Source organism: Amphiura filiformis, chromosome 11, assembly GCF_039555335.1.
Source record: "Amphiura filiformis chromosome 11, Afil_fr2py, whole genome shotgun sequence".
Classification (NCBI taxonomy): domain Eukaryota; kingdom Metazoa; phylum Echinodermata; class Ophiuroidea; order Amphilepidida; family Amphiuridae; genus Amphiura; species Amphiura filiformis.
Window position 1 is genome coordinate 8,388,617 of NC_092638.1, and position 143,828 is coordinate 8,532,444.

Below are 143,828 nucleotides of genomic sequence, written 5' to 3' on the forward strand. Positions count from 1 at the left end.
TATGCTCAATTGCTCATTGAACTTAACAATAAACAATAGGAAACAAAGGATTTATTGACTGTTTTATTGATTTTTCACTTCTTAAATGTCAAGTACTATAGATCATTTTGAAGCTAATTTCAAGCAGAATATTTTGGTTGAATATCTCAAAAATGATGATTGGCGACTTCAGGGCTCAGTTGTGCTGAATGGTCACATATGTGATGCGATCAAGCAAAATCAGTCGGAACTCGGAAATATTAAATTTTCAGTTTCTTAATATAGGATAGTAAAAAGCATTTACAAAACTTCTATTTGCCGAAAACCCCATTGACATTGAGCAACCAATTCCAAAGATATGAACAATTAAAGAGTTTCCAAAACAAACGGAAACATAAGGAAATATTTCCTTTGTTTGGCTATATCTCAGAATCAATATTTCCGAGTTCCGACTGATTTTGCTTGATCGCATCACATATATCTGTCCATTGGTCAAAATTGTCTTCTCTTGTCGTCTTCCATATCTCTGTCTGCTCACAGACACAGTCAGTCGGTCTCACAGTCTCGAAGCGGTCCACAATCGCGTTAACCGCGGTCTCACATCACGAATCGGTCTCAAAGTGGTTTGACAACTTTTCAGATCGTGCACCTGAACCCACGCTAAGTTTTGATCAGCTGACCCCTTCCAGCCAATCAGCATCCTTGATTACCAAATCATCACAAAGACATGCCACTTCCTGTGCTCAACCTTGCTTGTGCCAGCCCATGGATGTGACAATGCAGAACTATATCATTCAGATTCCCTTTTACAAATTAACCATCGCGTATACGTGCGCACGACGTCAAGCGTGTGCATTTAATAAGGCCCTTCGCACTTGATTATTAGTTTCCTGTTAAAGATTTTGAAAAAGGGATGAGGTGACTTTTAATTATTAATTATCTTTTATTTTCTTTATTTAGTTTGATCTATTACAAGCAACTATTGACTCAATTTGACCAGAGCGGGCATTTAATTATTTCATAACAATATTTGATTTTTAAAGAAATGGAGCTCAGACAAACTGGCATTATATAATAAAGGAGAGAAAAAATCAGAACCGTTCGGATTCGAACCAGCGTGCACTAACGATTACATGTCGTTGGCTCACCACCACACGCCATAACACTAACAGCTCATGGCGGATCAGCGGTAATTGAACATGTAATGATTTTATTATCTCGTAAATGTCGCACGGCCAATGTAAATTAATTATAATTAGAGAGGGCGGCCTATCTGCTGTGTCATGAGACATTAAACATTAAATGTCTCATATTGACTGATGTTATGCTATGACACAGCAGATAGGCCGCCCTCTCTAATTATAATATTTGATTTTATAAGTGAAGGTGGAGTTGTACTTTTTGTTCATTCATCAATCATTGTTGATTTTATTAAGAGGGGTACTACACCCTGTGGTAAATTGTGACTATTTTTGCATTTTCTCAAAAATAATAACACACTGGTAACAAAAGTTATGTATATTATTGGGGCAAGGGATCCAATTACTACACTGAAATTTCAGTAACTCAAGACAAGCGGTTCAGCATATATGATAGGAAATGAGGTACATCCTAGCGGTACCTTATTTCTTATCATAAATAACGAACCGCTTGTCTTGGGTCACTGAAATTCCAGTGTAGTAATTGGATTCCTTGCCCCCTATAATACACATAACTTTTTTACCAGTGTGTTATTAGTTTTGAGAAAAATGCAAAAATAGACACTAAATTTATCGAGGGGTGTAAGTACCCCTTAAAGTCAGAAAATGGCAAGTAGAAGTTGTTGAAAGTTATTTGAAAGGAGACAACTAGAAATAAAAATAAAATAATTAATTATTTTGAGATTTTCAATTTGGGACGCGGGCGGTAAACAGGAAACTAATAATCAAGTGCGAAGGGCCTAATGGACCATGTGCAAAATAACGCTGGACGGCAAGCAGTACGCTTAATTTGTAAAAGGAATCTGAATAACAGTTTACCAAAAATATAAACCCAAGGTCAAGTGTGGTACATGACCAGTGATTGAGCACAACAAAAATGCCTTGATGTAGGCCGCAAAACATGTGATAATTTGGCATGCAAAATTGTGAAAAACATGCTATTTATAAAATAATAATAGGGGAAATCCCGTTACAAACGTAAACGTACCTGACATAGCAGAAAGCTGAATCTTGGTCAGCGATCAAGTTACCCCGGAAGTTACCACGATAGGAATTGCTTTATTCCGTGTTGGAGGTAACTTGATTTTTGACCAAGATTCTGATCGCTGCCCTGACATAGTCATAGACGTGAGCTTCTTGTGTATGTGTGTGGTGGATTTGGAAAAAAATGAACAACGCTAAAAAAGCGGACGATTTTACTAATGTGAGCGGGGGCTTTGAGACGAACTATTTTATTAAGATGCCTTATGTACTTACCCTTCAACTGAATAACCTCAGCTTTATCATATCATGCACATTTTGTGCAATTTTAGGGAATTTAATCAAGCTCCTTTCTTCCACGGCCACGCCAAATTGCGTCTGATGGTAAACTAAGCTCGTCCCCCTCTCCAGAGCAGCTCGTAGTACTGAGTGTGCAATAATAGCGGGAATTTCAAATCCACTACAATCTTAAAATTAACTCCTCATAAATGAATAGAATATATTCAAATTTGACAAGTATGACTATTCCTAGGGGGATCTCAGTGGCGTACCGTGGCCGCTCCTACCCCGGGGGCTGAAGAAAATTCAATTTTGCTGCCCTTTCCCCAACAGCCCAAAAAGGTTGACCCAATTTTTTTGTCGGTGGTTTGAAAAAGTGAAGGCAAAAAAAAACAAAAAAACAAAGGATTTTAGGTGCTAGCGCCCTAAAAAGCATCACATGAGGTATATTACAATTTTTTCAAAAATATTTTTACTTCTTCAACCATTGAGGTTGTCTGGGGAGGTTCTGCAGTTAACGAGTTGTGTCAAGATTCTTGGGGTTCAGATCACGAATGATCTTAAATGGGATGTGCACATATCAAATGTTGTTAAACGTGCCAGTGGGCGTTTATTCATGCTTACCACTGTCAAGCGCTTTGGTTTACCACTGGAAGTCTTGAAAACCATATATATTGGGTTCATTAGGCCTCTTGTTGAATATGCCGTTCCAGCTTGGCATCCGGGGCTCACTGAGCATCACCATTCAGCTCTCGAGCGTATTCAAAAGAGAGCGTGCAAAATAATGCTGGGATATAATAACTATGTTTCTTACCAGGATGCTTTAGATCAATGCCAGTTACTTCAAAGTCTCGATGTGATCAAATATGCCTACAATTTGCAAACACACTTTTGGAGACTCCTGAGTTCCGCAGCTGGTTGCCAGGTTTGCGTGGAGAGAATGGAAGAGCATTGCGCAATGCCAACCTCCTCTCCATTCCCAGGGTGAGAACCCAGAGGTACGCCAACAGTCCAATCCCTATATGGTTAAGCTGTGGAATCAGGAAGCTACAAAGGTTTGATTGAAGTTGCTTTGTTTATAGCATCTCTTGGTGGCACCCGGGCTCAGTTTAAAGTATTTTTTGCTTAATAGTGCATATATTTAGTAGTTGGTTATTTTTCTTTATTTGAAGTGTTAGAGAGGGAGTGAGTGAAAGAGTGAGGGAGTGAGTGAGTTGGGGTGAGTGATTGAGGTAGTGAGTGGGGTGAGTGAGTGGGTGAGTGAGTGAGTGAGTGAGTGAGTGAGTGGGTGGGTGAGTGAGTGAGTCAGTCAGACTGTTTTCATATGTTATGGGCTATTGTATTTTTGCTTGTCATACTGTATTATATTATATGCTATTTAATTGTTTCTAATATTGTGCAATGTATGTAATTCAGCTGTTTGGCTGCGATATGCATTTTAATAAACCTTGAATATTCAATAATAAAGCCCCCACAAAAAAATATGCGCATGGATCTAACAGATTTCTCTTCAAAAAAGAATTGGATGCCTCTTCAAAATGAATCGGATATAGAGCCAGGGGCGGATTTAAAGGGGCGCACCCGGCGCTCGCCCCACAGCGACATCATTCCTATATCTTGGTGTCAGAAATTGCCATGATAGTAGGGCGAATCAACAGCACGGTATAGCGATTTTGTTCCGCCGTGATATTATGGTTTCGAGATAAAGGCCGAGCACTTCAGGCAAAGTATAACACTCCACCTGTACCTTTACGAACACCACCTGTGTACGATATAATACGTAACGTTTCTATTCCACGCATGCTCCGGGCATGCTTATAACCCTGTTTAACGTTTTTAACTCATGGAAATTGCGGATTTTATTTTGGTCCATTTTTGTTTTCAAGACTTGAACAAGCGGCAATACTCAGAGTTAAGGTTGTACACTCTTTCAACACACATATTCATGTGCAAGCCTAAAAATATGGTTTATTCAAATAAAAATTATAACGTTATATTTTCAAGGAATAGAGATTTTATTATATACACCGCCATACATGTAGGCCTATCTAGCGTGGAAGTATATTAGTTGGTCACATTCATTTCAATTCAAAGGAATTCAATTCGATTCTATAGAAACTGTGTCAATAGAAGTTTTATTGTCCGACATTCAGCAATACTAGAATAATCAATAACGGTCTTGATATTTTGAAAGACAACTCATACATAATCGCTGAGCGATTAGTTTTTAGCCGGGCTTTTAGCCAATGAGACACCGAATACCAATCGCTTCCTGCGTGTAGAGTAATTTTTGTGACTTCGGCTGCTGGCGGAGCATTTATAGACCGATCGTTTCACTGTAATTTATTACCTGTGGTAGTGGGTGTGCGCCCCCTCTATTTTTTGCAGATCGGCGCCTGCTAGGTTGACTCTGTGTGTTTTGCAGAGCGGCGCCTGACTTTGTGTGGGCGCCGAGCTATTGAAAATTCCTGGATCCGCCCCTTGAGGCCGTCACCATCAGCCTTTCCCGCGGGATCTGCCATCTTGTGGGTACTGCCGTTCTGAATGTCATGCATTAGGCATTACGCCCCCAATTATGCGAAGGTCGCAGCGTGTGACGCACCTTTTCAGTCAAGTGTCAACGCGGTGATCTTTAGCAACATGGCACTCTGTACCCGCAAGATGGAGGCGTTGACGTCACAATGACTACGGTACTTCTATTCTCATCAAAATGACAAGAAACTCATCAAATTTGATAACAGTGGCGGCGCTACTTGGGGGGGGGCAAGGGGGAATATTTTTCTTGTCCCCCCCACTTTTGAGGCAAACCCCCAAAATCATGTATATGTCCACTTTTTCAGGTAATTTTTCGCAAAATCTGCCAATTTTGCCCCCCCCCCCCCCTGAAATTCACTTTGCCCCCCCAATGCCTCCCCGCAAAAATAAGATTGCCTGGTTATTTAAAAAAATGAATAAGATTGCCTTGTCATTTAAAAAAATGAATAGGTTCTGGACAAAATTACCCAACTTAGGGGGCTAGCATTTTCTTCTGAAAGGGGGGGGGGTGTCCCAAATATACTGGAGGGTCATGAATTTTGGAAAGAAAAATAGGGGGGGGGGTCATAAAATTTTTGATGACCAAAATGTATAGGGTAATAGGGAGTCACAAGATGACCACAGATATGAGATTCAATACAATTTTAGCATGTTTATTACACAGCTCCATTGACAATGTGTTGTAAGTTGGTATACCAGAACGAAATTCAAATTTCCCGATGTCTTTGCTAAATGAATTTATCTGCAGGATTGTTTTGGTACATAAACATTATTTAGCCAGAGGTTTCCAGTGATATAAAAATCTCAACCTTTTTTTGAGAAAAGTGGGGGATGATGCTGATGTGGATCACGAAATGCCCTTTTAAATAGTATGCTCTAAAAGGCTTAGGAAAACACTACAGAAATGTTCATTATGCAAAACGTCCTGCTCACTATGCTCGCATCATATATCTAGACCATTTATAGTTTGCTACCCAAAATATGGCATATGCAAGGGGGCAAAGCAGTGCCTTAACGTCATAGGGGCACATGCCCCCCAATTGTTTGCAAAATTTAGAAAATCCCATAGGAAAATCACCAAAAAACGGCTTGTGCCCACCCCCCATCAGACCCAATGCCCCAATCATGGTCGGTGCCCCCCAATATGATGACCAACACTACGCTACTGGGGCAAAGATTTTTTGGCACTGGGGCGGGGCACTTTAAAAACAAATGACTATAAGGGTATGCTCCCCCGGAAAGAACTGCTTTTGGCCCCCGTAGCTCCAAAAGACCCCTGAATTTTACCAAAATTGAGCACTGAACGAGCCCTGATTTTGAAAATGTATGCTTTATTGCAGACCCCTAAAATTGTCATTGGTCAAGTTTCTAGACGATTTTCAATCAGAAAACCAAAACCCTTGATTATGACCGTTTGCAGCTCCGAAAGAGAAAAGACCCCTCTTTTTACCGGTATGCCACACCATCAGCCCAGAAAGACCCACCATCTCCGAATTTGGGGGTACTGGTACTATGTGGATTAAGATTTGCTTTGTTCCAGGTAGTGGCAGCACCACGTGGGGGGGGGGGCAAATCACCCATCATCATTTGAGGAATGAGCATTTAGAGCTGATCAAAATCAATGGTCTTTCAGCGCTCTGTTTTGGTCAAATTCAAGGGTCTTTCCGAGCTGTGCGCGACTGTTCTTTCCAGGGAGCATACTGCCCGTATGGTCACTTGTGTCCCCTGGTTATTGGAGGAAGCAGAGTTGGCAGCACAGGGCAACAAGATTCCTGTTTCTCACCTGTCAGGCAGCAGGTGCAGGAAATAAATGCGCTATTCCAGTTGAAATCCATACACCTCAAAGACATGACCTTGTTCTTCCACACAGGGAGTGAATTACTTGAAAGCTACACCCATGGGTAGAAGATTCAGATCATGTCTTCCATAGGGGGTGTATGGATTTCAACTGGAATAGTCCAATGCACAATGCTGTCTGTTAGGTAGGTAAATGAAACACAAAACAAGATTGTTTTAGGAAACACAATTTTATTGCATTTCATTAACTGTCTCAAGGTTGTACATGGTTTCATGGAATAGAAATAAGAAAAGTAAATTTGTTGACCTACATGATTCCATATCAAATGTAAGTATACTCATCAAATATATACTATTTACAAGAGACTATATCTTAGAGGCCGTGAAATAATTGGGGGGTATAAAATTTGCAAATGATATACCAAAAATGCTATAAAAAATTCTTGGGATCCCAATTTGCAAACCTTATGGTCTAGATATATGCTGCAAGTACAGCAAGCATGAAAATTTGCATATTTAAGCATTTCCGTACTGTTTCCTTAAGCCTTTTAAGAATGTTATTAAAAATGTGCACCATGAATGTGTGCTAAAAATTACTTCCCCCCTCTTGGCTTGCCAATAATTGCTTGCCCCCCCTTGCTGGCCAAAAAATTCTTGTCCCGTCACGATTTTACCCTCCCCGGGCTCATAATTATTGCACAGCTTCTTAGCAATGTATGCGCTTGGAGCTTATTAAATTTTCTGAAGATACACTTTCTTATGGTTATTTTATACAATGAAATATCACCTTCCAAGTGGAATAATATTGCACTTTGTTAATATTCTTTAATTTGGTTATCATAATTCATTTACATGACTGTACTTCCCACCACTAAGTTCCTCCCTTGCGACCCCTGGTGACATGTTGACGATGATTACTCTCTAACCTTCTCAATCCTGGACCATAATTATATAACACCACAACAAACATCATGGAGCAGCTCAGTGGTTTCATCTCTCTAACCTATCTCTATCTTAGAAGATAACTGAAATAAAATTGGAAAATTCCATCGAGACTAGAACCACTGACGTACAGATTACAAGACAAATAAGTCATATACCACACAGTCAGAGTCGCCAAAAAACTTTTTTTATAATACAAATGCTTGTTTGTTTATAATGCAAATGTATACAGTAATAAAGCTCGATATTATAATCATGAATACTAGCGCTCTAAGGAGATTCAATTTCTTATGGTCTTGGACCTGGAGCAGGTTAATGGGCTGGAATCTTCAACTAACCCCCTGGTTTATTTTGATCAATATAAATCTGGTGATTTATCATTAACTTCACATAAGTTACATTAGAAGCATTTCACTTTAAAAAGAGCGCGACCGAATTGACTGTTATTCCCCAAACCATATACACGTGGACAACAGCGGCATTGACAAAGTTTAAGCCCCATTTAAAGGCCCATTCAGTTATTTGCTCATCGGGACGATCGTAAAAATCATCAAAATTCAGATTTTGGTACCTTTGTCATTGTCATAGATGTGCTAATGATAGCCCACACCTGTGTATATAAGACAAAGTAAGGTATTTACATCAATCTGTAAAGGCGAGGGACTGGTCTATCAATATGCTTGAACGAAACCGCTACACTGTTCAATAGCTTTCTTGTACTATATGTGACATGATCTGGTCCATGGGGGTCAAAGGAGGCATTTTTGAAAATTGAGTTACTGTAATTATTACATTATGCATACAATAGGCTATCATTTACTGAAAACACCAATGGTCTAGCATACTTGGTTCTAAAGTTATGAAGATTTTTGATGTCTATTTTCTTATGTATTTTATTGTTTTTTACTCCATATTTATACCTTTATCTCAGTTTCAAATTTGCCGCCTTTGGCCCCCACGGACCAGATCGTGTCACATATGAAATGTGGTGGCGATTTAAAATGCATGTGCCCTGAGCAAACTACGATGCGTATGCACACTGCAGGGTAAAGAACAATGGAAATTGCTTTAATTTGTGCGCATACTGCCAGGCAATGACATCACATGTCAAGTGGGCTATATAAATTAACTACATGTATTTGAATGGGGCTTCAACATCATCAATACTGCCAAATTTTTCATTTCAAAAATAGCAAATGACAATTTGACTGACTTATCCTTCACTTTTAAGCAAATTATAAACAATTTTTACACTTGCGTTGGGTTTAAGAGACTATGTTAGCACATCTATGACACTAACAAAGGTGCCAAAGTCTGATTTTTTATGATCCTCCAAATGAGCAAATCACTGTATAGGCCTTATAAGCTCTTATCTTGAATTTGATGTAGACTCTCTATAGTAAATACCACCATCATCCCCAATATATAGGCCAAACCCTGCAATTTAAGTCACATTTAAATTTTGGGTAATATTGAAAAATCACAATTAGAAACATAATTAGGGATTTTAAGTCGGAAAACATAATTAGGGATTTTAAGTCGGAAGACAAAAAATTAACATAAATCAGAAAAAATAAGACTATACACATTTTCATAGCATAAATTATAGCTACATGCATATAGACAAATATAATACAACATATAAGCATAAAACATAATTTAAGTTATACAAGTATAGGGCCTATAGGCTACTGTTGCTATTTTTAATTCTTGGACAAAAGTGCATGTGCCAAGTGTTGTGTCAAATGCGTGAGCATTCTTCGCAAAAGTTTTAACTTATAGTGACTGGCTATCTAGTAACAACATTGCATAGCATGGTTGGTTTATTTTTTCCCCAAGTTGTGCAAATTAAGTTTTTGGCATCATAGGCATATGAATGCTTGTGGACACACTCTTTGCTTTCAAAATGTATGTCATTTCCATGAATTAAATATAGCAACAGTAGGCTAGGTTGTACAATGTGCACTTCATTCTATGTATGATGCACTATTTAAAGGTCCACAATCGTTGGCCTGGTCAACTGGTAGGTGCCCTTGCCCTTATAGATCACACTCCTGTATACTTGTCTGGACTTAGGTGGTGTCTGGACTGACATGCCCCAGGCCAGCCACATAACTCAATTATGTAGTTCATTATTCCAGATGTGGTGGTAGACCTTTAAGAATCAGAGGGTGTCTGACACCCGGGGCACTCCCACTTTGGAGGTGACCCGCAGGGGCGGATCCAGGAATTATCAATATTTGTTTACAAACACATGCTCTGTCACCTGAAGACCCCCTATTTTTCCATTTGATCTGTCACCCAAAGACCCTTATTTTTCAATTTGAACAGCAACTTTCATTAATCACTGATTTTGTTACTTATTTTGAAAAGACAAAGAAATTTGAAGCCATTTAAACCTAGAAATACAATGTTCAAGGTTTCTGTGGCACTGTTTAGGCTCTCACCCAAAGGTTTCATTTAAAAAAAGGTCATTTTCTCATCCAATGACCCCATTTTTTTACATTTTGCTCTCACTGAATGCCCTTACTATTAAAGTGTCAGCTCTACACCTATATCCATTTATATTGAAGTGCCCTCTCGGGGTCCGACACGAGTGGTGTACCGTAATGTACAAGTGCTCCTCAAGCTATTATAAGGAATGTATTATTCCTATATTGAATAAACTTAAAATGTTTCAAAACAATATCAACCACTAACCAAAAAAAATCCATCATGGAATGGAAAGAGTTGTTATTTACCGAGAAGAATATGCTAGCACATCTATATATATATATCACTTAAAACAAAGTTATTCATATAATCATCATTATTAATTTGAGGTTACATAACAATTAAAATAAAGTTACATGGATACACATTACACATTACATGATCCTTATCATGATTACTGGGAACATATGATAGATTATGTTAATTAGGCTAGTCAAATTAAGGAAAATTAGAGGTTAAAGGAGTGTTTCGTGATCCTAGCATCCTCTTTTTATGACATTTTTCAGTACATATCCACGAAAAAAGTCTATTCCCAAAATTTCAGTTGATTCCGATTTTGCGTTTGCGAGTTATGCATGATTATGTGTATTACACTGCTCCATAGACAATGCGTTGTAATTTCGTTCTGGTGCACCAGAACGAAATTCAAATTTCACGATATCTTTGCAAAACGAATTAATCTGCAAGAAATATTTTGTACATAAACATTATGTAGCCAGAGGTTTCCAGTGATATAAAAATCTCAAATTTTTTTGAGAAAAGTGGGGGGATGAGGCTGTGGATCACGAAATGCCCCTTTAAGCAACCACTAATTGCAACAGAATCCATTTAATCACCATTCATTTCAGAAAAGCATATTTAATAACACATTAAAAGTACCCCCCCAAAAAATTTTTTTTCTGAATTCTTATGATGAGAGCAATACATTGGTATTGTTTTTAAAAAGATTTGACCAAATTTGAAATTTCACCCCTGCATAAGCGGCCATTTTGGATTTATGCAAATTAGGCACTGTTCCACTGCTTGGATTTTTGGGGACTTTTGATACTTTTTTGTGTGAGGTTTTGGGAGATGGACGCATGTGAAATGGATTCTGTTGCAATTAGTGGTGGGTATTTTTTTAAATTTGACTAGCCTAAAGTATCAGCATGCCTCTTCAGGGTGGTCAACCCTCATGCATTTTGTTACTGTCAGTCTTACGCATTTCTGCAAAGCCAGCTAAAATTGTATACTAAATCTCATACAAATCCTCATGCTTTCTTAACATCAACACAATTTGCCCATAAATAGTCTATTGTATTAAACCCACATTTTTTAAAAAGAGTGCACCAATTGGCTTTAATTGGGGCTTCACTAAGAGGAGGACATACACATCAACCTCAGACATCTCTGAACCATATATGCATGTACCATGTCGCACTGATGTGCTGAAGTTAAACCAAAAATGCATTTTTCAATCAGAAGAGAAAACTACCTTTGCCATGTTCATTCACCATGTTTCTTACGTCACTACTTTTTATGATGAATATTGTGTAAGATTAAAGTCATGTCTTTCATAGAGGGATCTCAACTGGAATAGCTCAATACTGCATTGCTTTGTTGATTCTGAGAATGCTGATAATAGCAAAGTAAGGGGTAAAAGAATCTGGACTCTGCCATGTTTGAGTGTCACTCATGGAGGGTAAGTGTACCTTTGGTAGATTATTTCGACATGGCCTAAGGAAACAACCCAAAAGATTGATACCATCCTATAAACGTAACTTGTCATTACATAAATGAAGTGACCCCTCGGTCTCCATTTGTAACTTTTGCAGTGGATTATGTGAACCTCTGAAGTCATCCTCTGGAATCCTCATCAACATCCACTGTAACTAAGGAAACAACCCAAAAATACAATAGTGTTCTATAGACGAATCCAACGAGCCAAATCATGGTCAGGATTTGGTCGGCCATGACGGGTCCCCGCATGCACCAAACTGGTGTAGTGACTGCCCAATTGGGTGGATTAAAGCCGCTTAAAATTTGATGTTAGATTCTTTTGTGTTGTACACTGGCATTATTCTTTTGTCTATGTGTAACACAGGTGATAGAATGCAGTTTAAAATACCCTCCAAGGCCGCATCATTTCACATTTTAGGTGAGATGGAGCCGACGGGGACCCAACTTTGGCAGCCATTGAGGTGTAGGAATGTGTGAAATTGGATTAGTTTATAAACATAACTTTTCATTACATTCTGAACTGACCACCTCCCTCCCCATCTGTAATGAAACCAGAAGTGCGTAGAAATATAAACATCAATGTTTTGAATGAGCATAGGAGAAACGTAATCAATACTTTTTAATTCCTCCACTGCCTAGTTTTGTTGATCGGACATCATTGCTCTTTTGGGTTGCTTCTGTATCTGTTTACACTTGACTTGGCATTGAATTTGATGGAGTTGGACACTTTGGTAAGCTGATCTCATTACAATCCTCTACACAGAATAATTCACTTCCTTGCTCTTGCCTACATAGGCTGATGGCATCTTGCAGTGCTAGCAATTCTGCATCTACAGGTAGAAGATCATTCATGAGAAAGTTAAGAAAAATAAGTTCTTTGTCTTCATGTTCATGCAGTGGCGTAACTAGGGTTGGTAGCGCCCGGGGCAAGAAACATAAAATTTTGTCTTTCATTGCTTGGAGGGGTGCAGAATCGATGCTGAGTTGGTCAATTTGATGCCCCTCTAAGGGTGGCACCCGGGGCACGTTGCCCCCCTGCTCCCCTAGTTACGTTGTGTTCATGACATTTACATGTACCAAGTTTAATGAATACCTATTATTATCGGCAGTGGTGCAGATTTTCTGAACAGGAGATGGGGGTGGTTTGGGGACACAAACTTGTGAATGTGTACCAATAAGAAACATGATTCCACCCCTGCATATGTTCTTGTCTAACAAGTTACATTAGTAACCCCAACTGCTTCAGTTGATTTGGATATTGAATTTGCGAGATAAGCTAAATTTATACTCCATCGCTGAGCGACAAGCGATTACTATTTTGACCAATGAGGTAGTGCGCTCTCCCTGCGCAACAAAAATCGCTTTACCTCATTTGCAAAAAAGCCAATGAAAAAAGAAGGTGCAGTGATTTATAGTGCGCTACGCACAGGCACAACGCCTAGACGTTGATCCACAAGCCTCAGCACACTTTACAGGTTGTCACTGACCACTACGGCCCCACATCATTCCATAAACCATTTAACAGCAACTCAGGGACTTTGCAGCTTTAAGAGCGCACACCCTAGATATTCCACAAATAACCTTCGCAACCAGGATCAGCTCCCTGAGTTTTGTATGGGTTACAACAAGACAATTAGCAGTAAGTTCCTTGTCCAGGGGAATTTCAGGCTAACTCAATTTTTCCACGAGAGCATACTAGGCACTGCCAGGGTTCGAATCTGCAACCTTTCACAACATAGTTGAACGCCTTATCGATTGAGCTAACTTGACTGCATACAAATCACTGCAGCCAATCACTATTACTCATGGTATAGTGCCGACTCCCTTTGAACACATACAAAAACGCACATTCCTGTTTCACCCAAATTGCACCTGCCCATTGACGTCTGAAATCATATCAATAAATCATGTTAATTATCAATATTACATGTTTCACTTGTTTAAAATGTGACCGTCATCAACTAAATTAAAATAATGAATTTCTTCACCCCATTACTTTGTAAATGCAACCAAGATAGCTCTAGATTCTTAATTCTTAGTCTCGCGCAGGCCAGCGCAATTTGGGTGGAACAGGAATGTACCTGTTCAATGGGAGCCGGCGCTATACCATCAGCGATATCTTAATACTAATTATGGCGTGTCTGTCCGTCCGTCCGTCCCTCTGTCCGCGCGCTATCGCGTTCGCGTGGTTCGCGTTCACTATCGCGTGCTCGCTGTGCGCTATTGCGGAGTATCAACGGGAGTGTGCGCGGAGTACAGTCCGCGCATCGGAAAAGCATTACAGTGTGACTAACAGGTGCATCTCATCGGACCAATAATTATAGGCCTTAAGCACACGTGCACACACCAAACACGTGCATATAGGTCTATTTCAGCAGAACATGACTATTTCCGGAATCCTCCAGAATGGTTAACATAAAAATTATCCGTTGTGGTAATAGACTAGGAGCCCAGAAAATTTATTCAGCTCAGATGAGACAAAAGGTTTGGTGGTCTGATTATGTTATTATAGGCCCAAGATTCAATATTCCATATTGCTGCCGGGTCACAGACTGTACGTTCAGCCTGGGGGTCACAAAATAGGGGGCCAAAAATGCATTTATTCAGCTCAAGAGAGACATGGTCAAAACTTGTTGGATATCACTCCCAGGAGGATACTTTTCATGCCTATAGCAATGACAGCAACTTTGGCCTGTACGGGGGCCCAGACAGTAGCCCCAAAGGGCCCGCCCATATGGTGTTATTCAGCTGAAGAGAGACAAGGATGAATCTTTTGCATTGGAACTATTACACATTGGGGTGCACAAAAATACCAATGACAGCAACTTTTTCCTGTATGGGGGCCCAGACAGTAGCCTCAAAGGGCCCAATGTCCCATAACTGACTTATTCAGCTGAAGAGAGACATGGATGAATCTTCTTGCATTGGAATTATTACCCATCGGGGTTTACAAAAATATCAATGACAGCAACATTTTCCTGTACGGGGGCCCAGACAGTAGCCTCAAAGGGCCCGATGCTCCATGACAGGTTATTCAGCTGAAGGAAGACAAGCGTAAATCTTTTTGCATTGGAACTGCTACACATTGGGTTGCACAAAAAATACCAATGACAGCAACTTTTTCCTGTACAGGGACCCAGACAGTAGCCTCAAAGGGCCCGATGCCCCATAACAGGTTATTCAGCTGAAGGAAGGCATGGATGAATCTATAATTATGCATTGGTACTATTAGACATTGTGGTGCACAAAAATACCAATGACTGAAACTTTTTTCTGTACGGGGCTCAGACAGTAGCCTCAAAGGGCCCAATGTCCAATAACTTATTTATTCAGCTGAAGAGAGGCATACATAAATATTTTTGCATTGGAACTATTACACATTGGAGTGCACAAAAATACCAATGACAGCAATTTTTTCCTGTACAGGGGCCCAGACAGTAGCCTCAAAGGCCCGATGCCCCACAACAGGTTATTCAGCTGAAGGAAGACATGCATAAATATTTGTGCATTGGAACTATTACACACTGGGGTGCACAAAAATACCAATGACAGCAACTTTTTCCTGTACGGGGGCCTAGACAGTAGCCTCAAAGGGCCCGATGCCCCATAACAGGTTATTCAGCTGAAGGAAGGCATGGATGAATCTATATGCATTGGTACTATTACACATTGTGGTGCACAAAAATACCAATGACGGAAACTTTTTTCTCTACGGGGCTCAGACAGTAGCCTCAAAGGGCCCAATGTCCCATAACTGATTTATTCAGCTGAAGAGAGGCATGCATAAATATTTTTGCATTGGAACTATTACACATTGGAGTGCTCAAAATACCAATGACAGCAATTTTTTCCTGTACAGGGGCCCAGACAGTAGCCTCAAAGACCCCGATGCCCCATAACAGGTTATTCAGCTGAAGGAAGACATGCATAAATATTTGTGCATTGGAACTATTACACATTGGGGTGCACAAAAATACCAATGACAGCAACTTTTTCCTATACGGGGGGGGGGGGGGCCTAGACAGTAACCTCAAAGGGCCCAATATCCCATAACCGATTTTTCAAATTGTCCAAAGGGCCTAATGTCCCTTAACTGATTTATCCAATTTTGTCATCTTGCAAGAGAAAATTACACCAGGAGTGCTCATCTTAAGATGCCACGCTGGTGATCTACCAATGACATACCCATTCAACTGAAGAGACACATGGATGAATCTTTTTGAATTGGAACTATTCCCCATTGTATATACAGAAATACCAATGACACCAACTTTTTCCTGTACGGGGGCCCAGACGGTAGCCTCAATGGGCCCGATATCCCATAACTGGTTATTCAGCTGAAGAGACATATGGATGGATCTTGTTGAATTGGAACTATTGCACATTGGGGTCTACAAAAATACTAAGGATATCAACTTTTTTTTATACTGTGGGCCCAGACAGTAGCCTCAATGGGCCAGATATCCCATAACTGGTTATTCAGCCAAATAAACACATGGATGGATCTTTTTGAATTGGAACTATTGCATATTGGGGTCTACAAAATAATACTAATCAATGGCAACAACTTTTTTCCTGTATAGGGGCCACGACAGTAGCCTCAAAAGGCCCGATGTCCCATAACTGGTTTATTCAGCTAGCATAAGATAGTATCACCAGTATCAACAATAGATAACTACTTCATCAATATACCAATGTCAGCAGTAGACAGCTATTATACTTCATTAATACCAATATCAACAGTAGATATAGCTACTTCATCAAAACCAATATCAGAAGTAGGTAATTACTTCATCAATACTGATATCACCAGTAGTAAAAATAGCTACTTCATCAATACCAATATCAGCAGGAGAAAGGTACTTCATCGATATCAATATCAGCAATTGATAGCTTCTTCGTAGCCAATTTTAAAGCCTCATTCGGCACAATGCGACTTTATTCCCTCATGTTAAACCAATTTTGTTTGGAAAAAGAGAACATTTAAAAATTAACACTTTCTTCCTTCATGGCGTCCCCACTGCATTTTAACATGCTCATTACATTTGGCTGATTGACCAGTTATGGGACATCGAGCCCTTTGAGGGTACTTTCTGGGCCCGCGCATAGGAACAAAGTTGCTGTCATTGGTATTTTTGTAAACCCCAATATGCAAGAGTTCCAATTCAAAAGATCTGTGTGTCTTTTTGGCTGAAAAACATTTGTACTGCTTTTTAAATACTAAAGTGAACAATAGCCCATGAGGAGTGACACATTCAAGAACTTATATAGGCACTCGATTATATAGGCACTATATAAAAGAAAACCACATGTGCCAATCAGTGGTTCACAGTATCTTAGGAACAACAACAAGAGTGAAGGGTAAAGCATCAGACATGTGAAATAAGATGCTTATGCACGCTGCTCTCCGACTACCCCATCTGGTAGGCTATTCCAAACGTGAACTGAAGTGTGGATGAAGGTCCTGCCAGTAGGTATGGTTCTAGAAACCATACTGTGAGTGTGAGAGCATGGCACGGCATGGACAGGCTTGAGCGGGTAGCCCTTCTGACTACAAATGACTTTAGTGGATGTGCCTTCAGATCTGGTGGGAACAAGCTGGTGTGCATTTTATAGAGGACTGTTGTTGCAGTCACTTGACGTTTTTGATGGAGAGATGTGATGTTCAGCTCTGTACTTGCTTCTTCTTCGCTCACGCTTATGATTCAAGGTCCTTCCTCTGGATAGAGTCTAGTAATCCTAGAGTGGGTGTGCTGGCCCTCATCTTAGACAGTGAGGTATATTCCATCACAATGCAAACTTTAGCCTTGTAAACAGTTGCTCTGACATCAAGTTTATTTGCAACTCTCTTCAGAGCGCCCAACTCCTGTCTTGCTCTGTATGAGACGTTAGAAATATGCTTTGTCCAGGTCAGCTTGCTGTCGACTGTGAGTCCCGGGATCTCCAGCTCCTCCTTCTCAGCCAGTTTGGTGGTACCAAACAGAATATATATCTTGGTTAGATTTCTCTTTCTTGATATTGCCATTGCCTTACGTTTCGATGTCTCGAAGGTTACCATCCGTCTGTCATGCTTATCTGCCCAGATCCTCATTTTCTCCAAGTCTCCATTCAGGCTAGCAGGGTTGTCTCTAGATGTAATCTTACAAAAAAAGGTGGAATCATCTACGTAGAGGTAGAATTGGGTTTCACACCCATCACCCGGGTCATCAATGAAGACCGAGAACAATGGTGGGTTCAATATTGACCCCTAATGGAGGATGGCCAGATACAGACAACTTTGATGGAATGTTATGTAGGTAGCTACTAATCCAGATGAGCAGCTTGTCGGATACTACTTGCCATGAGTGCAAAGTCATGACAGACACTATCGAATGCTTCTTTGATATACAGGGCAGGCACACGCAGGTCGTCCACGCCCAGGGAGTTGGACCACTCTTATGTCAGAATGGTAAAGATATCAGTTATATTGTGGTATGGCCTAAATCCAAACTATCTGATATCAGTTGGTTTCAAGGAGGTACTTCTGAAGTTCTGTACAACAGCCTCCATGCTCTTGCTGATGGTGCAGAGCAGAGAGATGGGGCGGTTCATAGATGAATTAGACTTTGCATCTCTTGTAAATAGGGATGAAAAATGCAGTCTTCCATTGGCTTTGACAAACTTCCTTGGAGAAGCAAAGCTCAAACAGCAGACTGAGTGGTCTTGCCAGTTCTGCGCTGTATTCCTTCAGGACGCTTGCAATGATTTCATCAGGACCAGTAGCTTTATCTGGTTGTAGATTCCTAAGAAGCTTCCAAAAATCTTTGACCTTGAAGGCTATCTTTTCCTTTGAGCATGACTTGTGTCTTTCTTCCGTTTCTTTAAACAGTTCTCTTGTTCTTTATGCGGATGATACTACTCTCTTCAAGCCTATCTCTGCTCCTGATGACTTGGTTGATTTCCAATCCGACATTGATACCATCCATTCTTGGTTCTCCCTTAATCACCTTTCTGTCAATTCCTCCAAAACAAAAGTCTTGGTCATTGCCACTAAGAGGGACCCTTTTCCGGATCTCAATCTAACTCTTAACAGCCTGCCTATTGAACGTGTTTCTTCTGCAAAATTTCTCGGTGTCTGGCTGTCTGACAAGCTTTCTTGGAATCTTCACATCGATCACATATGCAAAAAGGCTCGCAAAATCATCGGCTTCATTCATAGATCTTTCCAATCAGCCCCCTTCAGCATCCGTCGTTCTTTGTACTTGGCCTTGGTTCGCCCCATTCTGGAGTATGGCTGTACTACTTGGCATCCTCTGAACATAACCCTTACCAACCGTCTTGAGTCTACTCCCATGAGGACCTTCTCTTGGATTCCGACCTACCTCTTCTTAGTAAGTGTCGTGATGTTGCTTCTCTGTGTCACTTATTTAAAATCTTTGCCAATCTTTGTTCCTCTCCCGACCCTTTCCAGCCTCATTCCAGACCCGGTCTAAGAAACCTCAATTCCCGCGCTGATCAAGTTCCTTTCCGCCGGCTTTCGTTGTCCCAGAGATCATTTTATCCGTTTGCCTCCTCCATCTGGAATTATCTCCCTGAGACTATTGTCAATGCTTCTTCTCTCAAGGCCTTCAAATTGGCCATTTCCCACCTCCTCTAACCAGTTCACATATTAATTTATTTTTTGTTTTTACTTTATTCTGTATTGATTCTGAATTTTCTAGTAATGTTTTGATTTTAATGTAAGGGCAATCCTTCAATTTATTGTGTAATCAATATTGGATCTGCCTGGCCTTGTGCCAAATGTTATAAATAAATAAATAAATAAATAAATAAATAAATAAATAAAAAGAATGCTGAAATTCACCTCAGGAGCAGAATTTTCAAAGGGAAGCTAACATTTAGCTTTTGATGTAGTGTAGACTTGACACCCATTCTGCAGCACTGGTATATAAACTCTGATGAACTTACCAGACGGGGTGCTAAAATGTATGGGATATCAGGCCCTTTGAGGCTACTGTGTGGGCTCCCGTACAGGAAAAAGTTGCTGGCATTTGTATTTTTGCAAACCCCAATAGGTAAAAGTTCCAATTCAAAAAGATCCACCCGCATGTCTCTTCAGCTGAATAACAAGTTATGGGATATTGGGCCCATTGAGGCTACTGCCTGGGCCCCGTACAGGAAAAAGTTGCAGTCCTTTGTATTTTTGTAATCCACAATGGGTAAAAGTTCCAATTCAGAAAAATTCATCCACATCTCTCTTCAGCTGAATAACCAGTTATGGGGCATCGGGCCCTTTGAAGCTACTGTCTGGGCCCCCGTACAGGAAAAAGTTGCTGTCATTGGTATTTTTGTAAACCCCAATGGGTAATAGTTCTAATGCAAAAAGATTCATCCATGTCTCTCTTCAGCTGAATAAATCAGTTATGAGATATTGGGCCCTTTGGGGCAACTGTCTGGGCCCCCGTACAGGAAAAAGTTGCTGTCATTGGTATTTTTGTGCACCCCAATGTGTAATAGTTCCAATGCAAAAAGATTCATCCTTGTCTCTCTTCAGCTGAATAACACCATATGGGCGGGCCCTTTGGGGCTACTGTCTGGGCCCCCGTACAGGCCAAAGTTGCTGTCATTGCTATAGGCATGAAAAGTATCCTCCTGGGAGTGATATCCAACAAGTTTTGTCCATGTCTCTCTTGAGCTGAATAAATGCATTTTTTGGCCCCCTATTTTGTGACCCCCAGGCTGAACGTACAGGCTGTGACCCGGCAGCAATATGGAATATTGAATCTTGGGCCTATACTAACATAATCAGACCATCAAACCTTTTGTCTCTTCTGAGCTGAATAAATTGTCTGGGCTCCTAGTCTATAAGGCCTATAACCGTTTTTGCGTTCACGTTTCTCGCGATTGATTTCATTACTTTAGTAACGGCCTGTATCCACGTCCAGATACTAATTTCGGTTTCTCTAAATGTGGTAACAGGGCAGGGCTTGGAAGAGGCGAATGATGGGTTTCCAGATAATGGGTAGGCCTACCGAACTACTGAAGTAAGCATCACATCTATAAAACAAACAGGGTTGATTAAGTTGTGTCAAGTTGTGTCTTGATCATTGAGAGACGCATTTCATAGTAGTTTAAAAAGTCAAGGTAGGTATATGGGTAACGGGTTTGGGTAATTAGAAATAGGCCTATCACGAGAAGCGCCCGACCCGAGAACCGCGAAATCTAGTAATGTATAAATTCAGCATAATTACAGCACCCCATAGGCCGGCCAATATGTTGTTATTTTTGTCTGTGGCCGGCCGGAAAATACTAGTACTACAGGACAATATCTTAGTCAAAGGACCAAATCTGCAAGAAAGCCTATGCACACAAATATTATATAAAGTCCTAGGTTTCTGATTGTATACAATTGTTTTTTAAATCTTAACTTTTGTGGGTGAGGCTGTGGATCATCAAGGGCCCCTTTTAATGTAATCAACAAACTTAAAGATAAGTGTAAGATGTGTTTTGCGATCATTATTGAATATAACATATTACATAATTTGTCACCACCACTCACTCAAAATCACTTGATCTTGTCTTTACATAAAATCATTTTAACTAGCTCATTCACTCACTGTGTTCTTGTACTCTCTATCACCTGTCCTGTTGACTGCATTGCTGATCAACATCCGTAGTTGAACAAAGATGGTTGGCATTTTGAATGCAAGAAATGACTGAAATGAAATTAATGAGGAAACAATATAATATTATACTCAACATTTAGAAAACTAATATCCGGAAAGTTCATGTGGAGAAGTGCAACTTTAAAGCCTTAATTTCCGTCAAATTTTGATTTTGTTATTCTTTATTCAAAATGTTGAAATAATATGAGTAATAACTGACGGGAAGGGTTGCTGTCCATTTTAGGTTGAAAAAACAAGGTAAAGTGAAAGACACCGCACTGGTTATTTTGGCCATATAAAACGCAGTCTATGGGAGGACATATTATCATAATTTTTAGATTACGATAATATGTTGAACTTTGCTCTGTTGATCTACAAAGACATCAATTTTGGCCGATTCCATTTCGGTGCAAGTTGGGACAGGTGTAAACATTACAAATATGCCAAAAAAAAATCAGGTTTGAAAAAAATTAACCAATTTCATATTATAAGATTGTACATTATAGCTTTAATAGAATAACATGCTTTATCAGATGTATACTGCACCAGATGTATACTGCACCAGCTTAAAGGCCCTTTCAGTGATTTCACAGAAACAAAAAAAAAAATGGAAATTTGTCAGAGTTGCTTAGAAATAAAGAATAAGTCTACAGAATTTCATTAAACCACTTTTCCCTGAATACATCGACAAATTAGTCAAAAACAGAAGTTTTAGAAAGGTTTTCTACTTCAACTCAGATTGACTCGAGAAAACCAAGATTTTCGTACAGTGCGCCACCAATCGACTGGAAAAACTTCCTAGTCCAGTGTTTCTAACACGGGGAAGTAGAGTCTAAATTGATTTAAAACAGACGCTTAATTTTTGTAGTAGAAAACAAAATAAGCAATTAAACATGTTAAAGGTCACCGAGGCAAACTAACGGTCAATTCAAATATGAAAAACAGTTAAAATTGTGTATTTTGTTTAAAATAGTAGCTACTGATGTAATAAGTAGTAGAAACAATACGCAACGCGTGTTGGTACGTGGAGAGTGAGCTTCTTTCGATCTCGAGTCGGACTTTTTGTACTGTCAGTATCAAAAGTCCAGAATCATGCAAATGCTTTATTTTGTCTAAAATACACGGCTTTTGACCGAACCACTAGCAGGCTATGTTAGCAAATCTATGCCAATTACAAAGGTATCAAAATCTGAATTTTGATGATTTTTACGATCGTCCGGATGAGCAAATCACTGAATGGGCCTTTAATCGAATGACCTAGAAACATATACTATATGTTCCTCAACTTAAAAGGTATAACAATTTCATGGTGGGTATAATTGTACACACAAATCATGTGATGAACCCTTTCTATTTTATCAATTCATCCCAAAATCAAGGTGAAATTTGATGTCTACTGGGAAATTTGCAATTTTACACTATTTATATCAAAATCAAGGTGTTTACAGGACTAATTATAAAAAGAATATTCACAGGGCAAATTCTGGTTGATTTCTGCCCGGTAGGTGGAGCTGGCTAGCCAAAGAGCCATTTTGGGTGGGGAGGGTAAAGTGCCCCCCCCACCCCCACCATGATATGTTTCACTGAGACATTCTTTCATAATCCATCAAAAAACCTAATTTTGTCATACGTCACTTATGACCTTCATGTATTCAGGTGATGACATCATGCTTTCTTTAGATGTTTATAAACATGAACATACCACAGAAGGATTAAAGGAGCACAAGTCAACTGCCCCAGTCACAAACCCTCTGTACATTGCAGAACATAAGACAGAATCTCACCACAGCACTGACTGAGAATCCACAAAGGTGACAAGGATGATGCAAGCTCCCCCGTGTGAGGGAAGCCATCCAAATCAAGAAAAAATTGCCAGAACTAAATAGCGATCAGGGACTGGAGGTGCCATCCTTATATACATTATGCAACGCCCTCATAGGACCAATAGTCAACCAGTGGTCAACAAAAGAGCAAGTCCACATCATAGGACTTCTTCTGAAGAACGTGTGTCACACATCGAAAAATTGAAGGTTAGTTAAATTTGTTGTGCTGAAAGTCAGTTTAAACTTTTTGAAAATGAACATACCACTCTCACAGGTTGATTGAATAGTCACAGGTGCTAGGAATTTGTTTAAATCTCCAGTAACAAGGATTTGATTTCCAGCTACATTAGTGGAGGGTGTGACAGGCAAGAGTTCTCCACTCTGAGGCATTCCTGGTTGAGTACTGCTGCTGGCTTGGTCTTCTGCACAAAAAAAACCACAATTTGTTATTTCTGTTCATCTATCAGTATGATAAGCAATGAAGTGAATTGGAGAGGGCTCTGACATCATTGAACATTGCCAACTGATGAAGGGAGAATACCTTATTCTTATTTTGCTATGTGCTGCCAACTCTTAAGTTTTCTGTGAGTGCTTTATAAATTATATTCTGCATAAAATTGTTATTTCTATAGTGTAGGGCTATGTCTACATGATATTATTTGTATTTTGCAAATAGCATGCCAAATAACATGCCTACCACTATATTGCATTATGGATGTATGAAGGCTATGAAACAATGACAAGGCAATAAGAAATTTCACCTTTTTATGTTTCTTTGTTCTGATCTTTTCCTTTTTATTTATTTACCCCTCTAAAACAGCATTATTTACCTGAATGTAGCTATAAACACAAACAAACAACAAAAACAAAAACAAGCAAAAACAACACCACATTTACCTTGTTTTCTGAATTTCTGTCTGATGGGTTCTTTCCAAATTCTTTTCCTTTTCCCTTTTCTTTGAGTGCACCAGAAGTAGTTCAATGATAGTGAAAGACACATGTCTAAATCAACATAGTGCTGATCGCCTTTGCCACAAGTACAAGCCACACAAAATCTATACCTCAATCCTGGTAGCCATGTTTCCTTGATATCCAGTACGGATTTAGACAGAAAGTCTCTGATCTATAGATAAAAAAAATCATGAGCTTTTAAAATAATGGTTCAAAATATTGATATTGATATTTTTGTTTGTGTATCTTTCAATTAGGCCCTACAACTCTTTGGTGAAATGTGGCATGTTTTTTCTTATCATGGCATGCTCTATATTCACAAAGTTTCAAACATTGACATACCCTAATGAAGGATATCAATATTAATTAGCTGTAAGTGACTTACTTGCTATTTTAAAGTTTTTGCTGTTTCACATATACAGCACAAATTACAAAATATACTGACAACATGCATGTGCATCATTATATTTGTTTTGTCTCAAGTTTGGTATAGGGAGGTACCTCTGAGAATATGACAGACACACCCATAGCTATACCAATTTACTTAATAGTATACCTATAACCTAAATTTACGACCACACAAATTCTTTGACAATTTTGGCAAATTTTGTTCCAAAAAATAACCAATCATATACCAAATCTGGGGTCCATTTTACTAAACTTACTTACGAACGGTACCCTTAGTAAGTAATATGGATTTACTATAGGGACCCTTCATAAAGTGACGTCTAGTATTGGGTATTTGTTACTTTACAAAGTTACTTGAGCTAAGAAAGGTTAAAAGTTTAGTGAAATGGACCCTGGCCACAAAAAAAGAGTAATTGATATGCCAGATGACCAAAATGCGACTCATACCAGCACACCAGTATGGACATTTGTACTTTAAAACACTTATTTTAGCCAACAGATTGTTACCTGATATTTCATCGCTATTTACCTTTACATATGACTCAATATAAATGTACTTGAAAACAGCGGCTTTTTTCGACGGGAATAAGCAAACTATGATGAAATTTTATCAGTTTCGCCGTCGAGCAATGATTAAAGGAGGAAAGAGGAAAAGTGATCCCGCCCGGGAATTGAACCCAGGACCTCTGGTTTACGAGACCAGGTCAAAGTGGAATTTAATTCCTTCAAGAATGGTCCCTTACTCTTATTTACTCTTATTAGCTAGCAAACTCTAAAGATTTAATTGCAAAGTTCAACAATAATACAAATTAACTTAAGCAAATGTAAAGGAAAATGTCCTTTCTCCTGGTACTAAATTCCACTTAGACCAGGTCTAACTTTAGACCCGGTCTAACTCTTTTGTGCATACAGACCAATGAGTTTTAAAAATGCATTTTATAGTGCCTCCTGTATATACTTTGATATTATAATTTTTTTTATCAGGGCTTACTGGGAGAGCAGTACATTTGTATTGAGGGAATAACGAATAAATAAAATCAGTTTAATTTGTTGTTTTTACCTTTTGTGATATGTCTCCACTTGCACCAAGTGTACGTTGGCTACTCTCACTGCAATCATCATCATCCACATATGGTATTACAGTCACCTGCCATAGAGGAAAAGTTATGGATAACATTTAAACAAAATTAAAGCAAATATTTTATCTCCAGTACTCTCCAACAAAGGCAGAAATTGCTAATTGGTATTAAAATTGTAGTGGATACCGGCTGCATCCATTATGACATGATAGGCAAAAGACAAAATCCTATCTTTTATTCTCTAAATGTCTTCTAAGAAGAAAAAAAAAGTTGTATCTCTTGTGCTCATTATCAGTCCCAGAACAACGCCAAATATGGATTAAAAGACCTTTGACCTTGGATGTACAACAGCATGTTATGATCTAATGGGAAACTGTGCACATCAACAAACACCATTTCTATCAAAAAAGGCAACGGCCGATATAATTTGAAACCACATAAATTACTAGAGTTGGTTCTTCTCTTGGATTTGGACCAAGCTTTAGAATATCGACTGTTGCGTTTTGAAATAAAACAAACCAGAAATTTATCACCCATTGTAAAGATATGGCACATGTACCGAATACATGTACATACATTGGCTGACCTTGTGGATTTCCTGGCCCAGCCATGCTAACCACATAAGGAGATTATACGATTAACCTAGTGCAGCTATTGTCATAGCAGGGTATTATTATGTAATACTCCTGATCCATATTTGGCGTTCTCTTGGACTGATTATTACAGATAATAACTGAATTTAATAGAGGGCAAATCTCCTACCTTGATCATGTTTTCACACATCTGTATCTGAAATGTATGTGAGCTGCCTGCTGGGAAAATACCCTCTTGTAGATCTACTTTATCTGCTATATCTTCTTGTTCTTGGGACCAGCTTACAGCGCGTGCAAGAAGTTGACAAAAGATGCCGTCTGCAAAGAAATTTATTGGTGTAAAGTTTGTACAAATTAATTCTATGTATTTATATAAACATAATTATTGGTCAGTGTGTTCTTTAATAAATTTCATGGGGAGAGGGTTGAAATCGTCAATTAGGTGTCAAAAAAGGGGCAAATGTGGGGGTGGGGTGACTGGAGCTGATATGAGGGCATCAGAGGCTTATGGGGGGCAAACCCCCCAAACCCTTAAAAATAAGCTGCAAAGACCATCCTGATTTGGGTAATAATTAATTTTTTTAGTAGTTGACTAGTCAGCACCAAACAGTTGCAACTACAACGATGACTATTTGGAGGTCATGATATAAATTAAAGCTCAATGTATCTTGGTGTGCAAAATGTACAAAAAAAATCAAAAACACCTGAAGGTATGTTTTTTTTCTTCAACCCCTCTGCTGGTCAAGTGAAAATGGCCATTTAAAGTTGCTACTAACACTAACACTCACATGTCAGAAAGTCAAAGAAATCAATGAAGAACACTGTATGTCCAGCAGATGCCTCAGTGAGATCACAGGTTTTCAAAGCATCGGTCCGAAGTCTTGCAGGAACATAATAACAGGCATTCTATATGAAAAAAGAGAGAATGGCATTGATAGTTAATTTAAACTCATCCAAAGTCTTTATTTGTTATCAAATGCAAGTAACAGTAGCTACAATCTTGGAAATAAGTCTTGGAACGCTTTTGTGTCAAGAATTAAACACTGACACCCCCTCTCCCCCGTGCAATGTTGGGAAATGCCAATGTCTTCAGCAGTTTTCCAAAGTGTTCCAACATTGATTGATGGGGAGAGGGGAAGGGTAAATCATTGTTGTAGATGTCATGTTCGTTCAAAACCAAAATACACGTCACTCCCATGATCATCGCAAATTCTACACAGAATTACGACAACATGTCCAAGTGTTCCAAGGACTTTTTTCCAAGATTGTAGGTTAGAAATTATACAACAGAATTATATGAAATTAACAAATTTTACTTTTTCCCAATTTTTTGAATAATTTTTACAACTGAAACAAGTGATAATCTAACTATACATAAAATCACTTGTTTGAATACATATTGGAGTAATAGTTGAAATTAATGAAAACGATTAATAAATTAAGTCACTATATGTGTAAAAAAAGTTTTGAGCATTTCTTTTGATTAAAAATTGAAAACCATAAAAACATAAAAAATATGCTGTTGCTAGGAAAAGATTAATAATACTTATGTTCCCTATTTAGGAATAGTAGAGTCTAGTGCCTCCTAACATCTGTTCACTTGATAGTTAATATAGTATTGATTATTGAAGCTGCCTTGCCAATGTCCCAGGTGCAAATACATAATAAAGCTACGAGAACCTACCTTTGGATCTGTACAATTCTTTGGTACTATCAGGTAGTATTTCTTCATCAGTTCTATCAAAGCCAATTTCTGTTAAAAGAAAAAAATGCATAGTGGCCTGTACATGTGTGTTTGTTTCTGCATATAGGCCTATGTAATTACATTTAATTTCAAATACCAATATTGTTTTATTGTGTGAATGAGTGCCTGGCTATATTCCCTGTGGGTGTTTAAGTCTACAGTTGATATCATTCAAAAAGTGCATCTGCATCCACTCTAGAAACCTACCAAATAACCACATTTTTTGCTTTGCTGTCACTCAATGACCCCCCTTTTAAAATTTTTTTTTTTCAAAATTTGACTCAAAGACTCCTTTTTTTGACATTTTCTTATTTCGGCAAGTCTCACAGAATGACCCATTTTAGAGGCTTCTTACCTAATAAGATTTTTAGGTGACAAATCTCTCATCGCTGCCTGCACACCACCATCACTTTGAACGTCAACAACTTTGTGACTTTTACAAGAGCACAAAATGGGGCTGTAGCCTTGCCTGGATTGAGCATTCACGATTGCAAAAGGGTGATTTTAATTAGGGAGCCAATGTGTGATATTTTCGACAAAGTTTCAGTCAAACCGGAGAATTTATAATTTGCCCTCCAGATGACCTTTGACATGGCCTGTTTTTTTACACACATCTCTCACACCTTCAAATTTATTTTCTCGACACGCCACTTGACCCTTTTCATAAAAAGTATTTTGACGGAATTTGACCAGCCTTGGTCCTCCAGGGGAAAAATAAGATTTAATATTTTGTATATATTGACCTCATTTGACCCCAAGATGACCCTTGACCACAAACTCTTTCAGGTCACTGTAAGTTCCCCACCCAATGATCATTGGCCATTGCTATTAAGTTTCAGTTGACTAGTAGTGATACTTTTGGAATGACATCTCCCATTTTACTAAACTTAAGCATACATACACACCCCTACATACACATACACATACTGACAGAAACGGTGAATTAGGGGTTCATTCATAGGATTGAGGGCATGATCGCTGTTTATGCCCGAGGCGTTAGCCGAGGGCATAAACAGCGATCATGCTCAAATCCTATGAATGAATCCGCTCATACATACCCAACATTCTTAGCAATTCAATACAGATGAAAATAATAAGGGTTTACAAGTTTAAATAACATTTCCATACCGTTTTCCTTCATAAATTGGAAGAAAATGAGTAGGCCTACTTGCAGGAAGCAGCTCGGCTCATGAGGTCAACGGCCGGGAGTCATCGCGTGATACGCGTCATCTTTGCGATCCGCGTGAGATGGGCGCGGTGACATGCGCGTGTACGCAACACTAGCAAATCGTGGATCGTGTTAATTGGGTTCCAACGCTGCGTGACGCAGCTTGTTTATGCCCTGCGTACTGGTCATAAACGGTATTTATGACCAGCAAAAAAGAGCGCAAATCCAATCAGAAACGTCGTTACATCGTGAGTATGTATGAACATGTGTTCAGGCAAGACTATAAATACAACATAATCCATTGATATGTTACCTGCTGCTGATTTTCTTCTTCATCCTCTGATTTCAGAAATTCTCTCCACATGAAGGTGATAAGACTGTCCTCAAGTATTCCTTCATTTTCTAATCTTTCCCATGCAGGCTTGTCTTGTGCACGCTGGAAAATGCAAGTAAAAATGACATAAGTGGCAAATATCTACAATGCTTTGCTTTGCATAGGTAACACTAGTCTACTTCATATCCTCTTTTGGAAATTCATATCAACTCGATCATCTCACAATGATTGCATCCGTTCCCATCCAAAAACTGTGACGCCCGTGCAAAAAGGGTCTATTGACTTTGGATAATACAATATCGATCCCACCGACCACTCTATGCATTCTTACTGGCGATGATGCTACTCATTAATATAAATGCTTTGTCTAATGTTATGAAACTTTGACTGCAGGCCATGCAGCCTTCGGTGTTATAACTCTTAGCTATTTCATTAACATTTATCTCAGATTGGATATGAAAGGGGTTGAGATATGGTGGGTCACAAGGTCATAATCCAAAGTCAGCGGACGCAGCAGTCCCTTTTTCTCTGGACAGAGCTGTCACTGGGGATGTGTTGTGTTTTATGGAATGACATAGCTGGTCCGAATTGTTTATCAAAAAGGGAATGCAAAGGTAAAGTATAAAAAAATTGGAGAATAAACCAATTTCATCTCATGCTCTTTCCATCTTGGTTGAATCCAGGGGGGGCACTCCCTATCTGAAATGGCAGGGATGTGCCTCGGCCATGTTAAAAGTAGGGGGAATTCAGGTCATATGTACAATTACAAAAATATATGGGGTCATTCAGTACACAACCTAAGGGTGTGAGCGAGTCCCGGGAATTCGAGTCCCGCCCGATAATCCTATTACCCGGCAGGAAATTCCTGCCCGGTACCAAATTTAAAAAAAAAAAAAAAAATTGAATTTTGCACATTGTTTTGTAATTTTAATATGAAAATTGATACATAGTTTTCAAAATGCATTCAAATTCAATGCATTTGTTTTTTTAGGTCAACCATGATCCTAGCATTTAGGTCTAGGTCCAGAGACACTACAAAACCGAAAAAAAAACTTTGAAAAAAAAATTAAAAAAAAAAAAAAAAAAAAAAAATTTTTTTCAATTTGGTACCAGTTACCCCTGAAAAATGCGCTTGGTACCGGGCACAAAATTACCTGAAAATCACACCCCTACACAACCTGAATAAAAATGGGGTCATTCGGTATGAAACTTTGAAAAAAGGATGGTCATTGGGGTAACAAAAAGTAAAATGGGAGTCATTGAGTACAGGATTGCCAAAAGAGTATCATTAAGTACACATAAATAAGTGCCAAACTGCGTAAAAACAACTTGGCCACCTTGGAAATGAGAAAAATCTCATTATTTCTGGAAAACACAAATACCACCTAAATTTGGGAATTAAAAGGGGGTCATTGGGTATAGCAGGAAATAGAAAAAGGGGTCATTGAGTACATGAATTTTTTTAAAAGGGGTCATTGGGTAATAGGTAGGACCATAACACAAAAAAGGGGGTCATTGGGTACAAGCCGGTTTGAAAAAGGGGTCTATCCCGAGGCACATGATGCATATCTGTCATGGAAGTGCCCCCCCGGGTTGAATGTCTTTACATTTTTCAACCTGGTGTTTCATTTCCCTAATTTTGATCATATGAGAGCCAAAAATGTGTAATTGAAGGTTCCATAGAATATTGTGATCATAAATAGGTGGATTAACCCACTTCCAACACATGTAGGCTTACAAAAACTGTGCAAAACATCTTGCAGCCCTAATATTTCACAGGGTAAATGAGAAAAGTATGGCCTTTCTGCTGATACAAAATTTCAATTTAGATGGAGAAAAGTTAGGATTAGGTTGTTGATCAGACCATCTCTCCGTTGTTATTTTGGGATCTTATCAAAGCTACTTACTGCAATATGCATATGCTATGCTTCATATTTAATTACCCTTTTTTCCTTCTCTAGAATTGTGATAACACACTTGAATACATCAATAAGCCACTGCATATCCAATATCACTAGCTCACATAGAGGTGCACCTGCGTTTGGGAAGTACAAGATAACACCCACATCGTGGTAGTACTGAAGCATGGTTCTTAAGCCATCTGAGTCTGAAATGTCTTTTGCACCTTCAAATGTTCTCACCTAAATGTAATGATTAAAAAAGTAGAACTATGTAGCACTGTCCATATGCATTTTGAATATTATAAACCAATATATGCAGCCACAAGGGCACTGATTATCCATCTTGTTATTGTTTTGTTTATGTGTCATTCAATTTGTATGTTACGGATCAAGCTTACACAACAGGTTGCATTGTTCAATACATGTTCCCGGCTAAAAAGTCTCACGTATGAAGACAATTGTCACAAATGTGATCTAATTCCTCACACATGAGTATATTTCTTGTATTAACTCTCTTTAGTCAATTTAATGACTAAATTAAGGCCATGCAAATTATATATTTTGCAAAAAATATCAATGAGATGTCCAGGGCCATTCCTTGGGATTTTGCCACCCTAGGCAAAGCCTCTCCCTGCCTGCCGCCCCACCAAAGCATACCAAAAAAGTGTTAAGGAGGTTACCCTTTTTATCCGCCCTCATTTTTCTTCCCTTTTCTTTCTCCATTCCCATATTTTTTTAGCCTTTTTTTTTTTTTCTGTGTTTGCCGCCCTAGGCGACCTGGCCTAATGGTCGGAGTGGCCCTGGAGATGTCTCTTGGCAAAAAAAATGTATCAAAGGCTTGAACAAGTCACGTTTAAGTTCGGATGCAGGAGACCCCGGAAAGGAGACAACAATAAGGCTTAAACCAACCCAAAAATCTGAAAAAACACAGTCACTTTTTTTTGTTTTGAAATTTGACTATACGAAAATGTCATAATTTGGTTTATTCAAAATATGTTTTATTTATGTTAAAATGCAGTATAAATGCATAAAATCATTCATTTTTTTTGCAAATTCTGACTCAATTTCAGCATTTGTGCTGGCAGTGTAAATATACACTGGAACTTTGACAGGGAAATGTGGGATGGAAATTGTGTTCAGTCACGTTTCCTGTATTGATTTGAATCACATTTTCCGTAGTATTTTTGATAAAATATGCACCTGAAGATGTGTACATTTTGTAAAGCACATACTCTCTCTATTTCTCTCAAATTCTCTATCTGAAGTATGAGGTGTCACATCGTATTTTACAGAAATTGCAAAAAAAAAAATAATAAAAAAAACTATCGACCGACCGACCCAGGTGTTGGTACCTAAAGGGCAAGTCAACTATTTTTTTAGCCTACTGCTTTAACATGCAAGGATCATATGCACTCACTAGTGTTCCTGTAATTGCAACGGCAGCTAATAAATGGCATCTTACATAGTTTACCTACTGCACGGTAAGCTGTCTCCTCCCAAATTCTATACTCCCTGCTATTACCTTGTCAACTGTTGTATAGTGAATGTCCTTCTCAACTGCTTCCTTTACTGCTCCTTCAAATGCCAACCAGCGAAGTGGAATTTCTTCTCCCATGTAGTGTTGTTGCTTGGCTACCTCTATAATCTTCTCTTTGAGTTTCTTAATCTGTGATTAAAACAAATAATTAGAAGCTCATCAAGTAAATCAACTTGAAAGGGACATCATTTATGTTAGGGGCACCTATACAAGTTTTTAAGAATTCCATTTTCCAAATATATGGGGTAACCTTTTACCTTCCTTTAAGCCATATGTACAAAGTTTGTATGTCCAAACTACAGCAGTAATGAAAAATAGTAACATTTCTTCCCACCATCCTGCCAAATCACTCATTTTTTCTTAAGCTTCCATTTGAATCAGTTTTTTATTCATTGTTTTATCATTGTGTGTCAAATCAGTTCTAAGTTTACTATCTCAATTGTACTTAGTCTCCTGTGCAGCCAGTTTGGTTCTGCTCCTCCACAGAAACAGTCTGCCAATGACAACATATAATTGCTGTTTCTGATTGGCTAAGAGGGTGACTAAATGTATGTAAAGTCTATAGAAACAGAACCAGAAAGATGCATCCGGGAACTTGAGTCTGGGTTGAACTCCCGGCCGAATCAGCTGTGTGAGCAGTATTTATGAGAAATGGTTCTGGGCAAATTTAGATGATACATGTAGCCATGAAGTTATAAAGGTAAGCTTACATCTGTTAAAATTGTTCAAGCAGCCGATTTAACTAATTAATCAAAAGCATTGTTTGAAGTTGTGCTGGACGACGTTATGGGAAAGTGTTAGCCAATCAAAAAGAACTTGTTAGTTATCATTGGTAAACTGTGTGGAGGGAGTGGAACCAAACTAGCTGCTGTGGATAAATTGTACTCACCATTTATATCCCAAGCTAAATGCATGTACATCCTTTATGTAATATCCAATTCAGGTTCAAGAACAGGTAAAATAGACTAAATATCAAAAGTCTCCAGCCATATAAAAAGCACCTTGTTTTCAATATGGTGCCCAGAATTGACCTCAAGTATGTAACCTACAGATGACCTTATAACCTGACACAAAAATGAATGCTACAGCAAGTACAATAATTAAATACTTCTGAAGAGGGGCTATAGCCAAAACAAAATATGTCTTATGATAGGTTAGTGGTTATGTAACAAAGGTGTAAGAAAACCAACAGTGTTGCTGAGCAACCAGCATCCTTTTCCAACCCATCCCTCCATGTCAAAATGAAATCTACGTCACTGGACCTACCTCTTTATCATCATCAAGGGAATTTTCAACAGCAAATTGCTGTGGTACTATATGGCTTCTGTACCGTTTATCTTTCAGGTTCTTGTCTATAGCATTGAATATTTCCTCTTCCTGCAATGAATCAAAACATTTTCATAGTGATCCAAGTTTCATGCGATTTGTCAAACCAGAAAATGAAGTACATCATAAATAAATCATATTTTTTGCATTTTTGCAAAGAGTACATGTTATGATGTATAGCTAGTATCTGCTAGCATACAATTTAAATTTGAGTCAATGAGGAATAAATCTGTCCATACGGATACTAACTTGCAGCTATGTGCAATTGAATGGAGTGTCACATTTAGCACTACCGGTAGCACTTTCTTTCTTTTCGTCATCTTTTCATATAAAAATTAATATCAAGAGAATGTAACAGATTTATCCTCCCACTTTTAAACTATTCCTGTACAATTTGTCAAGAGTCCAGGGAGATGAAATCAATATAAACTCTGTGTTAACCAATCTCTAGTTTCCTGAAGTGTTCTTGTCTAACCTACTAACCCCACAAATATTTGGAATTTGTAACATAACATTTGTAACATAATAGCACCAATCATGACACACACATTCCTATAGAAGGACCTTGTACACCTGAAATGCTGAGGAAACGCTATGGACCCAGTTGAAGTTTTACAATCCAACCAAAACCTGACCCTGTAATCTCCTGCACCAGCAAACAATATATGGTTTTATTTGTATTTTATGTAGTTTGCAATATGCTGGTGGAGAAAAGGAACCAAGGACATTGACAATTGCTGAGTGTCCATTGTGATGTGAATTACATTCTGGTCAATGTCCTTGGTTGAAGGCATACACACACCCACCCCTACCCAACACTCTCTCACCTATTTTCAATCAAAATTGATTCCTGAAAAATGACTACACTACATTGAATGCTTTCATGCCATTCACTTCATATGATCAGGATGACATACCTTTTGTTTTTTCAATTTTGAAGTTCCCTGTAGGTTATTTCGATGTGTACCAACTAAGAATATTGGCGGTGACAGCTGGGTTTGCCAATAATGCTCAGTTTTACTTTTGTCTGACTCTTCATCCTCAACCAACAAGGCATATATAGACTTCATCCAAAAGTCTAATTTGTACAGAGCAGATTTGGATTCCTTCAAATAAGGAAATACATATATTAGCCGATTGATACAGACCACATTTTACAGGCTGGCAGAACCAAATTTGTAAAATGGACAACAAATGGAGTGTCGCATGCATTAAATCTAATACATATGCTAAAGCTACCCAAATGGCGCATAGCCGATAACTGGCATTTTATTTTGAACTTTCAATGCAGCTCCCCTTATTTTTCCATTTGATCTGTCACTCAAAGGTCCTTATTTTTCAATTTGAACAGCACCTTTCATTTATCACTGATTTTGTTACTTATTTTGAAGCCCAATTCAATGTTTGAGGCTTATGTGGGACTGTTTTGGCTCTCACCAAACTGTCCCATTCTTACACAATGCCCCCCCCCAAGTTTAGGTCCAGACAGTGCAACTCTCACCCAAAGACCCCATATATTTTTACATTTTGCTCTCTCGATCTGCGACACTGAATGCCTCAAATCATGCTCTCACCCAATAACCCCATATATATATATATTGCTCTCACCAAATGCCCCTTGTTGTAAAAGTGTTAGCCCTACACCTGTACCCATTTCATATTGAAGTGAGCCCCCTGGGCACCATTCATTTCCAGCTTCAAAAAGTCAACCATCAAGCTAACCAAACCTAAACTAGCTGTCTAGTACCCAACAGGGGATGCCTTCTCAATATCATGTGGGTGTGTAGCAAGTTACTAATGAGTGAACTAGATACTGTTTACATAACTAGATAATTTAAGATGCTCTGGTGATAAATTATCAGTGACTCAAACAGTACAAGTAACATAAGTACATACAATATTTAGATTTATACCTCTTCTTCATCTTCAGAAAGTTTGAAGACAACAACAAACAGGGCTCTTTTAGATAGGAAAACCTGCAAAAACAGCATGAAATAAAGTACAGATTATTTTTTTTTCCCGAACAGAATAGCATTATTCCTACCACACATCCAAGTTAAGTCATCATTTTAAAGTACGTAATAATTAGCCTCTTTATTTGATGTATGGTATTTGCTATATTACTTAACATGTAATAAGTTTATATATCAATCAAATAAGTTGAGACCAGCACTAGATTTGGCAAATATGGGTGAAAAAGATTGTGGGGGAAGAAGGGAGAAAATAGAAAGGGGACAAACAAAAGTTAAAAGCTCAAACAATCCCAGTTAGCAGACTGGATTGTAAACCTAAGAAGGGCATGGGCATTTCATGATGCACCAACACTGTGGCCAGCATGCATTACAATCATATAAGATCTTAATTTTGAAAAAAAATTGAGGACATCCTCTTGAGCAACCCTTAATTTTGCTCCTGCCACAATGCCTGGGTACGATGACTGCATTCATCATGCATCCAAAGTGGCGGCATAAAAAGGGGAATATGGAGGAAGTCACATACATGTACATATGGTGAAACAGCTTGTCTTGGGTTTGTTAAAGGCTAACAATATAGTGTAAAGACCAGTCACTAATGCAAAAAAAAGCTTACTTTGTTGACAAACTGGTTGATAGTTTTTATGGCGCAAATTCATATATAGTCTGTCCACATAGAAGTACAAAGTAAATAGACCTCGGAAACTGGAGGTATGAGAATAATTATTTCAGCACAATGCTTCTTTGGCGCGCCAACTGCTGCGCGATTTGTACACCACGCTCTTTACGTGTCGCGTCGCGCTCGCGTGTGACGCAAAGCATCGACCCCCGATGCCACAGATTTGGTTTGTACTTCTAAGTGGACAGACTGTAAGTATTAAGGGTTTAAATGGGTTTGCTGGTGGATTTATTCATTGACAAACTTGAAACTACTGACATCGAGATTCTGTTTCAAATAATGAACCAACTGCTACACAATTAAACCCTCTATTTTCAATGCAATAATCCAAGCTCAGCAACAAGTTTGACAAATTTGTTCAACAACTAAATTTGTAGGAAGAAAAAGAAAAAGTGAGATCTGTACTTTCTAAATCCTGAAACTTCGCCTGATTTTTTTTTTTTTTTTTGGGGGGGGGGCTATTTATTTTTTGACAATGAGCCAACCTGCTCCCGAAGCAGCATATAGTGATCATCGCATTCTGGCCTGCAAAAATAGAAATTGTACACAGCCCAACTGGGTCAAATATCAATGATAATCCCCAAGGACATGGGAGCATGCGTCTCCATTTCATGCCATCTGCTACATTTGTCACATATTTCAAAACTGAGCATGTAACCTTGCTTGTGTATTTTTTTTTTTTTTTTTGTAACTTCACTCATTTCACAATTTTAATGATATGGACACACTATTTTACTTACCTGATGTGTTATGTAGTAAAGATCTTGGCCAGCAAAATCCCACAAACTTAGTTCTACATCTTCATTCACTTCATTGCTTTCCCTCTCCATTGCTGAGATAACTTGCTCTGGAATTGCAGATTCTATTGAAGTGGCCAATTCTTCATCTTCTTCATCTACATGCATCTCTTCTATGGGGCTCTGCTCCATTGCCAAGCTTACTTGCTCTAGTATTTCTCTTGCTGAAATAGACCCAATAAGAACATTTAAAATTACTAGCAACTTGAAGTTGTGGCCATTTGCTCAGTTGCTCACATTATCCACTTTGATTCTGGTTAGTTACTCCTTAGTACCCATAAGGATCCAAACAAGCAAGTAAAACAAAATAATGAAAGTCCATTTGTTCCTGATAATCTTTAGCTAATAGGGCAAACTGAATTAGCCATTAATGTAAAGAGTATTCCCCAAAAGAAGCAAACATACAGGTAAATATCAGTAATGCTGGAATATTTTAACAGTGGAGGGGCCAGATTTGTTGAAGGTGACTTTGATGCATCTGTGTCACGCTTCCGCAATGAAGGGTGTGTCTGAAGGGGGATGTGTCACCCACAGAAGAGGGAGAATTTTTGAACATGAAGCTCTAAATGAAGCCATTTGGTGCACCGTTTTGACACTTTACAGCACGCCTTAAAATTTGGGTTCCTTTCCTGCCAAGCTAGTGTGGAGGCCATGCTACGCCCCATATAAATATTTTGTATCTACCAGTTTGTACCATGATTCTTGAATCTCCAAGTTCGGCAAATCGCTGCCATTCGTATATAAAAAAGAGAGAATGTTAGTACAAGATATCCTTGAGAAAGAACAGCTTTTTTTCCCATTTACAGCTGCTGAGTTATAGAAACTGTTATGGGACTAGAATGCCAGGATTGATGGACGGAGAATGCATAACTATGTGACCATGCCTGAAACAACAAGGATAAAAAGAAGGCTATCTCATTCCTTACGAATTTGTGGGTATGTTCTTCAATGGATTCAGATGTTCCTTCTCAGGTGGCAGCAAATGGTGTTGGTAACCAAAATAATGTTGACCATAAAAGTTTTTAGCATTACAAACTTGCCAAACTCCATTATTATGTACATAATAATGTACATAATAACTTTCACTACTGTAGTCCAGTCTGGTCTAATTGTTCAAATGAGCTCTCAAGTGCACTTCTAGTTCTTCACAACAGACTAGATAAACATGTATAATCCTGTCTGCTGACCCAAGATGTCCAATTAATGAGATGATGAATACTTTGAAATGGGTTAAACTAAATGACAGATGGAATAATCACATGTTAAAGCCTTAATGTACGATTTCCGTCAAATTTTGATTTTGTTATTCTTTATTAAAAATGTTGAAATAATATTAGTAATAATGGACGAGAAGGGTTACTGTCCATTTTAGGTTGAAATAAGAAGGTAAAGTGAAAGAAACCCACTGGTTATTTTGGCCATAATTTTCAAATTATGATAATATGTCGAATTTTGCTCTGTTGACCTACAAAGACAACAAATTTAGCTGATTCCATTTAGGTGCAAGTTGGGACATGTGTAAACATTACAAATATGCAATAAAAATCAGGTTTGAAAAAAATTATCCAATTTCATATTATAAGATTGTACATTATGGCTTTAACTCTAATCTTTAAATGTCTTAAAGGTACTGCTCCATCTTATCTTTCATCTCAGTTTACCTTCATGCACTCTGTTCATGCAAAAGGTACCAGAAGTCAAACTTTTAATTTATTATATGAACCATCTGGAATAATAATGCTGGTAAGCGCATTTTCCAAATGGAAACTCTGGAATAATCTTCCTGTTAGTATTTGTAATAACTTTGATAACACATGAGTATTTTCCAACTTACAAATGCTGCATTTGCAAAACCTGCCTTGAAATAATATTATTGTAAAATGTTGTTATCACTGTACATGGTGATGTTATGTAAATTAGTTTTAATTTATATTATCATTATACTCACATTTTGCTGTATTGTATTAATTATGTTACATTTTAATCATGATATGTTCTTGCAGGGCCTCCTTGAAAATCAGTGCTTTATCATTGAAGGGGCTACCCTGCCTAAAGAAAGTTTAAATAAAATAAAATAAAGTATATATTTGTGTTTGAGCTTGTAAGTTGCATAGCCCATTTATTCATCCAGAATTGCATTTAGTAGCCGAGTATACACAATTGTACCTTGTTTTATTTTGTAATTCTGCTCTATTATTTTGCAAGTAATTCAAATAAAAATAAAAATTATTATAACTTAAACATAATATTGTATAAAAGCCCATTTTAAGGGCTAAATAGCAAATAATGAGAAGAGTTATTGGTCAGTGAGTAGTTCGAAATTGTTGTTTGATGATTCTTCAGTATTTCTGTATTTGTTTGTTTTCAATTTTATTTGTTGTAACAGTTTGGTTTTTAGTCTTTAAAATTTCATGTTTAAAAGAATGCATAGTCCTGAAGAAGTCAGGGCTACTCCTGATGAAAGCTTGACAGTTCCAAACTTATCCGACAGCGAACCCGCTAAAAACTTACTAATTAAATTGAATAGGTTAAACTGTATTGCTGAACTAAATTGAAAATAACTACATGGAGTGCAATTTCATTCAGGACATCTGAACAAAATAAAGCATATCTTGGGAAAAGGAATCACCAATCAAGCCCAGCGATTTTCCTACAGGCAAAACAAACCCAAATTTGAAATAGTTGATTAATTAAATTTGCTCATCACATGCATTTCTTTCTTACACACCTGAGTTCACACTTACTATAGCTTAGTTAGAATTGCATAAAATTATCAAACCAGTTTAATACATTAGCTTGGTATAAATCAACATACCAGTCTGCTCTTCACTTGGTGATAGTTGTTGGCTTTCAATAGTGGTAGCTAACATTTCTTCTGGCTCCTGTCATGTGAAAAAATATTGATTTTCCCCAAATTAGTTGACATTGATATTTGATTTGATTTTGTTTATTTGATTTGATCGGGTTGTGACAACACTGGATAACCCAAGAAAGCCTCTAATGAAGCTTATTTCCATTGGGGTCCATTTGAACGCCGGGACGGGTTGGGAACAGTCAGGGGTTAACACCCTACTCTTTTCGAAACTGGCTGCGAGATACATGTACAGGTATGGCTCTCTGCACACGGGACCGACGGCTTAACGTCCCCTCTGAAGGACGGAGTACTTTCATGATTCATTTACCCAATTCTAAATGAACCATGGGGAGAGCGGAAGTCTGAATTTAATCTACAGATGTTGCTAATTAATTTCAGACTTTTTTTTTTTCCAAGTCAATATCCCCGCAAATCGCCACCGCCGGGAATCGAACCCAGGACCTCATGCACTAAAGGCAAGTACCCTAACCATTGCGCCACGCTCTCCCACAATATTAAACTCTTTCTTTTTTGGCCAGCCGGGCCTGCAACTGAAAAGTTTCCAGCCAGGGTGAAAAGTTACCAGCCCAAACATTTTGGGACAAACATCACCATTGCAAGTCACAAATTCACAAACACATACCTTGCCTACATCTGTATTGTATTTTGACAGCTCCAATTCAAAGGCACACAACTATGAATGGATTATGCTCAAAAATGTCTTCAATTTATTGTGTTTTCAATATTGGATGTGCCTGGCCTTGTGCCAAATGTTATAAATAAATAAAAATGTTATAAATAAATAAATTCAAATTAAAAAAATTCCTAAATGCTAAAAATCCCAAATCAAGTACAAAATTACTCAATTAGGCAACTGCATTTTGTAAAAAACCAAAGTACCACATTTTGAATTGGGAGCGGATTGGACAGTTGTGTTTTTTGGTATTATTTTATGAAAATATTAATTTAATGAATAGAACTGGCAACACACTATTTTTCCTCCAACCTAGGTGCAAAGGCCAAAATGCAATCCCTCGTTTGAAACACAATGCTATTCAATAATATATTTCAACATCCATCATGATTCATAATACGTTTGTATTTGACCTTTTGCAAAGGACATTGTCACTTACTCTAGTCGGCACTAGTGTGTATTGCCTCAAACTATTAGGAGTCAAAGTTGCCAGCCAGCCATGCCTGCAACTAGACTGCTAGTCAGTTACCAGCCTGCCCAAAAAGTTACATGCCAATGTCCAGCGCTATTTCGAACACTGTCTAAGTTTATATTTGTTTTTCTTTGCTCTTCTATTTTTTCACTCATTTTTATGCTTTGGCTAGGCTGGCTATGACATCACAATGATTCATAGCAAAAACAGCAAAGATACACTCTTAATCTTGCAAAAAAAGCTATGTCAAATCAATTATGCAAACGGGTATTAAAAATATATTAAAATTTTGATGATTAAAAGTTGCACTGTGTTGTTTAAAATAAAGCGTTGGTCAGTTACTTTTTTTTAAATACTGCATTGGTTAAAAAGTTCAAATACTGTATTATTTAATTTTACACGTTTATTAGATTCACTGATTTTTAACCAACATTTGACAGTTTTTAACCAGCATTGGACTAAAAGGGGATTTCTCGCCAACAAAATCGATAACATTTTATGTGGTGGCAAAAAAAAAGATACTTGTTGGATAAACTTTAAACAAGTTGGGCGGATATTGGTCACATGGTGCCGCATGAAAACGAGGCTGTTGCTTTCATAGGCAAATTTGGCATCTTGGCGAATGACGAAGTGAGACGAGTGGAAGAGTGGAAGAGTTGGGATTAGAATCTCAAATTGAAGTGTTCAAAGGTATGTGGCACTTTCTAAAATATTGTAAATTAATGTGTAATCAATTCAGTCTTCATGCACACAGTAACAGTAACACAGTCTATGAATGATTGATAGGCCAAATGGCATACACGTAGCCAGCGCTCGAAATAGGGCCGGTCAGCCGGCCATTGGCCTGTAACTTTTTGGCCTGGCCGGTAACTTTTCTGACTGGCATCTAGTTGCCGCCCGGCTGGCGGTAACTTTTTAAGGTCAAGCCCGGCTGGCCTGTAACTTTTGAGGCATATTTGAACACTGCACGTAACGCATTACGACTTAGTATGCACTATTATAATGCAGCAAACTGTTATGTACAATATACTATAATATAAATGAGGTTCTGAATATAGGGCCCGATTTTAAAATTATCAGATCTCGTTCGAGAGTCACAATAGCTTTATTATTCTACTACACATGATTACACATTAATTTACAATATTTTAGATTCAAAGTGCCACATGTACCTTTGAACACTTCAATTTGAGATTCCAGTCCCACTCTTCCAGGACATGTCTCACTTCGTATATGTGTTGATCATGAGTATATGTGAGTGGACACTACGTATACGAATGAGCCGTAAACTCGGCAAATTGTATTCTGAGTTGCAGTGTAAAATATGCGTGAAGGTCGTATTCATAGCTGTCTCAATTCAGTGTGACAAGTATCTCATCAAACACTGTTTAAATCAATCAATAATACTATTGCTGAAGAGGATAATAAGCTTCTACCTATTTCTGTAGAATAGTTCTTGTCTTTGTTTACTTTGGCCAAATCCTGTTCAAGTGGTAGATAACAAAGCATTGTTATTTGTCTAGGTATGTATAATCAACAATAACAATGAGAGGACATTCCTGAACCTTGTTGACTTGGGGATGATTTGAAATGACCGCCAATTATGACTGTTTGCTATTTATTACCAGAAATGTGGAAAAACAGACACATGTAGAACCGATAAAAACTAAAAATTTTGTTGAAGGAACAGAGTTCAACAAACCATAACCCCGCTTCTGGATATCGTTTGAAGTCAAATGATATACCATTTTAAAGCTCATGATGTATATTTTCTAAACACGAAATAAAACAAAATTGACCGGGGGCCGACTTTACGGCTGATTCGTGATGTCCAGACACATATGTTAAAAAAAAAAATTGTTGATATTAAAATTTTAACCCGCCCATGTTATGACGATCAAAATTAACCAACAAATGATTACGTGTTTTAAACAGTCCCTTGTTAATGTTTAAGCAACACTAAAAACTTTAACCCACAAGTTTAACCCACAAAATAAGATTAACCAATACGTGGTTAAACAATTTAACCATGTGTCTTATTAAAAACCGATTTAACCACCAAAGAATTTTAATCAACAACTTGTTAAAGTTTAACCAACAGCCATGGATTCACATTACATCTTCTCTGTTTTAGCCCATAAATGTGTATTTCACCTGGTGTGGGTTAAAAATATTAACCCACAAAGGTTAAAATTTTAACCCACGTTTTGGCAGTGTGTCTATTCATTTAAAACTTAAATCATAGCAAAGAAAAGTCTTATTAATTATGTTTCTTAAAATCAATTTTTACTGATATAAGTCATATTATGCTTGATCACACCACATACATAGTAAATCCAACTTATATGGTTGTTTGATGTGATTGATTAAATTTCTAACAAAATATTATATATAATGTTCAATTCTAGGCCTGTACAATGCCAACAAATATCGCAAATACTAGTAGCTATTTTAGATTTTTGTTTCTATATCAAATTATTCATGTTTTTCTGCTGATTGTGGTAATTGTTATTCTATAAATTGTACATTTGTGTGCAAATTGAGGGTGCTATCTACATATATTTTAAATATTAGCCAAATAGTTTGCGTAATTCTTTAGGTTTCCTTGCCATTTGTTATTTTTTTCTGTTCTAATACCATAATACGAGTGTCTACCCTTATAAAGATGCAAACAGGATTTAAGATAAATAGCACCATCATTGTTTTGACAACTGTCTACATGCCATCAAACAACCGTGCGGAAACATACCTGTAGATTTTTCAATTCATCCTTTAAGCAATCAGCTTGAGCATTAATATAAATCTCAATAGGATCTGTGAAATATAATTTAAAAAAATAATGTATATTTACAGTATTGGCTATCTTTCATCAGTTATAAATAGACACAGTAGGTGCAAAAGCTGGATTTTTCCCTCATGGATTTATCTATGGGGGGGTGCTCCCAACCTACTCATCTCTACCTTTCACCTTTCACTCTTTCTAAATCTTTTCTTGCTATAATTTTTTCATTTCGCAATCCAGTTAGCAAATATAGGCGAGTCAAACTAGTTGGCTTGGTAGGATGGTTAACATCAGATTTTGGCTAGGACAGTGGGTTTTTGTCCTTAGTATAGGGTATAGCGCCTGATCCCAGGGGTGATTACCGACTGTAATATCTTTCTGGGGTACAGGATATAGATCCCCAGTTTGATGGTGAAGGCTGGACAAGAGTTATTTGTTTGCACATACAACACAAGAACAATCAGAACAGAAGATTCCTTACAACATTTGTTGGAAGAGTTAGAGGAATTCAAGTGGGACATCATTGGTTTAGCAGAAACAAGGAGAGAATGGGAAGGTTTGGAAGAGATTGAAGGGGGAGCTTGGTTGTACAACAGAGGAGCAACAGAAGATGACAAAAAGGCAAGAGGAGTTGGTTTCCTGATACATTCAAAAATCAAAGACAACATTATAGAGGTGAAGAGTTACTCAAATCGGGTCATCTTACTAAGACTTCAGCTAGCTGGAAAGGAAGAGATGTGCATCATCCAGGTATATGCACCAACAAGTGACCATGATGATGAGTAAGTGGAGCAGTTCTATGAAGATATCACAAAAGCACTGGAAGAGCACAAATCAAATTATACCATAGTTATGGGAGACTTTAATGCTAAAGTTGGTAAACAACAAGAAGGTGAAGAAAATATCTTGGGAAAATTTGGAGTTGGAGAAAGAAATAATAGGGGTGAGACCATGATAGAATTTGCTGCCCAACACAGTCTTGTGATCACAAATACCTGCTTCAAGAAAAATGTGAATAGATATTGGACTTGGGAAAGCCCAAATGGCCATACCAAAAATCAAATTGACTTTATACTCAGTAGTCAGAGAGGTATTGTGAAAAACTATGAAGCCATCACAAGAGTAGATATCGCCAGTGACCACAGAATTGTGAGAGCCTGCATTCACATCAGCAGAAAGTTAGCCAGACTTAAATTCATCAAGAGCCAGAAAAAGAAGAAAGTTAACTTGCTTAAACTAAGAGAAAGGAATTAGAATTTCAAATCCAATTGCAAAATAGATTTCATATCTTGGAAGATGAACATCTCAACATAGATGACAGATGCAGCCTGATAACATACATCATCCTAGAAAAGGCAGCATCTGTAGCACCTCCAAGTAAAAGCTCCAAACAGAAGACAGAGGAGGATATTGAAATCGACTAATTGAACTCAAAAAGAAAGCAACTCAGGGAAAAAGATAACAAGTCAGCAAGAGAGAAAGCAGAATATGCTGAACTTGTTAAAACAACCAGAAAGAAACGAAGACAGAGAAATAGAAAGAGGAAGGAGAAACTAATTCAAAACATACTGGAAATGGGAAAAGGTCCCAACGAAATAAATAAAAAAAGTCGTAAGAAGGTCAGAATCCAAAAACTGCGCAAAAAAGATGGTTCACCAACTTCAAATAGGGAGGAAATCCTCAAAATATGTTCAGACTTCTATCAAGAACTATACAATTCACACACGGAGGCCAAGAGCCAAGAAGCCAAAAAAACATCCCCAGAAAACTCAGAATTACCAGACATCACATTTCGTGAAGTAGAAACAGCAATCAAGGAGATGAAGAAAAACAAGGCACCAGGACTAGATGAGATAACAAAGGATATTCTCGTGGAGGGAGGAAGTGAAGTAATAACCCATCTAGCAAAACTGTTTAACCAAATCATCATCAAAAAATGCATCCCACAATCTTGGAAGGAAGAAAAAATCATTCTTCTTCACAAGAAGGGAGACAAAGCAGACATCAAGAATTACAGACCCATTAGTCTTCTCTCACATCTGTACAAAATTTTCACAAAAATTCTTCAAAATAGACTAAAGAAAGAACTGGATGAACATCAACCACAAGAGCAGGCAGGTTTTCGAGAAGGTTTCTCAACCATGGACCACCTACTTGCAATAAACCAACTCATAGAAAAGTCAAACGAATACCAACTTGACTTATGTATTGGATTCATTGATTACGAGAAAGCATTTGATTCCGTAGAACATCAGGATCTGTTCCAAGCACTGAGAGAAATAGGAATAAATGAAGGGTATGTTTGTATTCTGGAGGATATATACACAGATGCAACATCTCAAATCCATCTGGATACTGACGTTTCTAAAATTGTTAAGATATCCAGAGGAGTTAGACAAGGAGATACGTTGTCACCAAAGATATTCACTGCAGCTATGGAGGCTATCTTCAAAAACTACCTTTGGATGAAAGAGGAATCAATGTTGATGGAGAAAAATTAACAGACCTCCGATTTGCAGATGACGTTGCCCTTACTACCTCAACAGTGGAGGATATGGAAATACAACTTAATGACTTGAACAAAGAAAGCAAGAAGGCGGGATTGAAAATGTACAAAGGAAAAACAAAATATATGACAAATATGGCAACAGATAAAAAGATCGTTATTGAAGATCAGGAAATTGAAAGAGTTGAGGAGTATAAATATCTGGGCCAAACACTGAGGTTACAGGATTGTTCGAAGGAAGAAATATTGCGAAGGATAAAAGCTGGATGGAGTTGCTTTGGAAGACATAAAGAAATCTTATGCAACAAAAATATACCCATGTCACTCAGAAGGAAAGTATATAATCAATGTGTCCTTCCAACAATGACGTATGGCTCTGAAACATGGTCATTAACTAAATACTTAGAAACTAAACTACAATCCGCTCAAAGAGCAATGGAACGGCAAATGTTAAACATCTCACTGCGAGACAGAGTAAGGTGCTCGACCATCAGACAGCTGTCCGGGGTTGCAGACATTTTGAGAAAAATCAAACAATCAAAATGGAGATGGGCTGGACATGTTGCCAGAAGAAATGATAACAGATGGACAAAGAGATTGTTAGAATGGCAACCAAGAATGGGAAAAAGAAGAAGAGGTAGACAGAAAAGGAGGTGGAGAGATGATATAACATCATATATTGGTACAACATGGGCGAGAGTAGCATTAGATAGAAAGGTATGGAGTGATCATGAGGAGGGCTACATCCAACAGTGGATTGACATAGCCTAGATAGATAGATAGATAGGAGATCTGCTGAACACAATTAAGTGTCACCTACTTTTTCAATTTTAAAAGTATATCTTTCAACAAGATTGTAGCATTTTCAATTTCTGTTTACCCCTGTATGACCTTTTGTGACCTCTAGCAGTCACCGGGATCCAAAATGGCCCCAAGTCATTAACCTTAGACCTTTATGCGTGGAAACATATGCTTCTATCCACAAGGGCACAATGCTTCAGGTTATCAACTGTACTATTACTATACCTCTATTTGGGACCTCATTCCAATCTGTCATGTGACATACATCAATAGTACATCTGGAGGATGGGTCTATGCCTTCTGTTACTTCTTCATTCTGATTAAATCTGAAAAACAATATTACACAACTAGAGATAATTTGCGTTCACAGAGCGCAGACAATCGCAAGGTATGTAACCCTTTAATGACCTTTTGACCTGACCTTTGACCTTAATGATTCCCGATGTTTGTTGTCACCGAAATTGAGCCCCATACCCCTTACAGAAAATGAAATTACGGTATAAGATTTGACCCCAGATAACCTCTGACCTGACCCCTGCAAAGTGTTCCAACATATTCCCTCTGGTCACCGAGTTTGAGCTTCGTACCCCTTACAGATGTCCAAAAAATGCATTTCTACATTGACCCCTGTATGACCTTTAACCTGACCCCTGCAAAATGTTCCCCTGGTCATGAGATTTGTTGTCACTGAGTTTGAGCCCCATACCCCTTACAGATGTCCAGAAAAGGAATTTATAAGATTTGACCCCAGCTTTGACCTGACCCCTGCAAAGTGTTCCAAAATATTCACCTGGTCATTAAGTTTGTTGTCACAGAGTTTGAGTCCCGTAACCCATACAGATGTACAGAAAATGCATTTCTAAAATTTGACCTCTGCATGACCTTTGACCTGACCCCTGTAAAATGTTCCCCTGGTCATGAGATTTGTTGTTTGTTGTCACCAAGTTTGAGCCCCATACCCCTTACGGATGTTGAGATAATTGTAAGATTTTACCCCCTTAATGACCTTTGACCCCAATTCTTTGTACAACTTTTAGACACTGGCTGAAGGCGATGCAGGTATGCAAGTGTCGACATTGTGTTATGTAATTTGTGGAAGAAGAAGCATTTTTAGTGAAAATCACATTTTGGCCATAATGACCTTTGACCCCGAGTTGGTCATGTAACATTTGTGCCCCCACCCAATGGTCCTTGTGACCAAATATGGTCACATTGGCCTAAAGCATATGGCTACGGTGGCTTGTTATAAGTTTGACAGAAGAAAGAAAGAAGAAGAACTGACCAAATTGGAAATTTACGATTGTAAATAGTACAATGGTAAGAATATTTTCATGAAATATTGACTGTTCCATTCATCAAGGCATTCATATTTCACCAAATGAAAACATTCTTTTCATTTCCATTGTACAAATAAAACATTCTATATTTGTTTTAACTTATCAAATTGGGCTATTCCAGTTAAAATTCACACTACCCCTGTGGAAGATTTTGGAAATATCTTCCAAATGTGGAGTATGTTTTTCAAATGTAATTGGTCAGGGTTAATCATTTTGAAACCCATACTCCCCCTGTATTAAAGCTTTACTTATATCTTCTACAACTGGAGTGAGTATTTCAAATGGAAGTTACCCAATTGTCTATTCTATTCAAAACTTATACTCCCTCTGTAGAAGACTTCACTCTCTGTTCAATTAGCTTAGATTCTTTTTTAAGATATTTGAAAAAATAAAAAATTGTGGTCAAAGTCATCAAAGAAAAGTGTTAGCACAGCCTTAGATCCAACATGATTTATATTTTTCAAATTCCAAAGTTCAATTTAAAATCCCATATCTTTTCAATTTTGCCTCATTTTAGGCAGTTACTTGGGTCCACCAAAAGGGTTCGTGACCTTTTCACAAATCGAGTGGGACGGTCCATTCTCAACTTAGGGCATAGACCCTATCGAATCTGTCCACCAATCTGTCCTGCCATTTTCAATTGTTATACCGTTCCGGTTATTGGATAGGGTCTATAACAATAAGTGATGATGGTCGACATACACCGGTGTTTGTTACACCAAATTAGGTGAAGTTCTGCGAGGTATGCGCGATTATGTATAACATTATTCCGAGCATTATTTTTTTCCTAAACAATGACATTAAATGTATGGATTTTGTTCTTGTTTGAACTGGTTTTATCGATAAAATGTAAATTGAATTTTGTTTAAGGGGACTCGATCTTTTGTGCGTAATTATAGAGGGCCAGGGGATTCACTCTATCATTAAAAAAATTATTTGAAGAAGTCAAAGAGCCCTAGGAATAAAAACTGTAGTAAAATTCACGCCAGATACAATTTCTTTATACGACAAAAATTAATTTTTGTAATTGATCAAAAAACAAGCGTTCTATATCAATTTTAAATTTAGCCTGAATCCGTAAATATGGTACCTCTCGCCCTTTTTTAGGTCAAGGCTATTTTTACCATTATGCAGCGAACCATTGTTGAAGCTATTTCACATACATGTACAAAACAGTCTAGAGAAAGAATGGGGACATATAGTGTTGAAATATCTTTTGTTGATTTTGAATGATAATGTCACGAAGTCGTAAATTTTAAGGTCAAATTCCTGAAACCAAAACAAAACATTGCGACGCATAAATAATTCCCGACTTACATAATTTCATCATCACATCAGTGTCTTTATTATTTGTTTGAAACCTTTCCCAAACGTTCGTGCTATTTATGCATAAAATGGCTAATCTATCTTTACAAAAAAAGCGTCTTTTTTAGTAAACAAAAGGCTAAAGATGGCATTATGAGATTTATCTTTTATCATTACACTCATCCGCTCAACTGCCACGGTGGCCGAGCGGTAAAGCGCTAGACGCGTAATCGAAGGAAGTTTAGAATCGCTGGTTCGAGTCCCAACGAAGCATGTGGAAACTTTTTTTTCTTCAAACTTCATGATCGCATTCCGAAATGAGTCACTTGTCGGTAAATCATGTATCGTATCCTTAATACCATATCATTCCTTCCCAAGAATAACAGCATTTGCTTGATACTTTCAGATACAGTGACTTTACAAGCCGTATTGACCTTTTAAAATAAACAAATAAATAAATAAAGTAGTAAATAACTAAAGAAATAAAGAAATAAAGTAATAAATAAATAAATAAATAAATAAATAAATAAATAAATAAATACGCAAGAAATGTATTTATATAAGCTGGGCCTATTCTGAAAACCTTCATCTTCACATTTTTATAATTTAAGGTAATGTTTCAACAGGGGTTTCAACACACATGACTGGCATAGCTATTTTGCTGGATAATACTTCGTGATGTGGATGGTCAAATAAATACTGTTTCATCAGCGCATCTAATTATTCTGATGATCGTCCCCATTTCACTAAATGGATTGATTCAAAAAAGTTTATGGTACCCGACGTTATTCGGCTTTTTATACAGATATCGCGGGAAAAGAGCAAAATTGAAAAGAAATGGGGTTTCAAATTGAACTTTGGAATTTGAAAAGTATAAATCACGTTGGGTCTAAGGCAGTGCTAACACTTTTCTTTGATGACTTTGACCACTATTTTTTATTTTTTCAAATATCTTAAAAATGCAAGAATCTAAGCTAATTGAACAGACAGTAGCTAAATCTTCCACAGGGGTAGTGTGGATTTTAAATGGAATAGCCCAATTCACCAGCCAAACAAAAATATCTAGAGAGCGAGACATGTACCTATATAATGTGATATGTTTATCATATAGCTGAAGACAGTTGTATTACCTGATAACTTCCCCATATTTATTGTATAATTGAGATTTAAAGCCTGTTCATAATATACACTCTGCCCTTTGCCAAACCACCTTCCAGTGTTGTACCCCATAATTAGGGTGGTTCTTATTTTACAAAAGTCTGAAATACCATGCTCCTAACCCCTAGAATGGTTCAGTTGGATGAAAAACTTATCCTGTAAAATGTTTAGAAATATTGAACAATATTTACTGGTAGCTCAAGAGCCTCCAATATGGTCGTGACTATCCGGAACATTGGTCGTCGGACATTTTGGAGCATTTTTAGGGGGGGTATATTTTCAAAATAGAGTGTTTCTTGATACTCAATCTTTGTAATTACATTAACAGTAACTAGTTTAACATATATATAACAAAAGGTGTCTTGTATTTACTTCCATTGTTGTTTTAAGCTCAACCAGATATGGCACTTTGTGCCGTGAATACTCCTAAATACTGGTCGTCAGCAATTTTTGAGCATATGTAAGGGGGTCTAATTTCAAAATAGAGTACCTCCCGATGTCCAATCTTTGTAATTGCATTAACAGTAACTAGTTTAACAGATATATAACAAAAGATGTTTTGTATTCACTTCCATTGTTGTTTTGAACTCAACCAAATATGGTAGTTTCACTAGTTCGTGCTGAAGTACTCCTAAATATCGGTCGTCAGCCATTTTCGAGCAAAGGGGTCTATTTTCAAAATAGAGTGTCTCTTGATACACATATCTTTGCAATTACATTAACAGTAGTTCTAGTTTAACATATACATAACAAAAGGTGTCTTGTATTTACTTCCATTGATGTTTTAAACTCAACCAGATTAGACATGGCACTTCGTGCCGTGAGTACTCAAAATACCGGCCATCGTCAGCCATTTTCGAGCAATTGTAAGGTGGTCTAATTTCACAATAGAGAATCTCTTGACATACAATCTTTGTAATTGCATTAACAGTAACTTGTTTAACTTATATATAACACAAGGTGTCTTGTATTCACTGCTATTGTTGTTTTAAACTCAACCAGATATGGTAATGTGCGCAATGAGTACTCATAAATACCGGTTGTCAACCATTTTCAAGCAATTATATAATTAAGAGGGTCTATTGATCCTCAAGTTAAAACTTGGCAGATGGGTGGATGGGGCCTTCTAGACAATTGCATGGCTGTCTTGATAAGACCAGGTCCTTTTAAAAAGCAACTGGAGGTCATTACGTAGAGCACAGGCTGGCGTTTAACGGTGCAGTGAATAAAGGCCTATAGCCACAGAAAATATACAAAATTACTGAATGTCTTTCTCTGGTTGAGATTAAAACAACAATGGAAGTGAATACAGGACATCTTTAGTTATATATGTGTTAAACTAGTTACTGTTAATGCAAATACAACGATTGAGTATCAAGAGACACTTTATTTTGAAAATATACGGCCCTAAAATTGCTCAAAAATTGCTGACGACCGGTATTTAGGAGTACTCACAGCACATACATGTACTACCATATTTGGTTGAGTTGAAGACAACAATGGAAGTGAATACAAGATATCTTTAAACTAGCTGCTGTTAATGCAACTACAAAGATTGAGTATCAAGAGACACTCTGTTTTGAAAATAGACCCCCTTATAATTGCTCCAAAATGGCTGACGACTGGCCCTATTTAGGCACTCACCGCACATGCACAAACTACCATATCTGATTGAGAATAAAACAACAATGGAAGTGAATACAAGACATCTTTTGTTATATAAATGTTAAACTAGTTACTGTTAATGCAATTACAAAGATTAAGTATCAAAAGACACTCTATTTTGAAAATAGACCCCCTTTTAAGTGCATGCTCATAATGGCTGACGACCGGTATTTAGAACTACTCACGGCACAAACTACCATATTTGGTTGAGTTTAAAACAACAATTGAAGTGAATACAAGACATCTTTTGTTATATATATGTTAAACTAGTTACTGTTAATGCAATAACAAATATTGAGTATCAAGAGATATTCTATTTTGAAATTAGAACCATTTACAATTGCTCAAAAATGGCTGACGACCAGTATCTGGAGTGTTCACGGCACAAAGTGCCATATCTGGTTGAGCTTAAAACAACAATGGAAGTAAATACAAAACACTTTTTGTTATTTATATGTTAAACTAGTTAATGTTAATGTAATTACAAAGATTGAGTATCAAGAGACACTCTATTTTGAAAATATACCCCCCTAAAAATGCTCCAAAATGTCCGACGACCAATGTTCCGGATAGTCGCGACCATATTGGAGGCTCTTGAGCTACCAGTAAATATTGTTCAATATTTCTAAAAATTTTACAGGATAAGTTTTTCATCCAACTGAACCATTCTAGGGGTTAGGAGCATGGTATTTCAGACTTTTGTAAAATAAGAACCACCCTACCCATAATGCCCCTGCCACATGTGAGCAGCTCTCTTTTTTTTTGCCATTGCCATATACACGAAAGAGTTAACACCCCCTCTCCTCTTTACTACTAATAACCCTGCTGGCCCCATACAAAACTCTACACCTGAGGTGCTGATCCCCTTCAGCTATGTGGGGGCAAGGGTGGGCAGTGTCATACTGACCAGGGAGGTACGTCCCCCAAGGCTTGAAATCATTATAACAGTAAAATAGATCAGAGTGTGTGCAAAATGCTGACCTATTTGCTGTGCTATTTGCTATGTTACCTACATGTAGGTAACAAACATCCTAGAACTGTTATATCAAACCGAACATTTTGACAAGTCTTTTGTCAAAAACTGAGCATTTGCACGCATTTTATCCCTATAGGCACAAAAAGTTGACCTTTGACCATTTTGGTAATAACCCAAGACCAGTGCAACCCAGATAAGTCAAACTATACACTTTCTGAATCCTTATGATTAGAAGAATACATTGATATAATTTGGTTAACAATTGGATCAAGTTTTGTAACCTTATAGAAAGTTCAATGACCTCTAGCAGAGTTGTTGCCAGGTAACACAAAGTCTAACCTCACTTTTTGGTCAGGTCTCATCCCGGGGGTCTCATGGTCTAATACATAACTATCAGGGCCGTTCCGACCATTAGGCCAGGTAAGGCGGTCGCCTAGGGCATGGAGAAAGAAAAGGGGAGGAAAAAATGAGGGCAGATAAAAAGAAAAAATGGGAGGAAAATAAAAAGGGGCGAAAAGAGAAACAGAAAACAGGGCGGAAAAGGAAAAGGATACACGGGCGAAGAAAAAGAAAGAAGAAACGGGCGGAGAAAAGAGGAGAAGAAAAAGAAAGAAGAAACAGGCGGAGAAAAGGAAGATGAAAATGGGCAGTGAAAAAACAGAAGTAACAATAGAAGGAGAAAAGAAACAAAAAACACTCAAGTGTCGAAGAAGAACAAAAAGTGGGATAAAAATACAGAAAAGAAGGAAAACCATAGGCGTAGATCCTGGGGTAAATTCCCCCCCCCCAATATTTTGCCAGCGGGTTGAGGGGGATGATTGTCCTCCCCCTGATGTTGACGACTGTATGTGGGTTTCTGACCTCATATTTGGCCATTTATTCCAAAAAGTGCAATTTTTTTTGCGCTTAGGCTACTTTATTCCATTTTTGCACCACATTTCAATAGTTTAGCTTCAAAATGGCAAAATGTTTTCGCGTGCATTTGTACCACAAACTTATTATGTCGCCAAAGGTGCTGAATTCACTATACTTCAAGAATTTTTTTCCAACCCCATCCCTCCACAAAAATGTCAAAACGAAATCTACATCACTGATGAAAATGGTTGTGGGCAGTATAAAAATAGATCAAAACTGATGAGTTTTCAAGGGGGTAACCCCCTTAACACTTTTTTGGTATGCTTTGGTGGGGCGGCAGGGAGAGGCTTTGCCTAGGGCGGCAAAATCCCTAGGAACGGCCCTGATAACTATGACATGGGTTATATCCACATGTTAGCCATGCTTTCTAAATTCATAAACTTTTACCTAATTACCTTCATTTTGAATGTCTTCAACATTGTGTTCACCTTTGCCATTTGTTTGGTTCATTAACAAATCTATCCTTTCAAAAAAAGTAAATATCTGTAAATAATTTTTATGAACTTTTGGGTTCCTAGTCTAGCAAATCACTGCTACGCCCTTTAAGCACTCCAAAATGTTTACTGTGTACAAATGTGATATCTCTCTATCCTCCAAAATACTTCTATAAAGTCCCATTCAGTGATCCCAGCAAAAAGTGTAAAAAAATATAAATTGTTTATAAAGTGTTTAAAAGTGAAGGATACGTCATTCAAATTGTCATTTGGTATTTTTGAAATGAAAAATTTGGCAAAAAAAGAAGTAAAATAGCTAGCAGTGCTAGTATTTACGAAGTTGAAGCCCTATTCAAATACTTGCAGCTAATTTATATACTGTCAGTATATAAATTAACAGATTCATGTAAATGCCTTATTTTGTCTCAAGTACACGTCTTTCGGGTGAACCACTAGCAGGCTATGTTAGCATATCTATGACAATAATATAACAAGGTACCAAAATCTTAATTTTGATGATTTTTACCATTGTCCGGATGAGCAAATCGCTGAATGGGCCACAAAATAATACTTACCTTTTTCCAAGTAATCTATTCATGAGTGAAGTTTTCCCGACTCTTTCTTGCCCAACAAACATAAGCCTTGATCTATTGACTACTTTTTTGCCAAACTTTATGGCCTTGTTGTAAGCACTGAGTGCATGTGGTCCTCTGGCTCTTACTTCAGCAGGGATTACTGTTGACTGATAAAAACAACAAATCATTTTCCAGATTTTGCATACCAGTTTTCTTCCTTTTTGATACATGTACATCATAACTTCCGTTAAATATTTTAAAACTGATATACACTGTCTTATGTAATTTCAAGGGAGCTGTTTTATTAACATAATATCATAATATAATTTTTACTAGATTTATCTTCTGTTCTCAAGATGAACTCCTAGATGATCCCAAAACAATGACCCCTAGACTTTTGACCCCTGAGAACCTCAGTGAAACCTACACTAAAATATCGAGCCACTGAAGCTGCATCAAAATGCATTGCATTCTGTGGACAAAACATTCAGAACAATGTAGGAAAATTACCTCAATTAACCTCTGGCCTGTGACCTCTGACCTACAACATAGCTCACATAATACCTCCCTACTCATGGACACTTGTGTTCAAGTTACAGAGAGGCCTTAAACAATGGAAATGGGAATCAAATTCTTGAGCACTTCTAATGAAGTTGCATCAAAATGTAGACAAAGGTGCATAACATTTTTTAAAGATTTTGACAAATGACCTCTAATAACATTAAAGGAAGTCTCTGGCAATCACAACATTATGCCTTTTATGTTAGAAAGGGAAAAATAATTATCACGCATACGAATCATGTGGTTTTATTTAAAACAAACTCATATTGACCATAAAAACAAATAAAACAGCCATCTCTCAACACGCAATATTCAAAATTCCAGGGCACCAAAATTGTCTGGGGCAATTACATCCCAGTAAAACATGGGGTAATACAATGAAGGCTGATGACAATTGAGCACAAATAACCACAACATGATTGCCCTAGACAATTTTAGCGAGAGAATTGTGAATATTGCATGTCAAGATGAGTTTGTTTTAAATAAATCATGTGATTCGTGCTTGATGATTATTTTCTAACATATATGAGGCATAATGTTGTGATTGTCAGAGACTTCCTTTAAATTGACCCTAACGTATTCTACCTAAGCCCTCTCTACATATGGACACTTCTAAAGAAGCACTGAACAATAACCGGTCGCAAACCAGAGGAAAAGCATTTCTATATTGCACTAAAATCTACAACATTTTTTTTGCATATTTTAACTAAAATTTTTTCATGACAATACAACACACAAAATGCGAGGATCGGAAATAAATGATGCAAGCCCAAGAAAATTGTCTTACGCCCAGCTAGGGTTAAGCATATAGGCCGCCTCCTTCTTCATTATTAAATATTATAATTGACTGGTTAGACACAGTGAGAGACTTATCATGAGGACTTTGAGTTGAGATTGCCCGAGTAACAAATGTGAACTCAGGTAGTGCAGTGGTTAAGACTCTGGACCGGCAATCCAGCAACTGGGGTTCAATCCCCACTGAGTCCTGATTTTTTTATCTCTCAAAGGCATTAATTTTGCCCGTCCCAGGATCAAACTCCCTGTCTAAAATGACGACCAGACGGGTGGCTAGCTAAGACCCTGTCCAACCCTCGTATATACCCATAAGTGTCTCCAAGAACATTACATGTAATAGGCAACACAAAATGCACCCACCGACCCACCAAAACACCACTCCTGTTTCCATGCAGGGCTTTTGTTGCCTAATTGTGATTGGGCATTTGCACTGCTTACTTTGTTTACATCTCCTGCAATGGCTGCTGCTCCAATTCCCTGCTGGTTGTGAACCCTCTTTTGCCGTTTTTCTTCAAGTTCCTTTTGTATTTTCCAGATTTTTTCAGCAATTAAATGATAATATTCGTCCTGTTGGTGGAAAATGTGCAAATGAGATTACAAAATGCCTAGTATGTTCTTCAAATACTTTTTCTTAATATGATCATCTATGTTAAAAATATACAAAGATTCATGAAATTAACAACACCAAAAATATGGTTGAATAAAGAAAATTGTCTTGGTGTAAAAAAACAATTGAACTCCTACAGTCTACCACTTGCCAAATTAGAACCACACAGTGTGAATTTAAAGCATGAATTAAAATGGCTACATGTCAAAACTTGCTCAATTATGGCATGTTGCCGTCATGCCAGTTACTTCATACCCAGTAAATGCCAAGCCCAGTCCACAAGAAATTTAATTCTTCAAATTTGTGAAGCATATTCCAATTTTTTATAGGTTGGGAAACACAACTTCCATCACTGTTGTCAATCATTCTGTAAGTGGTGGTCTGAGCAAGTTCTTAAAAGTGCTGTTCAATTATAACAATATCAGTTATTTTTGTAAGATAATTTCTGTTGGCTGCTTAAGGGGGTACTACACCCCTGGTCAATTTTGTGCCTATTTTTGCATTTTTCTCAAAAATTACAGCGCATTGGTGGCAAGTAAGATATGTATATTATAGTACAACTACTGCACTGAAAATTCAGCAACTCAACGTAAGTAGTTATTGATTTATTGATCAAATATTGGTTTTCCCTCATTTTTGACTGTAACTCCACAACTGTTGTCTGTGCTGATATCAAATTTCCAGTACAGTAGTTGTAGTCCTTGCCCCTATATACATATCTTACTTGTCACCAATGCGCTATAATTTTTGAGAAAAATGCAAAAATAGGCACAAATATGGGCAGGGGTGTAGTACCCCCTTTAATGTAATTTCCAAACTGGTATACAAAATAGATTGTTAGCAATAAAGTGATAGCCTGTATGTAACACAATTTTACATTAGTTAAAACTTACCCTGCTGCTAGCTTGCTCATACATGTCTTTTTCCACCTTGCGGGCATATGCCACTATATTACCCATGCGTTTATCTCTCATGGCTGCTGGATCCGGACTGGGGAATATTGCTTGCACTCTGGAACAGAGAGTGCAAATAAAAATAGGGTCGATGGTCCCAGATAGGTTGTCTGAAGATATGAGACATGTTTTTTATTCATTTTCAGCCTATTTTACAAGTTATCCTCAAATGACCTTTGACCTTCAGGAGGTAAATGAGGATAATTTACTGGGTGGGTGATTACATTTATTTTTGCCCTCAAATTAGAGAAAATAATTTACTGCATCCAGTCATTTGGAGTTTCAGAAATGTAGACCTATTTTTGCAAACATTTTGGACTTTACCCTCCCCTAAATGGACCTTTAATGGCTCTTTTTATCATGACTTGACCTTTTGTGATGTTTCCAAATTTAAACCTTTTGCATGCAGTTTTTCCTTTTTCTTAACAATTATAACATTTTTAGTTATTAAGCCCTATATAAAAGTTGTGATAAACTTGAAACACTCATACACAGGACATCTTATGCCAATATTAGCATAGTAATCATGTACATGTAGCAACTTTCAAGAAAAATTGTATACCATATTATATTTCACTTTGGACATTTAAAAATCTTATACTACCGTAATTATCACTTACCATTACTCCTAGGTATGAAAAAAGCAGTAAAATTAAATGGGAAAGGTAATATTTTTATTTGGTAGAATAGTGAAAAAATGTTTTGAACTTTTAGGCGACAAGAAAAAGAAACCCTGTTCTACGGGCGGACGGACCTTTCATGTAGGGTCGGTCGGTCGGCCGGTTTTTTGTTTGTTTTTGGAAATGACCCAAAAAATAACTAAAATCTGTAAACAATTTCCGGTATGAGAGATGCCATTTTGTGGCATCTCTGTGGTATATGTTGGTATTTTCCATCCGCCAGTAAATGAATTTACTAGAACTTGGAAATATATGGCCAACTCTGAATTATATTGACATTATTTCCCAAATATAATTAAAAAGTTCATTTTGCCAATTCTTATATTAATTAAAGTAAATAACATAGGCCCCAATGTTGCACAAAATAAAGACCCATGTAGAATCCCAGCTAAAAGGTATAAAAAGTAGTTAACAAAAAATAACATATATTCTTTCAACATTTAAAGTGTAGATTGATTGCAGGAAAAATTGTTCATAATTATAATATTATTACCTATTAGTGCATGCTCAAAAATAGACTTGCAATCATAACAATGAGGAATGTATATCTGAATTAAGAATCCAAATTTATGGGCTCAATGAATTCTTTCAGGTTTTGTGTGGAAATTACTCAAAATTATATTAATTTTTAGCTTCCTATAACATTGTGTACTGTGTGATATTTATTCCTAAGACAAAACGGACATTACCAATCCCGTATATCGGATTCCTTGTCACGCTCAGACAGGGGCGGATCCAGGATTTTGAGAAGGGGGGGGGCACTCCTGAAAATTATAAAATGTAAGAAATGGCCTCAAGCGGGCATCCCAGAGCACTTTGCGCGACACAGGGGGGTGTCTGAGGGGTGATGTGCCCCCTCAGAAGTGAGAAACTTTTGGAAAATGAAGACCCAATTGAAGCCATTTGGTGGACCATTTTGGCACTATTATTGTGTAAAATTTGAGTTTGAAAAAGCCTAAAATTTTCAAAAAGACGGCCCAATTGAAGCCATTCGTGGACACGCTTTTGACCTCTTTTGTATATAAATTATTGCTTTATATGTAACCATAACATTGCACACGACACAGGGGGGTCTGAGGGGGATGCCCCTCAGAAATGGGAAACTTTTGCAAGATGAAAACCTAATTGAAGCCATTTGGTGGACCATTTTGGCACTATTATTGTGTAAAATTTGAGTTTAAGCGAAAAAAAAACCGGGCAGTTGTCTATGGGGTGTCTGATGTTCCCCCTCTGAAATTTGGAAAGGTCCAACTGAAGCCATTTGGTGCATATACGAGAGTATACCGTTGCTTTTTAAAACAAAACCGGGCCCGAATTCAATTTGCCAAATGTTACACTGACACTTTATAGGCCTAAGACTCGGAGATTTAAAGTATGCATGGATCGAAGTCAGCATGGAGTCTGTATTAATACTGACTTTAATGACAAAATGTGACGGGCCCTGCATCATCGACGGACCAGCAGTAATCAACAAGCACTGCCTAAAAGAATCACAGGCCTATATACTAGTATTATAGGGCCTACTTCTGATAGACCAGACTGTGAGCTACTGTGTGGTTTATTTTGGCATAGGCCTACTAATTACGTGCAATTTAACTTTTCCACTTCTCCTTTTCTCATTTCTTTTTTCCCTCTTTCTCTTCTCTTCTCTCCTCTTTTTTTTTTTTTGGGAGGGGGGCGCTGCCCCTGAATCCAGCGCCTGGAGAGTGCCACCCGGTGTATGATACTCACTACAGATTTATTAGGCTATAGGCCCAAAGATTTTCTATCTTTCTTTTTACATTGTTCAGTTTTCTTTTTTCTTTCTTTTCTTTTTTCCTTTCTTTTCTTTTCCTCATTTCTTTTCCTCCTTCCCTTCTCTTTCTTTTCTTCTTTTTTATTTTTTGGGATCCGCCAAAAGGGGGGGGGCACAGGCCGGCTGCGCCCCCTCTAAATCCGCGCATGCGCTCAGACCACCCGGGCCCCTGCTCAGAATCATACATATGAGAGACAGGATGATCTCTAAACACATGATTCCTTGGGCATATAGGCGGCCTAGCTCAACCTCATCCAAGGTATCTCAGCACCTACCTACATATAAAGTCTCCAGTACATCACATGGGCCTAGAGAAAGCGCAGATCCATTTGACGGAGAACCATGGTACTTTGAAAGAGGAGTCAAAGAGGCCATTCACATCTGGGCTAACCAACCTTCTTTGAATAAGGAGGGGGTGCTACAATTTATCAAGAGTCTACCGATCCAGTTCTGACAAGTCAAGAGTCGTCAAATTGTTCAACAAACTGGATCATTCTGCTGAAGAAGGTTGTAGTCTCAACAATCAAACATTTCAAGTGAGCAAATTTATGTGTTGTGAATAAAAGTTTAATCATTCACTTACAAAACAACATATTGTTTGCACATTTTTAATTTCCCATTAATTTGGAAGGTAGTACTGAAAACTTGAAACTTTATACTTAAGCTGAGAGCATGGAGTTCATCTTTGTCGGCAATCATCAGTAGTGATGATACAGATATACATGTAATGATGACGGAACTAAACTTGCATCACTGCAACTTACAGTTTATATACTAGGTGGTTCCTCAAATCCTGGCTCACGTCCTGATGCCATGGCTGTGCCGGGCCAGTGGCAGGCACCGCCAAATAAGGCAGACCACCTGGCATTGATCCACCTGTCAAGCTGGACAAGTTGGCCAAGCTGCCAAGCCCACTGGTATCCAGGTTACTGGATATGTTTAGACCTGCTGTCACATCTGCATCAGTGCCATTACTTCTACCTATTATATCAGGGGAGAAAGGTTGAAAATAAGCCAATCAATCAAAATCACATATTACAAAGTGACAACAATCCTGGAAATCAAGGGAAAAGGTCCAATATATAAAATAAGAGCAACTGCTAGATGATATACATGGGCAATTCCAAGCAAGAGAGCCGTAAGTGCAAATTATTGATAAGTCGATACCTGCATGCGCCACATTAATTGACAAACTTAGGAGCTCAACAACTGATAGTAATTTGATTCAGTTATACCCAACTGGATAGTACAAAAATATTTAATTGTAAAATTCTCAACATGAAATGACAGGGATACAAATGTCCCATAACTATAAAGAATGTGTGGCTGTCTCTTTATAAAATAACATGGGCACCTTTAAATTGCAAGCAGAACTGAATTAAGGAATCGGATAGCAACATTTGCACAGTATTCATTGTGGGACATGAGAGCACATCAGACATATCAAATTGCATTCTGAATATGAGGAATGTCCTTATGATATCAAATCATTTTTAATTATTAAAAATTGATCTTTTTTATTTTTGATATTTAGCAGTCCTCGAAGTAAATTTATAAATCTAATGACATGTATACTTATAGTCTATGTGGCTGGAATGAAAAGTCGACAATCAATTGAAAATTTTGACTTCTCGTATTAAAGATATATACATAAAGTTTCTCAAAAGACTACAAATTTGCAGGTCTTTTTGAAAAAAATATATCTTCAATACGAAAGGTCAAATTTTTTAAATTAAGGACAACTTTTCCTCCCAGCTGCATATACACGTTAAGTATATATCATAAGATTTATGAAGTTTACTTCAAGAGCTATTAAATGTCAAAAATATCAATTTTGAATATTTTGCCATAAAATTTGTTTTATATCGCAAATTTGATATCAGAAGGACATTCCTCATACTCAGAACGCAATTTGATATGTCTGATGTGCTCTCATGTCCCAAAAAATTACTGTGCAAATGTTGCTATCAGATCTCGCAACACAACAGAAATGTATTCATCCACAATAGATAAATTGAGTATACATACTGCATTATACACATAGTGATACTTTTTTAATGCATCTGCTTTTCAATGTTAAGCCAAATTTACAAGTACTGTGACCTGCTTGAGTGAATCTTAACTTACTGAGTGCCTGTGGCATCCCCGGTGGTTGTGTTTGATTTTTGCCATTGTAGGGTATTCCAAGTGCCTGGTACGCTCTCTGCATGCTAATCTGGTCAACCTGCCCTGTACTGATTGAGGTCGGTGTTTGCAGAGTATTCGGATCCATTGCCATGCTAGCACGCAGAGCTAAAAAACAGAATTAAGACAGCACAATCATATCATGATAGTCATAGTATCTGTGATCAGACAAAATGTGTCAGTATGTTGTCATTTTGTTGGTTGGAAATGTTGGAAATAAGCCAATCAATCAAAATCACATATTACAAAGCAAGATTTCTAAAGAAAGAAATAAAGAAAGTTTATATTCAAATAAAGAATAGTTTGCCAAAGCCAGGATGTTTGCACTACACAAGTACTCACCAAATAGGTCAAGGCATGGACCTTGAAAAAGAAGTCAAGGCATGGACCTTGAAAAAGAAGGTCTCAGGATTCAATAGGCATTGCCCTTTTCACCATGCTCGAAGTTAACAAAACATCCCTGCTATATACGTATATAGCAAATTATTCTTTCTTTCTTTATTTGTTTACAAAAGACAAATAATACTATTTTGGGGCAAATCAGGACATTTTTTCAAATTTTGACTAGTCCAAATTTTATCCTAAAGGTGACTTTCAACCTTTCAGCAAATAACTCCGGATCCGGAATAATTATTTTGTCTCAATTGGTAAAGATATCAAAGCTTTGGACACATCAGATTTACCTGCCTATTAACCAGCTCCTGAAAAACTCACAGAGATTTACCCCTGAGAAGTTTGTGCCAAACTCTCTAAGATCGATAGAAAAAAGGCAGGGGTTCAAGATGGAATACCCGCAAAATTGATCTGTGAGTTCCCTTTCGAGCTCAATGTGCTGTTGACCCACTATCATAATGCTTCTTTTCAAGAAAGATCAGTACCGGTCCAGTGGAAGCATGCAATTGTGGTGCCCATACCTAAGAATATCCCACCTATATGGAACCAACTCAGACCTGTTTCAAAACAGATCAATTTGCCAAAGTGGCCAAATCTTTCAGGGAAACCGTAAAGGGAGATCCATAACTCATTATTTAGTCAAACTAATGAATAACATTATAAAGCATGCAGATCAACCAAAAAGCATGTCTTGTATTACTGATTTCAGTAAAGTGTTTGATCAGGTGGATCATAATATGTGACGTGTCATGTCAAAAGGAGACACTTTTGGGCAGGTTATCAATTTTGAGGTTTTAACATATCTTAAATATAGAGATATTTTGCTCCACAATGCTGTTTTCCCCAATGAAATCGGACACTAAGCGAAGATATTGAGTGCGTAAGTCATAGTATTATAAAATTGGAAATTGAGATATCGGCCTTTAAAAATATTATTGACAATGTTGAGATTAGGAATTACCTAGAAAAATGCCTCGAAAAAAACAAGATGCCAGCTATATTCCGGTCTGAAACTATCAGACAATATCTTTAAACACTAATAACATCACAAATTCGCAACAAACCCAAATTGTGAAAAAATCTCCCCGGGCAGATTTTTGGCTATTTCTCCATTTACGATCCTGCCCAAAAGTGTCTCCTTTTGATGTGACACGTCACATATTGCCATCCCCAAGTTGCTAAAAATGGGCTAGACCCACAGTCCTACCATGGAGAGTCCAATGTGTAACAGAGTGGAGTGAACTCATGGGAGGGGTCCCACAGGGCACTCTGGATGAGAATACATTCGTTGGCCAGGAGAGTACCATCCAGTGTGACATGGACAAATTTAACAATTGGGTCACTGACAATCATATGAAATTGAACGCATCCAAGAGCATGTATATGGATGTCACCTTTGTGTGGTCAGAATTTGCAGAGCACTGATGTGGTAAAGATCCTGGGTGTTAAAATTGCTAGTAACCACAAGTGAGACAATCACACAGATGACACCATTAAATGTGCAAATGGATGCCTTTTCATGCTCAGTACACTAAGGCATTATTGTCTAAGTATACATTATCTGGTGTCAGTTTTATTTACCCTCTTCTTGAATATGCTGTGACTGTATGGCACCCCAACATTACGTTTTAGAGTGCATACAGAAAAGGGTGTGAAAGATCATTATGGGTTTTCAATATATTTCTTACCAAGAAGCACTTATCACATGTGATATTTCTGAGCTCCGATTATGTTGTGACAAAATCTGTTTGGACTTTGCCAAAACTCTTTCTGAGCGAGTCAGAAGGACTCTCCGTAATGCCAACACACTGACTGTGCCAAAAACATGCACTAAAACATGCACATGCACATGCGAGTGATGGCTTGTATGAGCGAGTGAGCAAGGAAGGTTGCTTTCATTTTAAGTGTCTTTGTTTAAAAATACTGTTAAATTATATGTATATGTCATTTATTGTTTAGCTTTTGTATTTTTATACCCCTGTGCAATATATGTAATTCACCCTTTTCCAATCTTGAATAAAAAGTTAGTCACAGATAGATACAATAATATACTTAGTAACTATACTTTTTCTAAATCCTTATGACCAGAGGAATACCTTGGTGTAATTTCTAACAACATTTGAGCAATTTTGAGTTATGAAGTTGAGACTAGCATTATCTTAGCATAATATATCCGCAACTGAGATGAAGCTCTTTCTGTTTAGTTTCCCTTTGTTTATAATCCTTCTACATGTATCTGTACTTCACCAACATGGCTTTTAATGGTTTTTTTTATTCCCACAAAGTCTTTGGGCATCCTCTGCATTGGGGTCCTCCTGTTTTCCTTGCAAGAATAGTTTTCTATGACTTATCACATGGACAAGTATCACTGAAGTTTTAGGTTCTTTTATCATCTGGGAGCCGTTTTTTGCATGTTGCTTTTATTTTAATTTAATATTTGTGTTCAAAAACATTAAAACAAGGAAAAAGGAAAGAAAAGAAAAACAAGTAAGAAATAGTTTACAATCAGCAGTTCAACCTGGAAGCAATTTACGTCTTTAATAAATCACTGGAGTAAACAAGTCTGACAGTAACAAACAAACAAATTGTGATGGTTCCCGTTGTTTTAACACACTACTACATGAACTCAATCTATGACATGGAATATTAAAATGGCACAGGGGAAATCCAAAAACCTGTGTGGGCAACTTGTTTATATTTTGTTTCTTCAATTTGTCATCGTGTCTTTTAAAAAATTTTTGAAAATACCAATTTAATTAAATCTAAGGGCTGTTACTATGTACTAGTATCTAGTTGAAGGCCAGTGGGGTTTTTGGACTGTCTACAAGAAAATTATTAAAGGAGAGTGCAGGTCTGGGAAAGTCCCAATCATTCAGATTTACTACAACGAGAAGATTAACATTTTTTCATGAACATTCAATCTTTCACTTACCTTGCTGTGACCGCCTGTCAGAAGCATTTTTTAAGGGCAAGCATACTGGACAGTCACTGCGAGTGCAATTTTTCCAGTGGGAAATGATTTGTCTTGATGAAGCACAATGTGCAACTAGAATTGGAGAGAGAAGTATGTTAACCACATGGTAATCAAGGTTAGATTATAACAATGTTCAAACACTTAATGTATGACCTTTTCAATTAAATTTGATTTTTTGGCATATTTGTAATGTTTACATATCTTACACTTAATTGGAATCAAACAAGTTTGTTGCATTTGTAAAACGATAAAGGCATTACATCCTCATAGATAGCTCTGTTTTCCACATGTCTCCTTTAGAGTAAAAGCAAGGGGAATGTGCCACTTTTCTCAGTGCCTTGAACTATTTTGTTAGGGAAGTGAGTTAAGAGTGGGCAACAATTTGAAGAAAGGGGGACTTTCATTTCAACATGGATTCATCCAGGATGATTTTTATGGCCAGTCCGGCAAGATACTCGTCTTGAGTATCCAAACTAGCAAGCAAAATGTTGTCGGATATTAAGCCGTAAAATCCAAGCATGCGTATTTGAAGAGCTATGTAGCAAAAGCCATTACATCCAACTGGCTGAAATTGAGTTATTTGCATAACATTATAGTGTGGGTAAAAATACACATTTTGGTGGTTGACCTTCATACCCCTTCTATCGTATATTTCCCGTTTGGGAAATCTTGGGGAATATACGGAAATCTGACATTAAAATGAATATAAAATTTTAGGAAAATAATTTTTTGATGTATAAGAGTAGCCTTGAATGTCCTTTAACTATTAAAACCAAAAGGAACTATTTTGGGGTCACTATGTTTGAAAAAAAATCATTGTAATTAATGAAAGCTGTAGCATCGGAAATGCTCAAAAAAATTGTCATTTTGCCGATTTAATCAAAAATTCATAATTAAAAAAGTTAATTCAATTTTTCTTTTTGATTTTGAAAGCATTAGTCAATTTACATAAAGTAGTGCAAATAAATGGGCTCAAATTTGAATGCAAAAGTGGTTTCTAGAAAAGGAGTAAATTTATTTTGTTGCAAAAGCCCTTACATCCACAAAAGGCATGATATTAAAGAAATAATAAAATAAATAGGAAAGCTTGAAAACTGTACCAAACCTATTCTTTTAGTTTCTATTCATCAACACTCTATCCGAACCCAAATTGAATCAAATCGAACAAGTAATACTTGCACAATTAAAAAAAGCCGTTTTTCTCAAAAAGTCAAAAGTGGATGTAAGGGGGTTTTGCAACAAAAAGCTCTTCAAATACAGACTCAATCTTACAATCACCAGGGGCGTATTTCACTAACATAAATGATTCATAAAAGTCTTCAAGGGTGGATCCAGGGGAGGGGTTGGACCACTCACATCCACCTTTTTGAGGGTTTTGAAAAAGGAAAAGACGGACAGACATGCATGCAGAGAGAAAGAAAGAACAAAAAAGGAAGAGGAAATCTGCAGCTTATGTTCACTTCCAATCACATCATTCTTATATATATATTCGGGCGTTGACAGTCAAAAAGTTAGCATGATGGCTGATTTTGACACACATTTTTGCAACATTTTCTAGACTACAACACCAAAATGGGTCATGCAGTATACTATGTACTGCTCTGCAGACCCCATTTTCTTAAATCCTGGATCATTCCCAAATCCTTAATAGATGGTTATTAAATCTTAAGTCCTTATGTGATTATTGATTGTTACGATGAGAGCTAGGCTGTTCTAATTTTGTGCTCTGTAAAGTTAAATAATTTCTATATAGGCACAAGGCTCAAATCTGAACTGATTTTGCTTTCACCAATTCTACTGGTAAAATATCTTTCCAGGATACTTCATAATTGATGGGTTCTGTGTTTTGCATTTGACTTTTCATCTATTTCAACTATTTTCCTTTTTTTATCCAAGTGTTGTGATTTACAGCAATTGGTCAATTGGCACAATCTCTAAGTTTTTTTTAATAGGGCCTAATGGTGGTATTTGTATGCAAGCAGGTATATACATGTAAAGATACCCTACCTTTACAGGACTTTCCTGCTTGGCAATTGGGCATGTGATTCAGCACATTTTTAAATGTGCGGCAGTGAGGGAGAGCACATAGTCTGATTTCTCCATTGGCTTGGTTCTCCCGTTGTTGACACTTCTGTGCATGTAGTAGCAACACAAGCTGTTGTTGGATCATCTTGCGTTTCTCTAGGTCAGCAGCTGATTCTGGCTGCTGCCGAGTTGTGTTACCTGTTGTTCCTAGCTGTTGAAGATTTTGGTTTGCCACAGCTTGATGCTGCTGGCCCTGTTATTACAGAAATAAATAGAAAATGCCAAAAAAGAAAAAAAAGCAACAAATTCAGATTGTGATTGATCACACTTGGAATAAAAAAGAATTTTAAACTGTGACAGTCTTTTAGCTTAGGATTTTTCTGTTGGGCAAAATCATGCCAAACTTAAGATTTCTGGCCCAAGGTATTTTGGAGTGAAAAGAACAAGAACAGCTAGGTGATAATGGGGGGGCAAGCCTATATGGGGTGGGGCCCAAATCCACCAAACAAAAATGGGGGTAGGTGCAGGTGGTGCTGCTCTGGTGCAACACCCCCCCCCCATCAAAAAGTGTACTTTCAGAGTAAAAATATCAAAGAAAAACAAAAAGGAAATAATTAAGTTTAGATTTTGCAATCCAAGAGGGAAAATGACAAACTGGATTATTACTTTTTCAAAGAAACTGCGCACTCCACAAGTTTGCTTTTTTTATAACTAATTTGGTCTCAATAGAAATGAATTTTGGTCATAATTCTTACTAATTTCATGGCTAAAAAATTTCCTGTATGACCACCAAAATTTCCAATTTCTGACAATTTTAGCCTCAAATAAAAGTGAATTTTGCTTTGTAAAGGCCAGTGCATACAAAGCATGCAAAATTTTGCAATGTTACCATATTTGGGCCCAAAACATGGTGTTTTGGGGCTAAAAGGGAACATTTTTGGGGCCCTGGGTCCGGGCCCATCTGGCCGAATCAAGCCATGCGTTTGAAATATAGCTCAATGGTAAACGGCCAATTTTGTGTCGCACACAGCCTTCTCGACCACCTTTTTCAACTTTTTTTTTCTTTTTGGGTTGGCCATTTTATTGTTTTATTTTACTCGTCAAGTTACTATAGGCCTACATGTATGTGCTTTTTGTGCAATTAGCATTTCAACAGCTTTCTATTTCTTTGCCTTCAAGAAGTCAAAAACGATCCTGGGATCATCATGGAACTACGTACATATCGTATGGATTTCCTCTTTCTCCGACTCTCCCTCTTCCCTTCCCCCTCTCTTTTTCCTCTCTCTGCCTCCTATACATGTAGTTCTCTTTTTTCCCTGCAGGGGGGCGGGGGCCCAAATAGACTGTTTTTGCCCCTTACTCCCTGCAGCTTCGCCACTGTTTCAGCGCCCGTTGCTTTGCCTTCGAGAGGTCAAAAACGACGATAGGGCCTACACGTATTGAAGCTTATTGACAATATAAATCGTATGGTACTGCATATCGTATGGATTCCCTCTCTCTCTCTCTCTTCCCCTCCTCTCCCTGTCTCCTCTTTGTTCCCCTCTCTCCCTCCTTTTCCCTCTTTTTTCCTTGCACTGGGGGGGGGGCAGGCCCAAATAGGCAATTTTGCCAGAGGGGGCAATTGCCCCCCCCCTGCCTCCCCAGCATAACATAATAACATAATTTATTTTACCACTATATGCAAAGCACAATAAAATCACAAGAAATATATAGTACAATTCAGGAAAACATAGTGGAGGAGGACTGAGAAATAAGCCAAAGGCCTGTCAAGTCCCAGACTCCAATTCATTACTCTAACATTTTGTAATCTAAAATAAGAGAGTCCTTATCAGAACATTTAAAAGAGTTAAGATTTCTTAGAGTTTTTAACATGATTTGGGATATTGTTCCAAATCTTTAAACCCTGGTAGCAAATAGATTTGTTGCCAAATTCAAGCTTATTATAAGGATATTCAAAGTCAGAAGCATATCTAGTGTTATAATTATGATTATCTGCATTAGTTGTAAACATATTATTAAATGCTGGTGGCAACAAGTTGTTGCTGTATTTATACATGAATGTGCCAATATTAAGTTTACATCTAAGTCAAAAATTTTGAGTTGATTATATTTGATGGATTTGAATGACTTCTGTACTCACTATTACTAACTGCCCGTAGAGCATGTTTTTGTAATATGTGGAGCTTATTTTTACCAACACTGCCTGTACTACTCCAGGCAGTAATGTGAAAGGACCAGTGTATTATGATAAGGATAATGAACCGAGTGCAATGCATTAGTCAAGATAATCGCACGCGCCGTGGAGTTATTGCATTTAGCTAAATGCAATAACTCCATAGCAAGTGTGATTATCTTGACGTAATGCATTTGCATGAGTACATTATCGCGCCATATACTTCGAAAGTATATAAACAATAGGCAATATTAATTGCTGCATTCATTATATTAGTTTGAATATTAGGGAAAATATCTTAAATTGTAAAAACACCGTCAGGCCACTGACCTAGCAAGAAAATCAATCACTGTATAAGTTAGCTATCAATGGTATCGATTGCGCCATATATATACATCATACTATAGAAACTCAAGTTGTTCAGGCATGGTTTACAACCAATTGACTTTATGTTGTGACAATTATATTTGTGGTCCGAACACAGCATGAACCAGTTGACCTGATCAATTTTAACGCCCCATTAGATATAGGCCTACCTGTATTTCATTTGTAAAATGCTGAATATTGTGTAATGGTGTCATCTTGTATATGGTCACCCCTGTTTTTTAGCCCTTTTTAATTAACAGACGCTCGAGTATTCTCATTTGATGTTTGATTTATTTGGGTTCATTAATCATAATTTATGGCAGTGATAGTCAGGGTCTTAGCTAGAAATTGAGAGTTGCCCTTCATTTGAATAAAATTGCCTGTCCTAATTTGACCTTTAAAACATTTACCAGACATCTATAGCCCATTGGGGGCTTTCAAGGATTTTTGAGAATCCTGGCAGAACTAAAATTGGTCTATAATTGGTGAAGATATTCTTACTTTCTTTCTTATGAATTGGAATAACACGAGCAATTTATAGTTGATCTGGAATTGAACAGTGCCACTTTTTAAAGACATATTGAAAATACATGTAAGAGGAATACTTAATTCATCAGCAAGTTTTTTTATGATTAGAATTTTAGTATCCAGATTTTTTATAACTTCAATCACCTCCTCCTCTGTAATTGGAGTGAAGAACATGCTGCTTTGTAAAAGGATTAGAGAGATAAGTGGCTACACCACTGCATGATTGGGGGAGGGGGGGGCACCAGGCCTGATGGGGGAGGGAGGGGCACTAGCCATTTTTTGGCCATGTTTATATGGGATTTTCTAAATTTTCAAAATGATTGGGAGTATGATGCTACGTCACTGATATGTGCATGGGTTAAAATTAATCAAAAGTCAGTTTCCCTTCCCACAATTCATTTAAGGTCCTTGTTGGAACTCTTCATGTGACTAACTTAAGAGACTGTTTTTCATTTTTAGCTCATTTTACAAGTTGACCTCTAATGACCCCTAACCGCAGCATGTTGAACACAGCATTTACATGAAGGTTCCAATTGTGCAGCTATCACACAAGTTTGGTTGCATTTGCATTTTATACAACAGCCTTTTCATACATAGATACATATTGTGCTTATTTGTAAAGTGACAAGATCATAGCGTTGCTGCTTATACAAATATCAGAATCAGGTCATCACTTCCTCCAGACACCTTACAGTATGCTATCAGTCAGTACTTAGATTGTGAATATCCAAACAGCAGCGGGACAGAATGGGATAGTCATGGGTACAACCTACTCTTTACGAAACTGACTAGTCTATGATGTACATGTACAGGTATATGGCTCTCGGTGTACGAGACTGATGGCTTAACATCCCCTCTGAAGGACAAGCTTCTCCCATGGTTCATTTTTGCCCAATTCCAAATGAACAATGAGCAGAGCGGTATATTGTTCAAACAGCTAGCGAGAACCCTGCTGTACGTGTGCCAAATTTTTCCAATGCACGCTGCTGGCTGTATTATCTTTTAGCAATCACAAGATGTTCACAGATTGGCCAGACAATAGTAATACTAGTACAACTGTATCATGCTGAATGTTTGATGGATTATACACTAACTAGTCACACCCCCTGACACATACAAACCAGTCATAATGTTAGGTTTTTACTTTTAGTCATATGAAAATTTATATCTCTAAAATGCCTCTTTCAATATTATCTAGAAGTGCTTTTGATACGTTGCCGCTCTCAATTTGCCATATTTGTGTGTGTTTTGGTTTGATGTCCCATAATTAGGCATGTGCTGATGTGGATAGTTCACTGATCACACCCCAGACAGTTATGCCATTTGTATATATATACATGTATATTTGTATACAGCACATTCACATTCATACTGAATACGTCATACCTTAGTGACTGGTTCATGCTTGGTTTGCACACCTGTTAGCAATCCATTGACTTTGTGTTGTGATCAATTTGATTGTGGTTCAGAACACAGTTAGTGTGAGTCAGCTGACTTGATTGATTTTGACGTCAAACTACGACAGGGAATAGGGTATGACCAAGAGGTGGCTGGCAGACTGCCCCTTTGGGGCAAAATCATGATGGTAAAAAAGTCTGTTAAATGAGAAATCTTTGGATCCAAAGATATAAATAACCGCGCTAAGCAGCTGCCTCGCTCAGGCCCAAAAAAATTGTTTGATTGATGGAACCCTACTTACCCTTACCCCTATACTCTTGTATAAATAATAGAAATACTGTAACTTATTATGGATTCCCGAAAGCCTATCTACTTTAATAACAATTAGGTACGTTGTACAACAATATGACACAGTGATAACTTACCTGATGCTGTGTCTCCTTTTGCCTCTTGCTCGCACTCCTCTCGACATGAGTGACTTGAGGTATTTTTCTCTTTTGCATTCTGAAAACTTAAAAGAAAATATAACTTGCATTAATTTTAGCTAAGACACCACCTGACCTACCCTGAACCACTTGACCCACCCTGACACCGTAAGACCAACCATATCACTACTTGACTCACTCTGACACTCGACCCATCCGGACTCCTCTTGCACCCCCCTGACACCCCTTGCACCACCCAGACACCTCTTGTACCACTTGACCTACCCTGACACCCCTCGACCCACTGTCCACCATGACACCCCTTGACCCACCATAATAACATACTCTAACTCCTGACACCCACTGACCCACCCTGAAATATTAATCACAGGGGTTGTTTATTAAAAAAATAAAAAAATGTAGATATTTATATGGCGCTTTATGCCGTAAACAGCCTCTAGCTAAGCCCTTTATATTTATTCCGCCGTCATTAGAATATGTCGGAACCACGTTTGCAGCCTACAAGTGGTGCAGGGTCCATCAGTACAACAACTGTGACTACCCCTAACAGCTCCCAATTGCACCTGGGTGGGGTGAAGCAAGCGCAGCAAAGCGCCTTGCCCAAAGGCGCAACACGGTGGTGGGACAGGGAATCGAACCCACGCACGTCGAGCAAGCTCTCAGATTATGAGTCCAAGGCCGTAACCACTGAGCCACCATGCCCTCACTATTAGGGGAGGGGGTTAATTATAGGTTGAATATGGTACATATGTTTGCATGATTAATTACCAGTATTGTCAATGCAGTATCGCTAGTGGACATGGGGGCATAGATGAACTCCTGGATGGGGCAGCTTTAATTAGCATGAGGCCGCATTGATATGTAAATAGCGTATTGTTATTTAAATTTGTGCCCAGACGTATTGAGGGCGACAGTCATGTTATCCAGACGGAGAATGGCTGCATATGCTGGGCATGTCAATTTGCTGAGTGAAGGCTGATAATCACCTTTCTGTATAGGTAATAAGCTAGTATATTTCGTGTACCAGTTGGTTATAACAAAAAATTAGTATCATATTAAATATATTAAATGTATAAACTTTGAAATTTACATGAATTTGAAGAGCAGAGCTTCAAAATGTAGCTAAGTCAGGTGATGTGAAATTCTGCTGCGTGACCCCCTCTGCGTGGTAGAATTATATTCATAAAACATTGAATTTAACAGATATCATGGGTAGCCAACCACGATTTATCAGCATTTAAAATATATGTTCATTCATTCATTCATTCATTCATTTATTATTTTTCACTCATCAAATTACAAAAAGCAAGAATACATACAAAATCATAATATAAGTGAGAGTGAGGAATCACAGGAAAGGCCAAGGAGAGGCCTGAAAATCTGTGATCCCTTGATTGGTTAATTCATCATTTGACATGGCAGCAGACTGTCACTTCAATGAAGTAACAGTAAGCTGTCATATCTTGATATGAATTAACCTAAATACATAAAAAAATAACAGTTAACAATAGTAAATAAGAAAATGCACAACACAAATAAGTAATATACAATATAAATATCCAATGTGGTCATATAAACCAGATACAATAAGAGTTAATAGTAACTTTGCATAAGATGTTTTTAAATACATGGCGGAATTGATTAATCGATGATGATCTTTTAATGCTGTTATCAACATTATTCCATAACTTAGTAGCTGCATATTTGATGGATTTTTCACAGAAAGCTCTTTTGATAAAAGGAAGCCTCAGACGATCTTTATTTCTGGTGTTTAAGTCATGGATTTTAGACTGTTTTATAAACAAATCATCAAAAACACTTGGTAAAAATCCATTTTCATGCTTGTACATAAATAAACCAAGTTCAAATGTATACATATCCCTGACACTTAAAGTATTATACCTAATCAGTAAGGGATTAAGTGCTACTTCTATAATCACTTGCACTTATAATACTGAAGTGCCCTCTTTTGAATTTTAAAAGATCATTTATGTATGATGAACATGCACATCCCAAGCTAAAATACCATAGTTGATATACGGTAATATCAACGAACAATACAATGTATGTAGCGCCTCATGTGGGAGGCAGTTTTTTAATTTATTAATGATACCTACATTTCTTGAACATGTTTTTACAATATTATCAATATGTTCTCTCCAAGTGATATTCTGGTCGATTTGTAGACCTAGAAACTTAGTGCTTGGCACTCTTTCAAGCGGTGTTCTTGCTGTAGAGTGCATGTCCGAATCAAGAAAGAGTAACAAGTTGTACTCGGGTTTTGTGTTCTTCTTGGTACCGAGTAACATATAATTAGTTTTTTTAGCATTGACAGATAATTTATTTACCTGGAACCATCTATTCACATTTATAAGCTCTTTGTTGAAAACCTCCTCAACAACATTAAACTGATTGTGAGAGTAAAATAAATTGGTGTCATCAGCAAATGAAATCACATCAAGTGAATCAGTAATTAAGTGAATATCGTTAACGTAAATGATGAAAAGCAGTGGACCCAGTATTGAACCCTGTGGCACACACGCAAGTAAGATTTTGCTGTTGAGATGAAACACCATTATAATAAACATATTGTTTTCTATTACTCAAATAATCCTCAAACCATTTGTGTGTAATACCTCTAAAACCATAGTGATAGAGTTAACAAAGATAAATAATAAAGAGTACAAATGGCAATTAACTAGTAAACAAGCCTGAAATCTTAAAATGTTGCCAGGTGATTTCCCGAACACATGATATGTCAACATGTGACCACTATTCAGATTTACCGTAAATATTTGGAGTATGCTTGCACATCATGCACATACACTGTGCATTTCTTTACTTCCGTATAAAATCAATAATTCATGCTGATGGGAGCCAAGTAACATTGTCTGCTCAGTGCAGATTGGTATTTAATTTTACTTGAGAGCATAACAGAAATACATTAAGAGTAAAGACGAATAAGGCGCCATGATGGAAGGTCAGGTCGGGTATCAAAGGTTATTATAACTTAAATACTACTTGTATTTCCCACCTTGCCTCTGTCACATATTTCCTTCATGACAGCAAGTCCTAATTTTGACTTTGCTATTGCAAAATGTCATTTCTTATCAAATTAGTAGACTTTCTTTGAAAAAGCATATCACTGGTGCCTGATGGGAATACCCGTCCGCCATTTCACTAAACTGGATCGTTTTCGCCTGTTTTGTGCCCAGATGTATTGGGGCGCGCTATACTCTCATTGAACAGGCAAAGTTCGCAAAACTAACAACGTTGTTATTTGCCAAACTCAATTAACATGATCCAAGGGGTCGAACATGAATTATTCATAACAAGCTATAACGGATCGATAACTGGCCTCACTTTCTAGCTAGTAAACCAGCTGAATTTTCAATTTGCGTTGCTAATAGAACAACCGTGAATTTATAGTGTCACCCCCTTGATGGGGGTCTTCATATGAGGTATAATCTTCTTCCATAGTAAACCAAGCAGCCAAGTTTCAACTCCTTACAAAAAATACCTAGTTATAAAAACTCAGATATAGATATACTCATACTAGGAAATAGACTATGCCTGCCACTTCCACATACTTGTGCATAATATGGAAGGTCGATTTGTGCCCATAAATGTTTAGGCCTATGTTAAACTGTATGTTATACAAATTGTACAGCTATCATTTCTACCCTATGACGAACCGACATACCTGTAAATCAAATAGCCCACAAAAAACTGGTCATCGCTGGTATTTTTCATGAAGAAAAACGACACTTTTTACGCCGAACATGTCCAAAACATGTCAGCTGACGACAAGCCTCCCCACGCATGTACATAAACAAGCCGTGTTCATTGTTTAATTGTCACCTGCAGCTGTTCGCAAGAAAACTTTCTGCATAAAATTACCTGGGGTCGTTATCAGGCCTGAGACACACTGGCGCTAGTTTGAGGACAGTCACTATGAGTTACTAATGTCGGCACATGCAGAAAATGCGTGATGGGTCGCCATTTTGTGACTCGTGCAAGCTAACACAAACAAATTATTGGACTTAATAATCTTTTCAAGTTTTAATAAACGTGCATCTATCATGATAATATTACATTTTATTATTTTATTATTTGAATTACATAAGCTATGTCAATTTTGTGTCCATGTTAATTTTTATATGGATTTACCTGTGTTGATTTTAAACTGTTGTGAATGTGGAGCTACGCAAACTGGCAGGCGATTACCCACCATGCAATGCAAATACACGGAAACGATCCAGTTTAGGATGCATCGCAGTTCCTATTGTGTAAACCAGGCGTAAACCGCCCATCCAACCTGATCGTGTGCACAGGATTTGTGCTGGAGGCTAGTTAATGCGCACAACCAATGCGCAGAAGAAGACCTTGATACTAGGCGGAGCTTACGTTTCACAAGAATGATTGACAGCGTGAGTAAGTGAAATTCTGTTCTGTGATTGGTACAAAAATATGGTTCTCGTATAAATGAATATATTATCCATGGCTTCAAAATTAGGAACCGTTTCTTCCACAGAGCCCTATATAGGGCTCTATGGTCTCTACTCATCATACACGACCGTAGAAGATCTGGCTAGCGACGACGCTTGCCAATCAGGCTAGCTATTTGTACGGCGTGGCCTCTCATCCTTTATTATCTCTGGTCTTGTCACGCTGGTAGATTCGCCCATCTGTGATTACTGACCTGGATCTGACAGAAGATTGTGGAATTTACGATTTTCAGCAGCAGGATTTTATGAAACTGCCAATATTTGCAAGTATTCTGAAGGATCGGTAATAATTAAAATATTTTTCATGGTGTCGGTAGTGCAAGTTGAAGTTAGTGAATTTGTGGTTTTGTATGTTATGTGCAAGAGTGTTTTCAGGAAGCGTAAATAGGCAGGCTGTTATGCTAAACTCTCCATCTTATATGTAAGTTCGGCGACGAACTGGACACATCACACGGTAGTGTGATGTGTCCAGCCTGGATATAGAAATAGACCATTTGTAATTTGGAAATTTTTCTGACCCTCCAGCTTCCCCCAACCTGCTCCATTCTATATCGTTTCCCCACCATGCACCACAAAACATAGCTACACCCCTGCTGGTTTATTTACATGTTTCAATTGGCCTATTTGGTTGGTAAGCTTCACAGCACCCCACTCACACATCAGGATCAGTGCAGGCTCTGAATAAGGAGTAATAAGGCCTCAAAGGTTAATTTTATAATTTCATGGTAGTTCCATACCTTGTACAGTACAGCTTGAAATGCAATGCTGCAGGATCTCATCTGCCACTGAAATGTAACAAGCAAACGAGGCTGAATATTTGGTCCAATTTCACCACTTCATCTTGACAGTTGCAGAGTTCAATCCGTACTCAACATGTTTTTGAATCACCTGGATATGAGAGGCTGAAAGGTGCAAAATAACACTAAAATAATATAAGAAATAATTAATACAAAACTTAAAACATTACAATATGGAGACATACCCTCTGCCATCACCATTCTGGGTTGACAAGTGAGCAAATTTAAAAAGTACATTGCTCAGCACTGATATATTTTTATTCTTTATTTTCTTCCTTTGTTCCTTTCTTCCTGTTTGTTTTTAATTTTTTTTTCTTGCATCATTGTGTTCTTGGAAGTTAAAGCCATAATGTACAATGTTATATAAATATGAAATTGCTTTATTTTTTTCATTCCTGATTCTTTTTGGCATATATAATTGTAATGTTTACACATGTCCCAACTTACACCTAAATGAAATCAGCCAAATTTGTTGTGTTTGGCAGGTCAACAGAGCAATTTTGACATTTGGTTCTTGTATTGGTCACCTGGTGAAACTTGTTCATGTTGCCCGTTGTGTAATAATATGTTTGTTATGTCAGAAAAAAATCTAGACCCTCCCTCGGGTCCATGGAGAACGACTGGTAATGTAGATTACATAGCATTAAAAATCAACCCAATACATGGACCCTCCCAGTCTGTAAGCAATTTGCCTTCCAGCTCCCAGCATTTCGCGGGAGTTCACTTTTACGGATTTGGAGTCACGCAATCTTTCTATATACCATGTCCATATTTTCACTACATTCACGTTTGTGTAAGCGACTAAAACTACGATATTGTATCCGACCAATCAACGCAGCTTGGCAGCGCGGGGATATTTGAAAAGGCTTCCCTAGCTAAATAATGTGTAAACATTTGCAAACCGCACGTGATAATATACGCGATATGGACAATAGGCCTAAGTCCGAGTCGAGTGGTTGCCTTTTATTATCGCGCGTACCATGGGTCTATCAGACGCGTGCTACTTGAGCTCAATACCTCTCAGTTCCGCTTTAATTTGATATATAAAATGATGCAGTTTGATGGCAAATTTGAATTCACCTAGCATACCTATACCGGTACTATGGTTTTTCGGTTGGACAGCGGTGCAATTTTTTACACCGGAGGTTATTTATTCTGTTAATATTGAAATTTGGATGAAAGTTATTTTGATGAGTCAACTGTATCTTTTGAGCAAGATTTGCGTATTTTGGACAGTCTAAAATTTTGCTGAAGTGTAATTTTAGCAACATTTTTGATGCAATCGCCTGTCGTGATCGGCTGTGTTTACTTCTGAACTTCCATTGCTTTACATGGTGTCATGCTTCAGCGAATCCGAATAGATTTTGAATGCAATGGTCTCTAGCCTAGAATGTGAAGCTATCGGTGAGCAAATTCTTAGCTAGAGTTCTCGAGCAAGATGATCATCATGATCACTGTGATGAGCTACCATCATGCCATGTATGCTTAAGTATTTGCAACTCCAATTTCCAAAGAAGTCAAAACCCGTCGCAAATGTCAGTTTAATGTCACCAGTTACAAAACATATCTTTATCCCACCAGCTCCCCGACTTGACTCACATTATTCAGCTGTAACGTGCCATACGTGGACGAAAAGTCGAAAAAAAGTTGCTCATCTTCAGAGAAGATACACCGCATGTGTGTCGAATTCTGCTGTTGGGGATTTCCACAATTCTAAATTTAGAATAAATCCGGGTTGCCAGTGTTTATCATGTTTACACTGATTCTGCCTTCTCAATTTTATCTTGGGCTATGCAAAAGCGATGCAAAAGCCTGACAAATTGACTCGATCGACTCCAGTCACCAACATTTTTGAGCTTGACACCCCTTCAGAATAAAATTGGCCCCTTACTAGATTGGGGGGGTCATAATTCTTTTACACAATTATAGGGGTATTGTAAAAAAAATTAGGCCTAACTTGAACTTAATTAGGCCCTACAATAGGCCTAGGCCTAAGTTACAATCAAGTGTCACATTCTTAAGCAGAGGCTCCGGAAAATTTTGAATATTGAGGGGGGGGGGGAAATGTTTGGTCTGCTCCGAGGTGTGAAACGCTGGAGGGGGTGGGTGTGGGAGGGGGTACCCCCTGCGCAGAAGCTTTTGAATAATGCAAACATTTTTACATGAATTGGGCTAATACCCTAAAATTATGAATTTACATTATGAATCTGATCTTAAAATTATTAATTTTACCTCAGATTATGGGGGAGGGATACTTGGGCCCCCTCACCAAAATTATTGAGGGGGCCTCCCCCCGGTTCCGGTCATAATGTAATAAAATGTTAAACTTAGGCTAATGAAAATCGATTCCCAGTTTCCCGTTACCCTACTACCTCAAAACAATTTGCTGGCCAAATATTTCATTATTTTGAATAAAATGTTGATTTCTAACAAACTTAAACACACAAATAAATAATTGTGGTTTTAAATATATCATGATAAATCTCTTTCTGTTGATTTTCAGGGATTTTCTTTGCAGTAGGAGCATGTGGTTAATAATGAATTAATAATCATAATGAATACCTACTCAATTCTCCTGTCCCGCACTTTTTGATCTGCTCTAATCTCATCCCGTAAAAAATATTGTGAAACTTCTAATAATAGTTGTACAATCACCTTTACACACTAAAAACTACGGGGTTATATTTTCCGTGGTCATTTTGAATTGACCACGTTTGGGGTTGTTTTGACCCTTCAAGGGGTTGTACTGTTTTAATTTGACCACATTCACGAGGTCATTTTAGCCACGATTTAACGTGGTCAAAAACTTAGTGGTCATTTTGCCGATACCGTCGCGCATTGATATCAGTTTCAATCTTCCGCTTTGAAAATCTCAATTCATAAATGAGTTTAAACATGAGCTGCAATTAATGTTTGTTGATTAATAAATAAAACTCATTTTTTGACCGAAGTCGCCCTATTTGTCAACTTTATAATGACTTGCATTTGAACTATTTGCACACACGGTGTGCATCGGCTCAATGGTCACATCAGCGCCATATTTGTTCTGATTGTGCAGCTCAGCGGATTGTCGTGTGTGCTTGTCTGCATGATGGAATATGAAAAGTTAGTTGAAAAGAGAGACTGCAAGGATGCATAGACCCTTGTCTATGCACGCAGATTCATTCCAATTTCATGCTGTCGTGGCTGGTGTCTTGGCTGCAGTTGTTAAGCTTATATCATGTAAGCTTATAATTCGTGAACTGTCATAGGCGATGACTGACTGTGTGTGAGTGTGATACACAGATGCATTTTGCAGTTTGCTGTTTATGTAATGCTTTCTCTGTGCAGAAACACACTTATGTCCTGGTGGGACCAGCATGACCATAGGCCTACTAAAAAATCCAAACAACCCCTAAATGTGGTTATTGAGTAACCCTATAAAACAACCCTTTCAAATGGGTCATTTCATTTGACCCGAAATGAGGTCATTAAGTAACCCAATAAGGCAACCCTTTTGAAGGGGTCATTTCATTTGACCCCGAAATGTGGTAATATTTTGACCCCAATGGGGTTACTATTTGACCCAAATACGTAGTCATTGCAATGACTCGACCAATGGGGTCAAAATGACCCCGTTAGTGGTGTGGTGTTTAGTTGAGAACTATGCTGGGGTCAAAAATGAGCCCGTTTGGGTCATTTTTTGACCCCGTAGTTTTAAGTGTGTATGTGGTTGTAAACTACATCTGTAAACTACAAACTGTGATTTATCACATGTATACATCACATGGGTAGTTATTGGTTTACACCTGTAACAGATGCAGTAATGAAATGGTAATACGAACTTTTTACAAGCTCTGCACCTTTAGCTCCAAGGAATAATTTGTTTTGAGCAGGGCAGGGTTTTGTGTGGGTGGTTCAAGGGAGGGGGTCATAAAAATTTTCAACACAAGATAGGGGAGGTCATAAAAAACTTCAATCTGCAAAATGGGGGGAGGGGGGAGTCAAATATATTGACTCCAGTCACCAACATTTTTTATGACAAACCTTCATTTTGGCTCCCCCCAAAGGAGGGGGTGTGGAGTTACAGTGGATCTTTTTTGAATTGTTCCATGGCTGAATTTAACTGAAGCTGACCTTTTGTGAACTTTTCCTTCGAAAAGGGCAAGGTTTTTTACACAGAAGTGGACTTTTTCAGCTTGTCATGGGACGGAAGGGTGCATGGCCATGGTTTTTGGAACAGGGGTATACACCAATCCGAGAAGCGTTTACTGTATTTGGCCCTCTATTGACGGCAACACAGATGTACCAGAGCGGGAGATTTAATTCGTAATTCAATACTCATGATTGTGTATTGAATATCACTGTTGTGTACATTTCCGGTACAATACTATATAGCACAAAATAAATAATGGATGGAACCCCCGACCTCGGGACACCGCAGTTTTACATCGGGGACACCGCAGTAATGGCGAAGTCGGATAGGTGTATAGGCCTACCGATGGAATATGCTGATCGAAATTGTGATTTTTCCGGCTATGCAAAAAAAGTGTGCAACAAAGTTACTTTTGAATTGAAACACAAATGTCCATAGGCCCCTGCACACAAAATTGTGAATTGTTGACCCCAGGTCCCCCGGGGCTCACTTTAGATGGGTAGGCCTATATGCCTACATATATGTTTAATAGGGGCCGATTGGTATAAAAGTGTTGTTTTAAAAATAGGAGGGGGGTCATTGAGAGCTATTGGGTACAAGAAAATGAAAAAGGGGGTCATTGGGTATTTAAAGAATTTTAATTCTTTAAAAGGTCATTTGGTATAAAATAGAACATTTTGAAAACATGGAGCACAATTCTATTTGCCAAAATACATTAATTTGCTGAACTAAGACAATTGAAAATTCAAGTTCCACATTATGGCATCTTGATGATAAAATTCTAGAAAAAACACTTGGTTCACCGACTTTTTTTAAGGGGGGGGGTGGTCATTTGGTTGACTTACTTACCCCTATGGAAGACATGACATTAATAATTGTTCTTCAACAAAGGGAGTATAAAACGGGGTTATACTCTTTGAAATCTACATCTCCAGTGTGGGAGATTAAGGTGATGTCATCCATATAGGGCTAGGGGTGTATGAATTTCAACTGGAATAGCCCAATGCACCATGCTGCCTGGCACAAGGGTGGGTAGGTAGGTAGGTAGGTTGGTAGGTAGGTACATACATACATACAAAGTATTTATGACACAGTGTTTCATAGAGATCACAGCGTGTGTGTTGATACACTAAATAATAAATAACAAACAAAATAAAACCAAGCAAAATAATATGAAACAAAAGAAATCATTGTGTGAAAAAGCTTGAAAATGTGTGTTTTAAGTCCTTTCTTAAACATTTGAAGTGATGGCACAGAACGCAGAGCAGGAAGTAAAGTGTTCCACAAGCAGGGAACAATGTATGCGAATGATCTGTTCGCAGCAGACGAGCGCAAGGTGTGAAAGTTTGTTCAGTGAGTCTGGTAGTGTCAATTGAAGATCGTAAGCCAGTTTGTGCAGGTGAGTACAGAGACAAGTTGCAGCAAGGTATGATGGAGCAAAGCCATTTAGGCACTTGAAAACAATGACAAGGATTTTGAATGTTATTCTGTTCTTGATAGTAATTATTAACCCTTATTCTGTTCTTGATATTAAGCCAGTGGAGGTATAAGGTAGGTAGGTAGATAGGTAGGTAGGTAGGTAAATAAAACACAAACAAGGTTGGTTTGCAATTTCCTGGTTTTAGGAACACAATTATTTATTTTATAACTACTTTGAGGTTATACATGGTTGAAAGACAATATGAAGATGGAATTAGATCTATAGAAGGCACTTCAAAAACATCATCCTTGAAATTTGTTGGCCTACATGATTCTATATTTATAACATTAAAGTTCATCATATATACAGTTTTCGAGAGTTAAACATTTTGAGCAATATAGTACGGGATATAGTAATACAATATTGTAACATTTGCTGGGGAGGAACCCTCAACATTTCTTTCAAAATTCTGATTTTTACATGATTGTAACATACGATATTCCAATTTAACATACCCTGTAAAAATTATGGTGTTATATTTTTGACAAAATAATACTACGATCAGAAATTGTTCATTAAATCACAGAACACAAGATATCATATATCTGATAGTGAAAAATAACATTTTGGGAACAAAAATAAAAATCAATTTATTATGGAAATGATACAATATTGGCACAGTGCTTATTATAGAGCTTATTTGTTTGATAATACACATCCTTATATTTTGTAAACAATAAAATTTCACCAATAAATCCAAGTGGTATTTGCGCATTGTTATACTTCATTTCAGTAATCAATCATAATTATTTCATTTACACTATATACCGTATTTGTTCCATTAACCGCCCATGTCCTTATATGTGCCAGTGGCATGTCGGGAGGGGCTTTGGGGCTGAACCCCCACTTTGTTAAAAATCATGTAAAATCAGCTGTTTTTTGGCGATTTTAGCTATTAAGCCCCCTGCATAACTCTGAAAGCCCCTCTGAGTCCCCCGCAGGAAGATATCCTGGACACGCCAGTGAGTGCCTACACACAGATCCACCATCAATTTGTGCATCTAACTATACACACTGTAATTTGGGCCATTTATTATGTTATACAAATATGTAAACAATATAAAAAATGAGCACACACCCAAAATTTCTCTGTTAAGCACCTGAGCGGTTAATGGAATGAATATGGTACGTCCTAAGCTCCTCTCTTGGTGAATTCTGAGTAAATATATTTTGCAATATTGAAGCTAAAAATGGTGAAATATGGTGCAAGTCATTAAAAACCACTAAAAGTGAACAGCAATAATTATATACAATTTATGAACAACTTTCAACATGATAATTGCAGAATGTCAACAGTCCAAAAGGCACAAAATATATCTAGTTAACATGAACTAAACATGTCTTCAATTCTGTTTTGAAGGAGTTTGAGTTCTTTATTGCACGTAACTTGGACGGAGCTACTGTAGTTCCTTTTGGTGCAGCTATTGCAAATGCCTGATGACAATAGAATTTGGTATTGAGGATCTTTGGTAGGTATAAAAGAACTTTGAAGCTGATCTCAGGTAGCCTTGATACAAGGCTTCAGCCCTTCTCCTTATTCTTTCAATTTTTGATCATTTCCATTTAATCACTATGAACTGTTCAGTGTCGAAGCAAACACAAAAATGTTCTTAAAACATTTACTCAAAACTTGTTAATAACTTTTAAATGTTGGGTTATATAAACACTTGTCAACACTTAGTTATAACATTCTGTTAGAATGTTTTGCATCATGAGAACTTTTCATTTGATGTCACATCGACTTGCGATGTGCAGTAACGATGTTCGATAAACGATGTGGACCTCGGCACAGATCGGTCAAATGAAGACATCTCAGGTTTACTCACAAAGGCTTATGGGATTTACCGAAAAGGTCAATTACCAAGTTTATCATGATACAAGAAGTTTATTTTATTGTATTATTCAATTCAATTTTATTCATCAGTCATAAAATATTAATAAAACAATAACATGGTACACATATTAGAAATATAGCAATTACAATGAAATCAATCAATTATTATATTATGAGTAAATAGCTACATTTTGATACAAAATTATTTACAAAGGTAATATGATAAAAATAAATGCCAGTCTTATTATATAGGACACTGCCTATATAACATAAGACAAATTTATACATAAAACTACTTAAAATGGGCTCGCATAAGTAAATAAGAATGTGTAATAAAGCTAAAATATGTTATAATCATTCAATAAGGTATAATAATAATAAATTCTAATATGATTCAAGTTATTCAACTGAAGCATACGGACAGATGATTGTTGAGATCTCTAATAAACACAGAGCGTGGGGTGCAGAGACCTCAGTAAATAATACAAAAATAAGTTACATGAATTTTTTTTATTTAATTTTAATACATGGATATTTAAGTTACACATACACAATAATAGAATGACCCTAAGGCAAAAAAAAAAAGTTTTTGAAAAAAGGGTTTTTGTTACAATTTTCCCAAAAATATCATGAACTTTTTGTTTTAAAAACTGAAGAAATAAAAAAAAAATATTGCAAATACCATTTCCTGCATGTTTTCCCCTGTCCAGTCGTACCTGGCTGATGGTTCTAAAATTTAGTATTATCATCCTCAGCGTCTATACAACTAAAACATTTTCTAACTTAAGAATGCAGTACCCTATTTTAAGTCTACCAGACATGTACATGTCAAATAAAATAGGGTTTACATTGAGTTTGTCTTTGGTGGAAATTCTGTGGTCAGTGAGTTTTTACATAAAAATAAGTACTTCACATAATACTTTTGGTACTTGAAAAAAAAGATATAAGAAAAAAAAACTTTTACCGTCCAACTGACCCAACTTCTGAACAAGTGATATATGGACAAGCAAACAATTTATTTTTGTTTGGCCTAACTACCATATTTGTTCCATTAATCGCCCATCCCTCTGTAAGAGCCCACATTACTACACATGATCCTCTTGTCATTATGTGCAACATCCATCTGTAAAACACTGTAAAGTGGCTATGAACTTGGGACATCACAATAAATGTTTAAATTGGTGTCAGACTTAAAAAATGATACAATAACTCTCCCCCAAAGTGGCTTTCATTTAAGCCTATTTGTGATGTTGTGATGTTTACTTTTACAAAATAAATTATTTGATCTGCAGAAAACTTTGGCAGAGGAAGTACCTACTTTAGGGACATATGCCTTCATTTTGCACAAACAGATGTCATGGCTGGGCTGGTGGCAGTCATTGTCATACCGAGTAGATTGCTTTGCTTTATAGAGGTAGTCATTGTGACGTCAACGCCGCCATCTTGTGGATATACAGAGCGCCTTGTTGCTAAGATCACCGCGTTGACGCTTGACTGAAGAGGTGCGTCATGCGCTGCGACTTCCGCGTAATCAGGGGCGTAATGTCTAACGCATGACATGCAGAACGGCAGTATCCACAAGATGGCGGATCCCGCGGAAAAGGCCGACAGCCTCTATTCCTCTGTCAGTGTCAAGCTGGGCAAGTAGCTGAGCAGGCTGTCAACATCACTGGTATCTTGGTTACTGGATATGTTTAGACCAGCTGTCTCATCTTCATCAGTGCCATTACTTCCACCTATTATTCAGAGAAGAGAAAAATAGGAATTAAAGCTAATCAACCAAAATCACATCTGGTTTTCGTTGTTATAATGCAGGCCAAATTACTTATATTATGGGGGTTTCCAAGTATTTTAAAGTTGTCCGAGAGGGCAAAGACAACAAAATACTCGGTGGGCATCATTTTAGCCCTGTGTTACTGTGATAGTTTTACTGAAAACATGTTTTATTTTTCAATTTTAAACCCAAAATAAAGGTGAAATTTCAGAGTCAGTTGTCCGAGGGGGCAAAAAAGACAACAAAATACCTGGTGGGCATCATTTTGGCCCTGTGTTACTATGATAGTTTTACTGGAAACACATTTTTTTTCTTCAATTTTAAACCCAAAATAAAGGTGAAATTTTATATTAATTTACCAGGCCAATTTTCAATGTTAAATTATTTTTGCCCAAAGTAGGTGAAATTGCTGGAAATCCCCTGCACACCCTGTTAGGGTTATGGTTAGGGATAGGATTATACTTGTGCGTATGGGTATACCAGAATTATTCTGGTAAACTAAATAGTGTTGTCATGAAACAGAAACCTAGAACAGGGCTGTCAAACTTGCGATCTGGTAGGCCAATTAGGTGACTTTTGAAGACTTTCACAACTTTTAACAATTTCCTGTCCCATAGAAACCAATGGTAATGAAAAAATTGGGCGACTTTTCAACATTGCCTCCTGCGACTTCCGGTAGTTTCCGTTCCCATTGATACTAATGGTCAAGAGAAAAATTGGGTGACTTTTTGATAATTTAACACACTATTTGGGCTAAAAAATTTGGCAACCCTGACCTGCAGTTACTCAGGATGCAATGTTGTCAAAATATATTCCATTTCAACGTGTCGAGTGTTAATTTGGGCTAAAATCATCTTATTTTTGACCAAAATTCATCCATATTCAAAAATCATCCTTAAGACATTTTTGGAAATGACCTCAAGATAGAAAAAAGTGAGTATGTTATAAAATAATGCATATGTACTTGTGTAACAAGCTTGCAGTAAATTATAATGGCACACACAGTATGTCTGCACCCACTATCGTAGATATCTATCTTGTTAAACATACTTTTGAGGTGCTATTCCCTGGGTAGCTTTAAAAAAAAAGAAAATAAAAAACAAAAACAAATGTATTTTGAGCCATTGGGCAACTTGTTCCGTCTTGTGCAGTATGAGTTGCATTTTTGATGGCCAATCAGGTTGATGGAATTGATATTGGAATCCCACAAAATCTACAGGCACCTTGTGTGCTTTATGATCCTTCAGTTATTCTCATCACATGGGCAAAGTATTCAAGTTTCAGACCTCTTTACCATTTGACAACAGCTTTTTTTGTGTGATCTTTGTGATACCCATGCATTTGTTTATGTTTATAAACACACATCAAAAATCGGCTGTGATGACCCTTTTTGTGAGGGCAATGTTTCACGTCCACAATACTAGTAGGTGGCAATAGGAAATTGACCTGATCGATAAATCCCAGAATTCTTTGCGGTTAGACCTGTGATGTCGTCATGCCGTTGCGCACATCATTAATGTGCACTTCACAGCTTAGAAATGCACAGTAGCGATGTTCGCTACACAATGTGCACATCGGCGCGAGGTCAAATGACAACATCACAGGTCGAACCACAAAGAGTTATTTACCGAAAACGTCAATTAGGAGGACATGTCAGGACAGTGGTTTATACAGGGTGTCCCATAAAATGTGGGTTTCAACCAGGGCTGTCACTAGAGGGGGTATGGCACCCCCATACACAATTTTTGTCGTCAAAAATTGACTGCTGTCGTTAAAATCATGTAAGCTATGTGATTGTCGGCAAATTGCAAGAGTCATATAAAAGATTAATGTGTTACGAAATTGTGCTGTTGTTATGTAATATGCCTATTGTTTTAATGTTATAGTAGTTACTAATTTTAAAAAATTGTCGAAATTTTTTTTGACCGTAACCCCCCCTCCCCCTACTTTTTAGATTCTTGAGCGCCGTGCTGGCTAAAAAAAATTGGGTCTACAATTCACAAAATATTTCTGTCGGCAAATCATGCTGTACACCCACAGACAGATGCATGTAAGCCAGAGTTGCTTGATTTAATTTATGATTATTAAATTGCGATTTAAATCACCGATTTAAAGGCTTAATGTACGATTTCCTTCAAATTTTAAATTTGTCATTATATACTCAAAATGCTGAAATAATACTAGTAATAATGATCGGGAATGGTTTCTGTCCATTTTGAGCTGAAATAACGAGGTAACGTGAAACAAACACTGCTTATTTTGACCGTTTAACACGCAGTTCTATGGGCAGACATAAAGTCATAATTTCTTGAATTATGACTTTATGTCGAACTTTGCTCTGTTTACCTACAAACACAACAAATTTGGCTGATTCCATTTAGGTGCAAGTTGTGACATGTGTAAACATTACAAATATGCCAAAAAATCAGGTTTGAAAAAAATTAACCAAATTCATATTATAAGATCGTACATTATGACTTTAAATTAACTTTTTCCTATTTTAACATTTTTGATAAATGTAAGTTAATTTCTCTCTTAAATTGGTTGTTTTGCTTCATTCATAATGCTTCTACAACTTTTGGATAAAATTATACCCCTATGTTATTTTATCTATTGCTAAAAATTCATCTCCAAGGTGCAGAATTCAACAGCTTTTTCCAATGATTTTATCAATTTTTTTCTTGGACAAATACCTGATAGGATTGCGAATATGTCTAGCATTCCACTGGTCTCTTTTGACTTCAACATGGGTTATACAATATAGCAGTTCTCAGGGGAAAAATTGATTTAAATAAAACAAGAGCACCAATGGCGCTGTGGCTCTGTGCTTTATGGTGACAGTGAAAGTTGAATGTGCAACAGGTGAAATCATTTGAGTATATGTGACATATTACATTCAATGGGTACATCTGGTCGGTTGGTAGCTATCTCATTTGCAGAGCATACAATGATACATCAATCAATTTTGGGAATTACTATTTAGCCACATGGATCAAAACGGTGGAATTGGATGGAAAAGGGTCCAAATGGGTCTAAACTAATCAAAATGTATCAAAATAGGCCTATGTCAAGAATAGTGTTAGTCTGAATAAGAATTTGGCTCTAATTGGTGACTACCCACGAAGTTTCAGACTAAATACAACAGTCAGAGATGTCACAAGCTGACCGAAAAAAATCCTGAACTTGCTAAGCATAGCGAGCAGACTCTCTTGCCCAGCACGGCGGGGGTCCCTTAAGGGTCCCGGTGGGGTCCAGATGGTTTTGCACATTTAGCACCACAGGAAAGGCCATTTCAGAGGGTAACAAGGCGGTTCTCGAACCACGAGTCTCGCCTGCTTTTGTGACCCCCTGCTTTTGTGATAACTTTTGGTAGAGAGGTAAATGAATTTGGCGGTTATCGGCTGGGCACGATTATCTGGCTGATGGTAACTGTACCCACCAAGTTTCATGCCCATGCAACAGTTTTTACTAATATGACCTCAGATGACCCTGGTGGCCCTGAAATGACCTTCTAAAAATTTGGCTCTAAATGTTGACTGTACCCCCCGTGCTAAGTTTCATGCCCATATGACAGTTTTTACTAATTTGACCTCAGATGACCTCTGGTGGCCTCAAAATGACCTTCCAAAATTTGGCTTTAAATGTTGACTGTACCCACCAAGTTTCATGCCCATACGACAGTTTTACTAATTTGACCTCAGATGACCCCTGGTGACTCGAAATGACCTTCCAAATATTTGGTTTTAAATGTTGACTGTACCCACCAAGTTTCATGCATATACGACCGTTTTTACTAATTTGACCTCAGATGACCCCTGGTGACCCCGAAATGACCTTCCAAAAATTTGGCTTTAAATGTTGACTGTACCCACCAAGTTTCATGCCCATACGACAGTTTTTACTAATTTGACCTCAGATGACCCCTGGTGACCCCTGGTGACCCCAAAATGACCTTCCAAAAATTTGGCTTTAAAATGGCCGGGGTTCAGGGGCCCACCTTACAAATTTGCAATCAAATTTGGCAATAACAAAGAACTATTTCATCAAAGTAATAAATCAAAACAGAAAGATGCTTCCTTTACAAGTTATCACTCATTGAAAGTGCTACTTTGCTATACTTTACAGGAAAGCGACTATCTTAAAGTCGTCATATTTCCTTGATTACATGACCGATCAAGCTGTTATTTGGATATGTGATGCACAATTAAAAATTAATTATTAAAAGATTTGGTGACCTCAGTTGACCTTTGACCTTTTATGTGACCTTTGAAATTGGATAAAATATGTTGCGCTGAAAATCTAATCAGGTCGAGAACCTCTGGCCACGCAACTCCCCACCAAGTTACGTCACTGTACCCCATACGGATCTCCAGATAATCTGTTCACAAGGTATTTTGCTTATTACGCATATATTATGCAAATTAGGTACTTAATTACCATATTTTACGCTCAAAATCTAATCAGGTCGAGAACCTCTGGCTCCGCTACTCCTCACCAAGTTACGTCACTGTACCCCATACGGATCTCCAGATAAGGTGTTCACAAGGGTTTTTGCTTGATATGCATCAAATACGCATTTAAAATTATGCAAATTAGGTACTTAATTAGCATATTTTGCGCTGAAAATCTAATGAAGTCAAGAACATCTGGCCACGCTTACTCCCCACCAAGTTACGCCACTGTACCCCATACGGATCTCCAGATAAGCTGGTCGAAAGGGTTTTTTTGCTTGATACGCATCAAATACACATAAATTATGCAAATTAGGTACTTAATTAGCATATTTTGCGCTGATAATCTAATCAGGTCGAGAACATCTGGCCACGCGACTCCCCACCAAGTTACGTCACTGTACCCCATACGGATCTCCAGATAATCTGTTCACAAGGTATTTTGCTTATTACGCATAAATTATGCAAATTAGGTACTTAATTACCATATTTTGCGCTGACTGAACCTACCAAGTTTCATGCCCATATGACAGTTTTTACTAATTTGACCTCAGATGACCCCGAAATGACCTTCCAAAAATTTGACTCCAATGTCGACTGTATCCACCAAGTTTCACGCCCATCCAGTAGTTTTTACTAATTTGACCTCAGATGACCTCTGGTGACCCCTGAAATGACCTTCCGAAAATGTGGCTATAAATGTTGACTGTACCTACCAAATTTCATGCCCATAGGCCTACAAGTTGTTATTAGTTTCCGAAAGCAGCCATCGGTTCAAATAATTGATCTTTGTAACTTTTTTCTGATCAGGGAATACTAAAAAAAAAGTGATTTCCCCCACCCCCTGCTGTCATTGATTGCTTGCCATTCCTTTTGGTTTCTCTCAAAATTTAGCTCATGATTAATATTGCACAGCCTATAGTAAAAAATGAAACTTTGCAACTTGCAATCAATGATTTCTGAAACCACTAATTTCAGTCACATTTGAATTCAATTATTATTATTATTATGTACATTATTATGTTCATTATCCAACATTATTTTGACCTTTTCTATTACTGCCACCCCCTAATGACCTTGTGAATTATTCATTCATAACTGTGACGACCTTGAGACCATCCAATCAGAACAGATCAGAATCGATCAATACGCCATAGGTCATGACCTCCTGATTGTAAACATAAAACAAGCCAAAATCATGGCGAGATCGGGGAACATCGACGTAACATCGATCAAATAAACCTTGGTCTTGAATTTCTTAAGAAGTCCTGGCCTAAAAACCATGCTGTTTTTCAAGAGAAAACATATCAATCTTTGATATTCTGAAGTATAAAATTGTTGTGCAAAGTGGAACATCATTTATTTAGACTGTTTTTGCTATGGAAAAATACGGAAATTGTTCAATATTGCGAAGTGGGGTAAAGTAAAATCTCATTGAAAATAAAATTTTCCCTCAGAATCAATCATGTCCACAATACGATTAAATTGACTTTTTAAAACTATATTCTAACAAAACTACAATGAGTGTGATGAAATACGAACATTTTTCATGACTTTCGGTCCGTGTTTTGCACAAAAATTGAGGTCACAAAAATATGTGCACTTGCGCAAGGAAAAATAGTCCACTAGGAAATTCATTTACCCGATTCATTAGTTCCGATTTATTCAAGATTCAGACATGTTCTTGACCATTTTTTGACATTCCTCAACTATTTCTTTATTTAAATTGTAAAGAAATAGTCAAGAAAAGTTATGAAATAGTAAATAACTTCTGAATCTGAACTGAATCTTAAGAAATTACCCTCCGTTGGTTTCCGTCACTTTTACGCAACTTAAATTATACAGACCAAAATAATCTCTAGCACACACAGGGTACCACAAAACAACTCGTTCATCGTGGCTTTTTTACCAAAAAATCATATTTTATCGACAGTATTTGAAATCTACCTGGAGTGCAATCGATTAAATAATAAATAAGCAAAATTTAGAAACAAATTTCAAGACCAAATATCAAACAGACAAACATCCTTAGCATAAAAACCAACGCCCGAATTGGCTCTTTAATTGTTGCGATCAGTTAGGCCCTTTAGCTTCGCTCAGAGCCAAAAAACCAGCAACCCTGATGTACTGCTTCAAGAACTCTGCACTGAATGATGCATTGTCAAAAGAAAATCACCAAATTTATCCTGCCATCTGATCATATTTACATCAGAGATCATATCTTCAATATGGAGTCACCCCGTCAGTCCAAAACCCTGTCAGTCCGAACCACCGCTAGTCCGAATTTTTAGGGTTAGGTTTAGGGTTGGGGTTAGCGTTACGTTAGGTAAGCTTAAAACCCCTTCATATACTATTTTATAAAACATGTTCTATTTTTTACAAATGATAGCTAAAATATGTAGCTTTCACATACAGTATAACACTGAATGATTGGTGAAAACATTTTTTTTAATATCCCAACATTTGTTGACACCCCTTACAGTCAATCTTTTACTTACCTTGCTGTGACCGCCTGTCAGAAGCATTTTTTAAGGGCATGCATGTTGGGCAGTCACTGCGAGTGCATTTTATCCAGTGGGAAATGATTTGTCTTGATGAAGCACAATGTACATCTGGAATTGGAGAGAGAAGTTAACTGCACGGTAATCACATTTGAATTGGAACACTGTTTTTAAAAATTAACCCAATTTCATATTATAAGATCGTATATTATGGAATTAATTAATGTTACACAAAAAAGTTTTAAAAAATTAATATTTTTTTAATCAAGGAAATCGCCAACCCTGTACTCAACTAAAACATGTCCATATAAGTGGGTATTAATATATACACAAGGGGGTATATTTAGAAGCAATACCTTGACAGGAATATCCTGCTTGGCAATTGGTCATGTGATTCAGCACATCTTTCATTGTGCGGCAGTGAGAGAACGTACACTCTGTGATTTCTCCACTGGCTTGGTTCTCCCGTCTTTGACACTTATGTGCATGTAGTAGCAGCTCAAGCCATTGTTGGATCAATTGCTGCTGAGGTGTGCTACCTGTCGCCCCTTGGTCAGCAACTGCAACCACGTATGGCTGTCGAAGATTTTGGCTTGCCCCAACTTGTCGCTGCTGACTCTGTTAGGGAAATAAATGGAAAAATACAAGCAACAAAATCAGATTGTGATTGATTATACTTGGAATAAAAAGAATTTTAAACTGTGAGTCTTGCAGCTTAGGATTTTTTGTTGGACCAAATTGTGTCCAATTTTTTTTTAATGCAAAGAACGAAAATCTGCAGGCGAGGTCCAGGGCTATAGCTGTCTTAGATCCCCCAGTGGGGTCCATGGGAACTGCATGATGGGGGGGCAATGGCAGTACCCCAGGAATCATTTGAATAATAGCCCTTTGTCGTCACCATATTTTCTTACTACCTGTATTTTGGTTGGAGGCCCGGGTTGGAGGTGGCTACATTGCTCTGGTGCTGAACCCTGAGGCCAACCAGAAACCTGTTATCCCACATGTACCGTAAAATGGGGTAACTTCGGTCAGCGGGGTAACTTTGGTCGTTCAAATATATTTTTTTAAATGGTCATATTTTCGTACAGCAATATTGTTTTTAGTCATATTTGGTGTCAATTTGTTAAGAAATATGTTTGGAAGAAATAATAGTCGCTCATGTGTAATTTCCTTGAAATTTACGAAAAAAAGCGGGATTTTGACCAAAAATCAGCATTTTTTACATTTTTTCAGAAAAATAAAAATCGATATTTGTGAGCAAGGATGTGTTTGATTAATTTTGCAAGGTGTCAAATGTCACAAAAAACAACAACTTGCCCGTATTCAGCGAAGATCAATTTTTTTGATTTTTTTTCCTTCATGGAATGTAATACTGTGACCAAAGTTGCCCCAAAGGCGGGGTAACTTTGGTCAGGTCATTTTGAACCCCTAGGGCACCCTTACAAAATTATTTAAAAATCTTTTTCAACTTCAAGGTGTAGAAGGGAACCCTAATGTCACAAAAAAGAGTTAATTAGAAATATAATTGGTTTTGTTTGGAAGCAGTGGTTTAAAAACTCTGAAAAGTGCCCAAAGTTACCCCATTTTACGGTATACATTGAAAGCCTCCATCATAGTAATATTGACTTACTATAGAATACAGTCTGTCCACTTTGAAGTACGAAGTAAAGTACGCAGTAAATTATGCAATTTCTGCCCGCCGTAAATCGCAAAAGGAATTAACACACTGCTAGGCGCACACAAATGCATTCAGCGCCTTAATAGACCTTTTTCTGATGACGTCACCTAATCGATATTGGGGTCTGAGATGTAAACAAACAACACGTGCGTTTCTCACGCGTCCACGATGTAAAAACACCAAATATTACGTATTTTCTCCTCTGTTTTGTCATATTTCACGTTAGCTTCCATAAAATAATTGTTTGGAACTGTATACTAGTTACCTTTGTTCCAGTTAGTTTTGATGCCATAAAATACAAAAGATACGGAAAAACGCGATGCTATTTAAAATTCAATCTTTATTTTGTTTCACAATTTTGTTTACTTTTTACACCGTGAAGAACTAAACGCGCACTGCGAGCTGGCAATTCGCGCAGGACGCCTAGCGTGGCATAAAGTTCATCGCGCTACCGGGCGCCGGTATTTGCGTTTGGGTGCTGATGACTCGAATGCTGGACCCCAATATCGATTGATTGGTGACGTCTGAGAAAAAGGTCTATACACGACACAGAATACGCTTGCGCAAAATGTGCGTACCTTACTTCGTACTTCAAAGTGGACAACCTGTAGTGATGGGGGTGAAAGAGTTATTCAATCTAATGTTCAGATATCGGTAGGCCTATATTTTTAGAGAATAGATTGGTATAGCTATATACTAGTATATTTTACCTTCATGCAAATTAATTGCTAAGTTTTAGGTAAAAAGAAGCTATGTTTTTGCTATGCAAAAACTGTGTAGAGATTGTAATATTGGTGGTTGTGAAGAAATTCCAACCAAAAGGCCATTTATTCTGTATAGGAAAAAAGACACTTGAGTTTCTCTATTCTTTTTATTAATATCATCAGCTACATTTTGCTCAGCTTTATTTTAAGATCACCTAGTATTTTGGTATATTTGTTCACAGTAGAAAAATAAATCTTTTTGACATTGGCAATTTGGTCCATTTTTAGTGACAGAGTTATTTTCTAAAAATGCAACATACAATGTCTATTATTGCATTGTGTAGGCCTATGTTAACATTTAGTGACATATTAAATCATGTTCTACTGCGAAAATTAAGCATGAGTGGTTTTGATTTAATTAAAATGAATATCTTTTCTTCAACCTCTCGCACCATAGTTGAACGCCTTACTGATTGAGCTAACTTGACTGCTTGCCCTTAAGCAACTGTACAAAAAATACTCCAAATGAATGGGAATGAATAATAACATTGTGCTCAATCACTTTCCTTGAAGAGTTGGAATTTCACTTTTCTAACTCTGAAAGTAAGAACATGTCTTGACCTTTGATCCATAACTTACCAATCGTTGACTTCTTCTAATTCCATACTTCTTTTTAAACTTAGTAATTTCCATGCAAATTTGATTGGTAAACCAAGCTTGGTCATTGGGTATGAGGCCAATGTATTGCCTCTTGTTTACAGCATACAGTAGTACCATCACACGGATAGGACTCCCATGCGGGAAACGGATGCAGCCAGCCTGCAACAAGATTTGAGAATAAGGCAACGAAAAAAGAAAACCCTGTTCTACTGGGCCCGACCAACCCAGTTTTTGAAGAAATTGGGAAAAACAATATCCTGTACAAATGAATGCCGACCCAAATTTAGGAAATTTCAGGAACAAAATTTTGTTGTTGTATTTTCTCAAATTTCCAATTATTTACAAACCAAAAAAAAAGGTCCGTCCGCCCGTACAGGGTTTCTTTTTTTCGTCGCCTAAAAGGTAACCGATGTCCAATTTCCGATCCGATGCCCCAAGTTTCCTTGACAGTATCGGCGATTCAATCCGCCGATCTGATGTTTTTCTTGCTCTATATGCAGACACATTGTTAATGATTAAACCCTGGGGAATAAGGGGCTCTTGGTCTGACCCTCAACATATCAGAATTGGGGAACTATAATTACATAATTGTTTAAGGGATCGGATAGCAACATTTGCACAGTATTTTTTGTGGAACATGAGAGCTCATCAGACACACAAAATTGCATTCGGAATACGAGGTATGATATCAAATAATTTAGATTTTTTGAAATTCACAATATTAAACAAATTCTATGGCATTTTATTAAAAATTGATATCATTCGATATTTAACAGTCCTCAAAATAAACTTTATAAATCTTAATGATATGTACTTAAAGTGTATATATAGCTGGAAGGAAAAGCTGTTCATCATTTGAAAATTTTGACCTTCCGTATTGAAGATAAACATTTCTCCCCCAAAAGATCTAAAATTTTATTAATAGAGAAACAAAAAAGTGATTATTAGAATGAACATTTAATTTTGCATCTTATTGATGCCATAAAAAGGTAACATGGTGATCACGTCAATATGAACCACTCATAATTTTCAATAAAGTGTATCATGAAGCTGACTTAAATTTAAGTACAAGTATGTGTTTTTCAGCTCAACACACTGTAGTTGCACTTGTTACTTAGATGGCTCACATGTCATTGTAGAGTTGCTGACCCTGGATTGCATGAATTGTAATTTTTGAGAGAGATTATGTACACTCAAGTACTTAATAATCTATTTTGAATTTTGTGACAAGGAAAGAAAAATTAAAAACAAATGCAGATAAAATAAAAAGTGTCAATACAAAGCACACTAAAGTTTGCATGCATACTTCATAGCCCTTGCAAAAATGATTCAGTCATACTTACAAAACCCTGCATCGACAAAACCCTGCATCGATGTCATCAGCGCCTTCATTGATCTTGGATCGTTGTTTTGTTCAGGGAACACAATGCCAACATTCTGTGAATTCTGAGTCAACCGTCTCGGGGATGATTGCTGTAATACAAAGAGAAGCATCCAAACGAAAATGGCTTATTAAATAAGGGAGTATTTCGTGATTATAGCATCCACGTTTTATGATATTTTTTAGTAAATATCCATGCAAAAAACTTATTCCCAAATATTTAAGCTGATTCCCGCTTTGTGATTGCGAGTTATGCATGATTAATATGTGTAGGCCACTGTTGTAATTTGGTTCTGGCATACCAGAACGTAATTCAAATTTGCACATATTTTTGCTAAATGAATAAATCTGCAAGAAATATTTTCATAAATGTACATTTTGTAACCAGAGGTTTCCAGTGGGAAAAAATCTCAACTTTTTTTTGAGAAAAGGGGGATGAGGTTGCGGATCAAGAAATGCCCTAAATCACGTAAATGGAATCAACACATGAAGTGTATGCTTCATTCCAATCACTGTGATCTTGACATGTACATCCCAGGACTGGATATGGCTAATCACAATTCACTGTCTGTAAGCATGTCTACCCATTTTAACCCTTTGAATCATTCTGAGCTTCCAACCTTTATTCCTTACTCTTTGTGTATCCATGGGATGTGTATAGGGGATGTCCAAACCTCTAAATCAAGTGGCCATGACAGACTAGTTAAAAATAGAACACCAATGTGTTTGCTTGCTAGTGAATCTACACACTGAACAACATATCCATAAAGGACAAAAAAGGAAATGGGGAAAATCAAAAATGGAAATTTGCATATATCCAAAATGGCCGCTAATGCAGGGCTCAAATTTCGGGCGAATATGGATAAACACCATCTAATTGTATTCCTCTCATCATTAGGATTCAGAAAAAGTATAGTTTGACCTATCACACGACGACCGATCTGGGAATCTTGTTCGCACTGCCCTCTATACAAGTAATTGAATAATTTTTCACTATGAACCATCAACAACTGTACCGTTAGTTATTGATTATTCCCCAATTCTAACCCATCTATTGTGAACCCGGCCATCCGTTATTTGTTTAACAATGAATTTTATTAAAAATCGATACAGCATCTCCTCGCTATATCTACAGTGCATAGGCGTACACGCATCGAGGCATTTTAATATCGAGACATTAGCGTGATCATTTCTTGCATGATTTATATATTATATTAGTTTTTTCACTTAAAAAAGTATCAAATCACGGAATATAATTTTTGCTTCTTTTATTATATAAAACATACACATTCCTTCCTGAAGAATCACGCAAGCAACGAACAAGCAGACATGTTTTTAATGTTTTAATGTCAAAATTCAGTGCATAATCTGCCCACAAATATCGTTGAAATTCACTACTTTCATTTCATTTCCGACCAAATGTGTTTCTAGTTTTAATGAGCACGACAGTCAATGTTTATGGTATTGAAATAAAAAGTTTAGATTATTATTGGTAGTAAATTTCTTGTTTGAAAACAGTCAAAATATCCATTTTTTGTGTAATAAATTTGCCATATATAAAACATTGTATCTCGCTCATTTTTAGGTTGATTTAACTCGGGTTTTTTGCAAATTAATTTATATGACTGTAAAATAAAATTTAGAAACACAAACTGGCCTGGTAGTCTCATACCTAGACAGAACAACCTGTATTTTGTATCAATCCCAAGCGGGATGACGTCACCACGAGGAACTAAATGGACGCGACTATTCGGCAAACTGGCGTTGCATGATGGGTAATTTCTGGTTCGGTGAACATGAACAAGACTGCACAGTGTCAACGGCGATCGGCCCTCGTGATCACTGATGTACAGTTCTTGAGTGTCAAATGTCAAATTTTGGTCTCTACCATTGTCCACAAGTGTAAAAAATTAAAAAATGCTCGATTTTAATCAAAGTAGTCTCAAATTGTTCCGCTTGTTGAATCGTATCTGCCTCGTATAGATCTCTAAGAGAAACGAAGCAGATACAACAAAATATATAACATATAACCATAAGTACCCAATTAAAATCTCACTAATTAAATCATGTTTAGTTTTGACATTTGAGGTACATGTAGATGTAGTACATAACAATAATACCATATACATGTATCTTTAAAAAGAAGTAAAAAATGTGAGATACATGTACAACAGTCAGTATGTAATGTGAGCAACGCCTTAGTGCTTTATAATAATTTTACCAATGTACAATGACACTGAGTGTATTTACCAGAAGCTTCAATGGCAAGTGCTGCATGGTGAGTTTATTAGGCCAATTGTCAACTTTCAAGGGACTACCTGGTGGTGTAGTCGAGTCACTAAAAGTCGAGTCCGAGTCGAGTCGAGTCATCGAGCCCTCGAGTCTCGAGTCGAGTCGAGTCATGAAGGCTTCGAGTCCGAGTCAGGGGTAGCGCTAGGTCGCTTTTTGGGGTCCCGGACCCACCAAAATAGAGTTCGGACCCCCTGTTTTTCAATTTTCTGCAAGTTCAGGGGTCCCTGCAGACCCCCGGTTTTTCAATCTAGCGCTATTGCAGACATACTATTCATGCTGCATTTGTGCAACTCGGACTCACCAAACTCTACTCCGGACCCCCTACTTTTTAATTTTCTGCAAGTTCGGGGGTCCCTGTGGACACTGGAGTATTTATTTCTAGCGCTACCCCTGGTCCGAGTCGAGTCGAGTCATTTGAAGTTTTCAGTCGAGTCGAGTCGAGTCGAGTCAGGCCATTCTGTCGAGTCGAGTCGAGTCGAGTCGGATATATTTTGTCGAGTCATTTGAGTCACTTCACGCTTTTATATGCTTATGATACCAGCTGTCAACTTGATAGCCCAATTTGCATGAATTGTACTTTTTGAAATTAAAATCCCAGTGAGAGTACATAATATTAATTTATGAATCCAGTGCATTGTGGAAATCAGTAATCAGTCATACTTGTAGTATTGCCATTAGGACCCGCCATTAGGACCCGCCATGAGTATGGGTACGGGTGCGTGTACCGGACCACCAGCACTCACCGGTACGGCTCCCAGGCCATGGGTACGGATTTCAGGTCATGGGTAAGGATACGGCACGGATCCCTAGCCATGAGTATTCAGTACGGGTCCATTCCAAAATAGGGTGCTGAGTGCATGGTGCGGAGCCATGGGTAATGGGTGCAGTATAGGTGCACGGAAATTGGGACTCGAGTACGGGTACTGGTCCAGTAGTGGTATGGAAATTGGGACTTCAAGTACTTGTATGGGTCCTATTATGGGTATAAACAAATTAATTAATCAAGTACAAAAGAGATCAAATATTGGTGGTCATAGTGAATCTAGCCTAAAGGTGGCATATTTTGGAATGCAAGAAAAAAAACTATGTCTATGTACAGTATGGACAGCCATACTGTGCAATACTAATTTCAACATATATTTAGCAATGATTTAGCTTTCGAGTCTTATTATGCACATCTGGATAATTATATCCATGTTTTATTAATATTTCAAAATTCATATACATCCCAAATTTCTGTATACATGTATGGTAAGAACCTCTCTATTCATTTGACTCAGATGCACAAGCCCAAGCCTGGGCACAAGAAGTACATGTGGCTGGTGGAAATGCTCACACCAGTCAGTCACATATTGCAATGTAGTTCTTCATGTGTGCAGCATGTAGAGGAGTGTATTTGGATGGGGAATAAAGTGATCAGTCATTGTGTGAATGAGACATGTAGCATACATGTAGGGGTGTGTGCACAGGCTGTTACAGTGACATGTGTGTAGCATTCATGTACATTTTTAACACACAAATAAATTAGAAGTACCTGTATTTGCAAAACATTACACTGTAGTGCCAGGATAGTGAGGATATACACTCAAATAACACACTGCACACAACTGTTACCATGGTTACAACAGACTTGAGAAAAAGCTAAGATTTTCTGTGGGACTCATCAGACCCCCAGCATAGACCATAATGTCATAGGGCCTACTTTCAAACCATGAACTAAAAGGATTTATTTTCGCAAGGATTTTAATTTTGCGAGTGGGCTAAATTCACAAGAGACTGCGTGAGGCCTAACAAAAATGAGCACAGGTGAAATTAAAAGGTAATTGTATTATGAAAGTCAGATTGAAATTGTAAGCTTACTTATTAAAATCATTAAATCAATATCAAAATTAAGCACAATGGTGATTTGTGAAATTAAGTCTCCAAGAAAATGGTGGATTTTGACAATAAAAAAAAAAAAAAAAGTCCTCACAAAATTAATTGTTATATATTAACAGGCATGAGAATGGGCAAAAATAGCTCAAAACAGCCTGAAAATTAACAAATTTGAGCACAAAATTTGAATTCAGATAAAAATCCTGCAAATTCTCACGCCTGTGTTAACTTGTTTACAGGTTACGAATAAATACCACCATGTAAAATCAATTACTTACAATATTGTGTAAAACAACAAGAACTGAAGTATGTGTACTACTACAATTGACCTACATGTACTTATGAGTGATGACCACTTTTGACAATCAACTCAAAACACTTCTGACAATGATCAATAATAATCTTTGATCAATTTTTTAACATTGATGTGTTTTAAGATGATGTACAAATGTATAACAATGTTGATTGATTGAATCTCAGACCATTCATGTTACCATGTAAATTGTTTGTTGTTTGATGTAATAATGTTTGTAATATAGCTACATAAAAGGCAAACATGTAGGCATTGACATGTACTTTTAAGTGTAGGTAATCCAAAATGAAATAATTATATATTAATTATTAACCAGTTACATCAAAAGGTACACAGTAATCAAAGAAAGAATTAACTTACAAAGTTGGATGTTTGGTTCAGTGTGAGTGTCTATTAAAGTTGGATGTCACACCAATTGGGTTTGAGGCACTACTGTTGCACACTTTGCAGATTGCATCATGTTTGTTTGGCCCTTTCTTACAGTGTTGCCAAAACTTTTCAGCTTCAATGCGCGGCGCATTGACTCGCCAGGTCATGTAAAGGATTCTCAAGTAGCCCAATTTTCTAAGCTTCAAAAAGCGCCTAATACCGGATATTTGGGCTGATTTGCAATTTAGAAGCATAAAACACCCAATTGGGCGGAAAAACACTTGACTTTGAAACTTCCGGTACTTACTGGGAAGTTACTGACCGATCAATAAATGGTCACAAAACCCATTGTAATTTCAATTTGGAGCTTTAAAGACTCAAAACCTTTATAAATCGGCTAAATTGAAAGGAAAATACATCAAATTAGTGCCGCATGCCTGAGACTGTCAAAAGTAGCCCAATTTTAGACAAGTAGCGGCATGCTTTTTTGAGTAGCGGCAAGTGATCGCCAAGTAGCCCAATTGTGCGCCTAAGGCGCGGCGTTGGCATCACTGCTTTCTTATAACTTTTGTAGCCAAATTCCACAATCCCAGGTTCATCTTTCATCATCTTGCTTTCTGATTCTGATGTGCACAAACAGTTACACTGCACTGCACAGCAATGATGTGTGATGATTGACTGATGACACTTTATTGATTGAACACCACTTGAAAGTTGACCTATTCACTTGTGTGTTTTATGAATGGGGAAGTTCAGTTGCTCATTTGCATAACAGTAACAGACACAATTAATGGGTACAGTTTTGATCAAGTCCTGAAATTATGCTCAACTTGCAACTTGGTAGTTCTATAATTAATGTTGTATAGGTGGAAGGGTTTGGAGCTAGACTACTTTTCAATATACCTCCATGCACCAAGTACATGTATGTAGGGATGTGAGAGAGGCTCCCAGCTGGTATAGTAAGAGCCCACTTTGTAAAATATAAGAATCATTCACACACTGAGATATGTGGAAGAATACATGCAGATATTATTAGAAATATTAAGGTATAATTTATATTTTCGAGTCATTTTTAAAAAGTCGATTCAGCCATACTGACTCGAGTCACAAGCCTCGAGTCATCGAAGTCGAGTCATCAAATTTCGAGTCGAGTCGAAGTCATCGAGTCATCAACCCTCGAGTCGAGTCGAAGTCGTCGAGTCGCCTTTGCCTCGAGTCGAGTCATCGAGTCACCAAAACTCGAGTCGAGTCGAGTCGAGTCGAGTCGAGTCGAGTCATTTCGAGTCGAGTCACTACAAGTCTGGGTGGTACCATGACATCACATGTCAAGGTATGAGTAATATTTGTTTTCTGGAAAAAAGCAAAAAAACAAGAGGGGTAAAGAACAGGGAATGTTATAAGATCAAAAATTTACATGGAACAATCAATAATGTTATATTTCATGCTTCTAGTTTTGTAAGTTTATAAGTTTGTGACATTACACTGTTAAATTACACCACTTTCACAATCACTGGAAAGAACAGTACTACTTAATTTTTGTTTTTTCACAAAACAAAGTCTTCACACTACTACCACCACACATAGCACCACCATTAAATGTGCCATCTTCAGAATGATAAATAATTAAAGGGGATGTTTGGTTTTTCAAATTGTATTTTGTACTTCACATTGAGCTCTGTACCAAAGTAAACTGACTCCAAAGTTTTTGAGTTATATTTTTGCACTAGATGTACAAACATGTTTCACAATGGCCCATGGAACCAGGGAGGTGCCACTACAGTCAGTCTACTCTGAACTACAAAGTACTGACGCGGATGCAAGCATTGTGCCAACTTTGAAGGCATCCATACCTGCAACAGAGACGCAGCACTGCACAATCTTGAAGTTTGTAAGCCCCCTCGTCTTAAACTAGACAAGATCTACGATCAACTCATCATCAAACGGCAACCAGGAAGTTTGGAAACATCATCAAGACCAAACAGTGTTGCCGTTTCATCAAACATCTAGAAACACCACAACAGAGTGATCAAGATTCCTGATAGGAATTGAAATATTTCTGAGTGAGTACCAGATTATTTGGATCTGAATAAGAACCTTTCCTACTTTAAAGCACTGCACACTGTTTACGCGCTGTATACACAAACGTTGTCACTTTGTACTTCAGAGTGGACAAACTGTAGCTCATGGCTTTATGGTGGTAAGTATATGGCTATCACTTTTTCATTCATAACATCTCAAAGGAACATATTTCAGGCCTAAAATTTCACCAGGACTAAAAGAAAAATATGATGTTTCTTCTAATGCCAATTAACATCTCCAAATGTTTTAATTGGATATAGTGGAGGGGGGATGAGGCTATCAATCTGGTCACGCTCCTTTAATCAGGTCAATGGAACTGTATGTTAACATTTCTATGACTCAAGTCTCAATACCATCAGATTTGATTTGGCAGGAGCCATATTTTTCCTGTTTGAGCCATATTTTTCCTGTTTTTTCATATTTTCCTGCTTTTTCATATTTTCCTGCTTTTTCATATTTTTCCTGTTTTTTCATATTTTCCTGTTTTTTCATATTTTTCCTGTTTTTTCATATTTTTCCTGTTTTTTCATATTTTTCCTGTTTTTTCATATTTTTCTGTTTTTTCATATTTTCCTGTTTTTTCATATTTTTCCTGTTTTTTCATATTTTCCTGTTTTTTCATATTTTTCCTGTTTTTTCATATTTGTCCTGTTTTTTCATATTTTTCTGTTTTTTCATATTTTCCTGTTTTGTCATATTTTTCCTGTTTTTTTCATATTTTTCTGTTTTTTCATATTTTCCTGTTTTTTCATATTTTCCTGTTTTTTTCATATATTCCTGTTTTTTCATATTTTCCTGTTTTTTCATATTTTCCTGTTTTTTCATATTTTCTCATATTTTCCTGTTTTTTCATATTTTTCCTGTTCTAGTCATTTAACCAAAAAAGCTGAACCACACTTCTTAATTTAATAGAGTGATCTTTAATGCAGTTGAGTCAAGGAAGCCAATATAAATTGCATAAGCCAATAATATTATTATATTATCAAAACAAAAGTTTTGGATGTTTCGCCTTCCCGAGAAAATCATACGGGGAGTGGGGTGGTTCTAACTCTTATATCAACCCTTTGGATATCCCTCATAGAACCCATACCATTCCTCAGATTGTGTGTGAGTGCAAACACCTCCAACGAACTGCTGTAATAGTGCTACATATTTTAAATGACGAAGGTCAGTTATTTCAGCATACCTTCAAGATAGCCCATTCTATTGTGCCATGCCATATAGATTTCTGTAGCTGCCTCAGTAGTTCAGTCTTTAAACTTGGAGCACCTACTGTGCTCATTTGACTACGCTGTGTTGTAAGTTGTTGTTGAGCTGCCCACGATGCACCTGAGCTGGGGGCTGCTGTTACACTGGTAGCTGTGTTAGCCTGAAAACAACAGGAATCAATTGCGACACATATGATTATGCTTGATGGAGAAGATCAAGTAGTTTCTCTAACCGGGGCGGAGGAAGCCGGTAGACAAAGTCCAGGGTCCTGAGGGCCCGAGCAAACGTGATATGTAGTGGGTTAGGGATAGGACTGATCTCTCGGGTGATGGATGAGACTTCTTCATAGTCCACTTGCCCATCGTGCACACTCTAGGTATTACATTATACACAAAACACAATAATCTGTGCACAATTGATAGATTTTCCACATCAGATCTTTTCAGTGACCATACTCCCTCTGTTTTCTAGCTCCCCAAGTGGACTGCTTACTTTGGATTGCAGTTAAAATGCTTTACACGGGCGTCTTTGCAAAAGACGTCAGGAAAACAGGACTACTATCAAAAATTAGCCATGATGCAATGCATCTTTAAATGGATCTGGATTGTGATTCAAATCCTCCGGGCACATGTCATCACCACTAACTAATGGTGCACATCACTGTAATATCCTAAATTTAGTACACTGCTAATTTGTGTGGCAACAGTACAAGAACAGCTGATAATGCAACATACCTGCAACACCACCACTTACTGACCGGAGCACACACGATTCACACTGACCGTGAATAAACTGAATAGCTTGTTGTTATATAATATCATTTGTCCATCTGTATCATTGGATTATCTCTAGAATTTTATAATCACTATGTTAACCCTAACCGTACTAAATACTACAAAATACTACTTGATATATGCGCTGTTCGTGCATGCATCCCATGTGTTGTGATGACGCAATCGCCCTAAGTGATACATAGGCACGGTTTCGCTGGCCAGCGAAGCCCAAGACCCGTGGCAAAGTGTCGCAGACCGAGTGCTTGGCATGCGAGGGGTCTCGGGTTCGAATCCCACCCAAAGCAAACAACTTCTTTCCTTCTTTTCTCTCTTTATTCTTTCCCTTCCCGTCGCCAAAAAGCCCTTAGGCGGTTAGGGTTAGGGGAACTGGAATGAGCGTTTGAGCATTTCGACAGTATTTTTGTGGGACATGAGAGCACATCAGACATATCGAATTGCATTCTGAATCTGAAGAATGTCTTTCTGATATCAAATAATTTTCATTTTATGAAATTTACGATATAATACAAATTTTATGACAAATTAATAAAATTTGATATTTTTCACATATTTGAGATATAACAGTCCTCGAAGTAAATTTTATAAATTTAATGATATATTCTTAAAGTGTATGTAGCTGGGAGGAAAAGCTGACGATCAATTGAAAATTTTGACCTTTCATATTGAAGATATGGATTTTTTTCCCCAAAAGACCTATTTGTTTGTTGGTGTTTTGGGAAAAAAAACCCATATCTTCAATACGAAAGGTCAAAATTTTCAATTGATCGTCGGCTTTTCATCCCACCTACATACACTTTAAATATAAATCATCAGATTTATAAAGTTTACTTGAGTACTGTTAAATATCAAAATATCAATTTTAATGATTTGCCATAAAATGTGTTTTACATTGCAAATTTCAAAAAATCTAAATTATTTGATATCAGAAGGACATTCTTTGTATTCAGAATGCAATTCGATATGTCTGATGTGCTCTAATGTCCCACAATAAATACTGCCCAAATGTTCATACCCCTTCCCTTAATGAAGGGGCTCTCATGCAATTTTAGTGTTTTTTAAAACTTAAAAGTAAACTTTTACTTGATGTGGGTCGTGCTTGTCCGGGCAAACACTGAGTGCCATTAATTTAGACCCTTTCCGGCAATCAAAAAAAATTTCCTAACATATTAAACTAACACCTCAGCTACTTGGTACTTCCCAATATGATATCACAGTACTGAAAAGAAAAGACCACACATCGTCGTCTGTATTCCATATAGTGGCGTATAGTGGGCGCGCGAATAAACAACTTTTCGAGAAAATCGGGTTTGAAGAAATGCCAATTTAAAATCGAGTTGTGTAAATCAGACATTCATTATATTTTGTAAATGATGTGAAATTTCTGTAGTTAACTAAATAGATTTTATTGTTATATATTTTTCAAAAGAAATAAATACATACTATTGCTGGCAAACTGAAAATAAAAAGCACAAAACTATACGTCACTATGGAAAACAAACAAAACGCAATACCCTAACCTAACGTTAACCTTACGCCACCTCGGTCGCCGTGTAATCCCTACATGGCGTTACTTTTCGTCGTTTGTATTCCATAGTGGCGTATAGGTCCTATACGTGTACACCACTATGACATACAATGTTTTTCATTTTGCCGATATTTCATAATTATAAAATGTGTATAAAAAGTGGCGTATGGTCGAGCATACGCCACTATGGAATAAAAAATGTCACTTTGTAACTATACGCCACATTTAATTAATTAATTACTTATTAATTAGCTAGTTTTGACTGATGAGACTTAGAAAAATGAAAAAGAACATCATTAAATACATATGTGCCAATTTTCAAAAAAATGACCAAAAATCACTATACGCCACTATGGAATACAGCCGACGACATGGAACAAATGGGTACTAATCACCTTGTTTACCTTGTTTGACTTGGACATCTTGATCGGGATGGACTGGAGCTTGATAGTACCGTGGAGAGTGGTGGAACCCAACCTCTGTAAGCTCTGACGCAGCAACGGCAAGCTTGTCTGTTTTATTGAAACATGTAAAAAACAGAAGTAATGGCTGGATAATTAAATAATAATCAAAACTAAGACTCTCACCTAACGAGTAGCTGCTATTAAAAAAAATCTGCTAATTTCTTTTCAAAACCTGATCAGTGATAAAGTTATACAATTTAATTAGTTTTGCTTCTATTGAACAGCCAGGGACATATTGAATTAGCATGCATTGCTAGCTGTTCAATAGAAGCAAAAGTAATTAAAACATACAAATTTATCCAACTTTGAAAAAAAAAACCAGGTCTTTTTTTTTTTTTGGATTAGAGTAACCTGTTACTGGATTCTTGAGGACGGACGGGATCTCGGGCAGGGTTCGATTTAACTTGTGTCATGGAGCAAAATGCTCCCCATTTTGGACAACCTGCTACACAAATGTCAGGTTGTAGTAGATCAACCAATGGTGAACCCGCACGCGTTGCTTCGTTGCTACGGACAAGCTTTAAAATACGCGTATCCTATACGCGCATGTTCAAGACAAACACACTGCTCACGGCGGATATTTCATGCTGTAACCGCTACACAGATGATTTTCGAAAAAATTTAAGTGATCCTTTTGAAAGTGATCATAGTTTATCCGTTCGTGGTGACTTTCGATGGAGAGTGGGCATTTTTAGCATGGTAACCGCAACCGCTATTATAATAAATCAGCTGCATTCGTTTACGATGACTGTTGGTAACTTATTTTGTGATAACTTTCCGAAGATTTTAAATTCAAGGTAGGCCTATAATATTGGAAGTATAATTTGAGTTTATTCGTTTGTCATGTTGTGATGAATTTCGATGGGGAGGGTGGAGCATTATTAGCATGGTAACCATAGCGAAACACTATGATGATATCTCAATGGCGTAGATTTCTTTTTGACATTGGGGGGGGGGGGTAGAGATATGAGAAACATTTCTTGAACTTGAAGTAGGCATATTATAATAGTGAATCCAGCACCTTTTGGCAACATTAACAGTGGCGTAGATTTCTTTTGATATGGGGATAGGTAGGGTCCGTTTCAATTTCTTGAAATAGGCCTACAGTGAATCCTGCACCGTTTGGCGACAGAATAATTTATGGCCATAATGAAGATGGTATTTTATATGATGCAAAAGTGGAACAAATTCGCACGAAGACCGCAAAAATGGGCACTTTTTAGTTTGCCCAAATATGAGGTTGATATTGTCAGAAACCCACATGTATATAGGCCTACAGGTGTCAACTTTCTTGGGGGTGATTGTATGGACCATTGCCCTTATCAAAATATGGGGGGGGGGGATATCTTGAAACCCAATGTTGCTATTATAGGCCTACTTGATGAAACAGAAACAAATTTAAAAGAAAGAAAGCGAACAAGCAAGAAAATGACATAGAGAGAAATGGAACGAAATAACGGGAAAGCAATAAATGGAAATAGATAGAGAGAGAAACTGAAAAAAAAAGGAAAGACAAAAGGGTGTTTGGTACAAAAATTACGCAAAAGATATATGCTAAAGGAAATCGTTTCCAAATAGAGGCAACAAATGGTACCACATCACTGACCGCGTACTAATTGAGCTGTTGAATCGATACCAATTGCCATGATTACCATTTCCATCGTTTGTGCTAACTGCTACCGTTTACTAACCGCTCCTGTTTACTCATCTAGCGGGGCCCGCGAAAAGGGAAGGAATGAGGGCAGGAAAGAGGAAAGAAAGAAAGAAAGAAAGAGAAACAACGGGAAAGCAAGAAAGAGAAAGGGAGAGCGAAACAAAGAAAGATAGGGAAAGACAAAGAAAAAATAGACAGACAGAAAGAAAGAAGAGAGAGAGAAAGAAAGTGAACAAGTAAGAAAAAGAAAGAGAGAAATGCATGAAAGCGAGAGAGAGAAACTGAAAGAAAAAAGGGAAAAGAAAGAAAAAAAAAAAAAGGAGAGAGGGAAGAAAAAATGGAAAGAAAGAAAGAGAAACAACGGGAGAGCAAGAAAGAGAAAGGGAGAGGGAGAAAGAAAGGGAAAGACAAAGAAAAAAAGACAGAAGAAAGAAAGAAAGACAAAGAAAAAAAAAGAAAGAAAGAAAGAAAGAAAGAGAGAGAGAAAGAAAGTGAACAAGCAAGAAAAAGAAAGAGAGAAATGGAACGCAGGAAAGAGAGAGAGAAACTGAAAGAAAAAAGGGAAAGACAAAGAAACAATAAGTAAAAAGGGGAAGGAAAGAGGGAAAGAAAGAGGGAAAGAAAAAGTAAAAAGGGGAAGGAAAGAGAAAGAGGGAAAGAAAGAGGGAAAGAAAGACAGAAAGAAAGAAAGAAGAAAAGAAAGAAAGAAACATCGGGAAAGTAAGAAAGAGAAAGGGAGAGACAAACAAAAAGAATGAAAGGGAAAGACAAAGAAATAATAGACATACAGAAAGAAAGAAAGAAAGAAGACAGAGATAGAGAGAAAGAAAGTGAACAAGCAAGAAAAAGAAAGAGAAATGGAACGCAGGAAAGAGAGAGAGAGAGAAAAAAAAAGAAAAAAGGGAAAGACAAAGAAAAAATAAGTAAAAAGGGTGTTTGATACAAAAATTACGCAACAGATTTTATGCTAAGGAAGTCGTTTGCAATGTAGAGGCAAAAAATGGTAGGCCTGGTAGGCCTACCATCACTAACCAGCGTAATAATTGAGCTGTTAAAAGCGATACCAATTGCCATTACCATTTCCATCGTTTATATATACTAACCGCCTCCGCTTACTAACCGCTCCCATTTACTCATCTAGCGGGGGCCCGCGCGAAGCGCGGGTACCCGCTAGTAGCAATAATTTGCAAGCCAAATTTAATTTCTCAAGACCGTTATTTGGGGGACTTCTCAAGATCATATTTTTCACAATTCTAGTTGCAAATACTGCCCCGTGGTTGTTACATCCCTCAAATAATTAGAGGCAAACACAATCTGGTACAAATTGTAGGTACACACAGTCAGGCCCGTACACATGGGGGTGTGGGGGTGCAAATTTGCAAAAGTCTTAAAAAAGTCCCAAAATATCACAATTTGCGATTATCACAATATCACGTTTTTTACGCCTTTTTGGCCAAAAAAAGGTCCAAATTTTGGGAAGAAAGTCCACTTTTCTCAAAATTGCCCCCCCCCCTTTGGAAAAAAGGTCCACTTTTTCAAAATCAGCACCCCAACAAAAATCCTGCATACGGGCCTGCACACAGTGATTACTAACCTTTAGAAATGGCACCAGGTATGGCTGTGGTGAAGACTGCAGTTCCATTCCAATTAGCTTCTGCATAAATTCTTCTGCTTCTATTTTGTCATCCTAAAAAGATAGAATTTTTGCACAGTTGATGTAACATAAATTTTATTTATTTATTTCTTATTTAACCTGGGGTGACCAATCAATGCACAGGTACTGTTTTGACTTGAAAACATACTAAATATGTCTTTTTTTGTTTCAATAATGACCTCAAATGGCTAATTTGATTAACATATAACAGATTAATGACCAAAATAGCTTTTTAGGGGGTCAGATACAAGTAATTTGCATAAGACATGAACAGGGGCCACATTTACCCCAAGCCGGGTATTACATAATATGCAAATTTAGCTCATTAAATAAACAATTTTTAATTGTTATATCAATGGGAACTGTTATGATTACCTTTCATGTCAAACACATACAAAATAGTCAGTGATACAACCAATAAGTACCACCCCTATGAATAAAAAGTAGACTTGCCACTTTTTAGAGCCATTTGCGATGTCGCTCCACTAATTAGACCCCCCTCATAAAAATTTTAATGCTATTTGAATAATTTTTTCACCAAACAGTAACATAAAGACCACTCTTTCATACAATACAAAGTTAAGTCACCTAGACCAATGCTTAGTATTAAGACACCCTGATAAAGGCAAAGGGGCCACATTTACCCCGGGGCCACAATTACCCCAGTCTCCCCTATACATTGAATTATTTATGATTGGGCTAGTACAAAAAATGAAAGAGAAAAGTGCCCCCCTCTTGGTATGTTTATAATTATATCCCACTGATAATACCAAGTCAAAATTATGCAACAGCGATTTTTTTCCATCTTTTCCCCCTAAATTTTTATTTTAGCCCACCCCCTGACCAAGAAAGCTGGCTACCTCACCCCTGGCCTCACCCCTGTCTACACTCATACAAGGATTTGCCCGTATACTGCAGTAGGTTGGATCAGTTGTGGATCAAAGCGCCAAAAGCCTACATACATATCTTCTGTATTTAATATGGAACAGTTTAGTAGTGCAATGGTGGGTGTCATGTCATTTATAGAGATGGGGCATTTTATATATTGTTTTACTTACAATTAGATTCTGCACCAACTCCTTGACATTTTCAACAGTTTCTGGAGCCTTGTTAGCAATAGATACCAACTTAATCAGTATCGCCAGGAAGTTCTCACACTTCTTTGCATTTTCAATTGCAGATTGAGACATTGGAATTTGCACTGTGGCCGCTGTCCCTGATGATGTACTTGGCTGTTGCATTTTATGTGTCTCCACTGAATGCGACATTTGCATTGGGGAGGTTACACCTTTAGTAGCAAGGCATACAGTTCTTTGGACCTCTGATGTGGTTAGGTTGTCCAGGTTTGGTGACGCTGACAATGACAGGTGTGCTGATGAATTGCTGATGAGGCTGATGAATAATAAGGGTAGGTGTTGGACCTCTAGGTGCTAAGCTGATGAGAGCTGTGCTGAAAATGGAACATATAAATTATGACAATGACATGTTTACCAGGCTACCAAAATAAATAATTCTAATGTAGAAGATTTGTAGAGGGCAAGGAATGAAGTGGCAATCATGTTGCGCTTGAGGGGTGTCTGAGGGTTGATGTACCCCCTCAGAAGTGAGAAACTCAAACTGTGCAAAATGAAGACCTAACTGAAGCAAAAGTGGGTGATGGTGATTCCAACGAGGACACAAAACACATCAAGGATCAATATGACACAAGTAAGAGGATACCTTGCAATGAATATGAACAACTGGAAAGAAAGAGAGCAAGGTATACCAAATTAACATGGAAAACAAGCTGTAAGATAGACTTAAGACAGTATCGGGGGTCAAAAACAGCAAATGTAGGCATTATTATTGAAGTAGGTAAAGTACAAATACAAGTACCTTATTGTGCTTGTTAATTTTAAAAGACTTGGTTGAACCAAAATTACCTATGACGAGTCTTTGCACAAGGCAGTATCCTTGGGCCACTTTTGTTTCTTATTTTTATTAATGATATGCCAATGGTAATTAAACATGGAAAGATCTCAATGTACGCTGATGATACCACACTATATGTTAGTGGAAGTGATGTTAATGTAATATCCAAGAAGCTCACCGATGATATGGAAGAAATTACTAAGTGGCTTCGTAAAAACATGCTTTTCCTCAATACTGACAAAACAAATGTTATGCTATTGGGCAGTAGTTCAAAATTACGCAATGTTCATGATGATTCGTTTTTCAGTTATGGTAAATGGTTGTAAACTTGACAGGGTAAATAAGGCTAAATGTTTGGGTGTGGTAATTGACGATGAGTTGCTGTGGCACAAACAAGTAAATGGTGTTACTCAGAAAGTTTTCTGTAAGATAGCTCTTCTAAGGCGTCTTAGCACATTTCTTGATGCCAATATTTTAAATATTTTGTATAAGTCATTGATTCAGCCCCAGTTTGACTACTGCAGTGCTGTATGGTTTGGTAGATACAACGAGGATGTCCATAAACTCAGTGTATTACAAAAACGTTGTGCCAGAATTATATTGAGTGTTAATTATCTAACTTCATCTGATATTATGTTTCCAATGTTAGGATGGAAGTCACTTTAAGACCGTTGTAACTATTTTAAGGCTTTATTGATGTATAAATCTCTAAATAGTTTGGCTCCATCATATCTCTCTTCAAAATTCAATTATATTTCAGATAGACATTGTGTTAATCTGAGACAAGCCAGCAGCTGATCTGCTGGCGCTACCACCATGTTCCAATGGCAATGATACTGAATATTTCAAGTCTTCATTTTCCTATAGTGGTGTTCAAGTATGGAACAAAATTAATCTTGACATCAGAAAGTCACCAAGTATTCAATGTTTTAAGCGCATGTACAATTTATGATGAACATGTTTGTTGCTTTAGGACCAATATTGGTCCATTTTGCATTAAGATTATATCGTATGTTTTGGTTAATGTTGATGAATTTGGTTGTTATTTGTATCTTATTTTATGTTATTGTTAATTATCTCATCATGGTTGATGCGCACAAAACATCATGATAAACAGTATCTTCATTTTATGTTTGTATATAATTATGTGGGGGTGCGTGTGTGTGTGTGTGTGTGTGTGTGGGGGGGGGGTGAGTGTATAAGGTGTGAGTTTTTACGTGAGGGGTGAAGTAGTGTGGGATGTGTATGTTTGTGCGGTAGTGAAGATATGAGGACGATAATGTTGTGTGGGGAGTAGTGCAGTGGTGGATATTTGAGGGTGATAGGAGAATATGAGTTCAATATGAGTTTGATTTTGATTCGGATTTGTGCAATATATTTGATTATAATTTTGTGCCATGTTGAGTTACCAATATTATAGTAGTACTTTGTAATGATTTGTTCTTAACATTGTATTAGTTTAAGTACTTGTAAATTGGTATTCTCTATTTAAATTGTGATTTATATGTTTATGCTTTATTATAATACTCATGTATCTGTATGTTTTTTTTTTTTTTTTTTTGCCCCGTGTAAGAACAGCATTTTAGCTGATCGGGCCACCCTGGGTAAATATGATGCAATAAATAAATAAATAAATAAAGTTTCCTAGCAGGAGTCAAAAGATAACCTTAGGCTTTTCCCCAATAATCCCAAGCTAAATTGACTATTGTATGAAACTGCTCCCTGGAGTAGGTACCCGGAGTAGGTATCATAAGTATCATATGGAAGTTCAGAAGTAAACACAGCCAATCACAACAGGCGATTCCCGAGGCGATTGCATCAAAAATGTTGCTAAAATGACACTCCAACACAATTTTAGACTGTCCAGATTTGGTCAATCTTGCTCAAAAGATACAGTTGACTCATCAAAATATTAAACGTTCATCCAAATTTCAACATTTAACAGAATAAATAACCTCCGGTGCAAAGAATTAGAATTGCACCGCTGTCTGACCGAAAAGTACGACCGAAAAATAGCATAGTACTCTTCTTCTTCTTCTTGGTTGAGTCGGCATATCCAGACTTAGCTGTATTAAATGCCAACTTTGTCCAGGAACCTAGGACTGAGTGCAGATATCAGAACCGGGGATGATCCCCCTTCTCTTTTCGAATAGCTCTGACACTTTAACGTGCACAGGGATGAATCCTTGTTAATCCAATTAAATTCTGTGATGAAACTGAACTTAATTGAAGGATTCCCGACCATATAGGAACTTTTTTGGGAGGAAGGAGAATTTTCACCTAAGGCAAGCCCAAGGCTCGAACTCTCGTCGATCGTATCTCCCAGCCGACAGCGCAATGCCTTAACCGCTCGGCCATCTCGCCCTATGCGTAAATATTGTGTGCAAATTCGAAGCTAGAGTTCTCGGATACTCATGTCTGATAGTCATGACTAGCTATCTATCATTGAAGATTGAGACTGAGAGACTGTTCCAGATTACCGGTATAATATTAGTAAGCTTATTATATTATGCTTAGTTATAAATCATTATTGACTGCCAGTCATGACATGACAGTCATCACTCATCAGTTACTGGAACTATTAACCAGCTTCCCCGACTTGACTCACCTTAATAATGCTGCACCTCTTCGAAACGAACAAGTTGATTTCGGTTGACAACGGGTTGACAAAAGTAAACAATATAAATAATATTGCTCACTGCTCCATGCGTGCATGTGTGTCGAATTTTGCACTCAGTTACTGCACTGGGGAATTTAAATTTCCTTATTTAGAATAAGCCGGCCAGTTGCCAGTTTTTTCACCTTCAGGGAATTGCCTTTACACGGTCCCAAAAAATAGCGACACCTCCCTGAATTTAGAAATTTAGAAAGAAAGAAAGAAATTTAGAAAGAAAGAAATTTAGAAAGAAATTTAGAAAGAAAGATATTTAGAAAGAAAGAAATTTAGAAAGAAAGAAATTTAGAAAGAAAGAAATTTAGAAAGAAAGAAATTTAGAAAGAAAGAAATTTAGAAAGAAAGAAATTTAGAAAGAAAGAAAGAAAGAAAGAAAGAAAGAAAGAAAGAAAGAAAGAAAGAAAGAAAGAAAGAAAAGAAAGAAAGAAAGAAAGAAAGAAAGAAAGAAAGAAAGAAAGAAAGAAAGAAAGAAAGAAAGAAAGAAAGAAAGAAAGAAAGGAATGAAGAATATGAAGAGAATGGAAGGAAGGAAAATCCCATTGGGTTTTTCACAGGGACTACGAGAAGTCACGAACCAATCGATAACTATTGATTGATTGACCCAGAGAAAATTGATACGAGTAAATGCGAGAAAATCCCATTGGGTTTACACGCGGGACGCGAGAAGTTACGAACCAATCGATAAACGTGCAGCTGCGTGGTTTGATATAAAACGGGGATGCAGGTAAAAACTGAGATTCATTCGTCGTCAACAGCCTAACAAAGGTGAGTCTCAAATTCTACTTTCCTGCTTTCAGTTTCACTTTTCATGATTTTTCTTTCTTGTATTTCTTTATTAGGACCTACTCAGTCTTTGCTTCTTTTTTATGTCTTTCTAATTTTCTTTTCTTTCGTGCTGATCCGTTGAAGCTCTGCAGCTTTTTTCTTTCTTTTTTTTCTCTTTATTTCTCGTAGCATTTTTTTTTTTTCTTTCTTTCTTTCTTTCTTTTTTTTTTCTCTTTATTTCTCGTAGCATTTATAGGCCTAATTCTTTCTTTCTTTCTTTGTTTGTTTCTTTGTTTCTTTCTTTCTTTCTTTCTTTCTTTCTTTCTTTCTTTCTTTTCTCTTTATTTCTCGTAGCATTTTTTTTTTCTTTCTTTCTTTCTTTCTTTCTTTAGAAAGAAAGAAAGAAATTTAGAAAGAAAGATATTTAGAAAGAAAGAAATTTAGAAAGAAAGAAATTTAGAAAGAAAGAAATTTAGAAAGAAAGAAAGAAAGAAAGAAAGAAAGAAAGAAAGAAAGAAAGAAAGAAAAAAAATAAATGCTACGAGAAATAAAGAGAAAGAAAGAAAGAAAGAAAGAAAGAAAGAAAGAAAGAAACAAACAAAGAAAGAAAGAAAAAAAAAGGCCTATAAATGCTACGAGAAATAAAAGAAAAAAAGAAAGAAAGAAAGAAAGAAAGAAAATAAATAAATGCTACGAGAAATAAAGAGAAAAAAAGAAAGAAAAAAGCTGCAGAGCTTCAACGGATCAGCACGAAAGAAAAGAAAATTAGAAAGACATAAAAAAGAAGCAAAGACTGAGTAGGTCCTAATAAAGAAATACAAGAAAGAAAAATCATGAAAAGTGAAACTGAAAGCAGGAAAGTAGAATTTGAGACTCACCTTTGTTAGGCTGTTGACGACGAATGAATCTCAGTTTTTACCTGCATCCCCGTTTTATATCAAACCACGCAGCTGCACATTTATCGATTGGTTCGTAACTTCTCGCATCCCGCGTGTAAACCCAATGGGATTTTCTCGTATAGTTAATCGATTGGTTCGTAACTTCTCGTGTCCCGCGTGTAAACCCAATGGGATTTTCTCGCATTTACTCGTAGGCCTATCAATTTTCTCTGGGTCAATCAATCAATAGTTATCGATTGGTTCGTGACTTCTCGTAGTCCCTGTGAAAACCCAATGGGATTTTCTCGCATTTACTCGTATCAATTTTCTCTGGGTCAATCAATCAATAGTTATCGATTGGTTCGTGACTTCTCGTAGTCCCTGTGTAAAACCCAATGGGATTTTCTCGTATTTACTCGTATCAAATTCATGCGTCTAGAGTCTAGACGTTTCTAGACTTCTCGTTTCCGTGTGTAAACTCAATGGGATTTCGTCGTATAGGCCTATTTGTTCGTATCAAATCACTGAGTCATTTTGAAAGTGATGTTGAATCACTAATTCTGTGTGTTGAATATAAAGGGGCTGTGCAATATGTGTACCCGCACCCCCGGATCGCGGATGGTGAATTCTCAAAATGGTCTCCCAAAAATGCTTGCCCCCCCCCCCCACCTTGGCCGTGCCAAAAAATCTTTGCCCCCCCCCTACGCATTCAAGATTTTTGGGAACCCAAATTTAAAACCTCATATTATAATAGGCCTAATGCGAGCGCAGGAAATTTTGCATATAGGCCCTAGCCCTATTTGAACGTGTTCCTATTATTAATGTTTTCCTTCATCTTTTTAGGGCATAATTATAAAAACGGTGCCCGAAACATATGTGCCCAAAATCGCTCCCCCCACTTCGACCTGACAAAAATGCTTGACCCCCTTCAACCTGCCAAAAATGCTTGCCCCCCCCCTTTCCCCTCCCTATAATTCACCACCCTGGGTTGCACATATTATTATTGTACCACCCCTAATCAAAATGTTCTTCCTTAAACATCTGCTAATTTCTTCAGTTACAATTATTTAGGAACAGGAATGACACATTATTTTATATATTTTTTTTCTGTTTTTACATTGTTCATTTCAAGCCTTGAGCAGGCACAAATAGATAGAAGTATTTATAAGGGTGGTGCAATAATTATGTGTACCCCTGGGGGTGGTGAATTCTCAAATGGTCTGCCAAAATCGCTTGCCCCCCCCTGGCCGTGCCAAAAATCTTTGCCCCCCCTTTCGATGTGCCAAAAACCTTTGCCCCCCCCTTTGGGCGTGCCAAAAATCTTTGCCCCCCACACATGTAAGATTTTGGGGTACCCGAATTTAAAACCTTAATTGTCTTGCCATATAATGCGAGCGTAGCGAGCAGGAAATTTTGCATATTTGAACGTGTTCCTAACGTTTTCCTACGCCTTTTTAGGGTGCAATATAGAAACGGTGCCCAAAATATCTGTGCCAAAAATTGCTTGCCCCCCCCCTTACGACCTGCCAAAAATCGCTTGACCCCCCTTTTGACCTGCCAAAAATGCTTGCCCCCTTTGGCCTTCCAAAAATCTTTGCCCCCCTATAATTCACCACCCTGGGGGGTACACATAATTATTGCACCACCCCTAATTATCATAATTTTTATAATTTCTTGAAATCAATCTATACTTAAAATGTTGAAAGAATACATTTAATTGTCTGTTGTTGTTGTTGTTTGTTTTTGTTGTTTTGTTTTATTTTGTTTTGTTTTTGTTGTTGTTGTTGTTGTTTCATTATTTTTGACACTATTCGACTGTGATTCTGTACATGGGTCTTTATTATTTTCTGCAACATAGGGGCATATGTTATTTACTTTAATATAAGAATCAGCAAAATAAACATTTTAATTATAGTTGGGAAACAGGTGAATATAATCCAAGGTTGGCCATATTACTGGCAAACTCTAGTAAATTCATTTACCGGCTTGGGCGGAAAATACCGGGTAATACCAACATTACCGCAGATATGCCACTTAGGCCTATAGGGACTCAAAAAAAGTTTGACTTATAAAAGAAGGAATACAGCTAGGCAAAAGAAGGAAAAGTTGCATCTCTGATACTGGAAATACTGGGAAGTACTTGTGAACATTAAATATATTAGAAATGCTTGGTCAAATACCGGGTACCGGTTTACCAATACTTCATGTTGCAGAAATAACGCTTTGTTTCATGTTTTTTTTAATTTCAAGCAAAACAAATATTCGTAACTACTAATCAAATAATTTCAACACATTTTAGAAAATGCCACTACGGAAGCGTCTAAGTGCCATCCGACTTGACGACATGGCGAGAGACGCTTCGAATTCCGTAAATGAATAAAACATTAAAAGAAATATGGTATTGCAGAAAAGACAAGAATTTAACACTAGTCATATATTCTATTATTTGATTTATTGCAGGGCAAAATCAATAATCAATAACAAATAATTAATTCAATAATACAGGACAGAAAGGTTTTCTTTCTAAAAGTAATTATGTCCAATGATAAATACAATGAGTTATCATGTTCGTAACTTCTCGTTTCCGTGTGTGAACTCAATGGGATTTCGTCGTATTTGGTCGTATTAAATCAGTCATTTTGAAAGTGATGTTGAATAAGGGGCTGTATTTATGGTGTACCCGCACCCCGGATCGCGGATGGTGAATTCTCAAAATGGTCTGCCAAAAATCGCTTGCCCCTCCCCCCTTGGCCGTGCCCAAAAAATGTTTGCCCCCCCCCCCCTTACACATTCAAGATTTTGGGGAACCCAAATTTAAAACCTCATATTATAATAGGCCTAATGCGAGCGCAGGAAAATTTGCATATAGCCATATTATTTGAACGTGTTCCTATTATTAATGTTTTCCTTCATCTTGTTAGAGCGTACTTATAAAAACGGTGCCCAAAACATATGTGCCCAGAATCGCCCCCTACAACCTGACAAAAATGCTTGACCCCCCCCTTTCAACCTGCCAAAAATGCTTCCCCCCCTTTTTTCCCTCCTATAATTCACCACCCCAGGTTGCACATAATTATTTTACCACCCCTAATCAAAATGTTCTTCCTTAAATATCTGCCAAGTTTTTCAGTTACAATTATTTAGGAACAGGAATGAATATCACACATTATTATATTTTTTTTCCTGTTTTTACATTGTTCATTCCAAGTCTTGAGCAGGCACAAATAGAATTAAGTATTTATAATTATCATAATTTTTATACTTTCTTGAAATCAATCTATACTTAAAATGTTGAAAGAATACATTTAATTATCTGTTGTTTTTGTTTTTGTTTTGCTTTGTTTTTTGTTTTTGTTGTTGTTGTTTTTTCATTATTTTGTACACAATTCGACTGTGATTCTGTACATGGGTCTTTATTATTTTGTGCAACATAGGGGCCTATGTTATTTACTTTAATATAAGAATCAGCAAAATAAAGATTTTAATTATAGTTGGGAAATAGGTGAATATAATCCAAGGTTGGCCATTATACATGTAAGGCGTACTGGCAAAATCTAGTAAATTCATTTACCGGCGTGGGCGGAAAATACCGGATAATACCAACATATGATGCCACATATAGGGACTTAAAAAGCTTCAAAAAAGGATGTTAACTTGGAAAAAGTCTGATATAGTGCGTAAATTCGGAATAAAAAGTTCCCAAATGGGCTGAAGATAAATAAAATGTGGAATTTTTGACTTATAAAAGAAGGAATTCAGGCAAAAGAATGAAAAGTTGCATCTCTGATACTGGAAATATACTGGGACCCCGGACTGGGACCTGGGAAGTACTTGTGAATAATTATTAAATATATTAGAAATGCTTGGTCAAATACCGGTTTGGCAATACTTCATGTTTTAGAAATAAAGCTTTGTTTATGTTTTTTTTAATTTTAAGCAAAACACATTTTCGTAACTATCAAATAATTTCAACACATTTTAGAAAATGCCACTACGGAAGCATCTAAGTGCCATCCGACTTGACGACATGGCGAGAGACACTTCCGTAAATGAATAAAACATTAAAAGAACATGATATTGCAGAAAAGACAAGGACTTTTACACTATATTCTATTATTTGATTTATTGCAGGGTAAATCAATAATTAATATCAAATAATTAATTCAATAATACAGAACAGAAAGCTTTTCTTTCTAAAAGTAATTATATCCAATGATAAATACAATGAGTTATCATGTTTGGACAGTGACTAAATTGAAAAATGCATTTATTTTATTAGTATTACATTATTCCACGGCGCGGCGTCTGAAAACCGGAGACAATTTAATTTTAACATTGTTTAGACAAGGTTTAATATCACCACTCACATATATTTATATAACACTTTGTTAAATTATGATATCATGAATTGACTCGGACCGGGGGTCTCAACTTTGGTATGGGTGGCGATGTATACGGCTCCGACAAATTACCAGATTTTTAACCAAAAGTTGCCGAAAAAGTGACTCGAAGTCTCGTCCCGAAAATTATTCCAATTTTGGAACATTTTTGGAAATGTTACTAAAAAATTCTAAAAAGTAGACATACGAGTATTTGGAAAAAATTGGAGGAAACACCCTTTCTTAAACCAAAATTGTCCTGAAATTTAGGGCCTTTGATAAACCAAAATGGCTGAATACACCCGAATCTATGGCTGAAAATGCACCCGAATCTATACCGCACATCCCCGTTCCCTCATTTCCACCAAGAACCCCCCGGACTAAGGGAAAAGAACAAAAACTGGCAGTTTTCAATTACAGTGTGGTTTTCAATATACATGATATAATATCGTATCATTACCGGGTTCTCCACGAATACGTTCAGTGATATAATTCGTTAGTGAAGTTCTATCTCGGGAGCAATGGCTATCAACAATACTCTTGACAACTGCAGATTTAACAACTTTCTTGATTTAACCAATGAAGAAGTAGCACAGGAATATTTATTTACACCACTTGAAGATATTTTCTTTTCCGCGGTTCTACCTACAGTATTGTTTATATGTCTTATTGCTAACTTTGCTTTTATTTACACTGTTATCCGGGTGCCAAGTATGGGAACTGTTACTAACACCTACTTGTCCCACGTTGCAGCTGCCGACGTCATCTTCGTGACTCTCTCAGTCACAATATATTGTCACGCCTATTTCCAAACTCCAGTTCGTAATGATGTTAGATTCCGTTCGTTTTTCGGTTGCATGCTTACAGGGTGTAACAATAAAATTTGTACAATTTTGAAAATAGAATGACACAAGTATGCCGCCTAATTTTTGGTTTGATATTAATATGTCTATCAAGATAATTTCTTTAGCCACCAGAGAAGCTTTGTTCCAATAAAATCGTAGGTATGCAAGTGAAGGTATAGCCAATTATGTAACCTAGCCTTAAAACCGCTTGGGCCACTTTTGCCTAAGTGTTACAAAAGTGACTGAATAGAGTTGAATGGACCAGTTGGACGGTGCTCTTATGATAGGTAGTTCTAAACAATGGGGTATTCGAGGTGGTAGGAATGATCACATTATAGAATATCTCCTTCAGTTTTGAAAGTTACAACTAAGCACTGACATAACAATCTCATTTACTAGCAATCGTGGCTGCAGCTCAAACTCTTCAGCCCCAATTCACGTTGGAAGAGTGTATTTTTATGGTTGTGACATTCGGTAGCACATGGAGTCAAGCAGAAACCATAAGATTGTTTATAGCTCATTTTCCAAACTCACGTCTTCCTTCAAGGCACACAGCTAAGTAATAATTGTGAGAAGTATGTAGAATTTGTTAACAGAAATGCTGGCAATAGTGGTTGCCCCAGCTGAACTTTATGTCAAAGTTTTATTGTTTTGTACTTATGGGCAAAAACTGTTCTTAGTTTTACCAATGATATCTCAGGGATATGAGAAATTACTTTATTTATAAGATAATTTGAAAGAAATTTCATGACTTCATTTATAGATTTTAAAGAAATATCATATTATTATTAAGTTCATGTTAATTATATGAAGAAACGCCACTTATAATTCTTTTGTGTCAGTTCTTTGATGTCCAATGCACGATAAGCACAATCAACGCGGTTCAAACTTGATATACGCTAACATGGCAAAAGTGGCCCAACACGTTTTGTGGACGATTTAATTAATCGGACATAACTTTTGAACCAAAGCTAGTAAAGAAACCAACTAAACGTCTTCTTTTAGCCAAGATATTACTGAGTCTATTGCATATAACATTTGTGCCCTTACTCTTTTAGTTTTTTCCTGAGAAGTCAAAATGCAATTGTACAAATTTTATTGTTACACCCTGTACATTTCATTCCGTCTTGATGACTTATTTCGTTTCCTTATTTCTTATCACTTTTGTGACAATTGAAAGATATTACGCAATTTGTAGACCGCTACAGCATCGAATTGTAGCCGGGAAATCTCGTACGAATAAGATCATTGTCGCGTCCTGGATGATGGGCGTCTTCTTTGGCGCTTGTGTGGCACCTCGATATTCCGGATTTGTAACATTCTGTGTCCAATGGCCCGATAGTGAAGAATTCCACAATTTGCCCGAGACGATTTATCACTGTGTAGAGGTACATCCAGATGTATACCTCTTTTCGGAAATCACCCAAACTGCTCCTCTTTTCCTTGCTATGGTTGCCAACATCTTCATGTACAGTAGCATCATCAAAGCTCTTAGTCAGCGACCAACATCAACCAACAATTCAGATGATGCCACAAATGCAGCTCAGCAGCAGCAAAGTCAACGTGTTCGTAACCAGGTGGCTCGACTTCTTATCATCAATGGGACTTTGTTTTTTCTCTGTCAGGCACCGTTCCGAATCGTGTCTATTCATAATATGATGGTTCATCATGGAAGATCGGGACTTTTCAAAAGTGAGCAATACGGTGCCATGTTAGTCATCGGTAGATGCCTAGTTTTAATCAACTCGTGTGTGAATCCATTCGTTTATGTAACAACAAGTTCATTTTATCGTGAAGCATTTTTCAAAGCCTTTCGATGTGGAAGTGCCAACTCGAACCATTCCTGCTCTTCTTTGTCTGATAAAACGCAATCTATCTACGTCAAACAATAATACAGCCACGCAGTCAACAAATCTGTTAACTCATCGACACATTATTTTGATTTAAAATGAAAATGTTTAAGAAATAGGTAACAATATAATCTTAGATTGTGGAATCATCATATTTGTCGCTTGTACCTCACAATTTTGGATTCCGTATTTAATTATTTGTTTATTTGATTGAATGAATTATTTATAACATTCGGCCGAAACCAGGCAAATCCCAATAGTGCTTAGAGTGTACTAAATTAAAGGGATGTCAACCAAATATAACGAGACAGGGATATAGAAAGAGTTCCGATTTTAGAAGCAGGAGGAAACTCAGGGCACCCGGAGAAAAACCTACGAGGACGAGCATGGATCGGCAACCAAACTCACGTGGGGAATTGAACCCGAGCCGCAGTGGTAAGAAGCGAGTGAGAGGACCACTGCACTAAACCTGTCCTCCTTTATACTACGCCTGTGAAGAATTCCAAAATCTGCGCCACGCGATTTATTACTATGCATCCATATATGTACCTATTTTCCCGAAAATCACCCAAAACTGCTCTTCTTTTGCTTGTTATTTGCTAACATATGTACATATATGTACATTGCACACCGACATCGCCTGGCTAATAATTATTTGGTGCAGCAGAGACATTAAAATGAATACACGGGATCGATACACGTGAATTGCTATGCACGATTTTGATATCAGACGAAAATCTTCGGATCACTGGGTTAGAAAATGATGAATATCTCCCGTAAATGAATTTTTCTCAAGAAACCAGATGTGGTCTCATACACTTGAAAATACGTGTTGAACAGATATGATAGTCGTTAGCGTGCGCTTTGAAAATTGGCCGTGCGCTTTGAACTCAAAATTTGACCAAAACTCTTAATTTTATATTGCGTTGGTCTACAGCGCGCAGCAGGCTATAGCGGCACTCACTCAAGTGGAGACCATAACCATTGACCGCAATGTCGTATACAAGCTTGCTCACACAGCGAGAAATCAATTACCCCGTCTATTGTCAGTAGCCTTAGTCAGGTCACTTCGCTAATTATGCATCTCATAAGGTCCGAATAATATGGGCATGGGTGGCTGTGGATTCAACCTACCATGGCGATTTCTACCATGAAGATATCGGGGCGATGTCACTGTGTTGTGTATTGTCATCAAATCTCTTAGTCGGCGATCAACATCAGCCAACAATTCAGATGATTAGCATGATTAGTGCAGCTCAGCAGCAACAAAGTCAACGTGTTCGTAACCAGGTGGCTCGACTTCTTATCATCAATGGGACTTTGTTTTTTCTCTGTCAGGCACCGTTCCGAATCGTGTCTATTCATAATATGATGGTTCATCAAGGAAGATCGGGACTTTTCAAAAGTGAGCAATACGGTGCCATGTTAGTCATCGGTAGATGCCTAGTTTTAATCAACTCGTGTGTGAATCCATTCGTTTATGTAACAACAAGTTCATTTTATCGTGAAGCATTTTTCAAAGCCTTTCGATGTGGAAGTGCCAACTCGAACCATTCGTGCTCTTCTTTGTCTGATAAAACGCAATCTATCTACGTCAAACAATAATACAGCCACGCAGTCAACAAATCTGTTAACTCATCGACACATTATTTTGATTTAAAATGAAAATGTTTAAGAAATAGGTAACAATATAATCTTAGATTGTGGATCATCATATTTGTCGCTTGTACCTCACAATTTTGGATTCCGTATTTAATTATTTGTTTATTTGATTGAATGAATTATTTATAACATTCGGCCGAAACCAGGCAAATCCCAATAGTGCTTAGAGTGTACTAAATTAAAGGGATGTCAACCAAATATAACGAGACAGGGATATAGAAAGAGTTCCGATTTTAGAAGCAGGAGGAAACTCAGGGCACCCGGAGAAAAACCTACGAGGACGAGCATGGATCGGCAACCAAACTCACGTGGGGAATTGAACCCGAGCCGCAGTGGTAAGAAGCGAGTGAGAGGACCACTGCACTAAACCTGTCCTCCTTTATACTACGCCTGTGAAGAATTCCAAAATCTGCGCCACGCGATTTATTACTATGCATCCATATATGTACCTATTTTCCCGAAAATCACCCAAAACTGCTCCTCTTTTGCTTGTTATTTGCTAACATATGTACATATATGTACATTGCACACCGACATCGCCTGGCTAATAATTATTTGGTGCAGCAGAGACATTAAAATGAATACACGGGATCGATACACGTGAATTGCTATGCACGATTTTGATATCAGACGAAAATCTTCGGATCACTGGGTTAGAAAATGATGAATATCTCCCGTAAATGAATTTTTCTCAAGAAACCAGATGTGGTCTCATACACTTGAAAATACGTGTTGAACAGATATGATAGTCGTTAGCGTGCGCTTTGAAAATTGGCCGTGCGCTTTGAACTCAAAATTTGACCAAAACTCTTAATTTTATATTGCGTTGGTCTACAGCGCGCAGCAGGCTATAGCGGCACTCACTCAAGTGGAGACCATAACCATTGACCGCAATGTCGTATACAAGCTTGCTCACACAGCGAGAAATCAATTACCCCATCTATTGTCAGTAGCCTTAGTCAGGTCACTTCGCTAATTATGCATCTCATAAGGTCCGAATAATATGGGCATGGGTGGCTGTGGATTCAACCTACCATGGCGATTTCTACCATGAAGATATCGGGGCGATGTCACTGTGTTGTGTATTGTCATCAAATCTCTTAGTCGGCGATCAACATCAGCCAACAATTCAGATGATTAGCATGATTAGTGCAGCTCAGCAGCAACAAAGTCAACGTGTTCGTAACCAGGTGGCTCGACTTCTTATCATCAATGGGACTTTGTTTTTCTCTGTCAGGCACCGTTCCGAATCGTGTCTATTCATAATATTATGGGTCATCAAGGTGGATCGGTACTTTTCAATCGTGAGCAATACGGTGCCATGTTAGTCATCGGTAGATGCCTAGTACTAATCAACTCGTGTGTGAATCCATTCGTTTATGTAACAACAAGTTCGTTTTATCGTGAAGCATTTCTCAAAGCCTTTCGATGTGGAAGCCCGTGTGGAAGTGCCAACTCGAACCATTCCTGCTCTTCTTTGTCTGATAAAACGCAATCTATCTACGTCAAACAATAACACAGCCACGGAGTCAACAAATCTGTAAACTCATCGACACATTATTTTGATTTAAAATGAAAATGTTTAAGAAATAGGTAACAATATAATCTTAGATTGTGGAATCATCATATTTGTCGCTTGTACCTCGCAATTTTGGATTCCGTATTTAATTATTTGTTTATTTGATTGAATGAATTATTTTATAACATTCGGCCGAAACCAGGCAAATCCCAATAGTGCTTAGAGTGTACTAAATTAAAGGGATGTCAACCAAATATAACGAGACAAGGATATAGAAAGAGTTCCTATTTTAGAAGCAGGAGGAATCTCAGGGCACCCGGAGAAAAACCTACGAGGACGAGCATGGATCGGCAACCAAACTCACGTGGGGAATTGAACCCGAGCCGCAGTGGTAAGAAGCGAGTGAGAGGACCACTGCACTAACCTGTCCGTCTTTACTACGCCTGTGAAGAATTCCAAAATCTGCGCCACGCGATTTATTACTGTGCATCCATATGTACCTATTTTCCCGAAAATCACCCAAAACTGCTCCTCTTTTGCTTGTTATTTGCTAACATATTTATGTACATTGTGTATTGTCATCAAATCTCTTAGTCGGAGATCAACATCAGGCAACAATTCAGATGATTAACATGATTAGTGCAGCTCAGCAGCAACAAAGTCAACGTGTTCGTAACCAGGTCGCTCGACTTCTTATCATCAATGGGACTTTGTTCTGTCAGGCACCTTTCAGAATCGTGTCTATTCATAATATGATGGTTCATCAAGGTAGATCGGGACTTTTTAAACGTGAGCAATACGGTGCCATGTTAAGTCATCGGTTGATTCGTTATAAAGGTAACAACAAGTTCATTTTATCGTGAAGCTTTTCTCAAAGCCTTTCGATGTGGAAGTGCCAACTCACACCATTCGTGCTCTTCTTTGTCTGATAAAACGCAGTCCATCTTCGTCAAACAATAAAACAAGATCGATTCATGCAGTCAGTAAATCTGTAGACTTGGGACATCGACATATTATTTTAATCTAAAATGAAAATATTTAAGAAATAGATAAAAAAAACCTTGTGGAATCATTATATTTGGAGCTTGTACAGGATGTATCAAAATGATTGGTACCCATCAATTTTGATGTTTATTGAAAAGCCTACCTCTTCCAAATACAATTTTGGATACATTTGAAATATCCAGAATGTATAGTTTATGACTTGTTTTTGCAATTAATTTACAAATTATTTGGATCTTATGTTGAATTTTGATGTGTCAGGCTCATCCATTATCGATGAAAACTGATGGGTACCAATCATTTTGATACAGCTTGTACCTCGCAATTCTGGATTCCGTATTTAATTATTTGTTTATTTGATTGATTGATTGATTGATTTATAACACTCGGCCGAAACCAGGCAAATCCCAATAGTGCTTAGAGTGTACTAAATTAAAGGGATGTCAACCAAATATAACGAGACAAGGATATAGAAAGAGTTCCTATTTTAGAAGCAGGAGGAATCTCAGGGCACCCGGAGAAAAACCTACGAGGACGAGCATGGATCGGCAACCAAACTCACGTGGGGAATTGAACCCGAGCCGCAGTGGTAAGAAGCGAGTGAGAGGACCACTGCACTAACCTGTCCGTCTTTACTACGCCTGTGAAGAATTCCAAAATCTGCGCCACGCGATTTATTACTGTGCATCCATATGTACCTATTTTCCCGAAAATCACCCAAAACTGCTCCTCTTTTGCTTGTTATTTGCTAACATATTTATGTACATTGTGTATTGTCATCAAATCTCTTAGTCGGAGATCAACATCAGGCAACAATTCAGATGATTAACATGATTAGTGCAGCTCAGCAGCAACAAAGTCAACGTGTTCGTAACCAGGTCGCTCGACTTCTTATCATCAATGGGACTTTGTTCTGTCAGGCACCTTTCAGAATCGTGTCTATTCATAATATGATGGTTCATCAAGGTAGATCGGGACTTTTTAAACGTGAGCAATACGGTGCCATGTTAAGTCATCGGTTGATTCGTTATAAAGGTAACAACAAGTTCATTTTATCGTGAAGCTTTTCTCAAAGCCTTTCGATGTGGAAGTGCCAACTCACACCATTCGTGCTCTTCTTTGTCTGATAAAACGCAGTCCATCTTCGTCAAACAATAAAACAAGATCGATTCATGCAGTCAGTAAATCTGTAGACTTGGGACATCGACATATTATTTTAATCTAAAATGAAAATATTTAAGAAATAGATAAAAAAAACCTTGTGGAATCATTATATTTGGAGCTTGTACAGGATGTATCAAAATGATTGGTACCCATCAATTTTGATGTTTATTGAAAAGCCTACCTCTTCCAAATACAATTTTGGATACATTTGAAATATCCAGAATGTATAGTTTATGACTTGTTTTTGCAATTAATTTACAAATTATTTGGATCTTATGTTGAATTTTGATGTGTCAGGCTCATCCATTATCGATGAAAACTGATGGGTACCAATCATTTTGATACAGCTTGTACCTCGCAATTCTGGATTCCGTATTTAATTATTTGTTTATTTGATTGATTGATTGATTGATTTATAACACTCGGCCGAAACCAGGCAAATCCCAATAGTGCTTAGAGTGTACTAAATTAAAGGAATGTCAACCGAATATAACGAGACAGGGATATTGGAAAAGTTCCGATTTTAGAAGCAGGAGGAAACTCGGAGCACCCGGAGAAAAATCTGCAAGGACGAGCATGGACCGGCAACCAAACTCACGTGGCAACGTGGGGAATTGAACACAAGCCGCAGTGGTAAGAAGCGAGTGAGAGGACCACTATCCCGTCCTCCTCTATAGTGAAGAATTCCAAAATCTGCGCCATGCGATTTATTACTGCGTCGAAGTGCATCCCGATATTTACCTATTTTATGTCGACATTGGCAACTGTTTCTGATGTCGACAACATGTCGACATAATTGCATGTCGATCATGGACAGCAGATCAGGACTATTCAATCGCGTGTATTAAACTATCTACCAAAAAACGTTGACAACGTAAAGAAATAAAAAAATAAAAAAAAACCCACCTCGGCTCACTTTTTGGTCCCATTTGTAAAAGGTACTGATTTAAACTTTATCATATTTACATCAATTTAAAACATTTCCAGAAGTGTTGTGTATCTTTAATGTGCAGATGCGATATTAATTTGTAAGCTTTCTGGAACGACCTGAACGGTTATTATCTTGTTCTTGCATGATAAGCCAATATCTTTTTGTGTTTTGTTTTATAATATCATGATTAATGATTGAGTTAAACGAATAACAAGTAGGCTTGTTTGTAATCTTGTTGGAAACGCTGTATTCTGTTGAAATAAAATAAAAACACTGATTTGCTGTTGGTGTTCAAATGGGAACAAGTTTCAAAAAAGTGAGCCGAGGTGGGTTTTTTAAACTTGCTGATTTCTTTACGTTGTCAACGTTTTTTGGTAGATTTCTTTTCCTTTTATGAATGTAGCCAAGCAGCTCCAAGCTTGGAAAGTCAGGTTATGAAGTGCACCATAAAACGAATAAAACGAAAATGGATGTTTGAAGTTGCCATTCTTGATTCATGACAATAAATAATTAAACAAAACTTTATCAATCGTTTATTTTTTAAACTTGCTCGTCACGCGTGACTGTAATGTTCAGAGGCGTACACAATGATCAATAAACATTTTAATATACTTTAATTATTCAAGGCTACGTAAATATGTAAATAAAATGTAAATATGAACAACACACACCCAATGTTGACAATGCCAGAGAGACACGAATAGAGTAAATCCGATTTAGGCCTACTTCATGTCGGAACTGGTAAATGCGCATATATTTAAGCCTATACTACGGAAGCGTCTAAATGCCCCAGATAATCGTGTTTTAATGTTGGTGGTTCTGCGGGGCAATCTACTTGGCTATCCAAATTTCGCGGTTTGTGGTTCTTTGTAGCCCTTCGGGGCAACCTAGTTGAATATTCCTATTAAGCGGCGGTTGTCGGCGATCTTTCGTGGTTTGTGGTTTTCATCAAGCCCTGCACTCTATATCCATATTTCGTGGTTTGTGGATCTTTGTAGCCCTGTGGGGCAATCTAGTTGCATATCCAAATTTCGCGGTTTGTGGTTCTTTATAGCCCTGCGGGCAATCTAGTTGGTATCAATATTAAGCGGCAGTTGTTGTTGATCTTTCGCGGTTTGTGGTTCTTTATAATCGAATAATCGATAGGCCTGCGGGCAATCTAATTGGATATCCCAATTTCGGGGTTTGTGGCTCTTTGTAGCCCAGCAGGGGCAATATAGTTGAATATCGTGGTTTGTGGTTTTAATTTCCCTCATCAAGCCCTGCCCTCTATCGGGAGCTAGTTTATAGTCTAAGCTTGTTGGATATCCGTATTTCGTGGTTTGTGATTCTTTTTAATCGTTAGGCCTGCGGGCAATCTAGTCTTTCGCGGTTTGTGGTTCTTTGTAATCTTTCGTGTTTTGTGGTTTTAATTTCCCTCATCAAGTCCTACTCTCTATCGGGAGCTAATTTGTAGTTTAAGCTTGTTGGATATCCATATTTCGTGGTTTGTAGTTCTTTGAAGCCCTGTGGCAATAGTTCCATATCCAAATTTCGCGGTTTGTGGTTCTTTATAGCCCTGCGGGGCAATCTACTTGGATATCAATATTGAGCGGCAGTTGTTGGCGATCTTTCGCGGTTTGTGGTCTTAATTTGTTGGATATCCATATAATCGATATGCCTGCGGGCAATCAATCTGGTTGGATATCCAAATTTCGCGGTTTGTAGTTCTTTGTAGCCCTGCGGGGCAATCTAGTTGGATACCCCTATTAAGCGGCGGTTGTCGGCGATCTTTCGCGGTTTGTGATTTTAATTCCCTAATTAAGTCATGCCCTTTAGCCCTGTGGGGAAATCTAGTTGGATATCAATATTCAGCGGCAGTTGTTGGCGATCTTTCGCGGTTTGTGATTTTCATTTATAATATTTGTATCAAATATAATTTCAGTCTGAGCTTTGAACAGAGCCACTGATTAATAAATAATAAATAAATTTCGGTGTTTTAAATGACGAAGATGCCATGATAGTCAGGCATGGTGATAGCATGTGGATGGTGAAAGTAGGCCCAAGGCCTAGGCCTAAATGTGAATAAAAAATCAAACATGTTTGTTTGATGAAAAAAATAATAATATCACAATAGCAATGGATGTTCGAAATGGTGTTATTCTTGATTTACGACAATAAATTGATTAATAAAACATTAAAAAAAAAGTGGTGGGAAGTTTCGAACTTGAGCAAAAATTCATAAATGGATTAGAAGTCCATGGGCTTAACCACTTCGCCACGGGGACGTCCCGTTATTACGATGTGTGAAAGTGGAGTATTTATTAATATGAATATATGCTGTGGTCCGGAAAGAATAAAAGAATTGTGAAAAACTTGATTTTTTGGCGAATGGGGTCCAGAATTTGTATGTAGGGTATCCAGGAAAATGCCTGGGTATATTTGAAAGTGAATCTGAAAAATTAGTGCGACAGTGACAGCCATGTACGGCTGTAGCAGTGTCGAAAGATTGTGGATATCAGTATGATTAGCTATGATTTGCCACTAATTTTGGCTATGAAATACCGCGTGAAATAAAGCAAGAATGTTTGTTTATTATCAAACAATCGGATTGACTGTAAGATTCGTGTAACTTTTTGAAATAAAGAGTTATTAAAATATGACACTTTGGACAGTAAATACGATTTAGCATGGTTTTAGATATATTTTGTACCCAGCGAAAAATATCATACAACAATAGCGTTTTGTTCCGTGTAAATATTCAGTATCGAAGTTACGTAATGTTACTATGTCAACGAGATCACGCACTTGAGTAGTGAACCACGATCGAAACAATCACCACGCAAAGTATATGGCACTCGAAGGCATACCAAAATAGCGTGATCCGGTAACCAAGGGAATTACGTAACCACTTCGATGGTGAATAGTCTCGCGGTGCATCTGTTTATTCTTCTTTATCAGTCGTTTTTTTTAAAAACTTGCTGGTCAAGCTACCGCGTGACTCTAATACGGGAATATATCGGTCATTCTGGCTTATGGCCTTCTTGGAGAATCTAAGAGTCAGTGAGAGTAAATGGTTCCCGAACAGACTAGTTCACAACCAAACTCATCTGTACGTATCATCTCACCTTATACACTTAAACAAATCTAAAATAAGTTTGACATTGCTGATATCATCAGATCAAAGTTCATGATTCCACAAAGCAACGCGATCACGCTAAATGAGTCGTTTGTCGGTTATATAGATTTGAGATAAAGCCAATAATAATATCAAAGTTCTATGTATTTTATTGTTCTGAGCAGCCTAAATTGACACTATCGCCAGTGACGTATCGTGGCCGCTTCTCCCCAGGGACTGCAGAACTGCAGAAAGTGCAGATCTCTGGTATCATCCAATTGTGATGGAATTTTCAACGAAATATAAAGCTCTAAAAAGTGGCATATAGATGGAATTGAAAACTGAATTTTGATTTTGACCGACAAATGACTCATTTGGCCTGATCGCATTTATTGATATACAAAGATAAAAGGACAAGTCAACTATCTGATTCTACTGGTAGTTTTTACCCTTCAGTACGTTGTCTATGGGTTCTACCGTGTTTTGAATTGCAGAGCTTCAAGAATGGGTCTGGAAGTGTACGTGGATTTGATGTCTCAGCCATGCAGGGCTTTGGTTCTGTTTTGCAAAGTGAACAAGATACCCTATACGCTGAAACAAGTGGCACTACGTAAATGTAGGTATAAAAAGCATTAGTGGTGTGGACGGGGTGGGGGTGTGTGTGTGTGGGGGGGGTGGCCTGTGGGGTTAGTGGGTGTGGGGGTTGGTCTACTTTATGGCGGTGTCTGTCCTCCCTGTCATGATGCAGTCATGTCTACAGGACTTAAACCCCATTAAAAGCTATTAAACCAAGATAACACTCATTGAAAACAGCTCAACTGATTAAATCAGATCTTCTCTGGTTAAATCTACACGAGCATCGGGTTGTATTGTATGTGAAAAAAAAAAATTATACGGGTCGGCAATTTCAGGTAGAGGTCGGGAGTTCCAAGCGGCTTTCTCAGGCGCGTAGCAAGCGGGGGGACAGGGTGGACGAAGTCCATGGGCCCCGAGGGCTCAGGGGCCCCGAGCACAAAAGCGAAAATTAAAGAAGGGCTGATAATGGAGATCAGGGCCGGATTTTTATACCATTGGGACAGATGGGCCCGGGTCCATTTTGGGCCCCAAAATTCTTGGGGCCCCAAAATTGCCTCATGCATGTTTCTTTTAACCCCAATAACAGCATGTTTTATGGTCAAAATAGGGCAAAATTGTAAAATTTTCGGCGCTTCGCGTGCATTCAAAACATTGAATTGAACAAAATATGTTAGTCCCCTCTTTGTCCCCCTTTAGATAAACCAAAACGTGGCCACTGACTTAAATGCACATGCCTTCCTCGGCACGTGAGTTCGGGTCTCCAAATTTTAGCCTGGACCAGGGCCCCATAAAGTAGGCTAAATCCCGCCCTGGTTAAAAGGGCCCGTACTGCTGCTCCTTGTCCATGGGCCCCTGATGCTCTTGCTACGCCCCTGGGCTTTCTGTATCCCCCTCCCCGCCTCGTTACGCCACTGCGTGAATACCCCCTCCCCGCCTCACTGGTTACGCCACTGAGCGAATACCATATGAAACTTTCGACATTTCGACCCATTTCCCTTCATATATAAATTACCTCACATAAAAGCGCCAGTGCAGTCGACAGTCCGACGACCTGACGTTTCTACGTTGTGACAGACGTGCTGATTTTTCGCTGGACAGCCTGGACTTAAAACTCGTCAGCAAACACTTCTTCCAAATCTCTATTATGACGACCTCTTTAGGTCAATTTTGTGACCTGAATCCTGATGAGTGCATCCCTCGAATAGTGGTGAATATAATTATACACCTCTAATGAAGAGCTTGGTTCCAAACCATGTTAAGTCCACAAACACATGTTTCTGATTTACCAGTGTTGCAATGGGTTGTGATGCTATAGGTATAGTAATTTCAGTTGGATGCACCATTACAAAGTAAATAATCGATGGATGCACAGTAACAATACTGGTGAGGCCTTTGGTTCCCGAATATTGTTAAGCAGCATTGTTAATGTTGTGGTAAATAATTGCTTGTTGATGGTACACCCATTGTTGCCAATGTCAAACTTGTCAAAGTAGGCCTAATTGTGATTGCATCAAACAAATAAATAAGAAACATGTGGTTGTGGACTTAAGGGATCTAAAATGAGCGTTTATTGCGTTTTGACAGTATTTTTTGTGGGACATGAGAGCACCTCAGACCTATCAATTTTCATTTTTTGAAAATCACAATATAATACAAATTTTATGACAAATTATAAAAATTTGATATTTTTCAAATTTTGATATATAACAGTCCTCGAAGTAAATTATATAAATCTAATGATATATTCTTAAAGTGTATGTAGCAGGGAGGAAAAGCCGACGGTCAATTGAAAATTTTGACCTTTCATATTGAAGATATGGATTTTTTCCCAAAAAGACCTAATTTTTTTTTTTGGTGTTTTGGGGAAAAAATCCATATCTTCAATACGAAAGGTCGAAAATTTCAATTGATCGTCGGCTTTTCTTCCCACCTACATACACTTTAAGTATAAATCATCAGATTTATAAATTTTACTTCAAGTACTGTTAAATATCAAAAATATAAATTTTAATGATTTGCCATAAAATGTGTATTAAATTGCGAATTTCAAAAAATCAAAATTATTTGATATCAGAATGACATTCTTCGTATTCAGAATGCAATTCGATATGTCTGATGTGCTCTAATGTCCCAAAATAAATACTGTCCAAACGTTCATACCCCAGCCCTTAACATGGTTTGGAAACAAGCTCTTCATATTTCTACCGAAATATCAAAACACTTTTTTGTAATATTGTTCATGTTGTTAGTTACATGCATTAAGGAGATAAGGAGACATGGTTGCAGTTTATCTTTATCAATTATGCCTATGTAATGCAAGCCAATTTTAAACCCTTCACCAGATTGAACGTTCAATATTTCATTATTAATATGATTTCAACATTTATCATATTTTGATTTACGTATAGCATAGTGTTGAGATATTAGTTGACCATTGAACAATTTCGAAACAAGAAAATAGATAATTAATTTGGGGTTTATCTCTCAGAATCTCACATTTGAAAAAACAAAAACAAAAGAAAAGGGTCCTCCTTGTTTTCCTCGAGCACTGTTGTAAAAGTCCGAGAACTACATTGCTAATTTTACATTGAACCCCCCCCCCCCTCATCAAATTATGAAAATCTCTGCACGAGATAATTTGTATGGCTTTATACCGGGTACATCTCACACTTCAAGTTTATAATGTCTTATTTCCCAGTCTTATTTTTAAAATGTGTCATTACATTACAAATGTTCTGGTTTATAGTTATTAGAGCCCATAATGCGGATCACGTAGTTAGCTGCAATAAACGGGCTGAATGTTCGATTCTGTTCAATAAAACATGCCAATATCTCTAACATACACACCAATTTCATTCCGTATATAAAACGTGCAACACTGATTGATTGCAGTGAATTGCCGGTAATAAACTGCATTACGGCCGTGGACGCTAGTTCGAATCCTTTCAAGCCGCGTGGCCTTTACCCCTTCTACAGTGGTGCAGCTATGGTTCAATGACCTGGTATTAGTGGTAATGCCGTCGAATATATTCAGAGTCAAGTTTAATCAGGTTGTGTTTTAGCGCGGGCACGACCAGTGATTGACAATACATAGCGTGATTTAAAATTGATCATAGTTGATTGAAGCGCGTCACAGTTATTTTATTGAAGCAATATCATGACCAAGCAATCTATCAAGCTGAAAATTCGTTTGTTCTATTCCGTGTTTAGCATGACACTTCATCGCGTTGGCAGTGGGCACATAAAATACCTTGCATCTCCGCAACTTATATCCATCCACTGACCATCATTGCCAGAATGCCCTTGGTTGATCCACACGCAATCCTGATCGCGGCGGTCATTGGGTTCTCCTCGGTGCCAGTGACTATATCCATGAAGGTGTTCACCGTTGTCTGTCAAGTGAAAATCTAGTCCTGCCAGCAAGACTTCAGTCTAATATCATAAACATTGACATCTACGGATCTAGGTACGACGAGTTACAGTTACTGGAACTAGTGAAAATCACCCTCACTGGTGCGATCGTTAAGTCCAATCCAAACTTCCTGAGTTTTACGAGCAATGCTGGAAGCCAGAAAGATGGTTCAGCTGTGGTGCGGTAACCCGCTCTAGTTTAAATATTATGTGTTGTGGCATTTTACCCATTCCATGTTATTGTTTCATCAATTAAAAAAAAGGCATGTAGTCATAACCGCATTTCAAATACCGGTACTCATTTGTAATCATGTGGCAATAAGGCCTATAATTAAAAATGAACGATGACATAATAATGGTACATGGATAGGCGATACAGGAAATTAATAGTCGTAAAAGGTTAATAGGCCTATGTGTAATTAATTTGGGCGTGTATTTTATTTTTATTTTTTCAATTATTAAAATATAGGTTACATCTGTTGGATTATTGTTTTTTAATAAGAGGAACTTAAAGTATTATGCAATACAACGACAGAAAACATGACCGAGACTAAAGAATCAATCAAATAAATCAATAAAATTAATTAATAATAAAAAAAAAACCCGGAACATAGCCATGGTATGTAGCAATTATGAAGTATTTCCGATAAAGCAAGCCTGATAGCATTGTGGTCTTTCCTGTCTTAGGATTTCCGCACAAAAATGTTTATAGTAATGGATAGACACCCGCACCCCTCCCATGCACCAACAAACACTGTGTATAAGCAAGTCTGATAGCACTGTGGTCTTTCCTGTCTTAGGATTTCCGCACAAAAATATTTATAACAAGAGCACCAATGGTGCTGTAGCTCAATTGTTTCTGGATATATAGGCATGTCATTGGAATTAATATAGAATTATGTTATTGGTATCATGGTATTGTAGGTGCATACCATATTCAGCATTATTATTATGGACTGCGCAAATTGAAATTGGAAGTATGAGGTAGAGTTATTTGAAAAACAGCTTTCTTGAAGAGAATTGGACAGAGCTCCACCATCTGACAGCCATAAGGAACTGTCGGTAGGAAAAGCTTTATCAAAGAAAAAAATTTATCAAAGAAGGTTGAAGGAAAATGTCAACATTAAAGCCAGGCTCATGACCTTGAAAACTGATCAACGTACATATGAACTGCATCATGAGATGTGAAACCTTTTTAAAATACCGCTTTTCTGAAGAAAAAAAATGGACAGAGCGCTGCTGTCTGACAGCCCCATTTTAAAGAACTGTCAGTAGGAACTAAGTCCATATTGAGGAATTTTTAAAGAAAAACATGGAAAGGTTGGAAGTAAAGGCATCAACTATGAAGGTTCATAACATGAAAACTGAGCCACCTGCATACATATGATCTGCATCATGAGATAGAGCTTTCTAAAATAAAGCTTTCCTAAAAAAATGCTGAGCTCTGCCTTAAGACAGCTTCATTTAAGGATCTTTCCAAGTGGCCGAGTAAAACTCAAGGTTCATAACTTCAACAGCTATGTATGTATAGCCATGTATGACAATATAGCATTTAGCTATAGACAAGTATAGCTATGTATAGCCACATATCACTATATATAGCCATGTATTATTGTATATAGTGCCATGTATTGCTATGTATAGCCATGCACAGCTATGTATAGCCATGCATAGCTATGTATAGCCATGCATAGCTATGTATAACCATGCATAGCTATGTATAGCCATGCATGGCTATGTATAGCCATGAATAGCTATGTATGGCTATGTATAGGGGGCACACCACTAAATCAATGCACCATTTGTGTAACCCTAATGAGTTCCTTTAAAATACAGAAACTTTTTGAGGTATTTTGGGCTGGTCTTTAGGCTAATTAATCAGAAAGAGTGGTAAATTATATAGCTTAAATAAAAGTGTAAAGCCTATGCATAAATTTGAGTCGCCAAAAAAGTCGCATTTTTATAATTATGGAGAAAATAGGTCCGCGAATTAAAAAATGACAGAAACCGGTTTGCAGTCTTGAGAGCATGTCAAAAACAGTGAGGGCGCTGTTCGCGGCCTCGTATCGGGAAAACGAGGTGGAAGGACCCCCGTACATTGAAACATTGAAACTTTCATCGATTTGCAATCGACTGGTTATCATAAAATATTTTAAAGCGAGCCCAAAAGGCCTCAAAATGAGCAAAGAAAACCGGTGTTTTTACACATATTTCAATGGGGCGATTATTTAGTGGTGTGCGCCCTATAGCTATGTATAGCCATAGTGTATGTAACCATGTATAGCTATGTATTGCCATGTATAGCTGTGTATACAGGGCTACCAACTTTGAAAAACACATTTCAGTATTCTCAAACCTTAAAATCAGTATTTTCCATATGCCAGATATAGGCATTTTAGGGTTGCTCAAAACAATTAAATACAAAGAAAGTTGTAGCTAATTAAGTAACAATCATGAACGATCATGCAAAGATCACTCCCTCAAATTACCAGCTCCATTGCTCAAACGATGTAGCAAGGGAAAGAAAAAAAACATAGATAAATCCGGATCATGCCTATAGCTACAATTGCTGGCAATTGAGCTAAAAATGGATGGACACCCGCTGCACCCCTCCCATGCACCAACAAACACTGTGTATAATGCAAGTCTGATAGCAATGTGGTCTTTCCTGTCTTAGGATTTCCGCACAAAAATATTTATAATAATGGATGGACACCCGCTGCACCCCTCCCATGCACCGACAAACACTGTGTATAATGCAAGTCCGCACAAAAATATTTATAATAATGGATGGACAGTG

The 143,828-nt window shown here is 37.5% G+C and overlaps 3 protein-coding genes across 3 annotated transcripts; 1 reads left to right on the forward strand and 2 right to left on the reverse strand.

Moving 5' to 3' along the window:
• Positions 1–12,109: 12,109 nt before the first annotated feature.
• Positions 12,110–81,232, reverse strand: LOC140164306 (uncharacterized). The gene is made up of 28 exons (XM_072187579.1): positions 81,138–81,232; positions 79,479–79,643; positions 74,213–74,298; positions 69,305–69,575; positions 67,256–67,369; positions 63,874–64,038; positions 62,511–62,727; positions 59,212–59,329; positions 58,150–58,278; positions 56,356–56,522; positions 48,216–48,316; positions 44,651–44,715; positions 40,697–40,763; positions 37,825–38,045; positions 36,346–36,408; positions 35,350–35,538; positions 34,373–34,483; positions 33,092–33,235; positions 31,612–31,809; positions 29,648–29,770; positions 28,107–28,175; positions 27,211–27,328; positions 26,592–26,740; positions 25,811–25,897; positions 24,289–24,514; positions 23,655–23,813; positions 21,521–21,619; positions 12,110–12,754 (listed from the first exon to the last, which is right to left on the reverse strand). Exons 3-27 carry the CDS (start codon positions 74,288–74,290, stop codon positions 21,540–21,542), a joined length of 3,429 nt encoding a protein of 1,142 aa, XP_072043680.1. The 5' UTR covers positions 74,291–74,298; positions 79,479–79,643; positions 81,138–81,232; the 3' UTR covers positions 12,110–12,754; positions 21,521–21,539.
• A 4,767-nt stretch (positions 81,233–85,999) lies between these two features.
• LOC140163448 (uncharacterized) lies at positions 86,000–119,004 on the reverse strand. Its single transcript, XM_072186762.1, has 12 exons — positions 118,884–119,004; positions 115,423–115,756; positions 114,305–114,397; positions 110,997–111,104; positions 108,251–108,433; positions 106,289–106,335; positions 102,387–102,456; positions 100,115–100,228; positions 98,735–98,914; positions 96,070–96,331; positions 95,711–95,824; positions 86,000–88,723 (listed from the first exon to the last, which is right to left on the reverse strand). Exons 1-12 carry the CDS (start codon positions 118,988–118,990, stop codon positions 88,602–88,604), a joined length of 1,734 nt encoding a protein of 577 aa, XP_072042863.1. The 5' UTR covers positions 118,991–119,004; the 3' UTR covers positions 86,000–88,601.
• A 6,488-nt stretch (positions 119,005–125,492) lies between these two features.
• LOC140163449 (neuropeptides capa receptor-like) lies at positions 125,493–127,708 on the forward strand. The gene is made up of 2 exons (XM_072186763.1): positions 125,493–125,793; positions 126,936–127,708. Exons 1-2 carry the CDS (start codon positions 125,493–125,495, stop codon positions 127,706–127,708), a joined length of 1,074 nt encoding a protein of 357 aa, XP_072042864.1.
• Positions 127,709–143,828: the final 16,120 nt, after the last annotated feature.

Bases quoted from the DNA above. Each gene is read 5' to 3' on its own strand.
- LOC140164306 (XM_072187579.1), bottom strand. From the start codon at position 74,290: ATGCAAAAGAGAAAAATACCTCAAGTCACTCATGTCGAGAGGAGTGCG. The intron at 31,810-33,091 runs GTAATAGCAGGG...CATTACATTTAG, and splicing joins ACTATACAACAGTTGACAAG to GTGAGAACATTTGAAGGTGC. The intron at 26,741-27,210 runs GTGAGTGTTAGT...ATTTCTTTGCAG, and splicing joins TTTCTTTGACTTTCTGACAT to ACGGCATCTTTTGTCAACTT.
- LOC140163448 (XM_072186762.1), bottom strand. From the start codon at position 118,990: ATGCACGCATGGAGCAGTGAGCAATATTATTTATATTGTTTACTTTTG. The intron at 108,434-110,996 runs GTAAACAAGGTG...TGTTGTTTTCAG, and splicing joins AGATGTCCAAGTCAAACAAG to GCTAACACAGCTACCAGTGT. The intron at 98,915-100,114 runs GTCGATGCAGGG...ATCTTGTTGCAG, and splicing joins TGACATCGATGCAGGGTTTT to GCTGGCTGCATCCGTTTCCC.
- LOC140163449 (XM_072186763.1), top strand. From the start codon at position 125,493: ATGGCTATCAACAATACTCTTGACAACTGCAGATTTAACAACTTTCTT. The intron at 125,794-126,935 runs GTAATGATGTTA...CCTGTACATTTC, and splicing joins CTATTTCCAAACTCCAGTTC to ATTCCGTCTTGATGACTTAT.